This window comes from Sarcophilus harrisii, chromosome 4, assembly GCF_902635505.1.
Source record: "Sarcophilus harrisii chromosome 4, mSarHar1.11, whole genome shotgun sequence".
Classification (NCBI taxonomy): domain Eukaryota; kingdom Metazoa; phylum Chordata; class Mammalia; order Dasyuromorphia; family Dasyuridae; genus Sarcophilus; species Sarcophilus harrisii.
In genome coordinates this window covers 285,135,305-285,268,967 of record NC_045429.1, presented here as the reverse complement: position 1 = coordinate 285,268,967, position 133,663 = coordinate 285,135,305, and the positions used below count along the sequence as shown (strand labels likewise).

Below are 133,663 nucleotides of genomic sequence, written 5' to 3'. Positions count from 1 at the left end.
TGCCTGCATTTTTTATTTCCTTCACAGGCTAATTGTACACTATTTCAAAGTCCGACTCTTTTTGTACAGCAAAATAACTGTATGGATATATACATATATTGTATTTGACTTATACTTTAACATATTGAACATTTATTGGTCAACCTGCCATCTGGGAGAGGGGATGGGGGGAAGGAGGGGAAAAATTGGAACAAAAGGTTTTGCAACCGTCAATGCTGAAAAATGATCCATGAATATATCTTATAAATTTAAAGCTATATATATATATATATAAAATCCCCTTTAAATCGGCTACAGGTTTTAGGAGTGAAAGAATTCACTCATTCACGAATTATTAGTTGCAAAATGAAATTTTATTGTTAGATAGAAATAAGCTTACCAAGAGACTGACTTCTATAGTGACAGATCTATGGAAAATGGAGTTTTGCTGCTGAGAAAATGCAGTTCTCAGTGGACAGAAGGTCCTAACAGCAAAGGGAGCTACCAAAGTTGAAGGAAGCTATTATATTGGGTCTTAGTGGGGGTTGGGATATCCCAAGTTTGGCTCATCTACAAGCTGGGTTTCAGCTTGAGCTGGAATTTGAATAGAATTGAATGAGTTTCTTTAATTAAAAAGGGTTGCAATGCTTTTAGCTCAGGACTGAACCAACCCCACCTAGATAATAGAATGAAGTTGTTTGTCTTGTTTCTCTCAGGTGGGATTCCTCACTGAGGCAGAGTTGAAGGAGATTTTCTCCTTCAAGGAGTTTTAGAGTTTTGGGGTCTCTTCTTCATACCGATGGTTCTCTCTGCTCAATCCTGATGTGTTCAGTGGGCCCAACAGTGGGACCCCATGGTTTGACGGAAAGGAAAGGGGAAAGTGAAGGGTAGGGTAGAAACTTTTATGGGAAACTTTGTGTGTTTTGTGGAGGGAATATCAGAGTTCCATATCCAAAGGGTCAGGGAAATCCGTTGTATTTTCCCCCAGAACAAGAGCATCAGTTTCAACTTGACAGGTGAATTTAGGGAATAAAAATAATAGTTCACATTTGTAGAATTCTTCAACTTTGAGGGAAAAAAAACACTTTCTTTTCAATAACCTTGTAGAGTAGGTAGTAAATTAGATTATGTTATTATTGCTATTATTATCATAAAATAACCCATTTTAGAGTAGGAAGTGAAATTGTTACCCTGGTCAAGTGATATAAACTCTCAAAGCCTGTTTATTCATCAGTGAACTATGGATAGTAATACCTCTAGTTCTTATCTTTCAAAGTCAGTCTAAGTCAAACACATTGCAAACATAGTTAAAGCACTATTATAAATTTGAATTGTAAGAATAACGCATAGAGGAGGGAGGATAATGAAACTCAATGATGATTAGTACTCTAAAATGATCAAATGCGATGCTTTTTGATAGAGGAATAGAAAGGGGAAAAAATAACACATGGAAAAGAAATTTCTGATAGAATTGCTATTAAAGAAAAGGTCATCAACAGGATGATTTCAGAAAGGCCTGGAGAGACTTACGTGAACTGATGCTGAGAAATGAGCAGGACCAGGAGATCATTATATACTTCAACAACAATACTATATGATGATCAATTCTGATGGATCAGGCCATCCTCAGCAACGAGATCCACCAAATCATTTCTAATGGAGCAGTAATGAACTGAACTAGCTATGCCCAGAAAAAGAACTCTGGGAGATGACTAAAAAACCATTACATTGAATTCCCAATCCCTATATTTATGCACACCTGCATTTTTGATTTCCTTCACAAGCTAATTGTACAATATTTCAGAGTCTGATTCTTTTTGTACAGCAAAATAATGTTTTGGTCATGTATACTTATTGTGTATCTAAGTTATATTTTAATATATTTAACATCTACTGGTCATCCTGCCATCTAGGGGAGGGGGTGGGGGGGTTAAGAGGTGAAAAATTGGAACAAGAGGTTTGGCAATTGTTAATCCTGTAAAGTTACCCATGTATATATCATGTAAATAAAAGGCTATTAAATAAAAAAAAAAAATAAAAAATAAATAAATAAATAAAGAAAGAAAGAAAGAAAAGGTCATGTGTGGGTGCAGCTAGATGGTGCAGTGGATAGAGCACTAACTCTGGAAGCAGGAGGACTTGATTTCAAATCCAGCCTCAGACACTTAACTTCTTAGCTGTGTGATTTTAGGTGAGTCATAACCCCAAATGACTTGCAAAAGGAAAAAAAAAAAAAAAAAAAAAAAGATATTAAGAAAGGACATGTGTGCACTGATACTAGAGAACTACCAGGAAGCTAGAGATTCGATAACTGGAATGTTCCCCTACTAAGATTAATCAAGGGTGCATTTAATCTTGAAATCATGAAGAAACATAAGGTCCTGTCACATTTACTGGGGCACTGTGAACCTTACACAAGATTGAGTCTCCAGAAAATAACAACATGCTTCAGAAAATTAGATCATAGAAAACAGAAACCAGGGTTGGTCACAGAACAATGCTTTTCATAATAACCTATGCTTTTAAAATAGATAAGCAGCATGATTTCCCTTACTAAATAGCTCTGTTGAATTATCAACAATCTGTTTCCTTATTTTCAACTGCCACTAGACCATTTGTGTTGTTCTGGTCACAACAAATGGCTCCCAACATGGGGCCCTGGTCTTGTCTGGCCCTGAACATATCAGGGACTGATAGTGTCAAGCAGCCCACAAGGGAAGCAGAGACCTGGAGAATGATATGGAAGATGGTCTTCTAGTGATTGGTACCCCCTGGGTAGCTGGAGGACAAAGGGCCTTAGTAAAAGTAAGGGGAAAGCTCCAGTAGGGCTGCTCATCAACCCTGCTCACTTTTACTTTCATTTTTCAGGGCAAAAGGAGACATATAAATAACAATGGGAGAGCAAATAGTTAAAGGATTGAAAGATGAAGGGAAAGATCTTAAATTTTTACAGTTAATCATGTTAAAAAGTGAGTAAGAGCTAAGAAAAATAAGTTAAGAGCATTTCTACAGGATGTTTACAACAATGCCTCTGGTTCCCCAGTGCCCCAAATCACTATCAGTGAATGGGAAGTCTCCAGAGAAATTTTATACAAAGCATGCAAAGAAAAAGGTCCTCAAGCAATCTCTGCTGATACCTTTGTTGAGGTGTGAGAAATGAGGATTGAGAGATCCCCTGACAGCAATGGGATCTCCTGGATGGTTGCACAGGCTTTGTGAAAAAATTCGCAAATCCCAATTACACTAAGAAAATAGCTTTCTTAGCCGGCCAATTCCTGTTAGGATTTTTGCAAAGATGGGTTTACACTGAGAAGCAACTCAGTGGGCATTCCTAATTAGGAATTAGCAGAGATGGATTGACAGGCCTTCCTTTAAATAGGGTTTGTTTTGGCCTGGAGCTGGGGAACCTTTCAATAGAGCATAGTGATCATGCCCCTGGCCAAGATCTCCAGTTGAGTAAGAGATTACTATCTGCAAGTTTTCTCTATGAACGGAAGGGTGGGGCCCCTCCCAGAGGCCTGGAGAGTTTGAGACTTAGGACCACCTTTCCCCCAAAGATTAAAGGGGACAGTTTATATCAGGGCCTTTCCAATCCTTCCTCCCCAAAGATTAAAAGGGACACAGTTTATACATCACCCTCTCTTTGTATAATATTGTAAAAATTTGTTTATTAAGACCAGAAGTAGAAAGTAAGAATAGAACTTTGAAAGTCATTCTTGATAAACAAAAGGGGAGGGAGGGAGAAATCCCCCCAAGGACAGACTTACTATAGCACTATAAACCATTAATTACCTCACATTGAATAACATGTCCCATATCCCAGCTGATTTAATTTTTTCTTCACTACATCATTCTTCCTCAAACAAAGAGGAACAGAAAAGGTTAAGGGGCCAGCTTTGCAGCCTGGCCCTTCCCACAATATGTGATGTGGAAGGATGTCAATGAGAGATGGAGGGGCCCTGGTAAGGTAATAATTCGGGGTCGAGGTTTTCTTTGTATTTCCATAGATGAAGGAGACACATGGATCCCAGAAAGATGTAGTTGCCCTGTCCAAATTCATCCAGAGCATGAAGATAAAAGAGAAGACTTGCTCAAGGGGAATCAAGCAGCATGGCTCCTGCAAATGGCCCTAGTGGTAGCACAACTTAAATCAGGAAAAGGAAAAACCAAAATCTTCTGGAGAATTATACAAAGCCCACCTTGGGTGAGAATTTGGATGGGGAGAATACATTCCTGAAATTCTATTGCATGGTAATGGATCTGATGTAATAGGATTCTTTGGTCCCCTGATTTTTAGGGGCCTGAGCCAGGAAACCCTAAATCTTCTGGCTTGCAGTCTGTCTTAGGAAACTCTCTGGATTCTGATCACTCCTTAAGCCAAGATGCCTTCTAGCCTCAAAAAACTCCTATGCTAATCAAATTTCAGAAACCACCCTTAATTCATCTGTAAATTACTCCTTAGCCTCAGATCATAGAATCAATTTGTAGTCTTAAGCTATAAAAGACTAGATAAAGCTATTCTATGACTTTTAATTCTTTGCTATTTTCCAATCAAGAATCTAGCCCATTGAGAATTCTCGGTGTCAATAAATCCTTTTTTGCCAACTTAACTTGGAGACTGGGACTGCGAATTCTTTCACAATACTTGTGACAGCAATCTGGGAACCCCCAAACATTGTTAGGATGTCTCATCTCTCAATAGAACTCAATATTTAGTTAAGGAATTTGGTATTAATGAGCATGGAGGGGAATCAAATAGTTCAGCAATTGATTTTAATTTTACTGGACTTACCATTGATCCTCCCCTGTGTTACTCTAATAAATGTTAGCTTTGACAGCTGTAGTCTGAGATAACCTATTCATTTTTATTATAAATATGACCCTTTTCACGGGCTAGTAGGAATGTTGCAATCCTCTGATTGTATAAAAAAGGCTTTAAATCTGTGGTGCCACGGAGCATCAAACATTTCCTCAATCTAACAACTACTGTTAGGAGTATATTGGGACAGAACTGTGAAACAACAGTTTCCCAATTGGGGAATTCATATCCCTGTCTGGATCAGGACTTATGAGAATCTGAAGAACACAGCAGACACTTCTGCCTCTAAAATCTATGATTTCTAATGGTAGGAGAGTGTGGGCAGTAAAAAGAGAACAGAAATACAGTTTGGGGGTAGGGTGGAGTGTGATCCTTCTGGGTGGAGTGTGATCCTTCTGCCACTTTTTAAAACTCCTCCACAGATGATTCTCATTTTAAACTAGAAACCCAGGTTTATGAAAATATCCATTTAGCTATCACCAGGTAAAGAAGGAACTAAAAGACCAGGTCCCTGAATCCTTAATATAGTGAGGGAGACTAAGATCCTAGGTATTTGAAGAAATGGGGAGTATGTTAATGGTCTGTTTCTCTACTTTCTTACCCATCTTCTCCCTCTCCTATTTCTCAGCCCACATGCCCCCAGACCCATGTAATCTTGATAATGTCAGATGGAAGGATAATGGAATCACAGGTCTCTTGGAAATCCAGGAAGAAAAGAAGCTCCTGTTACCTCATCAAAAAACATGGGGGCTTGAAAGATGTACTACCACTGTTCCTCTTGTCTCCTCTGGGGAGAGCAGGGAAAGGGAAGGAAAGGGAAAGGATATTTCACAAATGAAATGTTTTCATCTATCTCCTATTGTATACCCAAGCTAGTTTCAACATGTTGGGGAATGCTGTGGTCAACTAGGGTGGAAGTGTGGAGCAAACTGCTGAAAGAATGAGGTAATAATTAAAGGGAGAGAAAAAAGAGACTAATAAACAAAAAGAAAAATAAGACCAAGGAAAGGAGGGGGACCCAGAGAGGAAAAGAGTGAGAAGACAAAAAGAAGGAATGAAGGTCAGTGAAAAAAAGAAACTAATAAAAATATTGAAAAACAAAAATCTAAATATGGACACAGCCTCCATTGCCTCATCTTCTTAAAAGTGAGTCATGAAAGAAATCAAAAGGATCTGGTAATCTGTCATTACATAGCTAGAGAGAATTGTCATTTTCCTAAAAGGATGAATGAATTCAGGCCACAGAGAGCTTCAGGGAGCAAAAGTCCACCAGTCTTATTCATAAATTCACCCCACACAAACACATACACACACATATTCTTCACTTTATTTTCCTAGAAAGATATGTCTAACTAATATATTGTTGGTGGAACTGTAAATATATCCAACCATTCTGGAGAGCAATTTCGAACTATGCTCAAAAAGTTATCAAACTGTGCATACCCTTTGATCCAGCAGTATTACTACTAGGCTTATATCCCAAAGAGATCAAAAAGAAGGGAAAGGGACCTGTATGTGCACGAATGTTTGTGGCAGCCCTCTTTGTAATGGCCAGAAACTGGAAACTGAGTAGATGCCCATCAGTTGGAGAATGTCTGAATAAATTGTGGTATATGAATATTATGGAATATTATTGTTCTGTAAGAAATGACCAACAGGATGATTTCAGAAAGGCCTGGAGAGACTTACACAAACTGATGCTGAGTGAAATGAGCAGGACCAGGAGATCATTATATACTTCAACAACAATATTATATGATGACCAATTCTGATGGACCTGGCCATCCTCAGCAAGGAGATCAACCAAATCATTTCCAATGGAGCAGTAATGAACTGAACCAGCTACACTTAGGGAAAGAACTCTGGGAGATGACTATGAACCACTACTTAGAATTCCCAATCCCTCTATTTTTGCCTGCCTGCATTTTGGATTTCCTTCACAGGCTAATTGTATGCTATTTCAGAGTCCAATTCTTTTTGTACAACAAAAGGTTTGGTCATGTATACTTATTGTGTATCTAATTTATACTTTAATATATTTAATATCTACTGTCATCCTGCCATCTTGGGGGGGGGTAGGGGAAAGGAGGGGAAAAATTGGAACAAAAGGTTTGCCAATTGTCAATGCTGTAAAATTACCCATGCATATATATAACTTGTAAATAAAAAGCTATTTAAAAAAGAAAGAAAGAAATGTCCAAACCACAATTCCCAGAAAGGGTATTATCCACACAACTCTCCATTTCCCATGAGTGCTCTTTGCTTGTCTTCACCCTATTTGTCTCCATATCTCCTGAGAGTGACCATCCTAGAGTAATTGTGGGTCCAAGGATTAGATGTTATGGTCATTTTCTTAAACATTTAGACTAAAGGGAACATTTTATCCCTTTCCTCCTAGGACTTTAAAGGTTGGTTAACACTTAGCTACTTGCCAGTGTTTAGTTTAAACCCAGTCTCTTAAGCCATAATATCCACTCTGCTGCCTCTCTTTCCACAGCCAACTCTCTCGTCTCTCTTTTCTCCCTTTTTTTTTTCCTGCAATACAGAAATTTAAACTGGGAGTAGGATGAGGAAAATGTGACACCAACTTTCTTTATCTCCTGATGACCTCTAGAAAAGAAGGAACATGCAAAAAAGTGAAACTTTACCTCTGTCAAGTTCTTGCTCCTTAGAAAAGTTTTGTTGTTGCTATGACTTACTAAGTGAGGAGGATTGAGTCTTGGTTTCACCTGTTGAATCCACAATTCAGAGTAGGAGTTCTCAAGTTTGGGGGAAGTTCCTGTACATCTTGGCTTTTAGTAAAATTCCATATCCTTATTCAATGGAAAACTCTAAATAAATAAAATAAATTCTGGAGTTTATCATGTATGTATACAGGAGAAACAAAGTAGAATAATTTCAATTATATGATATAGTTAGGACAGGAAAAGATAGTGACGAATGTTGGAGGGGATGCAGGAAAACTGGGACACTGATGCATAGTTGGTGGAGTTGTGAATGGTTCCAGCCATCCTGGAGAGCAATTTGGAACTATATTCAAAAAGTTATCAAACTGTGCATATCCTTTGATCCAGCAGTGTTACTACTGGGCTTATGTCCCAAAGAGATCTTAAAGAAGGGAACGGGACCTGTATGTGCAAAATTGTTTATGGCAGGTCTCTTTGTAGTGGCCAAAAACTAGAAAATGAATAGATGCCCATCAATTGAAGAATGGTTGGATAAACTGTGGCATATGAATATTATGGAATATTATTGTTCTGTAAGAAATGACCAGCGGGATGAATACAGAGAGGCCTGGAGAGACTTACATGAACTGATGCTGAGTGAAATGAGCAGAACCAGGAGATCATTATACAATACTGTATGATGTATTCAGATGGAAGTGGATGTCTTTGACAATGAGAAAATCCAATTCAGTTCCAATTGATCAATGATGGACAAAATCAGCTACACCCAGAGAAGGAACATTGGGAAATGAATGTGGACTGTTTGCATTTTTGTTTTTCTTCCCAGGTTATTTCTACCTTTCGAATCCAATTTTTCTTGTGCAACAAGAGAACTGTTTGGTTCTGCACACATATATTGTATCTAAGATATACTATAACATATTTAACATATATAGGACTGCTTGCCATCTAGGGGAGGGGGTGGTGGAAGGGAGGGGAAAAGTCGGAACAGAAGTGAGTGCAAGGGATAATGTTGCAAAAATTACCCATACATATATTCTGTCAGTAGAAAGCTATTATAAAAAAAAATACCATATAGTTACCTATCAATATTCCCCATACTCTTTAACAAGCTTCTCCTGCTTCTCTGGGGCTATGCATACTTCAGGTTGGGAACCACAGTTTTAGAGTCTCTATTCATCACTCTGCCTTCATCCCAGTTACCCCAATCTCTAGTTATCTGATCCCAGAAGATATTACTAGTAGAATGTGGTCAAAATCTTTGGGGTTGGAGAAAATAAAGGAATTGGATTGTGTTATCTCCCTTTCCTCAATATATTATCAATCTCCTTCCCTCTTCCTTGGAGAAATTTGTTTCCTACTTCTGAGAATTCTGCTGCCTGCTCCAGATCCGGAAATCATTTGCCTTCCTGGAAGCTTCCTTAGGGTTTTATGAGCTGTTTTCAAGCCTGCACTCCTTCCCCCTTTTTTCTATAGTTCAAATCCTCCCACCACAACCCCCACCCCTCATTCCCAGGATCTGCCTAAATCTATTAACCAAATGGATTAAGGAGGTGATTAAAATATCTTTAAGAATATCTATCTATAGGAGTAGCTAGGTGGTGAAGTGGATAGAGAGCACTAGCTCTGAAGTCAGGAGGACCTGAGTTCAAATGTGACCTCAGACACTTTCTAGCTGTGTGACCCTGGGCAAGTCACTTAACCTCAATTGCCTCAGTGCTCCCCCCCCCCCAAGAAAAAAAGAGAAAAAGAAGATCTATAAAAATGTAGTTATTTCTAGGTTTCTGAGGTGGCATATGTGGGGATATCCAGGGTCTCATAAAGGGCAGAATAGGATCCACATGTGCAAAAATGTTTGAAGCAGCTCTTTTTATGGTGGCAAAGAATTGGAAAAGGAGAAGATGCCCATCAACTGGGGAATGGCTGAACAAGCTGTGGTACGTGAAGATGATGGAATATTATTGTTCTATAAAAAATGATGAACAAGATGATCATAGAAAGGCCTGGAGAGATTTACATGAACTGATGCTGAGCTGACTTCATGACTTTCAGCACTTGGTGGGAACTTTACAAAGTCTGAGGTCCACTCCTCCGATCCCCCCTTCTGTTATGCCCCTTTTAGGATACTTTGAAAGGCCCTTCTGCGCTGACATCACCACGACTGTGGCCTGCCGAGGCCCGTGCAGCATTACAATCCACTCCTTTGCTGTGCGCTTGTCCTACCTCTGGGATTGATCCTTTGGGGCCCTCAATGCTGTCAGCATTTGTTAACAAGCCCTTTTTCGCTGCACCAAGACGAGCCCCCCACAGAGAGGCTGTGCCCTACCAGACCTTCCCGTGCTCTGACCAGTGAGACCGAAGGACTTGGTTCCTTCCTGTGGTGATGTTGCCAGCGGCCGTGCTTATCTCAGGGCCACCCCCTCCGTTGGCTCTTGGCAGACCAGAACAGCAGGTGCTTGCCATTGCCCAGGATAACTTAATGGGGCAGTTCTGTTACGGCTTTGTCCCTTAGCGCCTCTGCGTACTTCCCGGCCACTTAGACCATTATACAAAAGACTATGAGGAAGTATTGCCCTGGATCTCTTTCCTCAGAGCCAGTGCAAGGCCCTAATGTTTTTACTGATGCTACCCAAGGTCACAGGGTAGACACTCAGGAGACATATGTCCTTGACACCCCCTATGATTCCACCCAGAAAGATGAGTTATAAGCCATCATACACGCCATGCAACAGTATAAAGAGGCTCTTAATATCATTGCCGGCAGTCCTTATGCCTCCAAGCCATCCAGCAGCTCCACTCATGTATATGGATGACAGGCCCTCTACCATCACTGATCTCCTTCCTCAGGCCCAAGAAGCTTTAAACAGCGGGGCCACGCCCCTTTTTATTGTGCATGTTAGTCTCATACTGATGGCCCGGGTCCCATATTTGAGGGCAGTAGGGCAGCTGACGCCCTCCTTTACCCTTTGTGTGGCCTGTACGCTGACTCCCCTGCCCATAAGGCACATGCTTCATGTCACTTATCTGCCCGCTCATTGCAGAGGCTGTATGGCCTCTCTAAAGCAGAAGCTGCAGCTTTTGTTCCCTGTAGAACTACTTGTGCTCCCTTATCGTTCTGCTCCATGAAATATGGCAAGGAATCCTCGTGGTGAGTCACCCAGTACCCTCTGGCAAATGGATGTGACTCATGTTAAAGGCAGAGCATCCATGTAACCATGGATACCCACTCTCAATTCCTCTATTCCTCACTCCCACCAGGAGAAGCAGTTAGGCATGTGGTCAGCCATCTTTATCATTGCTTCTCCATCGCAGGAGTCCCACGTGCACTTAAAACAGATAAAGGACCACTTATACATGCTCTGCTTTTAGGCCTTTTTGTAGTAAATCTGGCATTGCCCATTCCACTGGCATCCCCTATAACCTTACAGGACAAGTCATTGTTGAACAGGCTAATCGTACTCTCAAGATGCTCATGTCTAAGCAAGAAAAAGGAGTATGGGGGTTTACGAGACCTTCCAGCAACTCACACAGGCCTGCTTAGAAGCAGTGATAGATACATATAATTACTTACAATTTTCACACTCCTTGGATCTCACCCCAGCGATGTGCTTCTGGCACAAGCAGAAAGCGTGGCTACCTAACAGACTGGCCTACAAGGACAAAAGCCCTCTCTCCACAGTGATGTGGAAGGGCTTAGGCGGCATCTGGAAGGGCCCGGGTTGGGTGAGGGTTTGGGATCCCAGGTGTTCTCTTGTCATTCCAGATGCAGACCCAACAGCAGAGGAGAGGATCCCAACCAGGAACATCTGGGACCTGGGGAACCAAGAAGAGAAGGACCAGACAACGGCCCAGAGGGACCGGCCGGATGTCAGCAGCCCTGCAGACGCTGATGGCAGCCACATCCCTCCTGACCGTGACACCAGAGACGGCAGACACCGCACCAGTGCCACAGCCAAATTGGTATGTGCAACACCTACAGACTGATAAATGGCCAATGGGCTTGTGCACTTCTCCCGAGGCTACTGACTCCTATGGTGGCCTGGGGAGGGGCTTTGCCCTGTTTTCCACTTGTAGGCAATGACTAAATTAGTGGGTGAAAAACCAACAGGCCCACCCGCCAAAGCCACTGAGGCAGGGCTGTGGGACAGGACTTTGCTTGAATGCACCTTCCTCCAAGGCTTTGTTTACCAAAGGGTATGTACAATTGAAACCACAGACTTATGACCTCCTCCCTCCTTGAGCATGACTTTTGTGAATGGGCTGAACATCATGTTATCCATGCTTGATTGTGGCCCCTGTTGGGCCTAGTTCTCACTGTTCTACTTTTGTTTGTCTTTGTTCTGTAATCTCATGGATTAAGCGAGCTCTTGTGGATGCTAAAGTTCGCTGGATGTGATGAGCGGTCCTGCTTTACAAGAGCAGGGAATTGGAAGGGTCGGAGGAGGAGGAGTCACAGAAAGGGCAACAGGAAGTACACAGGCTTTGCCCAAGAGCCCTGGAGGTGGGTCTGCTGTGCCCTAGCAGGGACCCCTCATGGGCGGGAGCTCCGGTTGCACTGAGATCCTGCGGGAGCATCTCCTTCTCTGAGTGACTGTGTGTGGGACCTCAGACCCCACGTAAGCTGTGGGAACCGGGAAGTTGGCCCTTTTCCCCGGAGCTCTGTTGGGAGAAGTAACTAAGTGTGCAGGAGGTCAGAGGATAGTATGTGACGTGTGAGTAAAGATCCTGAGCCTGTATACAACTGCTCTCGAGGGCTCTGTTGTCGATCTAAACTATCGTTCTTATGAAATGATGGCCAGAGAGCTGTGGAGACCTCAGACAGAGGTGAACTTGGTAAAATGGTTTAAGCGCTGCAAAAGACAGTGCCTGGAGATTTCCCTGAGGGCCTGGGAAGTAGGAGAGACTGGCAGGAGTGAATGCAAAGCGGGCATTCACTCTGAAAGAAACAAGCAGACCCAGGAGGAATACATTGTACACAGGAACAGCAAGAATGTGGGATGGATATAACAATGATTTTGAGGTCCCCTGATTTTAGGGGGGCTTCTGTTCTAACAATAAGTCAGTAGTCCTAAGCTTCTGGCTTTGAAGTCTCCCTCAGGAAACTGATTCTGAGTAGATCACACCTCAATCAGATAGCTTCTGGCCTCAGGAAACTCCCACAGATCAAACTCCTGAGACAATAGTGAATAGACCACTCCACTGTTCATTGCTAACGGTCAGATAGATAATCTGTTGGTCAGTGATAACCAAATTTGGGAGCCACTCCTCTGGGCCATAGAGCTAGCATGTCTTATGATAGAATGCTGGATAAGGGGGCCTCCTCTCTCTTAGAATGCTGCTAATTTCTTTTGGAACTCAGCTCACTTGCAATGGCATTACAATTATAATAAACTTTGCCCCTTGACTAGAAAATAGGTTCAAGCCTGCAAATTCTTTTGAGACACCCCATGACACCGGTCTGTGACCCCAAACTTTTGGGGTCCCTTCCTAACCTCAACATTAGGATGGGGTTCTACAAGATTATATTGAGGAGTGCTACTGACCACTGGGATAGGTAAGTGAAACTCAAACCCAAGGAGGTTATAGCTCAGTGTGGCTCCACTCTGATCTCTCAGGAGAATCAGCTGTACATATAGCCCTAGGGCCACAAGTGATAGAAAGTCCCCCCTCCCCAATAGTTTGTAGCAGGGAAAAGTAGCCCAACATCTCTATCTCTGAAAACAGAAAGGAATATGAGTCAAAACTAGAAGACGAAAGGGTGAGACTGAGAGAAGGCGGTGGGTTGAGGACAGAGGGAAACTCAGGGGATAGGTTAAATTCAAAGGATGTTTATAGTAAAATCTGAGCAAAGGTTCAAGTGTAATAGTGGAACCATTAAGCAGGTGGGGTAGAGAGTCCAGTGAGTAGAGCAGGTCTCAGACAGCACAGGACAGTCAGAGGGGATGGGACTGTGAGGGGCACAATAACGACCACAAAAATAATCAGAGGCTCTCGGAGTTAGAAAAAGCAAAAAGGGGTTAATAAATCATAATAATGATCTCAAGAGAAAGAGCATCTCCCACCTGACAAGATGTTTGTCAGTCAAAGGAGTACAAAGTAAAAATTGCAAAACACAAGATTAAATAGTCTGAATACAGAAGCCCCACCCCCTATCTCTTCCACACACACCCCTGGCCTTTTCTCCCAATGTTTGAGGGAATCCTGGCTTACATTCCAATCAAGGAAATCTATACCAGAAATGAAAGAATAAATTGTCTTTAGAAGAGGTACTTAAATGCTAATATCCAGGTGGTGGAAAGAGGAGGGGATGAACACCTGAAACTTTTTTAGCTATAGCTTTATTTGTTGTTATAGTCTCAAATCACAATCATAGTTTAAGTATAGTTTAAGGCTATATTCCCATGAGAGTGTGTTCACTCAGTTAATTCCATACAGATGGGAGAGAGACATAGGAAGAGACAGACACTGAAGTGTAATGTCAGAGAAACCGAGGTAAGATACAGATTAGAGAGTTTTGGATATTTTATTTGGGTTTCTGAGAGGGAGAGATAGTCTGGAGGCAGAGCAGAATCCATTCTGCCTCCAGGGCCAAATTGTGACTTTTGTCTCAAAGCATCCAGCAGCAAATGTGAGATTTATAGCTCCAAATGATCAGGGGAGCTAAAGGCAAAGGGTGGAGTCCAAACATTGGTAAACTCAGCAATTTCCAAGCAGGTCCCATTAATTTGGTTCTGGCAGGTTGGGGGGGTGAGGACCATAAATTCTGATAAATTGGGAGTAAAGAGGATAGTCAGGTAGAGATAGAAAGTCTGGAACTTAGACAACATATCTCTTAGTAACTTATCTGCCTATGGAATGCTAATGGTCAGGGCTCCCAGCCCTAATTACCTCAGTCCTAATGGTTAGGAAGGAGGGTTGCAACCAGGGGGATTGAAGCAGGACAATTAAGGGAAACATAGGCAGGACAATAAAAGGAACTGGCACAACAGAAGGAAAAATAAACAGAGGAGGTGTACAATGAAGAATCCAGAAAGGATTAAAGAATTTGAAGATGAAAGGACCCCAGAGATCATCTAATTCATGTTCCTCAGTTAGCAAAATAGTAATTGTTGGTGAGAAAGAAAAATTGAGAAAGGGGAAGAAGGAAAGAGAGAAGAGATATCAAGGAGGGGAGAAGAAAAAGAGGAAGAGGAAGAAGATATCAGAGAAGAAAAATATGCTGAGATAGAAGGGATCTAAAAACTTGAAGTTTCAGAAGGATAAGACAAAAATAGAAAAAGTAGTGGAGGAAAGACAAATGAACCAAGACAATTTTATCCATAATGATTTCACCTATAATTTGCAACTTAAGAATAATAGCACTTTAAGTCAAGCACCATGCATATATTATCTCATTTAATTTTTTAAAATTTTGTGACATTTTCCCCATTTCCCTACCATTTCCTATTCTCTTATCTTCCTTCCCACATTTCAGTCACCTACTTCCAGCTTATTTGAATACTCAAGATCTTATATCTCTTCCCTCTTTTCTAAGGCTATTTTCACCTATAATTCTAGAGAGCATCAAGTGTTTCATTGCCCTAAATTTAGATAAAATTGGGGAAAGAAAAAAAAATTAGTGTATGTGGAAGTAGTATTGCTCAGCTCTCTTCTATTAGTCCAACAAGGATAAAGAACACTGGACGCAATAGTGATGTGGTGTACCAAAGAGAAACCAACTTAAGTCATTTTTCCAGACATTAGGAAAGAAATCTAGCTAGGAAACCCTATGCAAAATTTTCAAAAATCTTGACTTGAACTGCCAATAAAAATTGAAAAACACAGTATCCAATACAAGGAGGAAAAACAGCAAGAAGAATCCTAGAGAATACAGAATAGAACCAAAGAAGATCCCAACATCCCCTCCAAAAGTGGAGGAATCTGGCTCTAGCACAAAATCCTAATTCAAAAAGTAAACCTAGAAAATGAGTTTAAAAAAAAAAAATTGAAAAGAAAGAAGCCCATCATAAAAGAGCTGTTATGGAGCTAGAAATATTCAAGATAGTAAATTCAGAACATTTACATGCAAAGCCTCAAAGAAATACACATCTTGTCCACAAGTAAAACGGGCTAAAACTGAGCAGATGCACTGAGGTCCAAGCACTTAAGGCTAATTAACAATTAGACAATACTCTATTAGCATTTGCTTGGAAAATGGCCCACTCCACAGAATTGGGGCTCCATCTGTTGTTGTATAGGGAGATGAGGTGGGAAAAAAGAGGTGGAGTAAGAAAGCCAGAGTCACTCCTGGCCGGATTTGTGTCACCATCTCTCTCACTTCTTATCACCATTCCATTCACATCCACAAAGAATAAAGATCAAGGACTTTTGCTGATCTTGACTCCTGCTGATTCTAAAGTATCCAAGGTGCTAACGCGGTCATCACACATAAGGTTAACTAGAATTACTAGAAGAAAAGAAATTAATTTTAAATTTTGAAATTCTCCCTCTGGGAGGGGCCCCACCCTCCTGTTCAAAGGGGAAATTCCCAGATAAATAATCTCATTCAATTAGAGATTTTGGTGTGGGGCATAATCATTATCCTCTATTGAGTTGAAAATTAGTCCCTCAAATTCATCTGGAGACTGGCCCCAGCTCTGGGCCTAAAGAACCCAATATAATAAAACACTGTGTGCAAAAACCTTTGCAAATAATCCTAACAGGATTTTGCCTGCTAAGAGAGTTGTCCTCTTATCTAATAAACCCATTCTTGCCACAAACCTTGAATCTATATTTATTGGGGTTTGCAAATTCTTTCTTTTGAAAAGCCTGTGACTGGCCAGGGAGACTCCAATACTCATTTCTCACACCTTAACACAATGAGATGGAGCTGAACCAAATCTAGTTTTTAGAAAAGATGATAGCTGGGTTCATAAGGGGAGCAGGGGCTATAAGAGCAAGGACTAGGAAAACTATATTTCTTGACCCCTAAAAAAGTGGGTGCTAGTTCAGGAAAAGGGGGAGAAAAGAGAGCAGAAAAAAAGAATGCTAAATACTGGAGAACTAGCACAAAGAGGACATGCTGTTTGGGGAACTTAAAGAACTTAGCCCTTGAGGAATGAGAACTTTAAAAGGTGCATTTTGTTTTCTTACACATTTTCTATTTCTTTTTTATCTGATTTTTCTTATGCAGCAAGATAATTGTATAAATATGTTTGCATATATTGGATTTAACATATATTTTAACATGTATAATATATATTGGATTGCTTGCCATCTAGGGTAGGAGGTGGAGAGAAAGAGGGGAAATTTTGGAACACAAGGATATGCAAGGTTCAATGTTGAAAAATTATCCATCTGTTTGTTTTGAAAATAAAAAGCTTTAATTTAAAAAAGAGAGAGAGAGAGAACTGGGAGAGGGAGAAAGAGGCTTGAGAACATCAGGGAGCTAAAACAAAAGATATCTAAATCACTGAGATGAATGTGTGATGGGAGTTGGCCAGTAGAACAAAAGGCTTTTAGGAGACTGCATCCCTTGAACCTTGAATCTTAAAACCCTGGGAAGTTTTGCCTCTTCTTCCTCTTTGCCTTCTCTTCTCAGAGTTTTTATTAGGGGCCCAAGAAGCTTAATATCTAGATCCCTAAGCAAGAGCTAGGGATTGAAGGGAGAAACTAACTGAATACTTGAATCCCCTACAGAGCTCATCTGAAACCCAGCAGACTAGCACTGAGAAGCTGAGAAGCAAGAAGGCATTCATGGCAGGGCTGTTGGAGATGACAGAAGAGGCAGATAAAGATTACTAAAGATCCAACTCTAGGAGGGGAAGAAAATATTTGAGATTTATAGCTATAAAAGCCCCTCCCCTTCTGATCCAGGCAGTTTAATTTAATTAGGGACAGATAGTATAGGGTAGAGAAAGGAAAGTTGAAGAGGGAAATGAGGAAGCCCCTCTCCCCAAAAAAAGATGGACAAGAACTATCTTAGTACAGGCTAGCCTGTTCCCCTGCCCAAAATTCTTTTACCTTCTCAAGAGAAGCAAATAGAGAAGGAATTGTAACATCACCCAAACCCGTTGTGATGTCATAGTTCCTGGCGGGGTATTTTGGAATTTTGGAATAACACCCTATAGGATGCAGCTTAAGTGAATGAGTAAAAATAGCCCAGTCCCATTTTCTTCCCTTTGTGAGAAGAGTGCCAAACCCTCTACACCTAGTGGTCCTCTCCAGTCCTCGTGTGGATAAGGGCCGTAATGGTCCCCATGTAGAATTTTGAGTCTTGAGTTTGAAAGACAACAGCGAGGGGTAAATAAGAATGTTGTCACTAAAATTCCCCTTAGCATTTGGAGGCCAGGAAACTGAATCTCCACCCTGTCCTTTATCTGTGTCCCCAACCCAGCAATTGCTCCCTCCCTCTAGCCAACTTCCCTCCCCCCCTTAGTCACTCAGCTCCCTCATTTCTGTCCCCACCAGATGCCTGATCATGGTCCTACTCCTGGGACTTTTGCTGCTGCTCTCAGGGACTGGAGGGAACTTGGGGGGTGAGTGGAGGTGGGGGTGGGAAGTGAATGGGAATGGGGAAGAGAAACAAGGCCTGGGGTGGTGGTGATATAGGCCCTTGGGTCCTAGGAAAAATCCAAGAATGGGGGAGGAGAGAGGAAGGAAGGCCTGGATTCTCAAGGAGGGCAAGGTTTCAGGACAAAGGCTGGTGATAGAAGGTGGGACTCAGAATCCCACCCTCATCCCAACTCTCTGCAGTTCTTTTGGAAGGACGCCCAGGAGATCGGGTGAATATTTCTTGCACTGGGATCCCTCGCGTGACCCGCTGGGCTTGGGCTCCCATCTTCCCAAACTGTGTAGGCTTGCTTCGGGGTCGCCGCCCACTCTTCTGGGCCTCCGCCCCAAGAAATCTCACCCCAGCTTCCACCTTGCACTTTGCTGGTCGTCTGCGTGTGGTGGGCCCCAATGGCATTCAGCAGCTGGAACTGCTCTTAGCTAGAGGAGACTCGGGGACCTTCTTCTGTACCGGAACTGGTGGCCGCCGGGGCAATGAGAGTCGGACCTTCCTCCGAGTGCTTGGGGATCTGGCTACTTGCAGAACCCCCAGCCCCACCTCAGGTGAGTTGGGGAAAGGCTGACCGCACTATGTAGTGGTTGGAATAAGCTAAACCTCTCCAATGGAGGTAATACTATTTGGGTTGTTTTTGTATCTCCTCCGCTTAGTGCAGGGTCAGGCATGTAATAATTTGTGTAATGAATGGATGGAGATGGAAGTGGTCCTGATGTGGATTGGTTGAGTTCCTTGTAAAGAGAACTCTAAATGCTCCCTTCTGACTCTGCTCCCCTCTTTAGGATCCTCGTACCCTCTGTTCCTGTACCCTCTGCTGGGCATCGGGTTGGCTTTGGGGCTGACAGGGCTGGGGATGGCTTGGAGACTTCGTCAGTAAGTGCCAGGAAGCAGGAGATGGGGGATGGAAAGAAGGGGAAGGGGTAACTGGGATCTGAGATGAAGACATAAAAAACTAAGGAGTGGGGGTTACCCCAGTGTGAGAGTGGAACTGATTTCTGTGTGGGTGTGGAGAAAAGGGAGGCATTAAAATTTGAGTTGCATGCCAAAGGCTAATAAAGCTTGGCTGGGAGTGGGAGGAAGAGCTAAGGGCCAGCTCTGACCAACCAGGGAGACATTTATTAAGTGCCTACTGTGTGCTAGGCACAGAAAAGACTATGTGGGTTGGAGCAAGTGACAGGCTGGATAGTAGGAGTCTTGGTTTTCTAATTTTATGCAAGAAACTTAAAGAGATGGCTGGGGCTTCAGTTAGCTAAAGATAAAAGGGTACAAATTTGGTCAGAGACCCTAATTTCCCTTTAACCCATTCTAGGAAACTCCCTTCTGGGCTAGTCAGAACCATCCCAGCATGTGGTGAGAATAGCCCCTCTCCCCAGCTCCATTCTGTGACTGGGCACGTGCCCTCTTCCCATCCCTCTGCTCTGTACCCATTCCCCAAAACAAAAGATCCATCTAGGAACACTGAGATCCAGAGTCGATGGAAAAAAGAGACTCAAGAAACAGAGAACTCAGATGTAGAAAAGGTAAGAACTGGAGGGAGGAGTGAGCTGGAGAAAAAAAAGGAATGCATGAAAACATTCTGGGTCCCCAGGAGTATGAGCATCCTGGACTACATGGTGGATCCCTGTTCTGCATCCTGTCTTCTTTTCCCATTTTTCCAGAGCCTTCTCTACGCTGATCTGGAGCATATTCCTCTCAGAAATCCTCGAAACATCATCCCCAAGGATGCTGGCACCATCTATGCTATAGTGGTTTGAAAAGAGCATGCATTGTGATCCTCCTGACCTTCCTTCCCACTGCCTCATTCTCACCCCCAAAGAGTCATCAGAAGCCAATCCTGAGCCCATCTGTGCCTCGGATACTCTCTGCTCCCTACAACTACAGAAAATAGACCTGAATTCTAACTTTCACCTTTCCCCTCTGGGCCCCTCCCGCCCCTCCCCACATTGTGCTGTTCCACTCTTGTGATGCTAGACAGAACAAAACCAATTCACCAGCGCCCAAATCCATCTTCCTTAATCAAACACTAACACACAGTGAAGTCTAAAAGGTTGGTTCCATTTTATTATCAGGGATATGATCCCTTTTCCCACGCAGTCCCGCCCCAGACCCTGGCTCCTACCCCACACCTAGCTTCTTCTACTTCTCATCCCACAGGGAAACTAATCTTTCCTTTTCTAGTCTTCCTACTTTACTGATTCCACATTTGGAGATCTCTTAGCTGTGGGGGCGGGTATTGAGGAAGAGGCAAAGGGAGCTGAGCCCTGCCCCGGCCTTCTCTAGCTCGGAGCAAGACACTGGAACAAGAGTCACATCAGGTAGTTTCTGCAACGCCTGGGGGGAAAGGTGGGATTAATGATAAGCCCCACTTACCTCCACCCAAGCCCAAAGTTTCTGAACCTCACAGTCTGGCAGTTCCAGAAATCCCGTTCCTCTACTTCAAGGCTTATTCAGTCTTATCCTTTTCCTTGCCCACCTGACCTGCTCCCTCCCTTTCCTGTTTCTCACCTCCTGGCTGTTAGGCAAGTCCCCACACCCGCGATGCAGCAGGAAAGGAGAAGCCTCTGGGAGTCCGGACCTCAGAAATAAGCAGTCTGCTGCAGCGTCGTCGGGGAGAGTAAGGGAGGAGTAGGGGTGATCGGTCAGCGCTGCCATAGCCTAGGGAAGCAAAGGAAAAAGGGGGTTTAGAGTCTAGTCCCCAAGTTACAGGCCTTTCTGACCCCTACAATGCCCAAGGAACAAATGGTAGGGCTTAGCCAAGGCTCAAGTTTATTTCTGCAATTTTGTGTCCAGGACACATCGGCCCCATCCCTGTATCTAAGACCTTTCACTCATCCCATAAGCTCCTCCCTTAAAGCTCACATTCTGTGCACCTGCGGCCCTGAGCCCCCTCCTCACCCTCAGAGCTTTCTGCGCCGCTTCACTGCTGCCGGCTACAACGGTCCGGGGCCCTCCCATTCCGCAGAGCCCTCGTAAATGGGAAGAGCCTAAAACGGGCACAGTGGAAACAGCAAAGTCCTAGGAAGAAGGGCACCGGTAGAAATGCGTGTTGGAAAGACAAGCTGATACCTGGGATCCTTCCCGGACTCTCCCAGTCTTGCCCACTGCGTCTCCCGTCCCAGGCCCAGCCCTTCCACCGGAGGAATCGCCCGCCACTCCCGGCTCCGCAATCTGGGGCCCTTGGCCTACCGTAGGGACCAGTCACTCTCCCTCACCCTGAATGTGTCAGCAACCATTTCAGCTCCTCGGTGGTTGGTCCACTTAGAGAGGCCCACGAAAAACTCATGGCCTGGAACACAGAGTTCAGAAGAGAAGTCTGCCTCCCGGGCTCTCCTCCCCAGAGAACCTTTTCCCTAGAACCACTCAGGCCGCCGGGCGTCCTGCTCTCCCAGAATCCCTCGGGGCCCACCTGTGAACAGTACATCGGTCCCATCCAGGGTGGCGTTCTCATCTTTGAGCTCTACAATCCTTAGTCCCAGGTCCTGCAGGGCTCTTCTGACTCCATCGACCTGGGAGCGCGGGAAGAGAACCTCTGCTCTAAGATCCGGGTGTCCTGCTCCCCCCGCCCTGCTCTCCTCTTTCCCCCTCCCCCGCACCCACTTCTGGCCGCCGAGAAGGGCTCCAGGGTCGGGTGATGAGGGCTGTATCTCCGTGGATCACAACTGTGTCTCCCAGCAGGGGTCCAAGGGGCAGTTGTTCTTCAGGGGGCAATTCCAACAGCTGAAGGCCCAGGCGCTGCCTCAGTTTCCCCCCCAACACTCCATGTTCTCGCTGTGCCTTCGCCAGGTCCAGAGGCGGGAGACCAACCGCTATTCCTTCCTCCTCTTTGCCCAGGCTTTCCGGGACCCCCCGGATCAGGGCGTGGGAAAATCGGCCAAGCCCCTCCCCCGGGGTCCCCATCCCAGCCGCACGCCTCTGCGCTCTCCCTTTCTCCGTTTAACTCTTCCACCTGCCAAAAGGAGAGCCGAGAGGCTGAGAAAAGCCAGGAAAGGGTCGGGGTTTCAGGGCTCCTCGGGATCCGGCTATCCCCTCCTGGTCTCCGTCTGTCGGAGATTTTAATTCCATTCTGAATCCAACGCGGGATTCACTGGGGAGAAAGCTGGGACCTCCCACAATCCCCCCAAAACCACCTGTAGTCTTCCCCGACCGACTCCGACCCCCCCCCCCCGCCCCCCCCGCCCGTGCTCCCCTTAGCCTCCTCGCGGCCGGCCGCCGCTAGGATGCGCTCACGCCCCAGGCAGGAGACGGACCCCCCCTTAGCCCTCGGTTACTAGTAGTGGATAAAGGAGCCCGGGTCAGACGCCGAGGCTCCGAGGGGAAGTGAAGGCTGTTCGGGAGGGAGGGGGAAAGGAGGGGCCGGAGCGGGATCCGGGCGGACCCTCGTGCCCGTAGGGCGGGCGGAGCCCCCCGGGGCCGGGAGAGGTCCGGAGTGAGGCTACGGGGAGCAGAGAAGGGGGCGCGCGGTTTCAGACAATGGGAGCGCTCCCCCCGCACACTTCCTCACCAGACCCCCGCCTTCCCAGCCCTGAGGAGTCAGGCGTTTGGCCCCCCCGCCCTGCCCAGGGTCAGGCTCATCTCTCGGCGCCCCAGACATCTGCTTGCTACCTCAGGACCACAACCACAAGCCGTCCGCACTTGCTCTCCCCCTCCTCCCCGCCCCGCTCCCCCAGCATCCACTCACTCACCGCCGGCTCCCACCCCGCCCCTTCCCCCCGGAGACCGGCGTTCGGGGCCCCCCCACTCCCGGGGAAGGGCGGTCCCAGTCGGCAGGCCTTGGGAGGGGCTGGGGCGAGGGTCCTCGGACGGGCGGCTTCGGGGTATTGTCTGGTCGGGGACGGGCTGGCCTGGGAGAGGCCCCGCCCCTCTAGACCACATCCCCTCCTTTGGGGCTTCCTACACTACAGCGTGTAGCCACACCCCTTCCCTTCCAGGATTCCTTCTTTCCCCTGGTGCGGCTCTCCTCCAATTCTGGGAGATTCGGGCCGTCATGCTGGAGGATGCTCCCCAAGCTCCTACTCCGCCGAGCGCTCGGCTGGAAACACAGCAGGAGCGAGAGGAGAAATCGCTGGGCTCTCCCCGCTTCCCTTTCTAAACACTCCTCCGGGAACTTGCGGGTTCTGCCTCCCGACTCTCATAAGCGACAGAATCTGCCCTCGGCTCCCTTAATGCCCCCCGTTCACCTGTCCTCGCCAATCAGACCCTGGCTTCCCGTCTCCCGGTACTCGGGATAAGAACGCACTATTTGGATTTGTTTTATTTATGAAATGTTTTCATCCTAACCCTTTCCAAAAAAAAAAAAAAAAATCCCCCTCATTTTCCTCCCCATCCTGTTCCCAGCAACCTTCCCTACCCTTCTGTGCTTTATTTCAAAATTCTGTGCTCAGTGGCCATCTAGAAATGTGTTCGTTGAGAAGCTTTATCAAGTCATTTGTGAAAGAAGCAGGACAGAAGAAAGTTCTGTCCACGGCTATTGCAGGGCTTTGGCTACTAGCTCGTAAGCCAGCTCTATCTCCTCAGCATCTGGACAGGTAGAGGCAAACTCTTCTCTGGCATATGCATTACGCAGGTATCTCTGCACCCCTCCAAACTCTTCTGGAATAGAAAATCCCCGATATTTCTTGCATACAACCTGTTGGAGAAAGAGAGGAGAGGCACAGATAACATAGTTAGCTGGTGCTCAGTATTGATGATTGTGACCACAGTGGAGGTCTATTAATGTGTCTTATCAATATTTCTAACTCTAAAACCTTCAACATTTCCTATAAATTCCAAATCCTTTGGTCTGAATTTAAAGTGTTTATAATCTGACATCTCAATTTCACCGCTACCCCCTTGCCCAAGCTCTCCACAAATATCAAAAGTAGTCCGCTCTATTTTTGTTCACATAATTTGCTTTCCCTTCTTTTTTACCCTCTGTTTCATCTAACTTAAATTCTACTCTTCATTGATAAGGCTTTGCCAAAAAGCACTTCACTACATAAATCTTTGTCAGCCCAATTAAAAATGATGTATTGGTTTTAACATATTTAACATGTATTAGTCTACCTGCCATATAGGGAAGGGATGGGAGGAAGGAGGAGAGAAATTGGAACAAAAGGTTTTGTAATTATCAATTATCTCAATTATCAAAAGAAATTAACCAAAGATTTTTTTTTTATAAGACCAACTCTCTTTTTTTTATAAAACCAATTGATAATTATTAATTATCAAAGGGATGGGAGGAAGGAGGGGAAAAATTGGAACAAAAGGTTTTGTAATTGAACAATTGTCAATTTGTAATTATCAATTATCTCAATTATCAAAAGAAATTAACTAAAGGGTTTTTTTTTTATAAAACCAACTCTCAGTTTTATTAGTTCAAAAAAATGTTTTTAAATACATAAAATAAAAGGCTCGCAAGAGGAAAAATTTTATATTAAAGTAGACAATATACATATAAAGATTTGTGAAGCAATTTACATGTTCTCACAAAACTATATCTTAGGTGCTAATATCCCCATTTTATAGATGAGAAAACAGTTGAGGCTTGCCCAGGGTCACACAGCTAAAAAGTGTCATAGACTTGAAGAACCTCTGAGCTAAAGTCTGGGGAGCCAATTCAATTAAGTAGAAACCAGAAACGAACTTTAAGGAACACTGAGTTACACTCACTATTATTAACACTACCATTATTAGCTATGAGAAAAGTCACCACTGAGAAGAGGGGATGGTGATTCTTATGAAGGCAGTTGTGCTCTCCAAAGGAAAATCACCTTCTTAGCTACTTTCTCCTTCCCTTGCTGACTTACCTGTACAATATGGAGCTTGGGCAGTAGATTGCAATCAGCCAACGTGAGCTCATCACCATCTAGAAACTTTCTGTGGGAGACACCCTCATCTTCTGTACTTGTCTCATCAATCTCCTCTGGAAGTGGTGATGTCAGATAATTGTCCAGAACCTTCAATGCTTTCAACAGCCCCTTCTCTAAGTCTGTTGAAGAATTAGGACCAAAATGATGGGGAAAATCTCATAGAAACAATCAGGACAGAAAAGAATGTAGACCAGGAAAAAAAAAATGAGGGGCTGCTTATAAGAGACCAGAAAGTAGCCAAGAAAATTAAGCAGTAAATTAATGTCCAAATACATAATTATGGAATGAACATGCTTAATTATGGAATGAAAATAAGTTCATGGAGTAGAACTAATGGAACCAGAAAACTTGGGGAAACTATTATGTAGATTCAAATGGTTCAATCTGAAGATAATGAAAATGGAGGGAGATGTAGGGACCTATTAGAAAGAGGATTTTATAATGCAAGGTTGGGATAGAATATCAGTGAATCACTGCTTCCCTCACCTGTAAACTATTAACATTTTTTTCCTTCTATCTTCTGCTTCCTGGTCTGTTCTCCCCTGGTAATAGCCTCTCCAGTCTCCCACTTTGCCCACCCAGTTCCCACCTTCCTATCAGGAACCAGGTCTCTGGCCCTTCAGACTTACTGGCATTGAGTGCTGGGTTTGAATTTTTGATGTAGGCAGAAAATTTGGCAAAGACATCTAGGCCAGCTGTGTTGGATTCTGGGTTCTTGGCTGCCAACTTGGGGTACCTGGGAGCAGGTGGGAGATAGGGTAATAAAAAGGAGATGTTCTAAGTAAAATGTGACAACCTGAGGACTGCTTCCATCCCAGACATTTCAGATTTCACTACTTTTTTGCTCGTTCCCCTGATTCTCTTGCTCTTTCCCAACCCAGGTTCCCCAAACATACCTAGGGGGACTCAGCACCTCCTCCAGAAACTCTTCAATTTTGTTAGTGTCTGTGTGTACTTCAGTGCCGTACAGTAAGAATGGGAGTTGACCTCCAGGACACAACTTCTGTACTGTCTCTGTTCTCCTGCAGTAGGAACCCAGTCATCAGAGGGGATGGTGACTTGGGATTTCAGAAGGTCAAAGAGGATGGGAAAGAGAGAAGTACTGGTAGTAGGACGTAACCTCAGGAGAGAAATTTGGTACAGCAAAAGAAGATGAGCATGTAGGTGAGGTATAGGAGGAAAAGAGGGTAGGAATAGAAGGAGGAATGGGGAATAGAGCTAGAGAAGGAATAAAAGACAGGAAAGAAAGGGTAACGGTGGGCAAGAGTGAGTAAAAGCAGGCTCTCACCTCTTGGTGTCTACAGTAGTGACATTGAAGGTAACACCCTTAAGCCATAGCACCATGAAAAGTCTTTGGGAGAAGGGGCAGTTCCCAATCTTGGCACCATCACTGCCAGCCTGAAATGTACCCCCCCAAAAGTCAGAAAGGTCAAACAACACAAAGTATACATGAGGAACACTCTTTAATGCAACTGATGCCAGAAAAGTTTGTTCTCAGTACATAGGAATTTTCTAAGTGTTATATGTGTTACAATAAAGGCTCAAAACCTTTGACAGAGAGTCATGAGATATTAGGGTGACATTTTCAAACATTTCATAGCTTCACAATATTACAGCTAAAAGAAAACTCAAAGATTATTTAGTCCAACTCGTTTTACAGACAAAGAAAGTGAGGACAAATGTCCAAGGTCATGGAACTGGAAAATACTTAGCACTCAGACAAACCCAAGTCTTCTGAGGTCTTTCCGCCTTACATGCTTCTTTCTGAGATGAATACTGTGTAACAGCTCTGCTCCGACTTTGCTTAACACGTTCTTCCCTGAACCCAACTGCCTTCTGTCCAAAGATTTCCACAACCCCACCCTAACACCACTAAACTCTCCAAAGCAGTCCCCTCAGTCATTTCTGGAGGAGAAAAGAAGCTAGGCTGGACCCAGGATTGGGGGGATTTCAGGGAGAACACTTGTACCTGAATAAAATTTGGGACTTGAAGGGGGTAAGGGTCAGAATTATTAAAAGCAGAACTGGGAGGATGAAAACTGGGTTCCATAGATAAGGGGAAACGGATGAGGACTGTATTATAATGAGGAACTTGTAGAGCTAGTAGCCTTGATTCTGAAGGAAATAGGAGATGGGGAGAAGACCCAATACTTAAGAGCTCTCTAAAATTCTTCTACCACTCTCTGTACATCTAGGGGTGGAAGGAGGGTTCCCAGTTCCATCCAGGAATGGGTGAATGTAAAGGGGCAGTACTCTCTGATTAGCAAGTGGTGACTTCATCCCCCTGGGAAGCGGCCCCCTCCCCCCCATACAACTTGACTGAGAATGATTCATTTCTGCATGTCTCCGGTCTGAGCCCACTTCCTTCCTGGAGGTGAGGGAAAATAGTTTCTGAGGCCTAGTTAGCCTAAGCCTTATGTCCCTCTCTCATTAAAATCTGTACTGCTTTCTTTTAAACACATAGGAGCTCTCAGTTTCCAGGTCTCCCCAGCCGGGGGACAACGAGGCCCCTAGCTTCTCCCGTAGTAATTTCCCTAAAAATAAGCCCTGAGGCTGGTACAGGAGTAGGGAGATTGGGACCTCGCCTAAACCAGCACTTTCCTCTTCACTTAAGGGTGAATTAAAGGAAAGGTAAAAACCAAAATACAGAAATTGAAGAGGGGAAGGATAACACAAAAAGAGGAAAGGAAGGGGGGTGGAAAGAGAGAAAAAGGAGAAGGAATGTAAGAAGCACAAGGAAATGAAAGGAAAGCGATCACCTGCAGGAGGCTGGAAAAAAAAAAAGAGCGGTTGTGGAGGAGGAGTAGGAAAAAAAGACTGGCTGAAATTGGGGGGGAAAGAGGAAACAACAGAGAAGGGCAGACAGGACAGGGAATGTCACAGAAATGTGACAGGGGCAGCTCGGTGGCGAAGTGGGTGGAGCCCCAGCCCTGAAGTCAGCAGGAAATGAGTTCAGATCTGGCCTCAGGCACTTAACAGTTCCCAGCTGTGTGGCCCTGGGCAGGTCACTTAACCCCAATTGCCTCAGCCAAAAAAAAAAAAAGAGGGAGGGGCAGAGATGACAGAAAGAAGCTGAGGAAAGGCCGTAAGGGAGCTATCTCACCCAGGGCAATGTAGATGGGAAGACAAGAGCAAAAGAGGAGGAGGAGGAGGGAGAGAGATGATTAAGGGAAATGGCCCAAAGTTCAGTCTTTACCTTGACACCCAAACTTTGGATGCCATGGGAAAAGAGCCTTCTTAGATTCCTAAAGCTCTAAGCACTTCTAATTGATCACTTCACAAAGGAAGGGAAAGTCCTTTCTGTTCTTTTCTTCATCTTTCACTCCCAATTCTCCCTGCCTTTTTTATTGACCTTGTAGCTCAACCCTTTCCGCTCTTTCCACAAAACTATTCCCTTAAACTCTTTGCCTTTTAACAGTCTTATCCCTTTCCTTTCATTCCTCCATTTCCATAACTGCTGTCATCTCTCAGTGGGTTACTCATTCCTCCCAGATCCTTCCCCTCCCCAAGCTTATCTCCTCTCAAGGCCTTTTCTTCCCTCAGGTGGTTCTCCTTTTCTGTAACTTTCCTAGGCGTAGAGCTCTTGCTTCTTCCCAAGCAGCCTAAGGAATAACATCCCCACCCACCACTTTTTTCCTTACTTCTTTCCACCTACCCCATGCCTTATTCCTGCATACCACCCCACCTCCAACCCCCACATAGTTTTTTCTAACTTCTAATCTTTAGGGAACATGAGGGCACAGGAGCAATTCCTCATATTGCTGAAAATCCTCTTTCCCCCACAATCCCCAATCACCCCAGGTAGCACCACTTTCCTCGGAGCCCAGATTTGCTCTGCACCTCCCATCATCCTAGTTTTCACAACTCTCCTTCGGTCTCATTCTTTTGTTCCTCACGGATCTGACAATCTCCACTTTTACAAACTGTTGATGATGAATCAAAGGGATCCAAGGCTGCAGATACTGTTTTCCATTCTGGCCCCATCCCCTCAAAAACCCAGCCACTGAGACTCTCTCCCTGGAGGCAAACCCACATAGAGACTGGAAGGAAAAGAGAATAAAGGACTTGGGGAGGAGAAGTAGAAGAGAATGGGAAGGAGCAAAATTAAATTCTCTGATGTGTGAGTAGGACAGATGGGGCTGTTCTTACCTTGACGAACAACTCAACCTGTGCCTGCTCTTCAGCCATGGCTGCGACTGCGACCAGGAAGCAGTAGACACAGGGGAACTGGGTGGGGCCGGAGTTGAGGGAAGGTGGGTTGTGAAGTTTCAGAAGCTCTCCCCCTAAAAATCCTGGGACTCCCCCTCGTTGCTCACCAAGCAAAACACAAACACACACATACACTTAGACACTTCAGCTAGATCCTGATTCTTTCCCCACCCCCACTCCCACTCCCACTCCCACTCCCACCCCCCCATTCACCCCTAGCTCCTCCTCTACCTTTCCTCCGCCCAGGCTAGAGTTATGAGCTGATGACTCACCAACCAATCCAGCCCAAGAGAAGTTAGGGAGGACTCCTGGATCCTGGAAGTGGAGAGGAAGGGTAATCCAGCTCCCAGAGAAAGTCCTGATTAGGGGAAGGGGAGAACAGCACTAGTTATCTGGAGCTCCTTGGATCTTCTAGTCTCTACCTTAGACTCCTTCCTTTTTGTCTTATTTCCAATGATTATTGACTCCTGTTTTTCCTCTACTCCATACATGTACAACCTGACACCTGGAATTAAGGAGCCTTGAGAACCAGGGTAGAGGTATTTTAGGGAGCGAAAGAAGACCTTCTTTCCACCCCCTTCCAAAAAGGAAGATCCCCTCAAAACTCCCATCCTCTCCAGCCCTTCTCTGAAGCTCATTCATTGTTGACTGACTGTTTAGGGAGAAAGTGATGCAGGTGGGGAGGTATATAATTGCTTGAGTTATAAAAATGTACCTGAACCCTGAGGTTTACTCTGCTTGTTCCACACTAAATCTAACCAAAAGTCAGACAGATGAGGTGACAAAACTTAATAGTGAAGAACTTAAATTACTTTCCATTTCCACACTACTGAGATACTCGGGGATAGAGGTGGGAAGGTGATGGTTAAGTTTTCATTGTCCAGTATTTCACAGTATTTCCTCAGAACCAGTCTCCCAGCTACCCTCCCTGGATCCTGGACCTCTCTTCTCCCGTTACTTTCCTAGTATTAATCCTGTCATTCGGTATTCCTTCACTTAGCAGTGCCTTTACTTCCGAAACGGAGAAGCTCACTCCAGGGAGAAAGAGAAGGATTAGAAGAAGCAGATGAAATTTCATGGACAAGGAGAAATGAGGATGTAGTAGGAAAAAAACCTAACAGTTGGTGGTTTCCTGTCTGGTTTAAAGACGTTTCTCTATACCTAGACAGCACTAATAGCCTTCCCCAACTAGAAAGTGTCCCTGCTTTGGAATGTGCTAGAGGCACAGGAACACCCACACTGTTTTTAGAGTGTGTTTTAGGCTGTTTATGGATAATTCCCAAAGCTCAAACTGCTTTCCTTCTTTACATTTTATTTGGCTTCAAATGTGATCCTAGTTAGGGACAACGACAATGAAGGAGTGAGTGGCAAACGAATGGATTTTGTACTAAAATAAATACTATTGTACCTGTATTGTACTAAATTGTATTTCCTATTGCAGCGTCTTCCATCTCCCTCTCCCCATACTAGCCTCTCGACTAGTAAAGCAGCTTCAGCTGTCTTTATTATCAGTAATTGTTTTTGGCCTGCAACCCTGTGCTGCTAAACTTCTCCCCAATTGTTAGGGGACTGCCACCTTTTTCTTAGGGCATCCATCAAAGTTCCATGGATTTGATAGGGGGTTTCATCTCTGAATTAGGCTATCAGAGACAAATCCCATTCCCTACCTTTCTGGACACATTTCATCTCTTGTTCCCACTTCCTTTTTTCATTTTTTCCTCTATCTCCCTCTGTCTCTGTCTATTCATTTCTCTCTCCTCTGTTTCTGTCTCACACATACACACACACACACACACATACACAGACACAGACACATCCTCCTTGAGCACATATTCAAAAAGATTTTCTTCCCTTTTTTCCCCTAATCTCCCAGTTTCTACTCCTTTGCCTTTCCTTACCTTTCTATAAATCAGCACTAGTTTCTGTAAATCAGTCCACAATCTATTCTCACCCTGATTTGAGTTAATCTGCTACAGTGTGGCCCTCTGCCCATCCCCCCATTTGACACTCCCTAGCTCTAGTATCCTCCCATGTATTTCCACATTCCACTTCCACATTCTTATTATTGCTCTATAACTCACCCAAGACTCCTCACTCCTATCTCTGTTCCTCAATGGGATTTTCCAGCCACTAGTCTTTTAATTGTGGCTACCCAAATCCTTCCCTCTCCCTAATTCCTATCCCTCCTGCAGGATTCATTTCTATTAACTACTGTTTTTTTTAAATTAATTTTTTATTAATATCTTTTATTTTCACATCATCAAAATTTCTCCTATTATCCCTCACCAACCTTTTTCCAGAAAGCTATCTCATATAACATATTTTTGAAATAAAGAGGAGACAAAAAATTCAACAAAATTGATAACGCATTGAAAAGATATGAAAGCATGTTTATTTTTTGTACTTTTGCAGCATTCACTTTTGAGAGTTTTTTTCCATTTATATTATTGTAATTATTATGCATATTGTTCCATCAACTAGATTTACTTCACTCTTCATCACATTACCCAGTCTTTTAACTATCCACAAAAAAGAGGAAGGGGATTTTGGGAGATACATAACTAGAGGCAGATATTTAACCAGGAGCTTTCCAAAAAGTACTATGTATAATCTGCATTATGAACATTTTCTCCACCAAGAAGACTTCTCTTAAGTCTTCATAGCCAACAATACAATAAAGCAATAAGTTTAAATCAATAGTTAAAAGACCAAATCAATAAAAATAAATGATTTATATTAATTGCAAATGCTAATACTAAAAATTAACAGTCAACACTTTCCAGCTAATACATTCCAACACTCTAGTATATTCTATTCAGGATGTAGGGTAGACATTTTGAGGAGTATCTGGGAGAAGTAGAAGGTGCCTTCCTGGGAGAATAGATAAGTGACTCCAATTTACAGCTTAGTCTTAAGGTTGTCTTCAAATGAAGACCTGTGGGGCATGTCCTCTGTATTGGAAAAAGACATTATATAAGGGATAAAAATAGGAAACAGTTATCTTTATGACCCATCTCACTGTCTTCTATAAATGCAAGTTTGGCCCTAAAGCATAGAAAATTCCCATCTGGCTCTTCTTCAAAGAGTTTGGGAATATGGCCTATAGCATCAAACTTGAGGGGTTAGTTTTGCTGAATTACTTTAAAAAAAAAAACATTTCTTTTAAGTTAAAAAAAGTAATTAAATTTCTTCTGTTTTAATGGATGGTTCTCTGGGTAGCAGAGAGGAGAGATATATTTGGACATAATGATAAAAAGAATGGCAAATTCATTTCTAAAGTAAAATTAATATTGTTGTTAACAAAAAACCTAAAATTATACATCCTTTTTTATTTTTATGTTGTTCTTTATCTTTATTCTATTTTTTAAAATTAAGAAGTATTTATTTTTTCTCTCTTCCACTAATTAGGAAAAATAAAAACCTTATCACAAATATATATAGTCAAGCAAAAAAAAATTTTTCCAGGTCTAAAAATGTGTCTCATTTTGAGTATTTTGAGTCCAGACAAAATCAAGCAAAAAAAAAAAAAAAAAATTCCAGGTCTAGAAATGTGTCTCATTCTGAGTATTTTGAGTCCATACAAAATCAAGCAAAAAAAAAAAAATCCAGGTCTAAAAATGTGTCTCATTCTGAGTATTTTGAGTCCATACAAAATCAAGCAAAAAAAAAAAAAAAAATCCAGGTCTAAAAATGTGTCTCATTCTGAGTATTTTGAGTCCATACAAAATCAAGCAAAAAAAAAAAAAAAATCCAGGTCTAAAAATGTCTCATTCTGAGTATTTTGAGTCCATACAAAATCAAGCCAAAAAAAAAAAAAAAAAAAAAAAAAATCCAGGTCTAGAAATGTGTCTCATTCCGAGTCCATCCTTTCTTTGTCCGGAGGCAGGAAACGTCTTTGAACGCTTCACTTATCAGTGATAATGCTCTTAAATCAGTCGCTTTGATCAGAGTTAAGTCTCTTACAACTGTTCGTTTTCCCGGTACTCTGTAAGTGGCTTTCCCGGCCCAGGTCTTGCTCAGCCACTTGACGGGCCCTGCCTTGGTTCACAGTTCTTGGCCACTACAAGAACCTTTGGCACAGAGAGACTTTTCCTTCTTTGATCTCCCGGGGCACGGACCTCGCTTACACTGATATTGGCTGGGTCAGAAATTACGCATAGTGTAGTGACTGGACACATCTGCTTTTTACGTCAAGACGAACAGATTTTAAAATAAGCCCAGCATTCACGTAATCATTATTATTAATTAGAACATATTGTTTATTTGCCCTTCCCAGGAGCCTTTGCCTCTTTAAGAATCTCCCCCTCAGGAATCTCCCCCCCCCCCCCTCCCCTCCCCTCCCCTCCCCCCCTCCTCGGCTCTCCGGATCATCCCCCACTCCAAGGCCAAACAACTCCCTTCCCCCTCCCCTTCCACTCGGAAAGGCGGGAAGTTTGAAAGCAGAGCTCGCCCCCCGAGTGAAGATCCTCCAATCAGCTTTCGGAAGTGAGTCACGCGCCTTCCTCTCCTTGGCCCAGAAAGCGAATGGGAGCTTTCTCCGCGAGCTTCCGGCCAGGCTCGCCCCACCCTCCTTTCCGAGGGGCGCGTGCGCGGTGGGAGTGAGCGCCCCTCCTTCCTTGCTTTCAGCCCGGCGGGTCCCTTCCCCTCCTCTCCCAGCCCGTGGGCGCGGTCCGTGTCCGGAGCCAGAGCCCGGGGGACCCGTTTTAGCGGAGCGAGATTTGGGGCCTCCCACGGGTTGATTTACATTGTTTAATTCCCTAGCTCGTCTCACCCCCACCCCCCACCCCCCACCCCCCCCCCCCCCCCCCCACCCCCCGGGTGGGGAAAAAAAAAAAAAAAAGGGCAAATTCCCGCCCTGCCGGGCCGGGCGGAGCTGTCGCCCCTCCTAGAGCGCCCGGCCGTGTGCCGCACGTCATTTTCCACAATCTTCTCCCAGAAAGCGTGTTCATCTAGCCGAGGCTACGGTGCATTAGTGGCCACGGGCTTTGGAGACTCGCTCTGCGATCCTGGGCCAGTCAGTCAGTTACTCTGGCCCTCGGCTTCTTTCTTCCCCCGTAGAACTGAAGAGGATGAACTAGATTAGCGCTTAAATTGTCTTTTACTTGAGATTTAGGATTGCACATTTTTGTACGTGGGGATTCTGCCCCCGGCTGAGCCTTGGGGAACTTCCGGGGAAGGGCCGGGGGAGGGGGGCGTGAAGGAAAGGAAAACGCGGGCTGGCCTTTTTTTCTTTTTCTAGCCCCCCCGGGTCCCCAAGAACCATGGCTTTCTTGGGAGCCCAAGCCAGTGCCGTCCTCCAGGATGAGGGAGCAGAAGCACCCGCTCGCCTCTGCCCTCCAATTCTGGTCCAGGATGGAGAGGAAGAAGAGGAAGGACAAGCAGAGGTTTCTGGGGGGAAGGGGTCGGCTGCAAGGGAAACCTCAGGCTCTGCCCACAAAGGGGGCCCGCGAGGAGCCAGGGGCCCCACTGGAGAGATGGGGTGGCAGGAGTAGGTTGGAGATGACCATGGTTACTTCTCCCACAGACCTACTTGTGTGTGCTGTGGCATTCTGGACGCCTGGGCCTAGCCTACTATGACAGCGCTGACTCCACCATCTATTTCTTGCCAGACACCCCTGACTGTGATCACCTTAAACTTCTCCGGAGAGGTGAGAACAGTCCTCAGGAGGTTCCAGGACTACACCCATACTCATGAGCACATTCGGTTCGGCCCTTCTTAAAGCTCATTTTAAGCAGTCTCCAGGAAGGATCTCCTCCCTGATGAGTTTGCTGCCAGGTCCTGGTGTTCCTGCCCAGGTCCCAGCATGCAAGTCGCCCCTTGGGGTGACAAGACTGAGGGCTCTGGCAGAGAACGGGAGGTCTTCCAAGTTGCACTTAACCAAGTCTATTTTCTCCTATCAAGTTGTGGATGAAATCAACCCAAGATCCATCATCACAAGTGCCAAGCAGGATGAGAACATGGCTCGTTTTCTAGGGGGCCTGGGTGAGGGCTTGAGGGAGAGCTCTGTATATGGTGTCTTGTGAGGGTATGAATGCATTTGATGTCTAGGAAATTAGGTGTCAGCTCTAGAAATTTTGGGGGAGGACTAGCAATTTCTAGAAGAGGGCTGATGCATCTGGGAGACAACTAGATATATCTGGGAAGGGCTGACAGAATCTTGGGGGAGGCTAAAGGTGTCTGGTCAAGACTAAAGGGAAAGAGAGAACCTGGGGGTCTCAAGCTGAAGCTATCCTTCTCTGCTTCTCCTGCAGTCTCACCTGAGCACAAGGAACTGGGGAGCCCTGAAACTGTATTGTTGCCCCGTGTGGATTTTGGTATCAGCCCACCCATAACTTTTATCCTGACTCAATAGCCCCATTCCTCATTCTCATTTTTTAACTTTTCTTATACTCTATCACCCTCATCAAGGGTACCTACCTCCTTCCCCCAACTCCAGCCCTAAAATTAAAGGATTAGACTAAATGATCTCTAAACATACTGCCAGTTCTGATATTCTGTGACTTGGCTCTTCAACTACCCTATTTCCACAGGTCTAGAAATCAGCAAACAGCGCATCCTCTCTGGTAACTTTTCCTTCATCCCAGAATCCTTGACATATACTGAGAAAATCCTCTTCCTCTCTTCCATCATCCCATTCGATTGTCCTCTCATGGTTAGAAGGGTTTTTGAGGGTGGCAGAAGGGAAAGTTGGTCTGGGAGAAAGAAAACTGCCGCAGAGCCCATCAGAGGCCATGGCTGAGGGGACCTAGCTGATCCCTAAAAAAGCTCCTATTTAGGTTCTATCATACCATGCATGACTTCAGAGGGACTTGACACTTCTCTGCCCTTGCCCTTGCCCTTGCCCTTTTTATCACCAGATACAAGCTCTAGGAGGATTGCTCAAGTTTCTGAATCGGAGAAGAGTCAGTGTGGAACTGGAAGATGGTAGTGTCAATGTCCCAATTCTAGGCTTCAAGAAATTTGTCTTGTAGGTAACCCACCCAATGTGGGGGTGGGGGGAGAGAAGGAAGAATAAGACTAGGGGAAGGTGATAGAAGTCAGAGCATGGCAAAGGAATCTTAGAAGCCACCAGTACTGATTTATACATGATTTATACGTGAGTGAATGAGCAGAAATCCCATTCACAACATCCTCTCCTGACAACAGATCATCCAGCTTTTATTTGAAGTGACAGGGAACTCATTACTTCATGAAGTAGCCTTTTCTACCTTCCTATAGTTTCTAATTTTTTAGAAGTTTTTCCATATAGATTTTGAGGATAACAATACAAGGTCAGCATAGAGGACACAGATGACCAACAGCTAAAATGACTTTGGGAATAACAGGAGTCTCTCCAATCTTACTTGCCTTTTTGTTTTGTCTCCTATCCTCAGAACACATCTCGTGAGCATAGACCAGGATACTTATAGGTGAGGAGAAAGAGACAGAAGGGTCTTAAGAGATGGTGAAAAGGAAGATTAAATCCCTAATGCTCTAAAAAACCTAATGATGCATCTTCCCTAATCCTAGATTTATCTGGAGAAAGAGAGCAGAATGGATGGGATTAGGGGAAACAGATGTATGTCATCTTTTCTAAAAGGGAAAGAAAGGCAATTGAGGGAAGAATTTATTTCTAGATCCCAGGATTGTGTGTCTCATCCCCACCTAAAAAGATTCTTTACCCATTTAGGGCATGTCATCTGGACTCCTAGATTATACCTTCCTCTTCCCTATCTCCCCCAAATGTTCCCCACAGCGTCCTGCAAATATTTAAGAGTGAAACCCATCCATCGGTGTACAAAGTGACCAGTGGACTAAAGGAGGGGCTCAGCCTGTTTGGTAGGTGGCATCTCCTCCACTGTCCCAGAAAATGCAGGGCATTTATTCTCTTTTCCCACAAAGGCTTTGTCTGCTTTATGCATTTGTGTACACATCAGCTAGTGCTAGCTATTTCACTCATTATGTTTCTGTCAGTTTTTGGATCCCCTTTGATAGAGCTTTTCTATCATTAATAATCTTGGGATTTTATTTTTCTTTGATGGAGAGAATCAGTGTCATTGATTTATATATATATAGCCTTTTCTTCATTATCTTTGTTTCTTTTATAGGCTCTGACTTTTCTTTTGTCCTGATTTATGCTTTTATCCATGTTTCTCTCTCTCTCTCTCTCTCTCTCTCTATATATATATATATATATATATATATATATATATATTTCTGTTACATAATCTGCTTTCTTTATGTGAAATTCTGTGATTTGTGTATGTGTGTGTGTGTTTACCCAGCCCTGCCCTTTTCCTATACACTATAATGCTGGCTCAGGATGTGGCCTGGCACCTGGCTCTGGCTCCCTTTGTGTCCTAAATCCGGGAACGCCCCTGAGCATGCCTCACCAACACTAGGGCCCCAGGCCCTGATGCCTCAATCCTAATCTCCCTATTGGGTCATGCCCCTGCTTGATCTGACACACCCATTGCTCTTCCCCAACCCCTGATGTGACGACTCCTCCACTTTTTCAGGAATTCTCAACCGTTGTAGATCCAAGAGGGGTGAAAAACTGCTCAGGTGAGTCTGTTAAAATCATAGTACCTTACGTTGTGTAGCCATTTACAATTTACAAAATATATTCACATCTATTATCATAGTTTTCAACGTTAAAAAATATTACATTGGGGGAAAAACGTGATCAACTCTACATGTCTAACCCATTGAAAGTCCCCAAGGACAAAATAGAGAAGAAGCTTTGCTGAACTCCAAATGTAGCATCCAGGGAAAGCAGGAAATGGTAGGAGAGAGTACAATTCCTTCTATAGTTTCTGGTTGCAGCAAGGGTTACTGGGCAAACAAACAATTTGCATGGAGATAGGGAGGACAGAGATTATTTTCCCTGTTTCTTTTAATAAAGAAACTGTGACCCAGAAATGTTCACAGTCCAAAGTCACATAGGTAACAATCATCAATTCTGAGACTTGAAACCTAGGCTTCTGCGTCTTTAATAGTACAATGAATTACGTTACATACAAACACTCATGAACAAAACCATATAATATCTACAGACACACATGACATACCATAAAATATATTGAGTATGTATTATATATAAAATGAATGAATACACCATAAATATATAGAAAATACATCCAAAAAATCCAACATGGCACAGTTATACATATATACAATAATATTATACATTCATGCAAATGTATGGTTTGTATTAGTATTCATGGTATTTATACACACTTATCCTAGCACCCAGACTTACCACCTGATCAGGAATGTTTTTCTGTGTCTTCTTCTTCATCTGTATAATGAAAAAATTTGGCTAGATAACCTTTTAAGTTTCTTTCAACATAAGACAAGAGGCAGTGAAGAGTGGATATTTGTATAGCATTTATATAGCCTTTACTATATACCAGGCATTGTGCTAATCACTTTGCAATCATTATTCCATTTGATTGTCACAATGACCCTGGGAGGGAGGTGCTATTATTAGACCTCAGCCTCTCTTCTGCATGCATCCCAGGCTGTGGTTGATGCGGCCAACTCAAGACTTGGAGGAACTGAATTCCCGTCTAGATGTTATCCAGTTTTTCCTGCTGCCTCAAAACCAAGAGATGGCACTGACCCTGCACAGACTTCTGAGCCACATCAAGAATGTACCTGTAAGTCAGGAAGGGTAGGGAAAGCAAAGTAAGGGAAGAGATTAGGGCTATCCTGGGAATTTAGATGCTAGGGTCCCTTTGAGAAGAGGACCAATGACAGATGTCTGGTTTGTCTGTAGCTTATCCTGAAACGTATGCTCCTGTCACAGACAAAGGTTAGCGACTGGAAAATTCTCTATGAGGTAAGGATTCCTATTTCCTCCATCCCTGGGTAACTTTTTGCTCCTCCTCTATCCCCTACCTACTGGACTCCAGAGAACTTTCCAGACTAAGCCTCATGAGGGTTGGGGCTCTATCTTCTCTGAACTTTGTATCCTCCAATAACTAACATAATAGCTTCACTTTCTTACTCTACATCTTTGTTTATGCTGTTGCATCCATGCTGGAATGCTCTTCTTTGCCTATTCAAATCCTCACCAACCTTCCAGGCTCAATTCAAGTTTTACCTTCAGAAAAGCTTTCCTCAACTATCCTGGTTTACACAAATTATAGGAACATGGGATTTAAAGCTAAAAGGGCCTGTGAGGCCATTTTCTTCATTTCATAGATAAGGAAACTGAGACTCGTAAGAAAGGACTTCAAAAAAGGCATCCAAGGTCTTCTTTTTCTCCCTATATGATTTCTTTTAGTATTAATTATACCACATTAATAATCAATTATTCTGTACTTCATGTACTAAGATCCCATTCCCATGCCATATTTCACGGGGTTATTAAAGACCTTGGCATTGAAGCACAAGCTTTGGCAGATCACATCAAACTTTCGAGTATGGGTTCACCTAAGTTCTGCCCAGAGGCCTCTGCACCAACCATGTGTCTCCTAGAAATATTCTTTTCCATACTGTACTCTATGTCTGTTATCTGAAGAACAGTCTAACAAAATTAGAAAATAGCCATAGCAATTAAGATTGTTTATATATCAGATTGAATTATAGAAAGAATGCTCATACTAAGTTATCATTAAATATATTAAAAGATCTATGTTTATTTGTTAAACATATATGAAAAATATATATTTAAATACACTGTATTTTTCCAGCTAAAAGGTAAAAGCTTCTTGAGAGCAGAGATTATTTTATATTATCTTCTCTCCTGATCCTGAAGTGGCAGGAACTTTTTGAAGTTGTTCCAAATTGATGTCCTCCAACCTTCTTAACTCTTTCTCACCCAAAGACAATTTCTGCCAATCTCTGCTCTCCCAAGTAGCACTTCCCTTCTTTACCTGCATCATCCCACGCATGCTTTTGTCTGCTTGTATTTGTCTTTTGTTTACATGTCTTTCTTCATGGCCTCTTCTTTTTTTCTTTACCATTGGTTACATACTATTTCTATTTTTCTGTGTCTTTGTCACTGTTTTTTTCAGGGTACTCTAGAAAGCACCTCTCCCAATTCTTTACCACTTTTTCTGCAGACAGTGTATAGTGCTCTGGGCCTTCGAGATACTTGTCGATCTCTGCCTCAGTCCACCCAGCTTTTCCGGGATATCGCTCAAGAATTTTCTGATGACCTCTGCCACATTGCCTGCCTCATTAACAAAGTGGTAAGGGAATAAAGAAAAAGGAGAGATGGGAGAACAGGGCAGAAGGATAAAACTGGATGGTGGCATAAGGGGAGAAATTAGCAAAGAGGGAGGAGCAGATTATTAAAGACAGATTTGTGGAGACTAGAAAAGAAAGGACTGGTAAGGGGAAGAGATGAGAAATAGAGCAATAAAACTGGGAGTTGAAGAACAAAAGTGGAAATAAAATGGGATTGGAAGCAGGGAAGGATGGACTACAGTATTATTAGAGATTTATCTGGGAGGAGAGACACAAAATCCAGAAGGCCTAAGACTACAGTGGGGAACAGGGAGGAATATGAAGTAGATTTGGGACTATGGTGATAGGAACAGGTTCTCCCCATCTAGGTGGACTTTGAGGGCAGCATTGCTGAAAATAGATTTACTGTCCGACCCAACATTGATCCAGATCTTGATGAGAGTAAGTTTAAAGAGAGGGGCCCCAATCTTCTTGAAACATAGATATGCTTCATCAAATGTTATTACTGGAAACCTCCCTCCTAACCCCCTATGGCTAAAATCTGGAAAAGGGTGTAGGGAGGAAATATCAGTCCATATTTTTAGATGAGCAAAGATGTGCAGAGCTCAATAAGGTATATACAATTTAGATTAAAGTCCCTGCCCCAGTGAAGTTTACAGCTCTGTCCTCATCACAAGGAGAATATGTGAAAAGTACATCTGTATTATTCACTTATTACTTTTTTTAGAGAAACGGAGGCTGATGGGACTTCCTAGTTTCCTCACAGAGGTTGCCCGAAAAGAGCTGGAGACTCTGGATAGCCGTATTCCTTCATGCTGTGTTCTCTACATCCCTTTGGTGAGAGAAGAATTATGACATCTCCTTTACAACTCATTCTGACACTTTGGGGCAGTATTGCACTGGTAAATGTTTGACAACTGGTTCTCCAAGTGGAAAAAAAATACACCAACACACTGTTCAGTTTAATCTATATTATTGATATTTTTTCCATTACTTTCTTAAGTCTAGACAATCAACAAAGCAATATAAGTCAAGTTCTGATTTTTAATATTTGCCGGTTTCTAGCTGTAAATGTACATGCTAAAAATTTAACGTTAGCTTGTGCTGTTTCAAGCTGGCTCTAGCACAATTATGCTTTTAGGGGACAGAAGTCTTATTCTGGTGGGATATAGATGGACCCAGAAACCTCTAGGGGAACTCAACGTATATTGAAAGGAACATTAGAGCCTCTTGGGGAAACATGGAAGACAGTCCTTGGAATTCCCCTGGGATAGTTAAGGCCAAGCCTTAGAATAACTTTTAAATTTCTTTTCCCTCATTCACCTCTCTAGATTGGCTTCCTTCTCTCTATTCCCCGCCTGCCCTTTATGGTAGATCGAAGTGACTTTGAGATTGTGGGTCTAGATTTCATGGTGAGAACTTGGTCCTGTGTGGGATAGGGATGGTGGTGAATGAGATGAATTAGGGATCAGTGTGTGGGGTAGCAAAGATGAGGAATGAATTGAGTTAGTGACCAAGGCAATTCTATCTCTCAGCCTCAACCCACAGTTTGATCTTTGTAAGTTCTAGAGCAAAGGGAAGAGAATGAGAATGGAAAGGAGGAAGGAAATGGGAGAGGGGAAAGAAGCCAAAAAAATCATAAGTGGAAAAGAAAGGGATTCCCTATGGAGAAGGGTTGTGAGCACCACTATGGGTCCAATCCATGTCTCCACAGTTTTTGTCTGAAGAGAAGCTACATTATCGAAGTTCCCGAACCAAGGAATTGGACTCTATCCTGGGGGACCTTCATTGTGAGATTAGAGGTAAGTGAAGGGGTGGGTGTTAGCCTAGAGAATCCTCTTCTTTTCTTTAACTGGATCCTCTCCATCAACTCTTCCTTATCAGATCCTGTTTTCACATTTGCCTTCTCTGTGTCCCTTGGTCTTCCTCCCTTTCCCTCCCTTTTGGGCTCCCTGTTCCCTACCCAGATGGAGAGACACTACTCATGTACCAGCTGCAGTGCCAGGTGCTATCCAGGGGGGCAATGTTGAACCGCGTGATAGATCTTGCTTCCCGACTAGATGTCCTACTGGCCCTGGCTGGGGCTGCCCGGGACTATGGCTATTCACGACCCCAGTATTCCTCTAAAATTCCTGGGGTGAGAATACAAGATGGCAGGTCAGTACTAAATGTTGTGGGAATCAAAATGGGATCACAAGGATGAATGGGCATTACGGCTCTCACATCACTTCTTCCTGAACATCTGAAAGAATCAAGAACAGGCAATATAATTAACATTTTTCAGGTTCTTTATATTTTTGTAAATATTCATCCATATTTGGGTATCTGCCTGCCAAGACAAATCTAAGAACTATATGAACACAATTACAAAACACTTCTCACACAAATAATATCAGATCTAACCAGTTGGAAAAATATCAATTATTCATGGCTAGGCTAAGCTAATATAATAAAAATGATAATTCTGCCTAAACTGGTTAACTTGTTAAGTGCCATGCTAATCAAACTGCCAAAATATTATTTTATAAAACGAGAAAATATAATAACAAAATTCATCTCGAAGAACAAAAAGTCAAGAATATCAAGGGAATTAATGAAAAAAAAAATACAAAGGATGGAGGCTTAGCAGTGCTAAACCTAAAACTATATTATAAAGCAGCAGTAACCAAAACCATTTGATACTGGTTAAGAAATAGTGGTGGATCAGTGGAATAGAACTCACTATTTGACAAAAATTGCTGGGAAAACTGGAAAATAATATGTTAGAAAATCAGCATAGACCTACATCTCACACTCCATAACAAAATAAGATCAAAGTAGATACATGATTTGAGCATAAAGAATGGTACCATAAACAAATTAGGAAAACAAAGGATAATTTACCTATTAGATTTTTGGAGAAGGGAGGAATTTATGACCAAAGAACAACTAGAGAATATTATAAAAGGCAAAATGGGCAACTTTGATTACATCAAGTTAAAAAGATTTTGCACAAAAATTTCTCAGTTCTCCTGACTTCAGAACTAGTGCAGACTGCGCTGTCTAGCTGCCTCCACAATTAACATTTCTCTGGCCATTCCTAGACATCCACTGATGGAGCTGTGTTCTCATACCTTTGTACCAAACTCTGCCGAGAGTGGTGGAGACAGAGGAAGGATCAAAATCATCACAGGCCCCAACTCATCAGGAAAAAGCATCTACCTTAAACAGGTGGAGAGATTCCTTCTTTATGATCTATCACCACTTTCATCACCTGCCTGTCTTAGAGCTTTTCATTTCTGTGCTTTGATCTGGCTCTGGTTCACTTTTTGTTGGTTTTCATTCCTTTCACTCAGTTCCTCCTGAATCTGACATAGGGATATTATATCAGGGATCTTGGGGCTGATGCTGGACACAAATTGTTCAGTTCCCCACACACAATCTTTAAAGTTTGTCCATTTTTTTCTTCCATAGTTCCCTGACTCCTTTAGATATCTTAGCCTGTTTCTGATTTCATCCCACAGATTCTGGTCTTTCTTCATTCCCTAACTCTTATCCTTACTACTTTTCTTTTCTCTCCTCCATCCAGATAGGTCTGATTACCTTCATGGCTCTAGTAGGGAGCTTTGTGCCAGCAGGCAAGGCAGAAGTTGGAGCAGTAGATGCCATTTTCACTCGAATCCACAATTTTGAGTCAGTCTCCCTTGGTCTCTCCACATTCATGATTGATCTAAATCAGGTCAGAAGGAGCAAAGGGAGCCAAAGGTGGCAAAGTGGATGGGGGTAATATAGGGAACTTCCACCCTGAAAACCACTCAACATATGAAATATCCCCTCTTCCTGTCTGAGAAAAAGGGGTGAAAGTGTAGAGTCTGAGGAATGAATGAAATTAATCTTCCCATTTCCATCTCTATTATCAGGTGGCAAAAGCTGTGAACAATGCCACTGAGAGGTCCCTGGTCCTCATTGATGAGTTTGGGAAGGGAACTAACACGGTAAGGCAAGAATGACTGGGAACCAGGGAAGAAGAGGAGGAACTGGGAGTGGGCCGATGGGAAAAAGAAGAAAAGCTACATGGAAATGAAAGAAAGAGTTCAAAGGAGAATAATGGAGGGAGACGATAGGAGCAGGCTCGAGGAACAGGGAAAGTATAGATCTGTATATGACTTGTAATCCTTATTCTCTTCTCCTATATACCCTCTTCAGGTAGATGGACTGGCACTTTTAGCCTCCGTACTCAGACACTGGGTGTACCAAGGACCCAACTGCCCCCAGATCTTTGTTGCCACCAACTTTGTGAACCTCATTCAGCTGCAGCCTCCTGGATCCCTTGTGGAGTATCTGGTGATGATATCAATCTTACCTTTAAGATGAAAGCATTTTCTAAGTCTAAAATTCAGAACCCCAGTTTGGTAGTTTTCTAAGAACAATAATCCTCTCTTCTGATAAACTGAAAGCTAAGGGTGAGAATTATTGCTTCTGTCATCATTCTGGGAGCTTCCCAAAGGCTCTTTGTCTCTACAGTCTGAGAGCGGGGAAATGTGTCACCTCTTTCCTCAGTCTCTCAAAGAAGTAACTCATCTAGGATGTTCAGAAAAATAAAGTATGTGATAGATTTTCCATTTTTCTTTTCCACAAGACCATGGAGACCTGCAGGGATGGAAATGATCTCATCTTCTTATATCAGGTCCGAGAAGGTGTTGCAAATGCCAGTCATGCCTCTCACACGGCAGCCCAAGCTGGACTCCCAGCTAAACTCATTACTCGTGGATTAGAGGTAATAGAATATAGCATCCAGCTCACTAATTCATAGCCTTCTTTCCCCTTGAATCCTTAAGTCTTTTCATGGACCCAAGTATCTAGTCTCTAAAATCTCTTAGCCTGTTTCTGACTTCTTCCCACAGATTCTGGTCTTTCTTCATTCCCCAGCTCTTATCCTATGCCTTGAAGCACACCTCTTGACCACCCTATCTTGCTTCTTTTCATTTTCCAGGTCTCAGAGTTGATCCAAAAGGGAAAGCCTATCAAGCCTGATAAAGGACTTTTAAAGGACAATCAGATAGAAAAGTGAGCATCCAATCCCAGCTTCTATATTCCTTCTCCTCTAGAAAATCAAAACATATTCTTCCTCCAACATTCTCTCCATTTTAGTTGCCAGGCCTTGGTGGATAAGTTCCTGAAACTGGATTTAGAAGATCCCGAATTGGACTTGAGCAATTTCATGATTCAGCAAGTTCTACCTACCGCTTCCTCTATTCTCTGACCAGCCCTCCTTTCTCCTCCAGGATATCAAGTGCTCTTTTATCCCTTCTCTTCAACTCCAGATCTCCTACCCCTAACTTTAGTATTGTTTGCCTGAGGGAAAATTATGATTTGAGGAATAAAATATATAATTTGGAAAAACCATTGCTTTCCTGGACCCTCTAAAAACAAAGGCAGGTGGGAATTGAGGAATACCAACACCACCAAAATCTTAGAAGGGTAACATATTACTTTTGAAAGACCGTATGGATAAGTCTGCCACTGACTTGTAACCATGATCCAGTTGTTTCCCTTCTCAGGATCTGTTTATCTGTAATTGATTTCTAAGATACCTTCCAACTCCAATATTCTATAATTCTGTGAGATCCTTCCAGTTCTAAAACAGAATGTCCCAAAAGGAAATAAATACATGAGAGGAAAGGTGCAGTCAGAAAGAATGAATGAGAAGCAAAGCCGAGGGCTGTGTGGAGGGAGGGTAGCTGGCAGGAGGGATGTGTCCTCTGGTGGGTGGGGCTATGCCCTGGGCTGCATGTGTGTATTGGTCTCTGACCTCCAGAAACCAAGGCTATGGGGAGTCAGAAGCTTGGCGGGTCCAGGATCTCTGGGCAAACTTCTTATACTGTCTTGTTACTGCCACTGGAGACCAATTGCCAGGATCCTGGAGCACTGACCTTCTTCCTTTGGGTGAGGTGAGATTCAGATATCCTTGTCCTTTCTTCACAGAACCTTGGGTTTAAAAGCCTTCCCTCACCCGATTTTTAACACTACCACCCATCACCTTGAGGTCTTAGCTGGTTAGTCCTGGATCTTGTAATCGGTAGCCAATGAACCCACCTTCAGAATAGGGACAAAGAGTGATACCCAAGGGTTACTCCCCACTCCCAATCCCAAGAAACTTGAGGAAAGTAGTAGTTCAGCTTTTTCTGGTGGGAAAGGAAAACAAGTTATTTAGAGTTTTGATGTGAAAGATTGGTCACCCTCTTTCATATTCCTACTCTCCCATAGCTTCAAGGGATGCGTGCCATAGAGAGAGAGCAGGATGCCCTGTGGCAGGGGCTGGAGCTATTGGAAAAAAGCCAAGCTTGGTATAGAGAGAGTCTAAAGGAGGCTCAGAGATGGCAGCTGCATCTGGGAAATCTTGGTGAGGTATGAGGATTGAGAAGGGAGAAATAGAAGAAGCTTCTGGAAGATCCCAGGAAAGGAAGAAGTTAATGGTGATATCTGAATTGGGTTATACCATTGCACAAAGCAGGAAAGTGAGGGTGGGAAGATTGGTCCGTTTGATGGGGGATGGGTAGAGTAGTAGGCTATTCCATTGATATGGGGGAGGAAATTGGGATATTCCACTACCGTAGGGGAGTATAATAGATTACCTGCCGGTAAAAAATTGAGATCCCTGAAGAGAGATTGGGATTGGGGGGGTAGAGGGAGGGAATCCTGGATTTCCACTGGGGTTGGAGGTCATGGAATTATAAAAGAAATAAGAAAAAGAATTGAATGAATAGAAAGAAATTCTTGAAATTCAGGAAGTAGGGGAAAGGGCTGTGGGACTGGTCAAGAGTTTTTCTTTGTGGCTAGAATAAAGGAAAGGTGAGAGAATGGATTAGAATGTTTTACCCTGAAGAGACTGGGGAGGGAAGGAGGTGCCAACCGTCTCATTCTCTTTCTAGAATTTCCATTCAGAGCCCAGGGCCTCCCTCTTGGCCCAAATCCAGAAAATGAACAACTGCCTGAAGAGTCTGACACAGGGGAAGGTAAATTAGGTTTTTCTTTTCTTGTGAGAAGATTGGCTAGGGGACAACTGAAATTTATTTCCCCCAATTTTCTCTACTTTCTCTGAAAATATATTATCTGTCCCCACTTTAGGCCTATAACCCAGCCCAAGAAGGGCTGGAACAAAAAGCTGATTGAACTGAAAGTGTGACTGCTGAGGAGAGGACGGAGAGAAGTAGCTAGTGGCAGAATCTCTAGTCACAAAGGGATAAATTAGAGTGCTCTGGATACAATTGACCACCCCCAATCCCAATCCCATAAAAAAAAACAAAACACAATTCTCAACTTTCTCCTTCTCTTTTCTAGGACCTGAAAAAGCCACAAGAACACAAGGTGGCAGCCCAGCCTGAAGAAGCTATTCCACTGGGCCAGATGAGAAGGCAGAGGGGTCCCACCCTAGTCTAAGGACCTTTTCCATCCACACTTTGGTTGATGAGAGAAGACTGCTAGAAATCCACTACCTTCCTCTGACCCCATTCTTGCCAAAATTGAAATGACTTTGCTTGGCAAAAATATAGATATTCCTACTTCTCAGGCCTCATACGGCAGAGAAAAATGATTAAAGTTTCTTCTAACTCTCTCAGGCCCTATATTTAAATCTTCCCAGTATATCCAGTTATATACCTTATATCCCACATCCCCAAAAAAAGGAACATCATTTATTGAGGATTTATTAAGGTCATCTTTCCCTACAAAATGTAGGGAATAATAAAACAGAATAAAAAATAAAACAGAAACTGATTCAGGCCTCACATTAAAACTTCCATAATCAACAGTCCCTGGCCTAGAGAGAAGGGATAGAAAGAGGGGGAGAGGGTTAAGGCAACAAAACTAATTTTCTCCAAAAACAAGTCTTTTCTTTGATTCCCAAAAAAGCTTATAAGGAAAGAGGACAAAATAATGCATTATAGGAAAATTTTTCTCTCCCCTGACCTCTTCCACACCAATGCTTTTAACTGAAAGAAAACAAAATGAATGCCATGAATTGAAGGAGAAACCCCAACTTCTGGGAGGTAGAGAAGGGGCAGGGTCAGAGCCCCACACTAATAAGATCTGGACAGGGTCATAGACACAGCCTCCCTTTTCTACCCAGCACCATGTTTGGGGATGTGGGCAGGAAGGTTATCACCAGGTTGCTATGCTAAGCATCAGCAGCAACTTCCACCAAGGCTCAGCTCTAATGGTTCCCGCAGCCCCATCCCTTTGTGGCTCCAGAGTAGAAGTGTACAGCTCTGGTCCAGCTGTATTGTGACTTGGTCTTGAGGAGGGGCCAGGATCATCCAGCTGCTCCTGGAAAGAAAAAAGGGGAAAAGATAGGGCATAGGAGTGTGTGAAAGAAAAAAAAAAAATGCGAAGATAGGAGAGAAGGAAACAAAGGATGAGAAAGTCATAATGGAATTGAGCTTCTTTTCACTCATCTAAAACTAAAGTCTATTCCTTATGGTTCAATCTATCAAAAGGGGCTGAAGAAGGGCGAGGTTTGTCTTACCTGTTGGGAGAAGGACTGCACAAAGAGCTGAAGAAAAGCATGTGCAGAGGGGGAAGGGTTGTTGGACATGGTTTCTGCTGTCACTATCACTGTCACTAATGAGTCCAGCGTGGCTGAGTCTGGAACCTGTAACCAGATTTGCCCCCAGACAGATTCATTCTTCTCCAGGTGAACCCTGTGAAATTAGACACAAGCTGCTCACAACCCTTTTACCAAGATCCTAGGGACCCCTTAACAAGACATCCCAAACCAAAAAGTAGAGGCTCAGAATTAATCTGAGCTCTAAAGAAGTAGGTGGGGTTAAGCAGACCAGAACTGACTGAAAATCAGGGGATGGTATTTAGAATTAGGTCTTAGGACTCCTATAATTACCTAGAGAGGTTGGAGGTGAAGGGAAAGCTGGGCCTGACAGAAGCTGTAATGATGAGATCCCAGGGTCCTGAGAAGCTAGAGATTCGGAAGCTAAGCAGAGCTTGGTGGCCAGGGCTAAGAGAATTAGAAGGACCACTGAGCTGAAAAATGGAAATGAAGAGAGCTTGATTAGGGGATAGATCAGCATCTTTCCCTCCTCTAAAAATTCATAAATTCATCCAATCCTCTCATTTCAGAGAGGAAAAAAATATCCAGAAAGGGGAACTTAGCCAGTTCAATTCACAAACATTCATTAATCACCTACTATGTGCAAGACTAAGATACAATGATAAAAAAACTAGTTTATTCCATCTTCTTCCTTTTCCTTCCTGCTATATATAATCTCTAAATCTTACCTCAAGAAGGACAGGAACCACAATGCAAGGTTGAGAGGCTACTCTCTGAAGACTGGATCCCCTATCATCCTGGCCAATCAATTCCAGGAAGAAAGGTCTTTGGATGAGGAGAAGCTTAGGGTCCAGGAGGGCAGTGAAAAGTCCCCGTTTGGGGATTCCAGTGGGCTCCAAGGCCACATGGCCCAACTCCTCACCCTTGGAGCTGCCCCGAAGGATAATGTAAAAATGATTCATCTCAAGAATGCCAGAAACCAGTCCCATCACTTCAACTAGAAGCAGAGTGTGGAGACCTAGGTTGGGAAAGGTGTGAAGAGAGAAGATGGACTCTAGTTTTCATGTATCTCTGAAGCCTGGAATAGGAGATTATGGAGGAAGAGTAAGAAAGATTATTAAATATTATACCTGTAACTGGTTGGCTTAGAGGATAAAGGCCAGGATGGGGTCCATTCTCAATAGGAATCCCAAAAGAGAAGAGGAAATCCAGGGAAGTCTTAGCTGAAAGAGGAAAGAGGCATGTGAGACATTTCTTATACTACATCAATCCTCTCCAGAGGCTCCCATGTTTCCTGTCCCCATTGCTTCAACCTCTTCCTTACCTTTCACTCTTACTGCAGGTGTCCCCTGTGCTGTGATGGCTATCAGCCAGGCCCCAACCTGAGGAGGGTCTTTTAGGCTGACTGTCCAAAACTGACCAAAACACTGAATATGACCCAGAGGCCCCTGATCCTGATATATATCCTGAGAAATACCTGGAAGGCATAGTGAGGAGACAATTTATTTCTATCTCATATAGAACAACTCTAAGGGGAGGGACTATTAGGTCTCTTGAACTTTTTGTTTTGTTTTTTTAATAGGCAATTGGGGTTAAGTGACTTGCCCAAGGTCACCCAGCTAGGAATGTTAAGTGTCTGAGATCAAATTTGAACTCAGGTCCTCCTGACTTCAGGACTGGTGTTCTATTCATGGCGCCACCTAGCTGCCTTTCTCTTGAGCCTTGTTACCCTGAGCCAGACATTCTCCAGCCCAAATCTGATCCCTTTAACTACCAGTCCCTTTTTCTAAGTACCTGAGGGGTCTGAGATCCTGAAGGTGCTTATCTCTCCATGGAGATGGATGATGACTCCATGGAGTAGCTTGTCCACATGGAATACGAGAGGTTCCTTACAGGGTAGGACAGGAGGCACAAGGGCTAAGGTCACCTTGAGGTTGTGAGGAGAGACATAAAAAAAAGATACATAGGACAAGGAGGGAGAAGAACAGAGAGAAAAATTAAATGAAAGAGAAAGGGGTGGAACTAGGAAAAAAGAAAGGAGGATAAGAGATAGAAAGGCTAAGAAGATAAGAGAAGAAAGAGAAGGAATGATTCATAGGAATTGATGAGGATGGGTTATGGGTAACCATATATCTTGTTTCCAGCCTTATAAGATGATTGCATTTTCAACACACACCCCTAGAGCAAGAGATAGTAGCCCAAAATGGTTGTTATTTTTATGATGAACGGAAACTGGAACTTTCAGAATAGTCCAGATGGTACTGTAAAAAGTCTTCCTGCCCCCAGGCTTATAAATGGTAATATTTTTAATGAGATCTATTTCCTTTGCTCTAATGATGAAAAGAAACCGGAAATCCGGAAGGAGACCATGAAGCAGCTCCTACCCCCAGCAAAGGATTTATTTCTTGTTTCCCTCACCCTCACGATTGCATTTTCTATGTCAGTTTTCTTGGATTTCTATTTTCCCAAACCCAGTATGCTAGGGCTACTTACCATATCCATCATGCTTTCCCCCATCACACTTGCCACATTCTGAATATGCTTGTCCTTGGTAAAAATGACTTCTCCTCCTGAAGCCCTGGCTATTGCCTCATATGGCTCAAACCGTTTTGGAAAAAGGACCTCCCTTCTAATCCGCCTTGATGGGTCCTCTGTCACCAAGAATGTCACCTGTGGTCAGAAAGGCATCAAATTATTTGATTTATTAACAGTTTTTGCTATTGTCTTGACTTTGAAAGCCTGGAGAATATCTCTAAAGCCTGGGTGTTGTGGTAGGATCTCATGCATCCTCTGGCTAATCTGTTATTGCAGTTTTCCATTTGTCAACTATGTCGAGGAGGAGTCTGTGATCTCAGCCTTAGGCCACTGGAAATTCTCACACTCCAACACCATGTCAGCATTGTAGATTGATTCTCTTAGTGTATTCTTTTGTGTGTGTGTGCTTTAAAGTTTGTTTGTTTAAAGTTTATTTTTAAATCATGCACAGATAATTTTTCAACATTGACCCTTGCATAGTCTTGTTTTTCAGATTTTCCCCTCCTCCCCGCCCCTTTCCCTAGATGGCAAGCAATCCACTATATGTTATACATGTTAAAATATGTTAAATCCAATTTGTGTAAATATATTTATACCATTCTCTTGCTGCACAAGAAAAATCAGATCAAAAAGGAAAGCAAATGAGTAAGAAAACAAAATGCAAGAAAACAACAAAAAGAGTGAGAATGTTATGTTATGATCCACATTCAGTTCCCACAATCCTCTGGATGTAGATGGCTCTCTTCATCACAAGATCATTGGAACTGGCATCAATCATTTCATTGTTGAAAAAAGTCACATTTATCAGAATTGATTGTCTTATAATACTGATTTGCCATGTACAATGATCTCCTGGTTCTGCTCATTTCACTTAGAATCAGTTCATGTAAGTTTCTCTTACATGAGAGTATCTCTAAGCATCTCTAAAATCATCCTCCAGATCATTTCTTATAGAACAATAATATTCCATAACATTCATATATGGTACATGAATGCCATACTTATTCAGCCATTCTCCAACTGATGGGCATCCACTCAGTTTCGTTTCTTGCCATTAGGAAAAGGGCTGCCACAATATTTTTGCATATGTGGGTCCCTTTCCTTCAAGATTTCTTTGGGATATAGCCCTCTTGGTGTATTCTTATGGTAAGGTCCAGTACAATGTCTCCTATAAGAAAACCAAAGTTCTTTAAGGCACACCCTCATGCTACTCATTTGATTATGTGATGAGAAAGACTTATCTTTGAATACTGAGGGGTAGATTACTCTGGTTGGAAGGGAAGATATCTAGCCAGCAGAGTAATGATATATTAAGACAAGGGGAGCACCAATGAATAGTCATTGGATTAGGTACTTTCCCAATTCACTGAGAATTAGCCTAAAATTGCAGAAAGAACTAATGAATTTTATATCCAAGACACCACTATAAAGCAGATAAGGAATTGTAGTTTTCACAGCTTTCAAAGACTATTTAAGGTTTTTCAGTATTTTAAAGCATTATACTTTGTTTCTTTAAATGCTATTCCAATTAAATTTCCCTGGCATATAATCTCTGAATTTATATACCTGCTTTTTCCTGGAAAACAAACGCTGGAGTTCAAGGTACAGTGGAAGGGGGGAAAAGGAGTATATGTCACAATCAGGTGCAACAGAAGAACAGGAAAGGAGATTAAGATTTGAGTATGACAGATCTCTGAACTTGCAAAGTCAAGAATTTGGGATCCAGTGACAAAGAAGTAAGTAGTGAAAGTTAAAAGGCCCTAGAGCAAAGGCAAGGTTTCTGTATGACCACTGAGAAGATCTGGTACCCAGAGAAGTTGAACACATCAATAGCAAGGCCAAGAGGTAGATTTCCTCACAGCTTAGTACAGGATGCAGGATAACATGGGTGTTTGATTCATGTTAAGTATATATGCTTCTTGTATACTTATTGTGTATCTAATTTATATTTTAATATATTTAACATCTGCTGGTCATCCTGCCATCTGGGGGAGAGGGTAGGGAGTAAGAGGTGAAAAATTGGAACAAGAGGTTTGGCAATTGTCAATGATGTAAAGTTACCCATACATATAACCTGTAAATAAAAGGCTATTAAATTTAAAAAAGAAAAAAAAAGAGAGAAAAAAAGTATATATGCTTCTTAAAATTCATATATATGTACTTCTTGAATTTTCTTTTGTTGTTTTGAAGTCTCCTGCCAATCTGATTTGTCTAAGTGGATTATTAACTTGGGGTCTCTCTTGACTTATGCATAGTGCATTATTGTGGGGTGTTCACCTTGCAATGCTGCTTCTGGCTCAGGGCCTCTATACGCCTAGTGAGATGAACATCCTTGGGGGAAGCATCAGTGAAGACAAAGATATCTGAGAACTGGGGTGTATGGAGCAAGGCCAGCTGTTATGGAGAAGAGAGAAAAGAAAGAATTAAAAATTGAGTGGAAGGGATGAAAAACTTTCTTTCCATCCAAGGAAGAAAGGGGAATAATCTAGAAGAAACAAATTGTTGGGCAAAGAGCAAGGAGCTAAGTTAAAGAGGAGAAAAATTCTTGTTCCTAAGGTGAAGAAGGAGAGGAGAGGAGGGAAGGATAGAGGATAGAGATGGGAAGAAAGAAGGAGGGGTAAGGAAAATTAAGGGGGGAAGGACCTCCAGGGCTGACAGACACATCTCAGGCTCATCTCCACCCCCCAATGCATGGATCTCATTAAGATGTTTCCAGAAAGCATCAGGGTCACTGGTCTTAAGGACAGGTCCAAATCCTGAAGAGAAGAAAAGGAGGGAGGATGAAGTGAGTGAAGAATGATAACAGACCCAATTCTACTCAAAAATTATTACAGTAATTTTTTATTCCCTAACCCAGAAGTCTTCTTTGTCTCTGTAATGAGGAGGAAACACAAACCAAAAACGATAACACCTCCAAAATGTACAGTACTTTTCAAAGAACTTTCATGTCTAATATCTTATTTAATTTTTGTATAGCAACCTCAGGAGGTAAGTCAGATATATATATCATTATTTTCATTTTATAAATAACAAAAATGGGACTCAAGAGAATTAAGTAATTTGTCTTCTTGGCAGAACTGTAATAGAACTCTTGGGGTTCGAGTAGAAAATAGCAATATAGAATGAATGATTGCCACAACTACTCCTCAGAACTTTGCTATTTCATGTTGAAATCTACCAACAGATTTCATTCCAGCTTCCAAAATGGAGGAAACTGGAAATTTTATTTAACCCTCATCCCCAGCCCATTTCCAAGTCCCTACTGGCTTCATACCTCCGAGGCACTCACCCTCCCAAGGATATGCTGCCATTTGGAAAGAAAGGGAAGACCACTCACTACTCTTGTATTGCCAGAGAAAAGACTGCTGATTTAAAAGGGGAAAACATGGGAAGTGGAGATATAACCCAGGATCTATGATCCCTCTGCCCTGGTATCACTGTTACCAGGATCATGGAAAGGCACAAGAATGTAGTGGGTAGGCTCCATGGGACCACCACGATGTTGATCAATGATCTTCCGAGCCTGCATTTTGGCTGCATTAATTTCTTCCCTCATACTGCCTGTAGTGTCCAGGACAAAACTCAGGCCTGAGGCTGGAGAGATTTGCAGGAGCCTGGGGGGTGAAGAACTCTAATGAAGGGCTTAGTTCTCTGATCCCCACCCATCTCACAGCTCTTACCTCTCACTGGAACTCAGATTGTAAATCCAATGCTGCCTCTCTGCCTCCCACCTCCTCTTTCCTGCTCACCTGGAAAATCCTGTATCCCCTAAGCGGTCTCGGAGTAGATTTAGGGCTTGAATTGAGGCCTGAAAAGCAAGCTGGGCAGCTTGAGGGTGCAAAGCATGGTGTGGTGAGAACATTGGAGATGTGCTGTCCTTGTTGATGCCCCCTCGGGGTATATCATGGCTGCCCTGGTCAAAATGGCCCCCATGGCTACATTTCCCTAAATTGAGGAAAAAGGTCCAAGAGAGATAAGAGATGGGAACATTAAAACCCTTTATTAACTGAGAAGAGAAAAAAGCTCCTTTCCCTATGTTTAGTACCAAACTCCTTAGGGGTCAAGAAACAAATCAGTAGCAGCAATATAGCCATTTTGTGAAGTTTAAACAAGAGTGAGAAGATTGGCATAATTCCCACTAACCCTGAAGAATCCCCTTATCACCCTACCCCACCATATCAAATTCTTTTGTGAGCAATAGAAAGCTATCCCCAGATTTTGATTTTGCTGCCTGATTTTGAGAAGACATTCATTTCATTCATTATGCCAATGGTGCCAACTCTAATATGATCCTTCTTTTCACAGGAAGTGGCACCTTACTAAGGAACCTAATAATGGAAAGTGAGGAAATGGGGTCTCTTCCTATGGTATACCTGGAGGTTTGGGAGGCTTTGCCCCAAAATAGCCAGAGGTAAGGAATATGGAATTCAGCAAATTTCCAGGGCAGCTCAGCTCTTCACAGTCAGAGCACATCAGGTCCCCAACTGAGAAAAAAAGGATTGCCAAAGTAGGGAGAATGAGATAGTGAAGGGACAGAATACAAAGAGTTCCCCAGGTCCCCAACATTTTAAATCCTTTCCTTATTTGTTTAGTCTCCTCTTTCCCACTTCCCAAGAAAAGGAAAAAGACTAACAGGAATCACAATTGGTGCCTCTATATTCTTAATGGCAGGACAAGGAGTGCACCTGGGGATGGGCTACAAGGTAGGTTTCTTTTCTCCCTCTGTTCCTTCTTCACCCACTTCCAACAACACAAAAAGAAAAAACAAGTGATGTAGGTGGGGGGCAACATGATGCCATGAAAGACTTGCCACTTTGGGCAGGTCAAGCCTTCTTTCTTTGAATGTCTCCATAGTAAGGGTTTGACCTTAATCTGTCTTGAAAGTTTTTTCCAGTTCTCTTATTCTAGAATTCTATGAAAGACTGCATTGGGACCCTTTTCCCTAGGTGTGCGAGGGAACCAAAGTGACTCTCAGGACTCCCTTCCCCCGTCTAGGTAGTATGGATCGTACCCATACCCTGTGCCAAGTTCTTGAGCTTCCTTCCTGGCCACAGAAGATCAGGGTGGGGCTGCTGCTTTCCCAGCTCTACCCAGTTGCTGTGACTGTAGAAATCCTGATGGTAGAAAACAGAACAATCATGGCCCATTTCTTTCTCTTCCAATTTTAAACTCCATCCTTTCTTTCCCTCTCTCTATCATCCATCACGAGATTCACTGCTCCTGTTCACATGAGACTCATGGGTACCCCATGGGCCAGTCTTCTACCAGTACCTTTCAATTTCCCAGCACCTCTGATGACAAAACTCTTAGAGGAAGTACTATTATCTTAGAAGAGGGGACATAAGAAGGGGCCTCAAATTCCTCCCTCGTCCTGACTTTCCCTTTGTCCTTACTAATATCTAACATATTCTTTCTCTCCCTTAGTCTCCTATACCTGTAAAGTATGTAGCATGGCTCCCAGGCGTTGGCGAGCCAGAGCATATTCCAGGGCACGAGCAGCACTGAGGGCTTCCTGAAGGCTCCCCAAAAGGCGGGCCCGACTCCCAACTAGCTGTTCTGCATCAAAGTGAAGCTCAGGGTTATGCTTGGTTACTGAAAGGAAGTCCTGGGCTGCATTGGCACGAGCCACCTCACCAAGGGCTGCTCTGAAGTGGCGGGTTGGGGTCCCAAGCCCAAAGTAAGCACCAAAGAGGTCATCAGCCAGCAGTGTTTGGCCCTGAAAAGGAGAAAAATATCTAAGGTTTAGAAATCTAGAAAGAATTCCACCGTTTACCACCAGATGGTGCAGTGAACACCCTAAAAAAATTTCTGTACTCTGCAGGGGAGCCAGGCAGGCATAGGCCATAGAACTAAATCATGCACTGAAAAGATTTTCCCCTGGAAATCAAGACTTCTCAAATTATCTTTAGTTTATTTGTCTTCCCTAGTATAACATAAATTCTTTGAAGGCAAAGATTATTTTGTCTTGATGTAGTCAATCAGTCAGTAAACATTTATTAAGCACCTACTATGTATCAAGTTCACCATTTACTGGGAGAAGCACCATGCAAACAATATACCTTCAAGTAAATAATCAACCAAGGGAAGTCATTAAAATTAAGAGAGATTGGATGTGGTAGGAAAGAATTGGAAAAGGAATGGCTGGCTGCCCATCAATTGGGGAATGGTTGAACAAGCTGTGGTACATGAAGGTAATGGAATAGTAATATTCTATAAAAAATGATAAACAAGCTGATTATAGAAAAGCCTGGAAAGATTTTACATGAACTGATGTTGAGCAAAAAAAGCAAAACCAAGAATAAATTGCACACAGTAATAGCAAGAATGTACAATAATCAACTATGAAAGGCTTGGCTCTTCTCAGTGGTTCAGTTATCCAAAGCGATCAAAAAAGACTTTGGACAGAAAATGCCATCTACAGCCAGAAAAAGATTTAACGAGACTGACTAAATCAACATACTATGTTGACTTTTTTTTTTTTTTTAATCTCTCCCATGGTTTTTCCCGTTTGCTCTGATTTTTCTCTCCCAACATGATTCATAAAGTAATGTGTATTAAAAACAAACAAACTTGCTACAATTAAAAAGTAGAGAGATTGAGAAAGGCTTCCTATTGAATAAATCCAACACTCCATCCTTGTAGAGGGGAGATAGTGGAGGGAGGGAGGGAGGGAGGGAGACTCTCTCTTACTGTATTGTAGGCCTACATAGTGTGCGTGTGAGCACACAAATGTAATACACATATAACGTATTACATGCATACATCGTGTGTAAATATGCATAAATATAATTATGGAAAGCATTTCAAAAAAAAAAAAAAAGAGAAAGGCTTCCTATAGATTATTTTGTAGCTGGTACTTGAAGTAGGAGGTACAGATGAAGAGGAAGAAAGTTCCAGGCAAAGGGAAACTATGAAAATGCCTAGAGTCTAAAAGTGGAGTGTTTTAAACACAGGATTAACAAGGAGGCCAGTGTCACTATATGTACTGGAATATGATTCCCCATCTCCAAACTTGGTACTCACAAGTTTATGACCAGATATTTAAAACTGGAAATGGACCTTGGAGATCATCTCATGTGATTTGACTAAAATCATATAGGTGGTAAGGAGGGAAAATCTGAACTCGGATCCTTTGACTCCAAATCCCTTATTTTTGCCAATTGGTGGGATGCCTCCCTTCCCACTAAATAAATGTTTGTTGAACTGATGTCCTACCCTTGACAACCAGAGCCCTGGAGGGATAAGGAACTCTTAGGGAACCTCAGGGGAATAATTAGCTCTTGAAAGAATTGGGAGCAACACATGGGGTCCTACCTGAAAGTCCTCTAGGTGGAGCGGACTCCTGCCAGAGGGTGGCCGTTCCAGGAAGAGCTGTAAAGTAACATTAAGAACAGCTTCCTCTGTCAGGTCCTGATGGGTGATGGAACTGGGGGCAGCTACCAGGCTCCAGATATTGGGAAAGAAGCCAGATGCTGGGAAAAGCCATGTTATCAGCAGGAGTAGGGAACCCAGGTAGCAGTGAGACAGAGGGTTCATGGCTAAGACATGGATCTGGAGGAAGGGGAGAGGGGAGAGGGGAGGACAAAGACACAGGAGCAAGGGTGTATGTCCGTGGAGTACTGAACTAAGTGCCCAAATTTCTGAGGAGAGGGATAGAATGGCATAATGAGGTGACACGCCTTCCTCTGGCCAACCCTGGATCTGTTTCTGTCTCCTAGGACACCTGCCTTCTCCACCCTCAGCCTCTCTTATCTTCCCTATTTGGACTCCTGTCTTTTCACCCAGACAACCAGTTAAGATACAAACCGAGTAGCTTTGGCAAACCTGCTAGGGAAAGGCTAAGAACTTCTCTGCTTCTCAGTGACAATCAAGCTCTTTACATCCAAGTAGCCAACAATCTGCTGGTCTGCCACCCCTATCCTCCCTCTCCCCTTTTAGGTTTTTCCCCTCAAGTACCTAGGTACTTTCTTCTCCCAGGGAATAGAAGTTTCCCCTTCAGTTTCTCCCCTCCCCTTCCCCACATCTTACCTGGTCCCTGGGATTTCCTCCAGGATAGGGTCGTTAGGCTAGGCAAGCAATGGTATCCTTGTCCCTGACTTTAGATCAGAGTTATATTTAACCCAGGGCAAGGTGTAAGTTGTGGGTGAGGCAAACCAGGGATCAAAGACAGGACTTAAGAGTGTTCCCAATTGCATTGGCCCCAAAATCCAAAGAAGCCCTAACAAGGGGACTATATGTAGAATGGGAGATATAGAGCTGCCCTTACTTGATCTATCCCACTGCATTGCAGAGATGAAACGTGCCAATGAAAGTGCATGAGTCAGGGGCTGGAGCCCAGCCAGGGCTAGACTAAGTTGTATCCTTTTTGCTCCCTTTCCCCACAGAGAGGACCCAAATTTCTAGTTCCTCAGCTCTGGGGTAATACCTTGCCCCTAGTCCTCAGTATTCTCCAGGAACAAAAGCATCCAGTTCCCCTTGAGTTCCCCAGATATCAGACTTTCAACCTTAAACAGTACCCCTCCCTCTCTAAGGAATTAGATTATCGGATGGCTTCTCCCTCACAGGAACCCATTCCTCATTACACAAAGAAATAAGTTTGTGCCAAAATATTTTATTGTTCCAGCGCCATCTCCCACCCAAAAATGGGAGGTTAGAGTGCTGGGGAGCTGTTTCCAGGTCTCACAACATCTTCTCAAACAGGGCAATAGCTTCATCTACCTTCTTCAGCTCTGCCTCTGTCTGTTGGAGCTGAGGAGAGGAAGGAAATAAGAATGGGTGAGAACAGCAAGATCCAAAAGAGATTCCCTCCGCTTCTAAAATGCAGGCAAACCCACGAGCCCAGAAAGGGATCAGAGAAAACAAACTCTAGGGAAGAACTAAAAGGAAAATAGAAACCCACAGAAATGAGAGGACAAGAGACCAAACCATGTTCTGCTCATTTTCCCATTATCAATTTCATGCCCAGCTTCTGAGTTTTAACATCGATCCCAATTTCTTTGGAGCCTCACCTATTACCCTATCTTACAATGCTCTCTTCACTGCCCCTTTTTCTCTCCTTTGAGCACCCAGAGATAATGTACTCAGACTGCACATTTAATTATAAAACTTTGACTTTGGAAGCCCATTTTCCCATGGAGTGTCTAAAGTATTGTACCAAATGTTCTATCTTCTCCCTGTCCATAAGGGTACGTGCATCTTTGAAGTAGAAGTTCCAAGCAGACCATCCCAACCCCTGTTCCATTCCCTTTTCAATAGCATCATAATGTGTTTGTGAACCTTGGGGAGCACCAGGGACACCAGAAGAGAATCAAATGGAAGGATGACCATCTGTACAGGAGCATAGCATTCCTTTACCCTAATATACCTAAGGGAAAGCAGTGAAATCCAGAGATTCTCTCTAGGAACAAATGACGTTTTCTCATAGGGAGTTAGAGATAAATTCTTCCCTTAAGTATTACAGGTAGGGACAGCCATTTTTTTCTTCCTACATTCAATACTGCTGTAATTTTTTTCCTAAACTAAATTATCAGCTTCTAAAGGGCATGTAAGAGAAGCCAAGGTATCCTTCCCTTCAGTCCTAAGAGTGCAAGTAGAATTTTGAGAAATTCTTTTGAAAAAAACCCAAGGTGGTCTACTTATTTGGTCTGATGGATTAAGACTACATCCACCTTGGGAAATGGAACAGCACAGCATTCCAAGAACCTACAATTACTACCTATCTACTTCCTCATATCCCAATATCAGCTCCCTTTTGTAAAAGAGTCAGCATGAACTCTTATGAAAATACAAAATTTATGCTGGCTTCCCCACTAACTTGCTACATGACCTTGGGGTGGGTGCTGAGATTTCAGGTTCCTCATTCATAAAACTGGGATGATGATATTGCCACTAATTTCAAAGAAGTATGAGTTGTAGAAATGTGAGTTGCTACTATTAAAATAATTCCCCTTCCCTTGACCTGTTTTCTCATCACCATCACTTTCCAGATCTGATGTTTTCATATGTTCATGAGATATTCATGGAAGAGTCTAGACAGGAAGAGAAGGAACTAGTACTCCAGCATTCATATGAAAGACGCCAGAAAAACATCTCAAGGCTTGTATCTTGTGCTTATAACTTTCCAAGTTTTCTTATAGTTATTGGAAATAAGGATTCCTTTAGGAAAAAAAACTGGGAAATTACATCCTCTTTTACTACGGTAAGGAAGAAACTTGGGTGCAAAAACCTTCTTTACAGCCAGGAAGGAGCAGATAGCCAGTGCCTAGGGCCTTTGACTAAGAAGGTTAAATGTGCAGTCTGAGTACATTATCTCTGGGTGCTCAAAGGAGAGAAAAAGGGGCAGTGAAGAGAGCATTGTAAGATAGGGTAGTAGGTGAGGCTCCAAAGAAATTGGGATCGATGTTAAAACTCAGAAGCTGGGCATGAAATTGATAATAGGAAAATGAAGTTCAGGAAAGAACTGGTCTTGGAACTTGAAGTAGGAATTAATGTAGGGTGGGAATATGCCACCCTGAAAGACCCACACACCTTAGCTTCCTCAGACTCCTGGACCTGGAAAGGAACCTTGGTGGTATAATCAGGAACAGCCCGACGCTCCCGAAGCCTTTGGGCCTGATGCTCAGCTTCCCCTTGTTTGGCCCGGAGTTTTGCCAGCTCCCGGGAAGGATCCACCAGCCCCTGAAGCTGCAGGTGGACAGAGCATCGGTCAGAGGCCAGGCCCACAGCACAACCCTGTGGAGCAGGGGACCCAGGGAGCAGAATAGTCACAGCTCCAGTGTTGGAGAGAGCCTGCACATAGCCTGACACTGTAGAAGCCTGTACTCCTGTTGCCTCATCCACCACTTCCAGAAAACCTGTGGTAGAAGAAAGAGGGAGAGATGAGGTCAGACACTTGGACATCTGGTGGGTGAGGAAGGTGAGGAAGCTTGAGAGGGGTAGATAGTCTAAAGTGGTAGGGAGCACAGATGGGATAAATGCCAGGGAACCTGGATGTGATAGAGGGAGAAGAAAACATGCTGAGTCCCTCACATTCAGGTTGGCTTCGGGTGAGGTTATAATCAGCTCGGAGAGAACGCACAGCCCGGATAATACTAAGTGCAAGCTCAAAAGCAGCCTCAGCCTCGGGATCCTTCCAGGAGAACTGTAACAAGGCAAAAATGTTCATAAGGCAAAAAACAGAGAATAAGCTTTCAATCCTCTCTGTATCAGGTTCCCTTATGCCCCTCACCCCAATCCCCACTTCTCAGGAGCTCTGGTATCAATTTAGACCTCAGTGGGCTCTGGGTAGGGGGTAACACAAAGACTGGGTGGCATCTGGGGCCCCCGCCGCGGCAATCGCTGATACAGTTCCTCAGTCACAAAAGGCATGAAGGGTGAGAGTAGTCTTAGGCCCACATCCAGGCAAGTATAGAGGGTCTGCCGGGCAGTATCTGCTGCAGCTTGGTCTGTCCCAGACAACACAGGTTTCAAGCACTCCTGGGGAATAAAATCAGACAAATCATAAGACTGTCAGATTCAAAAGGGATCTTAGGGATTACTTGATGAAATTTCCCAGTTTTTTTCCTTTCTCTCTTATTACTTGAGAAACTTCAAGTATTCTGACACTAGCCTATTTTGCATCCCCCCTGAGCTCCCAAACAACTCTAAAGATGCAATGGAGATGTCTTGGTGAGGGCGAGTCATTATTTTCCTTCCCCCCTGGGATTCCAAATGGCTTTATGCATTGTTCTGCAAAACCCTCACTTTTCTTTTCATTTTTATAGGCCTGGATACTAGAGATAGATACTCCTTAGATATGATGAGGACTGGTATACCTCATATGGTTCTCTGAGAGAGAATACATCTACCCTTTCCCAACCAAGGTACACTCTAGAACCCATTCTATCCTTACCAGGTAGACATTGCAGAGGTCATAGAGCCAAAAGCTATACTGGGCAGTGGTGACAGTAGGGAAATCGTAGGCATGGAAACCCTGGTCGCTCAGCGCAACAGCTTCACTCAGGCGGCTCCTAATCCAACGATCAGCCAAGCTCTCCTGATTGCTAGCCTACACAGGATGATGGTAGGTAGTGTGGGGATAGTGTTTGATGTGAGCAAGAAGAAAGCCATCCTTAGGGATTGGGAATGAGTAATTGGGACCACTCAAATTACTTGAGTCTGGCCTATGGAAAACTGCACCCACTTTGGGGAAAGGATCCATATAGACTTGTAGAATCTCAAGGAATTGGTTTAAGTAGGAGTAAGGTAAACTGAAAGATTAGTTCATAAGTAGGCTGAATTTTTTTCTTGTCTTCTGAAACCCAATCACACCCAAGAATGACCTGGGGCCTAGCCTATTCAGCTATATTTGAGGAGAGTTTGAGAGTACCACCTTCCCCCCATCAGCCCCTAAGGCTCCTCACTTGGGGAGTAGGTGAGGGTACAAATCCATCTCCCAATGCCCTAAGGGCAAACTTGGTGGCATTCCAGAGCTTATTACAGAAATGTCGATACCCAAGGATTCGGTTCACATCCAGGTTAATGTCCCGGCCTAGAGAAATAGTGAGGAGTGAGCAGAGGAGGATCAGGAGACCTACTTCCATTACCCCATCCACCAAGGCCCCAGGGCTAGCAGCAGACCCCATGTAGGATTGGGGGCGGGTACATGGGGGGAGAAGGAAGCGGGAGAGGGGAGAAGGCATAACATGGGAGAGCAGGGAAAGTTAGTGGGAAGTGGTGAGGTCATACCCTGAGAAGTGTAAGCACAAAGTCCAAATCTGAGAGCATCTGTACCACATTCAGGGATTCCATTGGGGAAATCTGCCTTCTACATAGAGAGATAAAATGTCAGATAATAGATTCTTAGAAGCCCCTTATAAATAGCTCTCCTTTCTCTTTTCTTCAATTTTAGAGAGATCATACATTCAGAGTGGGAAAGAAAACCAGCCTTCTTTGCTCACATAGGACCCTTCATCTCCCAGCCTCTGCTTTGGCTCCACTTCTTGTCTGAAACATCCCTCCCTCACCTCCTTACCAAAGCATCTATTCAAGACTCGGTTTAAGCAGCACCTTCTACATGAAGCCCTTTCTTATTTCTTCTCTCAAAATGCCTTTGCCTTTCACTCCTTGGTATTGATTTGTATTAGTTCTCTCTACATTTATTTTATACATGTAATTATTATCTACGCTAACTAGAAGGAAAGCTCCTACTCTAAGGAGCTTTCCTTCTAATAAAGTAGATAGCAATTACACTCCCAGTGCCCTAAGGGCAAACTTGATGGCATTCCAGAGTTTATTACAGAAATGTTCATGTCCCAGCTTAGCACACAATAGTTGTGGGTCATTATTTAGTTGTGTCCAATTCTTCATGACCCTATTTCAGGTTTTCTTAGCAAAGATACTAGAGTATCTTTGTAGTAATTCGCATTTCTTTCAATTCATTATGAGGAACGGAGGTAAGCAGTTAAGTGATTTGACCAGGGTGACAGAGCTAGTAAATATCTGAGGATGGATTAGAATTCATGAAGATGAGTCTTCCCGACTCCCAGGTTCTTTATGCTATCCAATGTGCCACTCAGCTGCCCAAGCACACAATAGGCAATTAATAAATACATGTTGATTAAGTGGTTGATAAGAAGCCATTTAATCTATCTCCTTCATTTTTTCAGGTGGGGAAACTGAAGTTTAAACAGAGGTTATATGACTTGTGTTTGTGGTCACATGCAATAAATAAATGCATGGAGTTTGGAATTGTCAGTTTCCTTTGGCTACAAGATCTAAGTTTCAAAAAGGGCCCATGGGCACTGAGATCATGACTAAGAGTAAAGGGCAGGAACTGCTTTCTCATTCCCTTCACCTTTTCCAGGTACTAAGTCTGGGTGATAAGTATCCATGTCCTTCTGATTCCAAAACTAGTTCTCTTTAATACAGAGTTTTCCTCCCTTTCCTTTCTTTTAGCTCTTTAGCTCCTTCCCTACTTCAGGTAAATAGTTCCCTGAGCTCCCACATCTCTGCAGAAGATTCTACAGGTTCCCTTTACTTCTTCAAAAGCCATACCCTCTCCCCAACTTCTAACACCCATACCTGCCCCTCCTTGGCTTTCTCCATTTCACTGGGGTCAAGGTTGCTGTTCAGTAGCTGATCATGCAGTCCCTGAGTAAAGATGAGGAAATGGTTAAAGAAACCTAATACAGAAGGTTCAAGATTCCATAGAAGAGAAAGAAAATTTCTTTCCTTTTTTTTTTTTTTATCATGGACCCCTCTGGCAGTCTGGTGAAGCCCTTCTCAGAATAGTGATTTTAAATGCATAAAATGAAACATGCAGAATTACAAGGAAACAAATTATATTAGAATATGGTTATCAAAATATACATATACACAAGTTACAGACCCAAGGTGAAGAAATATTTTGCTAGATCCCCCTAAGTCCCCTCCACACCAATGTCCAGGCCCTGGATACCTGCAGGGAGAGTCCACTGATGACATCCAGGGGGTCAATGACATTACCAAGTGATTTGCTCATTTTCCGGCCATGGGCATCTCTGACGAGGGCATGGAGATAAACCTGTGGAGACAGTAGAGGGGGGATGAGGGAAGGGTGTGAGGAGCCATGTAGGTCACTTCTCTCTTCCTATTCCTACTAGTTCCAAACAAGAGAAACACTGAGGGAGTCCTCTACCCCCACAATCTTTAATAGCACACAACAGATGCTTAATAAAAGATTGTTTCCTTCCTTCCTATAATGGCAGATAAGTTTTCTTTAAGTTGACAAAAATTGCTTAGAAAACTGGAAAGCAGTTTGGCAAAAACAAGGCATTCATTGATCAACATCTCAATTCTCTATCATGCAATTCAGCTTAATTATCCAAAGGTTTCAGATGGCCCATGAGCTCATTTATTGCTCAAGCACCATCCTTTTGTAGGAAGGTGGAGTGTCCCAGTGGAGGCCCTAAAAGCAAATGTCCCAGAATGGGAGAGCTTTGTAGGTCACAGATTTATTATTATTATTATTAAAGCTTTTTATTTTCAAAACATATGCATTGATAATTTTTCAGCATTAACCCTTGCAAAATCTTGTGTTCCAATTTTCCCTCCCCTTCCCCCACTCCCTCATCTAGATGGCAAATAATCCAATATATGTTAAATATGGTAGAAATATGTTAAATCCAATATATACACATACATATCTATACAATTATCTTGCCACACAAGAAAAATCAAATCAAATCAAAAAAAAAAGAGAAAGAAAATAAAACACAACAAACAATAACACAAAGAGTGAAAATGCTATATTGTGAACCACATTTGGTTCCCACAGTCCTATCTCTGTGTGTAGATAGCTCTCTTTATCACAAGATCATTAGAACTGGTTTGAATCCTTTCATTGTTGAAGAGAGCTACGTCCATCAGAATTGATCGTTATATATTGATCTCCTGGTTCTGCTCATTTCACTTAGCATCAATTCATGTAAGCTTCTCTGAAAACATCCTGCTGATCGTTTCTTATAGAACAATAGTATTCCATAACATTCATATACCATAACATTATACAGCCATTCTCCAATTGATGGTCATCCACTCAGTTTCCAGTTTCTTGCCACTACAAAGTTGCTGCTACAAACATTTTTGCACATGTGACTCCCTCTTCCTCCTTTAAGATCTCTTTGAGATATAAGGCCAGCAGAAACACTGCTGGATCAAAGGGTATGCACAGTTTGATAATTCTTTGGACATAGTTCCAAATTGCTTTCCAGAATGGCTGGATCCATTCACAGTTACACCAACAATGTTTTAGCTTGGGTCACAGATTTTGAAGATATCTTTTGGGGAATGATTATTTTTTTTGAAGAGGGTAGGTATTGACTCAGGATAAAGATGGCATCTCCAGTGCTGTGCAGAGTTCGGGGAAAGGGGAGGGGAGGAGAGGGGTTATCCAGTGCCAAAAGTCTCATTTACATGGGAAAGGGCTGCTGTTCCTACCTCTTTGAAGGGCAGTTTTCCTGTTAGCTTCAGACCCAGCATCACCATGCGGGCTACCCAGAAGAATAAAATGTCATGTCCTGTCTCCAACAAGGTCCCTGGGTAGAATATACTTAAGTCCTCTGTCTGAAGGGAAGATAGAACAGAAAGAGACCTAGGTTTCTGAGGTGCAAAAGTCCATGACACAGATATTTATTTTCCCAAGCTATTTCCCTCATAACCAGTATCTACCCTTCCATTCACACCCCCAACCTGTTACCCAAGTATTCCCCCCCAAGGCAATATCTTTCCCTACAAATCCTATGAGAGAACCCAAATATCAGATCCCAACCTCTGTACCTGGTTGGGCCATCCAAAGATGGAAAAGGGAAAAATGCCAGAGGAAAACCATGTGTCTAAAACATCTTCATCTAGAAAGGGGAATAACTAAGTGTCAGTCAGGCTAGAATAAGGGATCCAGTTTTATCACATTGTCCCCTCAGGCTCCTCAATCCTCTTTTACCCTGTGAGAGGCTAATCTTGTCTGTGGACACTCCAAACTTCTTTGCTGCCTTCTCCCTCGCCTCCTCTTCACTTCGGCCACTCACCCAATACCGACCATCAGGATCCTGTTCCCAGAGTGAGAAGACATGTTACTCTGACATCCTCTGCACCTGACTTTCCTTGGATGATGTTTTTCATCCCTTTCCTTTGCAAGAATGTAAGCATCTGCCCGAGTTATGGATCCCCATCTTCTATCCACTCTCCCTCGCCCCCATGTTCCCAATTTTCCTCAATTCAGTCTATCATGCCCCTTGGAATTCAGTCTATCATGCCCCTAATTCTTCTCCCAAAGGGATCCCTGTTTACCTTGTTAGTCCTCCTTCAACCTCTCTCTCCTTCATCTAACCTTACCCTTAACACCAGACTCCAGAAGGCTATCTCTGGGCAGATGCTAAAATGTACTTCTTTAATCTCTGACTTTCCTTGCCCCCCAATATCCCTCCCTCCTTTCTCCCACGCCTTGGCAGTGATACCAAGATCTAGTTCTCTCACCTCCCCAGGGGGCACTTTAGGGTCATTGACAGTGACAAAGTAGGCAGGGATTCGGTGACCCCACCACAGCTGCCGGGAGATGCACCAGTCTCTGGGGAGGAAAACAGGATGGGAAAAAGTATGGCGTTAGGAGAGGAGGTTAAAGACTAGAAGGATACCATCCTCCACTCCTGACTAAATCCTTCCCACTTCCCCTCTGCCATAAATAAAAACTTTCCGTTACAACCTCCTACTGGATTCTGTTATTTTTAGCCTTGTCAGCCCTCCTCTGACACATACCTGATGTTGTCCATCCAATTGTGCCATATTTTCTGATGAATCTCAGGTAATATCTTAAGGTCACCCCGAGTCACTGCTGCACTGGCTGCCTGAGCCATTTCACCACACCTCACATACCACTGGGGCTTAAGGAGGGGTTCAACGACATCTTTGGAGCGGCTGCAAAGCAGAGAAATAAAAAACACAAGAAAAGTGAGAATCTTTTCCACAGAGGTCTGACCTGGTCTCTAGCTGAAAGATTTGCTCTTACTTGCACAAAGGTACCACCATTGGATTGTCCTTCACTTCCCGGAATAGTCCCTTGTCTTTTAGGGCTGCCAACACTGCTTTCCTGGCTTCAAACCGAGGAAGGCCCTACAAGGTGGAAGAAATGTCAGAGTTAGAGAGTTATAGAAGAATCCACTCCCTTCACAGCATACAGGGCTCCAACAATCCCTTCTTCCCTCTCAACCCTAAATCTTCCCCATCCCACACTTATGATGTGGGATCTCTTCTCTCTTTCTCCTCTTTGTCAGAATTAACATTATCCTCCTAGTCATTCCATCTCTTAACTCTTCTCACCAGAAAGGGAGGCGGAACATTGATAAGGTTGCCTTGGTGGTCTATGATGCTCACTGCTTCTAGCTTGTGTCTTTGCCCAACCTCATAGTCATTCTGATCATGGGCTGGTGTAATTTTTACAGCACCTAGTAGCATGAAGGGAGAACAAGGGCATGAAAGTCAAAGCACAACTTAATCATACATCAGAGGTTCCTAATCCCAAAAGAACTATAGCTACCCATACTCCTTAGGCTGCCATTCAGATATATCAAATGTTCCTCCCTAAATCTTTTTCTATCCTCTAGAGCAGGGTTGGGGAACCTCTGGCATGCAGTGATGAGCTGAAAGCTATGTACAAAAGTGCTTGAACTCTAAAGTTGATAATTCTGTATGGTCTGTGAATGATGTTATAAATATCCAAATGGCCCTTGGAAGAAAAAAGGCTCCCCCTCCCCTGCTCCAGAGAAACAGTGAGGGGAGGAATGTCATAAGTATTCCTTCTCTGAATCCCCCCCAAAATGAAGAAGGCCTCTTCCTCTTATCATCCTTATCCCTTAAGATGGCTGGGTTAAAGTCTATTCCTTCTTACCTCTCCCCAAACTCACCAGTGCCAAACTCCATGTCCACAAATTCATCAAAGATGATAGGAAGGCTTCGAGCAAGGAATGGGTGTATAACACTCTTTCCCTGAAGGTGCTGGGGACAGGGGGAGCAGGACAGAAAGGTAAGTACTACCACCCAGATTTAGACATGAGATCCCTCCAGCCCCGGAACATGAGGAGAAGGAGTCTAAGGACAAGGGATAAGAGAAACACAGAGGTCCTCCCTGATGTAAGTTGTGGTCTGGGACTGTCCTTAAACCCCTAAAAGTACTTCATTTTAAAGAATGGATATATAATTTTCTTCATAGGGGTTTAAGGACAGCCCCCCCCTTAGAACCTCCTCTAGCTCTATCTGGGGTTCACTGAGCATTAATACAGAGCTCCAGGTAGGAGACAACCTGATTTTATGTGAAAGTCTTCTCCTCTGAACCTTAATGTCCTTTCTCATTCACAGTCCCCTTTTTGGGATAGATTTACACAGCTGCTTTTGGAGAGCAGGGGCTGTTTTGCTAGAGTCTGTCTTGGGGGCCTGGCTTACACAGAGGTTGTACTTAAGAAAGACTTGTGAGTGGGTGGGTTGATGAGATAATCTGTCCTTTACCTGGTATCTAGGGTCATTGGGGTGCACAGCCACAGCTACATCTCCCAACATGGTCTCAATACGAGTAGTTGCTACGACCACCTCCTCATTGCTCTCTGGGGAAAGGGAGAAAGGAAGACTTAGTCCCCGCCTTTGATCCTGGAATAAGGAGCCCCATTTATCCCCAGACCCTACCTGAATCCTGTATCTTGTAGGCAAAAGAAACAATGACCCCAAATTCCACCTTCTCCTGATAGCCTGGGACAGAAAGCAAGGTTCGGCCCGACAGTTCCTTCTTATCTACCTGTGGAGAAATCAGGGAAAGAAGGGAACAATTAGAAAAGAAGCTTTCTGTAACAGGAAATGAATTGCAAAGATAAATTAGGGTAATGGAGGTGAACCAGGAAACTAGCCTGGGGAGATTAGAAATCTTCCTGGGTACATCACGCACCTCAATGTCAGAAATGGCAGAGTTGAGACTACAGGACCAGTTGACAAGGCGGGTACTCCGGTAAATGACCCCATCATTATGGAGGCGAACAAAAGCTTCTGTCACAGCTGCTGAGAGTTTCTGGAAAGGGATGGAAGAGGGAACAAAGATTAATTAGAAGAACTTTATCCTCTTGGAAAAAAGGATTTTAATTGCTAGAATAGAAAGATCTAAGGTGGAAGGAAAAAGGTAAACCCTGATGAAGGCTTGGTTACTCCTACCACATGTCCAGGTTAGAAAAGTCTTCTCTACTCCCATGAACCGATCTTTAGGGACACACAGAAGACTGTTTTCTATAGTAGCATTGATTCTGTTGATAATGGCCTAGACAATATACTTGTTTTGTCTTGAAAACACTGAGGAGCTCAGCCTGACAAGGTCTGAGAAGAGTATGTTGGGAAAAAGTCCTTGGGACTTGAAACTAGAAGACCTGGGTGTATTGCTGTCTCTGTCCAAATTTCAGCCAATGGATAAGTTTCACTTAGTCTCCCTGAGTCTCAATTTCTTGTAAAGTTCCTTCCAGCTCTAAATCTATGATCCTGTAATCTTTCTGGGCCTCAATTTCCTCATCTATCAAATGAAGCACTTGGACTTGATGGATGATCTCTGAATTCCCTTCCAATTCTAAATCCTTTGATTCTAGGAGTAATGAAAGACAAAGATGGGCCCTGAAAACCAGGTAAAAGAGTTTAGATTTGCTGTAATCTTCAAGGAAACATGAAAAAAAATTGTATGTTTACATAACTTGATACTTTACTGTCTCCTAACTGTTTCTATAACTCCTATGGGCTTCCTTCAAGAAACCCCATGAAAAGAGGCACAAGAGATTGTACCTAATAAATGCTACTTGTGGCTAATGAAAGAATCTTTATCTTTACTTACTATCTGGGGTCACTGGAGTATGTGTCCCAAGTATGGTGGCAATCACACTTCCCCTTACAAAGAGCTCCTTTTAAGTCCCTTGAAAGCAAAGATGCTGCTGATTTTTCTCCCAGTCCATTTAGCTCACAGTGTTGTATGTATAGAAAGTAGTTCATTAATTATTTATTGGTCCATAAGTGATGCTGCTGGGTCACCAAATCTAGTGAATTTTAAACTCTAATCCCAATTCCCTGGGACATTTACTATACTCACAGGATCCATGGTGAAACAAGCTCGATCCCAATCCAAGGAGCCACCAAGCTTCCTTAGCTGATGGTAAATCCGGTCTCCCTTCCTAATAAATGAAAAGTTTTGGGAGGAAGATTTGTTACCACCTCCTTACCCCTTCTCCCCAATCTTCATATCCCTTCTGGCTTCTGAGAGCAGATACCCACCCACTCAGTCACCCTCCTACTCCATAGGATGCCTTCCCATCATGGAACCAATGACAACTGAGTCCCCTATTATTGTCTTGAAAGATGGAGGACCTAGATCTTCAAAGTTCTTACATGGAGAGAACAGATAGTCCTCCATGACCCTCTGAATCCATCCATGCAAAGAAAAGGAGGAAAGGATAAGTATTGTATATAACTTACTCATTCTTCCATTTCCAGACCTCTTGTAGGAAGGCCTCTCGACCAAGCTGGTGGCGGCTTAGCCCATGTTCCCTCCATAGTTTCTTTTCCACAACTACCTGTGTGGCAATACCAGCATGATCACAGCCTGGGTTCCACAGGGTTGTTTCTCCTCTCATTCGGTGCCTGGAAGGGTTAAAGTTAGGGGATGAGAGTGGAATCTTTCAGTAACGGTATGCCCCATTGAGAGAAGAGGCAACAGTCCATTTGGAAACTTGACAAGGTAAAAGCAGCTCAGAAATAGAAGGATCAAGCAAAAAAAAAAAAAAAAAAAAAAAAAAAAAAAAAAAAAAAAAAAAAAAGTAAATGGGTCAGAATGCATCAATACAAGTCAGAGAAGGAATGCTAGAGAATGACAAGAATCCATCAAGAAACCCAGTGTTGTTCCAAAATGAATAAATGAAAGTTAAGTCATGGAAGGAAAGAAAAGGAAACAGTAGGCAAAAAAGACAATGAGAAATAAGGGGAAAAAAGCTAAGCCTATGAGGGAAAGAAAAGGACAATGGAGAAAAACTTATCAGAATAGAAAGTTAAACCTAGAAAAAAAATAACAACAAAATTCATCTGGAAGAACAAAAGGTCAAGACTTTCAAGGGAACTAATAAAAAAAAAAAAATCAAAGAAGGTGGTCTAGCTGTATCATATTTAAAACTATATTATAAAGCAGTGGTCACCAAAACCATTTAGTATTGGCTAAAAAACAGACTAGTTGATCAATGGAAAAGGTTAGGTTCACAGGACAAAATAGTCAATAACTTCAATAATCTAATGTTTGACAAACCCAAAGACCCCAGCTTTTGGGATAAGAATTCACTGTCTGACAAAAACTGCTGGGAGAATTGGAAATTAGTATGGCAGAAACTAGGTGTTGACCCACACTTAACACCATACACCAGAGAAGGTCAAAATGAGTTCATGATCTAGGCATAAAGAATGAGATTATAAATAAATTAGAAGAACATGATAGTTTACCTCTCAAACTTGTGGAGGAAGGAATTTGTGACCAAAGAAGAATTAGAGATCACTATTGATCACAAAATAAAAATTTTTTATTATATCAAACTAAAAAGCTTTTGTACAAACAAAACTAATGCAGACAAGATTAGAAGGGAAGCAATAAACTGGGAAAACATTTTTACAGTCGAGGGTTCTGATAAAGACCCCATTCCCAAAATATATAGAGAATTGACTCTAATTTATAAGAAATAAAGCCATTCTCCAATTGATAAATGGTCAAAGGATATGAACAGACAATTCTCAGAAGAAATTGAAACTATTTCTAGCCATATGAAAAGATGCTCCAAGTCATTATTAATCAGAGAAATGCAAATTAAAGACAACTCTGAGAAACCACTACACACTTGTCAGATTGGCTAGAATGACAGGGAAAGATAATGTGGAATGTTGGAGGGGATGTGGGAAAACAGGGACACTGATACATTGTTGGTGGAATTGTGAATACATCCAGCCATTCTGGAGAGGAATTTGGAACTATGTTCAAAAAGTTATCAAACTGTGCATACCCTTTGATCCAGCAGTGTTACTTATATCCAAAAGAGATTTTAAAGAAGGGAAAGGGACCTGTATGTGCAATAATGTTTGTGGCAGCCCTCTTTGTAGTGGCCAAAAACTGAGGGGATGCCCATCAATTGGAGAATGGCTGAATAAACTGTGTATATAAATAATATGGAATATTATTGTTCTGTAAGAAATGACCAGCAGGATGATTTCAGAAAGGCCTGCAGAGACTTACATGAACTGATGTTGAATGAAATGAGCAAGACCAGGAGATCATTATATATTTCAACAACAATACTATATGATGACCAATTCTGATGGACCTGGCCATCTTTGGCAATGAGATGAATCAAATCAGTTCTAATAGAGTAGTAATGAATTGAGCCATCTAGACCCAGCAAAAGAACTCTGGGAGATGACTATAAACCACTACATTGAATTCCCAATCTCTCTGTTTTTGTCTGCCTGCATTTTTGATTTCCCTGTTTCACAGGCTAATTGTATACTATTTCAAAATCCGATTCTTTTTGTACAGCAAAATAACTGTTTGGACATGTATACATATATTGTATTTAATTTCTACTTTAACATATTTAACATGTATTAGTCAACCTGCCATCTGGGGGAGGAGGGAGAGGAAAACTTGGAACAAAAGGTTTTGCAGTTGTCAATGCTGAAAAATTACCCATGCATATATCTTGTAAATAAAAAGCTATTAAAAAAAAAAAAGAATAGAAAGTAAGGGGGAGGGAGGAAGTCAATGAAAACATGAGACTAGAAGTGGACATTCAGGGATCTTAGGAAGTAGGAGGAGAAAGGTCTCACCAGCGGGTCAGTGAATCCTGGATGGCATTGGTGAGGGCATGGCCAAGGTGCAGGGACCCTGTCACATTGGGAGGCGGGATGCACATCATGAAGACACCTCGAGGATTAGGCTCTGACACACTGGCACGCTAAAGAGAACATGAAGGAGAGCATGATGCTTTTAGACCTTCCAGCTTTCTGTTGTTCTGGCCACTCCTAGTCAATATTCCCTCCCTTCTCAGAACCAAGCCACTGATTCTCCATCTAGCCCTCCATTTTAGTCCAGAGTCCTTTAAGGGAAATAGTATTATTCAGCCACATGCTTACCCCATACTCTGGTTTGAAGAATCCTTGGCTCTCCCACCATGAATACCAAGCAGCTTCAACATACTGGGGACTATAGGAGTCAGGCATGGACACACTTACATCTGAAGGAGGAAAAGGTCAACTGAGTCACAGTGAAAAATTCTGGGCATGAGAAGGATAAGAATGGAAGGGGCAAAAGACAAAATCTCTGATTTTAGTGGCCTAGGGAACTTCCAGATAAGGAAACTTCTACTAGCAATGAAGGTCAGAAACTTTTCTGCAATTTATCTCTTAAGAGAGTTGCCTAGAGCAGAAATTGTAGTTACTTGTCCAGGATCACACAGCTATTATATGTCAAGACACAGCTTAAATCAAGTCTTTCTAAATGAGTCCAACTTTCTTTCCATTATGATATACTACCTCTCCTTCTCCCCTGATAGAACACATATAGAGAAAAATATGGATTCAGGAGCCAAGAGAAGGAAGAGATGCTGCTATGTCTTCCTCTTCTTCCTGTCCAATACCTTTCTTCTCCCCTGGTGGGGTGGGGATATCATATGTTATGACCCCAGGGTCCCGTTTCTCCTTCTTCTCAATTTTTGGCTTCTTCTGTATGGGGAAGAGAAGATGAATTCAGATCCTATTCTAGGGCACTTCTACCTCCAGGCCCTATACCTCGCTTTTCTCCCAATTTCTCACCTCTCCAGGAGGTGGCTGATGCAATTGGTTCCTTTGCTTCTGTTGAAACTTCTCCAGCTTTTCCCGCTTTTTTGCTTCTTTTTTCAACTGGGCTGCTGTCTTGGAGGACCCAGAAACCTCAGAGCCTGGGAAAAAAGTTCAACTTTTTGCAGAAGTAGCTTCTTATTTCACATAAGAGTCAGAAAATTTTAGCCTGGTACCATTTTGCTTATCACTTCCCTCCTCATTCTCTTCCTCTATATTGTCCCTGAAAAACTGAACATTCCTTTCTCCATCCTCTCTCCACAACTCTCCCAATTATAAGCTAAAGACAGGAAGTGAGCACTACAGAGGATGGGGAAAAAATAATTCTTGAGAATATTACATAATATAGAAGAAAGAACCAGGAATTCAGAATCAGAGGACCTGGGTTAGTCATTTAAGTTTTGGGGGGCTTTAGTTTTCTTTTTTGCAAGATGAGAAAGCTGGACTAGATTGCTTCTAAAGTTCCTTTTAACTCTTAAGTCTGTGTACCTATGATTCTAACTCTTAAATCTTATGATCCATTTGGTTTCCTTGTCTCCAATCCTTACCAGGTTGCTGTGGGAGAGACCGCACTCCTGGGCACAGGGACACATCCCCTAACACAGCACGAAATTCTGGTTGCTGGACACATGTCATGAACCAGCGGCTTACGTTACCCCAAGCCCAGCGAGCAGGAGGGTCTAGAACCTAGGGAGGAGGAGATACAGAAGTCCAGATGAAGGCAAGATACAGTATACCCACTACTCAGCCAAACTGTCCAGAAATTCCCCTCCTTTATGTCTACACGTTGCCCTAACACTCACCTCTCTCATTCCACCCTCTTCTAGGTCTGGCTTCCCCAAACACACCATTTCCTCGGCCTACCCCAGGGTAACTCACATAGCGGAAGGGCAGCAGTAGGGCTGTAACAGCTGCCAGGTCGGCCAAAGTGGGGGCTTCTCCTACCAAATAGGTATGCAACCTCAGTCTCTCCTCCAATGGGCCCAGAGCCCGTCCCAGGGCTCCCAGGGCTGCCTGAGAAGAGGGAGGAAACAAAGGGTTAAAAAGGAAGGCAGCAGCGGAATTATAGTTACAAGAAATCTGGGTTCAAATACCACTTGAGTTATCTGGAGGACACTGTTCAACTCAGTCATTTAGCAGTCATGTTTGACCCTTCATAACCCATTTGGGGTTTCTCGGCAGATACTGGAGTGGTTTGCCATCTCCTTTCCAGGGTCACACAACTGGTAAGTATCTGAGTCTAAGTTTGTTCAAATCTTAAGAAGATGTCTCCCTGACTCCAGGCCAAACACTCTACCCACTACGCTATGTAGCTGCCCATTCAAGATCATAGGCAAGCCTTTAACCTCTTTAAATCTGTTTGCCAACATAAAATGGGACTAGTAATAACTAAGATGCCTAACTCATAAAACATTATGAAAAGCTACTGAAATGATGTAAAAATGACTTCTAGATAATGAAATGCTACATAAGCATCAAGTTGCTATTATCCTTCCTCCCTCCCCCTAGGATTCATTCACTCCCATCTCAGTGCCATGCTATTTTCTTCTTCATGCTCTCCAGAAATCAGACTTGTCTTCTGCCTACGCAACTTCTAACTCTGCTTTTAGTCCCATCCAGCCCCATCTTGTTTCCCCATCCCTATTGTTATCTCGTCACTTCGCCTCTCCTCTCCCTTCCAAATCATTCTCGTTCTGTCTCTCCTCTTCTATCTAATACGAAACAAACTAACCAGCCACACTAATGGTAACGAAGTTACAGGAATGTTGATCTGCATTAGTGTATGGAATTCCCAAACCAGGAACGTGTGGCACCAATTAAATCACAAGTCTGGGCAACAACAACAGTGTGTGTGTGTGTGTGTGTGTGTGTGTTACACACAAGTAAGTGTGTATGTATTGGTTAATCTTTTGGGCCTCAAAATAATTCCATAAAACTAATTGTCTGCAGAGTTGGAATACTTGCACCAGCCGCTCTCCCTCTCAAGAAGATGAGGCAACACTCGGGGTCGCCTATGAGAAGCAGCCGTTTCAGGACTCCGTCAGCCTTCCACTTCCAAATTCAGCACTCCTCCCTTTCTGTCTGTCCCGCCACCCCACCCCCCGGCCCCCCACCCACAACCCCATGACGGGGGTTTCTTCTTCTACATCAGCCTTCCCCATTTTCCTCCCATTTCAACTCTTTCCCCCGACCCCGGCCCTTCACCTGAGGGTCGTGATTAGGGTTCCGAAGCCCTAAAGCGGGCAGCGCGGCTCCACAGCCAGCGGGCACGAGCTCTCCATCCGCATAGCTGACCCACTGCTGGACAAGGGTGGCTCCTCGGCTGCCTCCGGGACCCCCCATTCCCGCGGGCCACAGGAGCTGCGCGACAGCGGCCGCGCCCCATACCCTTAAGCCCCCTGGTCCCTGCTCGAGAACCGGCAGCCGAGGCGGGGGGATGGAAGTGCCGCTGGTAGGGGGTGCCTGGAGGCAGACGCGGGGAGGAGGCCCTCCCCACCCTGGGCCAGTTCCAGACTCCCCGTATCGGGCAGCAATCAGGGCGCGAAGGCTGGGGAAGGCGTCCGGGTGAGGAGACACATACAGGATGGACATGGTCCCCGGGGCGGCGGGAGCTTCCGCCACGCTGGCAGAGACCTGGAAAGAGAGGGAGAGAGACTGAAGAGAGGACAGGCTCTCAAAGAAAACGGGAGGCCTGGGGGTAAGGATGGAGGCAGCCTCCGGCCATCGGAACTGGCTCTCCGCCCCCTACGTTAGATGGAAGCGGGAGATCTGTAAGGGGGGGAGGGGGGAGTCGGGTAATAAAACCTCAGGCCCCGGGGCCAGAGAAGACGCGGAGGCTGGAGGGAAAGGGCATCAAGTCCCGTCTCTGTGACCCCTGACCTGGGGGGGTGAGGGGTGACCCCTGACCTGGGGGGGTGAGGGGTGACCCCTGACCTGGGGAGGTGAGGGGTGACCCCTGACCTGGGGAGGTGAGGGGTGACCCCTGACCTGGGGAGGTGAGGGGTGACCCCTGACCTGGGGAGGTGAGGGGTGACCCCCTAGTGCAGGGCCGGCGGGGGGAGGGAGGAGGCGGCGCGCCGGGGAGCTAGGGTTTCTTAGTGTCTGCACTGCGCAGGGGAGACTGTTTGGCGCTACCGGGGGAGAGCGATTGGGAGCGGGACGGCAACTGCATCTCGGAATTACGGGGAGGCTCGGTATCCGGCGGCCGGAGGGGCAGGGATCACAGTGGCCGATGACTTCTCAGCAGTCGCGGCGCAACGCGGGACAGCGCGCTCCAGGGCGGGGGGAGCGTACCCAGCAGCGGAGCGGCAGCGATACCTCGGGGTCCAGCCCGGCTTCTAGAGAACTCCGTCTCCAAACAAAGCCGCCGCTTCCTCCACGTGTTTCGCCGCCTTTGTGACAGACCAGTACTTCCGGGTTCTCCGAAGGGCCCCAAGGTTCATAGCTGTTTGATCTGGAGCCTGCTCTGAAAAAGTTAAATTGGGATCCTAGCGGGGCGGGGGGCGGGGGGCGGGGGGGGCGGCTGGTGGTGCCTACAATTCTGGGAAAAGGGCCTTACCCTTGACGGGGCGGTCAAAGGTCGTCGGAGGTTTGGAGAGTTGGGGCTGGTGGCAAAGTGAGGCGGCCTTTGGGTCCTGCGGGGTAGGGCTGGGGATAGGCGGGGGGAGGGGGCTCGGAGAGTTGCGCCGGCCTCCTAGTGGGAGGGGTGGGGCTTGCTTCCAACAATCGTGCTAGGCCGGGGCTTGGAAGGGCCCCCACCCCGCCGCGCTGACTGCTGCGTGATTTCTCTCCTTACGCCCGAGTCTGGGGCTCAGACTTCATATAGGCCCTCTCGTTACTGTTTTCTTGGCTGAGGCAGTTGGGGCTGAGTGACTGGCCCAGGGTCACACAGCTGGGAAGGGTTACGTGTGAGGCTAGATTTGAGCTCGGGTCCTCCTGACTCCGCTGCGCCCCCTAGCTGCCCGATGTACGCCATCTCTTGGGGGCAGGTTCCCGGCTTCCTGCTCGCACATTTGGTTTAGGAGGAATCCTTAAGCAGTCAATCAAGAAGTATTTATTAAGCAAAGATACTCTAGCGATACCAATGAAAATGAGAATACGGAGATGTAGGTGCAAAATAAGTGCACAGTGACGGGGGTGGGGCGGGGAGAGGAGCACTAACAGTCTCTGGAAGCCAAGAGCGCGCTTGGCCCAGATTTGGAGAGGTGGGCTTGAGAGAGGGGTGGGCGAGGGTTGGGGGCGGGGCAGTGAGCAGCCCGCGCAGAAGTACCAGTGTTCGGAAGGGGAGATGTGCCACGAGCATCAAATAGGGCGGTCTGAAATGCAGTGGAGGTTACTGGCGGGGCTGATATCGGATGGTAAAGGGCTCTAAAGGCCTTTAAATGAGTTTTGTTTTTTGTCCTAAAGGTGACAGGGAACCCCTGCTTTCTTGAACTTGTGCTCAAGATGTTTGGGTCCTAGGTGAGTAGGTGGGGCTGGCGGAGAATGCTGTAACGCTGCCGGAGGCGGGCTGGGAAGGGCACTGATGATGATGGGATCTGCTCAGCCTCCGGTGAGCCTTTTGTTCTTGGGTGGGCTTTTTGTTTGGATGAAGTTTCCATTGCAGTCCCTCCCCGACACACCATCTTTGGAAATCCCACTTCGTGTGTTCAATCAGAAAACCCAAGTTATGATGCCAAACTCCTGAGGTTAAATTTCCCTCATGAATTGGCCTATGGGTCTGCCATGTTCCAATTCTTGGCTTCTTTCTTCTCCTTCCCTCAACTCCCACTTTTCCTTCATTTACCTAGTGGTGTCTTTCTCCTTGTTATAGCGAATTAACTAATCCTGTGAGGGTTAGCCCGAGTTAATGGTTTAATCCCCTTCCCCTACTTACTCTCTTTTGAAGGGTTAGTCTGCTAAACTCCATGATTTTAGCCTGCCAGGCTATGTGTGTTCCCTTCTCGTGGCTTATTCCCTTTCTCCTAGTTGATTGTGAGTTCCACTGGAGAACTTGTCTTTCCATTATAATTGTTAAAAATCCCATTCCTTGTTAACTTGTTCTTTCTACTGCTTTCTCAAATCTATTTTGTAATTACTACTCCTGGTATCTAATTCACCTCTTCCTGTCATCCATAGCTTCTCATAAATAAAGGTGTCTTCTGGCAAAGGGAATGCCATTGTGAATTCTTCACATGGGCCTAATGCCTTGAATTTCGAACTAGGAATTGCCACCTTGACCCCTTCAAATACAGCTAGCCTGGTACTTAAGGATTATCCATTTGGCAGCAGTGTGGTGGACTGCCGAGATGGCAGCTATTGAATAGCCCAAATTTAAAACTTATCTATTACAAACTCCTATTGAGGAGCTGGGGACACAAAAGAAGGCTAAGTCCCTGTTCACAAGAAGCCATGGAACAACATATAAACTATGTTCAAACAATAGATCTACAAAATATTGATGTAATATAGCCTTTAGGGGAGACAGCAATAATTTTAAGGTCCCCTGACCTTAGGGTGCTTCTGTTCTAACAATCTCTCAATAATTATAAAAGTTCTCTGGTTTAGGAATATAATGTTTCTTCCCTTAGACTTTAGGGAAGATGTATTAATGATCCTGAGACTATTGTTCTAACAATGATTTCAGGTCTTCTGGCCTTATAATAGTCCTACAAACACTACTGTCTGTTGGTCAATAACCAAATTCTTAGGGCCATTCCTTGATTTTATTCCTAGGCCACAAAATTAGGATATCAGTAATATGGAGATTTAGATAAATGTGCTTCCTTCTGGTTCTTTGCTAAATTCATGAGGAATTTTGCCATTTTCGATTGGCCCTACAATTACAATAAATTTTGCCCCTTGACTTGGATAAGGGTTCAAGCCTGCACATTCTTTTGAGACACCTCATGACACTGGTCTGTGACCGCCAAAGTTTTGAGATCCCTTCCCAACCTCAACATTTTGTAGCCCGGTTTGGGAAGAATTTGGCCTCCCCTGGAAGGTAAGTCGTCTATTTTTTTCTCTCTTAATCCTCTCCCTGAGAATTTCCAAAGCTGAAACAGCTTGGGGATAGAAAAACAGAACAATTAAAATAAGGTGGAAAGTTTATCCTTTAAAACGTTTTGTAAATGTAATTTAGGGAATTAATATTTCCATCTTTGCAAGAAATTTAGAAGAAATTACAGCTAAGACTACTTGGCTATTAGGAAAATTCTAAAATTCCTAACTAAATTATTTGGAGTTATTGTCATCGTGTTAAATCTAAAATTGACAGTGTGTGTGGAAGACGGCTAAGGCAAAAGCCTTATCAGTTCACCTCCCAAGTATGAGGTATTCCCCCTTCATAGAGTAGGGATGTTGTGCCACAGTTCCCCTCTAATTGTTCTGATGCAGTTTACCTCAATTGTTATGCCTCAGTTTCCCCAATTGATCCTACTTCAGTTTACCTAATTGTTATGCCTCAATCCCCTTAGTTGCAAACTCCCCCTCTGGTTCATGAAAACTGATATAACTCGGGGCTCTTTGCTCTAAGATTATAAATTGTCAATGTGTAAACTCAAAAAGGGGGAATCTAGACTTTGTAGTCAGACATTTTCTTAACTCCCAGTTTGTTAGAATTTATGGTCTTACCCCCCAACCTATCAGAACTGAATTGATTTCTGCCTAGAGATTCCTGCTCACCAGAGTTTGGACTCCACCCCTGCAGGGTGTCCAGGGAGCTGAGTAGGAGGAATAGGGTTGGTCAAAGGAAGACAGGAGTCATTGGGTAGTTTGAGGAACTGATGGAAGTGATGCTCCCACTTCTCTCAGGCTCCTTCAGGCTTTATTTTTATACTATATCATGATCATATACTTTTCTTTAGGTCAACATAGTCTTCAGACATACGTCTGACTTATTGACCTTTATATGTTACTACATTTGACATTCAATATTAGAGTAATAGGCATTTAGGGCAATTCCTAGTTATACTTTAACCATCTTTTGGTTCCTAGACATACTGATCTTTTCTGAGTCTAAGTTGGTAAACACCATTATTTCCTGCACCTTTGGATTCTTTTCCATAGTGACAATGTTTTCCATGGTGTTCTCTCTTTTATCATTTGTCTCAGTGAGAGGTTAGTTTTATTAAGACAGAATATGCATGTGGAATCATTTCTAGTTAACTTGCCCAAATTCCCCTTGTCACTATATTTTTTTTAAGATAATGTTTAGTGCTATAATCAAGCCAATTATAAATAATATAGGAAATAATAGCCCACTAATGAGAATCATAGAAGGAAATGTTGTTCCTGCATGAGTGCTGTGCACATTTGATCTCAGTTCTGGGCTTTGCTGAGTAGCAAAAAGATTGCGACTCCCAACACACACCCCTGCCTTTGTTTAGCTACTATGTATAAATATGTCATTGAGAACTCGCATTGGCTGCTGGATTCTTGGAGACCAGTCTCATTCAGCCCTGGGACCAAACCATGGATCCATTTGGTCCCAGCAAATGTCTCCCTTTCAAATAAAACATTTAAAATTCTCTAATCTCTATCTTACCTCAGTTTATATATATATATAAAACAAAAAAAGGGTAATGACAAATGTCAGAAGGACTAGAGGGAAAACAGCTATATCAGTACACAGTTGGTGGAGCAAAATCATCTAGCCAATCTGGAAAATTTGGAATTGAGCATACCATTTGACCCAGTACTAATCATTATTTGGCCTATTCCCCAATGAAATCAAAGAATAAAAAGGCCTATGTGTATAAAAATATTCATATAAAAATATACTTCATGGTAGCCAAAAATTAGAAACTAAAGGACTACCCTCATATACTAAACAGATTGTAGTGTATGTTAATCTTGCCATATGATGAAATAGACAATTTCAGAAGAAATAAAACTTATGAAATGATGCAGCCAAAGTGAGCAGAATTAGAACAATTTATACAACGGTAAGGTTGAAGTTGAGAAGGGGAGACCCAGAAGTCCCAGACTGGTATGGCAAGATGTCTCAAAAGAATTTGCAGGCTTGGACCTTTCTCCTAGTCAAAGGGCAAAGTTTATTAAAAGCCATGTGAAGCCATTACTGAGTAAAGAAACAGAACCAAGGAGATACTTATAACAGCTTTCAATCATAAATATGTTAATTTAATAGTTCAAGGCTAGGGAATAATCTCCAGATGAATTGAGGGTGGTCTCCAAAATTTGATTTGTCACTACCAGATCATCCGTCAGCAGTGAATTGAGAAGTAGTCTATTCAGTTCTGATGGATCAGGCCATCCTCAGCAACGAGATCAACCAAATCATTTCTAATGGAGCAGTAATGAACTGAGCTAGCTATGCCCAGAAAAATAACTCTGGGAGATGACTAAAACCATTACATTAAATCCCCAGTCCCTATATTTATGCACACATGCATTTTTGATTTCCTTCACAAGCTAATTGTACAATAATTCAGAGTCTGATTCTTTTTGTACAGCAAAATAATGTTTTGGTCATGTATACTTATTGTGTAGTTATATTTTAATATATTTAACATCTACTGGTCATCCTGCCATCTAGGGGGGGGGGGGGGTAAGAGGTGAAAAATTGGAACAAGAGGTTTGGCAATTGTTAATGCTGTAAAGTTACCCATGTATAAATCCTGTAAATAAAAGGCTATTAAAAAAAAAAAAAAAAAAAAAAAAAAAAAAACAGAACCAAGGAGATACTTATAACAGCTTTCAATCATAAATATGTTAATTTAATAGTTCAAGGCTAGGGAATAATCTCCAGATGAATTGAGGGTGGTCTCCAAAATTTGATTTGTCACTACCAGATCATCCGTCAGCAGTGAATTGAGAAGTAGTCTATTCAGAATGAGAGACAGACTGGGCATTTCCAGAGTAGGAGGTTCCTAAGGCCAGAAGCTAACTAAAGGTGTAGTCAGAGCCACTTTGGAGCAAATTCCAAAACCAAAAGTTTTAGCGTTTCATATTACATCAGTAACACTGAAAAGATTTTAGAATTCCAAATCAATGCAATGATAATCCAAGAGTCAAAAAATAGTTACTCATTTGCCTCCTGGCAGAAGGGATGAATTTAAAATAACAAAAATAATAAACTATAAAACAAAACTATAAACATCACAAGGAAAGGCAATTTGAGACAATCTCAGTTTTATCAGTTAAATATTTTAACAAATCACCATTTTCTGGAGGAGTGGTATAGTGACTTGAGAAAAGGTTCAGAATAATTGCATAGGGAATCTGATAGTTGTTCAAAGAAAAGTAAAAGAATTAACATATAGTAGTGATGACCCAATCTATACTGTTTAGAACCAATAAAAGGAGATAATATGCAAAGAATTAACCTAGGGAGGAGCCCAGTCGGCAATCTTGTGACTATCCATAACCCTACAAACCAAGAAGTAGCAAAATAACACAGCAGGGCCTTTCTAGGTTAGTTGGGCTCTGACCTTATGTAAAGCCCATAAAAATTGGATCACACACAAAGAGCTGAAAGGGACACTAGAAGTAATTAATTAAACCCTCTCATTTTGCAAATGAAGATACTGATTCCTATAGAAGTTGAGTGGTTTGTCTAAGATAACAAATCAATTCAATCAATGGGATTTGAATCCAAATACTCTTTCCACTATAGCATGTTCCCTGGAAATGGTGGTACAATGTTGAACGCACTAATTTTTTCCTTTTCCTATGTAGTCATGTACTTTTATTTAATTATATTTTATTTTTCCTAATACATGCATACTTTCATCTTTGTAGAACCTTTCGTTTCAAAATTTTTTCTTTCTCCCTCCCTCCCCCATCCCATCCCTGTCCTCTTCCCCAAGATGGCAAGCAATCCAATACAAGTTAAATATGAAACATACTAATTCTGTCAGAGGTTCTTTGACAGAACCTCAGCTCAAATTCCATCAATGACTTTGAGCAAGTCGATTAATTTTCCTGGACTTCAGTTTCCTCATTTGTTAATATGAACAGGATTGAAGCTGGTTGACTTCTGAGATTCCTTTCAGTTCTTGATTTAAATGCCTGAATTACTAGTCACCTAAAGCTAAGTAGAGGAAGGAAATAGACAATAAAAAGCATGGATGGTCTGAAAATATTCTCATTTTTTTCTTTTAGTCTGCCTCCTTCTCTAGAAAGTGTAATTTTGATACCCTCAATCGCATCTTGAAAGAGACAAACACTTCCAAGTTTCAAACTTTATTCCCGATGCGGGACAGGTTCTTTTTACTCCCCAATTTGAGAGACATCTCTTCCCTGGGGAGACAGTCCCACTTCCTTCCACCCAGTTTTCACTTTTCCAGCAAGGAGAAAGGATGAGTTTGGGAAGAAGACAAGCCAAATACTTTGTGCAATACTTCTCCCCCTCCCCCACCCCATTCCCCTATGCAACCTTCCTGTCACAGACTTCTCCCCTCCATTATACTTTTAACAAACATTTCTTGCTCCTCAAAAAACAAAAAAGCAGAAAAAACCTTTAAAAAAAGGATCCTGAACTAGGGACTGGAGGAAGAAATGTCACAAAGGTAATGATAACTGTCACTACTGTTTCTGCTGCATAGCCTCCTTCCGAGCTGCATCCTGTAATAGCTGGGTGTCAACTTCATCTGCTGGCAGCTGCACATATCTGACCACAGAACCCCGGATAAAACAGTTTTTCACAGAGAGCTGGATGAAAAGACAAAAAAAAGAATTTTCATGAGAAGTTTTTTCCTCAACTTACTGTGCAGCCCTTTTCCTTATTCATCCTCTCAACTCACCATGTGGGGATATTTCTCTGGGTCTGTAACACTGATATCTGTTAGTTTGATGTTGAGATACTGGGGAAAGGGAGAAGAGACACACACACCATTAATACAGAAACCAGGACCCAAGCTCCTCCCTTATATCCCTCATATTCACATTTCCCTCAGGGAACCTGATAGAATGAATGCTTCATTTTTCTCACCTGGTCCACAGAGTGCAGGGTCCCACAGATACTGTGAAGGAAGGAAGACTTAGTTAGAACCAAACTTGGCATAAGCAAAACAGAATGCTATCACCACTTTCTAGCCTGGGGAGACAGTCCCACTTCCTTCCACCCACTTTTCATTTTTCCAGCAAGGAGAAAGGACAAGTTTGGGAAGAGAAGACAAATACTTTGTGCAATACTTCTCTCCCTCCCCTGCCCCATTCCCCTATCCAACCTTCCTGTCACAGGGTGATAACTTCTTCCCTGCATTATACTTTTAACAAACATTTCTTGCTCCCCAAAAAACAAACAGAAGTTTGAAGTACATGAAGTACAACCACCAAATGGGTCCATGCCAGAATGTTTTCTTTACAGGTAAACCAACGAAGCTACAGGTGTCATTTACTTCAATTTTAAGGAAGCATTCCACAAAATTTCTCTGCTATTCTTGCGTAAAAAGACAATAAACATTAATGCTTCTATGCTAGCTTGGAAGAAGCTCCCTAGCAATCTGGTCTTGTCATGAAATTGGAAGGAATAATTAGCAGACCACATGACAAAGCAAGGATTATAACTTTATATGAAAATAATTTTAGAATATTTAAGGAAAATATATGAGAGGTCTTTCCACTGAATCCACCCAAATGAAGTCTAATAGGGATGTCAAATTTTATACTTGATTTTGACAAATCAACTTTTACAAGCACAAAATGAGGGATATGTAACTATATTTTTAAAAAGCCAAAGGCTTAGTGGGCTAAAAACTCAGTATAAGTCAATCTTAGACTGAAACTTATGGATAGGAATACCACGAAACTCCAGGTTAGGGAAATAGCATTGTTGTCTCTATGTGTGACCAACACAACACATAAAGAAAAAAGTGCTGAATTCTGGGTAACCACATGTTAGGAAGAACATTCATTGATAAGCTAAAGGGTATTCAGAGAAGATCCAGATAAATCAAGGGTATTTACAAACCTGAAGAGAAGATTTACAGATGAGCACATAACAGCTAATTGAGATTTGAAGTTATTATGGACATTAACCTTGTTTTTAATTGGCTCTTGGACAGAACTAGGAGAAGTGGGTGGAAGTTACAGAGGGACAAATTGATATTTGATACATGTGAGGAGCACCCATCACAAGTGGACCCAGGAAGAAGTGAGACTCCTTCCCAGAAGCTGGATCCCCACTTTAAAATGCATCACAACACATCTGATTCTTGTTCAGGCAGCCAGTCTGTGGTTCCTTATCTTGGCTCCTGTAGTTTACCATCCTCTCTCCTCGGCTGCTTCTTTCAATTCATCAATACTACTCCACATCACATCACCATGCTCATGCCTTTTTTTAATGGTCCTTAGAAGGAGGAAAACCTTTATAAATGTATCTTGTTATAAGTGTATTAAGCCTTCTTTTGGCACTAGTAGAATAGCAAAAGAATGGACTCATGAGGAAGACCACTAATAAGTCTCTTTCACTCCTAAGTATGAGTTCCTTATTAAAAATAAAAATGTTCCTGAGAATTGTCCCACCTTAAGCCCTTGAGAGCTTGATTTATATAAATGCTTAGTGAAGCAGTAACAAAGAAATGACAAATAAGACCTAGTTGGATACCGAAGGTAAAGAAAGGAGAGGAAGAAGGTAAAATTTTATCTTCACAGTTTTGCCTATGACTCACTCTGTCCTTTATACAGACCCTAGTGTTCAACCTTACCTCCGTGCTACTAACAATTTGTGTTTAATAACAAAAATGTAAAAACAAAGAATTCTCATCCATATGATCAATCCATCAGTAAACATTTATATTAAATGCTTATAATGTGACAAGCATTGTGCTAAGTGATAGGGATACAAAGAAAGGAAAAATAGTGTATTCTTAAAGAGCTTACATTCTAATGAGATATGTAAATTTACACGGTTAATAACATACAAAATATATGGAAGACAATCTGGAGGGGAAGGCTCTGGTAGCTGAGCAGGATCAGGAAAGGTCTCCAAAGATGGATTTGTGTGATGTTTAGAAGGAAGCCAAAACTGGGGGTAAGGAAAATATTCTAGGAATGTTGGATTATCAATGCAAAAGCACCCAGAGAAGAGATCCTGGAATGAAGAAGATCCAGTAGGTCACCACAGCTAGATTGTAAAATTCTTAGAAAGGGGTATATGTAGGAAGACTAGAGAGAGCAAGGAAAGGGCCAACTTGTATAGAGTCAACAAGCTGTGCTCATTGGCCCTCTGAAAAAAGTATTTCATTCATAGTATTTCACCTGGAATCCTTTCTACATTCCTATCTCAATTCCCAATATCTCCAAATTCTACCCATCTCTCAGTGTTCACCTTCCCAGGCTACTAGGATTGACTTTCCCCAAGTTCTTTTAAAACACATTTTTGTACACCATATCATCTAATATCTGGTACTATATTGTCTGGTACTTATCTTGAATTTCTTCCCTTTTGCAAGACTTGTCTCCTTCTTGATTGTAAAGTTAAAAGTAAGGATTATGACAAATATTCTTATATCCTTCCCCCAGTCCCTACTGCAATGCATAGAGCATTAAGAAGCTTCTTTTGTCAAAAGAATTCTATGGAAATCCAGCAAAGTTGCTGCCTTCAGTTCTGCAGGCAGACTCTTCATTTGTTCCACATTACCTCAAGTCATTCTTGAGTTCCACGACAACATCCTTTCCCACAAGTGACTTGAAAAAGGAGTAGAAGAGCTGAAGGAAGGAAAAAGGAAAAAATGAGGGGAGTGAACTAACCACCTATGTTCCATTCCCTTAGTGGTGAATTCTTTCCAGTATCTCCATTTGGGAGGAAAAAAGCCCCCTCATTTTCTGAGCTTATAATTACAATGTGTTTGTTCTCCCCCAGTTAACCCTTCAGCTCTCCTCCTATGTGTAGTGTTCCATGATTAGAATATTAACTCCTCCATTGCAGGGACTTTCTTTTTGCTCATATTTGTATCCCTGATTAGCACTGGGCCTGGTGTTGAACAACACTTAGCTGAGATCAAGCTTAATTGTGTAGTGATGTGCAAAGTGTGCAATTTCAGCTGTGCCAGTTACTGGCAGTAAAATTTTGGTCAAATCAAGTCCAATTGCCACACCTGTAAAATAATACTCTCCAAGGTTCCTTCCAATTGCAGAATTTTATTTTCTATGGTTCTCACAAGTCCTTTCAAGTACAACCTCTGTCCTTGTTCCACACCAGTACTACTCTCTTTAGGACTTAATGACCATCACTATGCCTTTCAATTACCTATTATCCGGTGTCCCAAAAGTCTTATTGCTGTTTTGGACTAAAGCTTTTGGAACATAGTGTTCTCTTTCCTGTAGGGGAGAAGCGTTTCTAAAGTAGTATGGGTTAGGTAGCCCATGTGGATAGAGGGGGTTTATAGTCTGAAAGACCCGAGTTCAAATCTTGCCTAACAATGGGACCACCACCTGTGCCTGGTTTTCCTCATCTAAAAAGGGGATGATACTACCACCAGATAAATTAGCATATGTAAATAAATTAGCATATTATCTATACATTCGTTAGCTATTACTTCAATATCAACAGTTCATTAAGTAATAAACCACTAGTCAAAGGAGCATGAATTTGGAGACGAAAAGAAGCTCCAGAGGAGTGTGGGGTGGGGGGGTTAATCTTTTAATTTTAACCGAGGCCCAGATTAGGGGGAGGCTGTACACCCGAGGTTCTCCCGACGGGGTGGGCAGGGGCTGGAGCAGGAGCTAGACCTCGCACTCTTCCCAGTTTCCCCGAGAACAAGCACAAGGCAGGAGGAGAGACACAGGCGCACACAGCCACCCTCACCCCGCGCGCGCGCGCGCACACACACACAAACACACACCTCCACCCTCACCCCGCGCCCTTTAACCGATTCAACGGTCTCCGCGGGCAGCGGTACTTCTATGACGTCACGGCCCTTACCATTATCCTCGCGCCGCGGTTCGGGTCCTGCAGAGGAGGGGGGACGCCTTAGCTCGGGTTTCGGGGAGGTGTGGGCCGCGTGAGAGGCTCGCTACCACCGGAATCCGAGCCCAGGGGTCGCGCGCTACGGCGGGGCGAGGGTGAGGGTGAGGGCGAGTGCGCACGCGCAGCGAAGAGGCGACAGCGCGAGAGGGAGCGAGAAGGAACGAGCTGATTTGAAGAGGCACCAACCTAGTCAGCTCCCGGTTCTTCCAGGAGGGGAAAGGATTGCAACTTGAGAATTGAGACGGACTCTGGGCGGAGTTTATATCCTCTTACTATTCCAGAATCTCACTGCGCAGGCGTGTTTGGGGTTAAAGGGCGGGTACCTCTGAGGTCAATTTAGTTAATGAAAACTATTCAAACATTGCCCTGTGCATTGCAGATGTAAACATGAGAGGGAGAATTACCAGGTACCCATCGGGTGATGTGGGAAGAAATTATTTGCTAAAAACATTGACTCGACGTTTGTGCTCCTGATGTTAGATTTCTCATTTAACCTTCCCCAGAATCCTGTGAGAGAGGCAGGGCAAACGATGAGGCTTGAAGCGCCCGAAGAGGAGGTGCGCAGGAATGGGTGAGGGTCAGCTGTCCAAGGCGCGAGTTCCTTTCGCCAAACCCAAAGGCTATGGCAGAAAACCTTTATTGTGAAACACCCAGAGGGCCTCTCTTGGCGGGAATAGCATTCTCTAGAGAGAAGTGATCTGCAAAGGGTCATTTTCTGAAGACCCATTTTATGCATGAGTCTAAAGGGAATCTCCAGTGGATGTGAAATCTTGTCTGGAGTCGTGACTTCCTTCAAGAAAGGCTTATCTTGCTCCAGAGGATGCAAGACCATTTAGGGTTGTAGATCAAAGGAGACATTTTGTTGGTGATTTTACTTAATTTTACTGGGCTGACGCAGATCAAGCAGTTTTACTCTCATCACAAGTATTAACCACATTTCATAGAGGAGGAAACAGACCAAGAGTTTTTGTCTTTTACAAGCTCAGACTGCTAAGTAATGGCAGAACTAGGATTCCAAAACACATTCTGGGATCTTTTCACCACAATTGGGTGACCTATCTGTAATAGTTCACTTTAAAAAAAAAAATCTTCAAGGTTCTGTCTTGGGCTTCTTTTTACTCTATACCTTTGTAGAGTATATATTTACCTTTATACCTATCTTGTCAGCTCCTGCAGATTCAATTATCATCTCTATGTTGTTAATTCCTAGATCTACTTATCCAACCCTAACCCCTCTCCTGAACTCCAATTTGTCATCATGAGGTGTCTATTGGACACCTCAAAATAAATGTCGAATTTATTCTTTAAATGTCCTTTTGTGATTTTTAACATCACCATCTTCATTGTATATAGAAATAGTATTTTTAAGACAAAAAGAAAAAGAGGGAAAATCAGCATAATCAATACACCAAAAAAGTGAAAAAATACACATGCAGACTTCCCATTTCTTTGCAAAAGTAGTGTCTTCTTCCTAGCTGTGTGACCCTGGGAAATTCACTTAACCCCAATTGCCTTAGCAAAAAAAAAAAAAAAAAAAAAAAAAAAGTGTCTTCCCATTTCTTTCAAGCCATACTTTTTTAAAAAAATTATTATAGCTTTTTACTTACAAGATATATGCATGAATTGTTAATGATGTAAAGTTACCCATGCATATATCCTGTAAATAAAAGGCTATTAAAAAAAAAAAGATATATACACGGGTAATTTTTCAGCATTGACAGTTGCAAAACCTTTTGTTCCAATTTTTCCCCTCCTTCCCCCTCCCCCCCCCCACCCCCATCCCCAGATGGCAGGTAGACCAATACATGTTAAATATGTTAAAATATATGTTAAATCCAATATATGAATACATGTCCATACAGTTATTTTGCTGCATAAGAAAAACAGACTTTGAAATAGTGTACCATTAACCTGTGAAGGAAATCAAAAATGCAGGCAGACAAAAATAGAGGGATTGGGAATTCTATGTAGTGGTTCACACTCATTTTCCTGAGTTCTTTCTCTGGGTGTAGCTAGTTCAATTCATTACTGTTCTATTGGAACTGATTTGTTTCATCTCATTGTTGAAGAGGGCCATGTCCATCAGAATACATCTTCATACAGTATCGTTGTTGATGTATATAATGATCTCCTGGTCCTCCTTATTTCACTCAGCATCAGTTCACGTAAGTCTATCCAGGCCTTTCTGAAATCATCCTGCTGGTCATTTCTTACAGAACAATAATATTCCATAACATTCATATACCACAATTTATTTAGCCATTCTCCAATTGATGGGCATCCACTCAGTTTCCAGTTTCTGGCCATTACAAAGAGGGCTGCATACTTTTTCTTTATAATTCTGAAATGTTTACTTTGTTCACATGTATATGAATTTCAGAGCCCTTTCTGCTGGAGGGTTTTAATCTCTCCCAGATCTGTCTGCTATGAAGAATAGTTTCTTTGAAATTCAAGAAAAACACATGGAATTTATTTCAACTGGGATGTCTATGTGAGTCCTCTAGGGAAAATCATGTTACCTTTTGAATTATAGTGAGGTGGTTTTTGTACAAGTATTCACTGTATTGGTCCCCACCCAACAAAACCTATAAAATGGGCCAATAATTCTTCTCCAGCCCCCACATTTCATAACTAGTGCAACAGGACAATTTTGTACAACTGTTCTACATTTCTTTGGATTCTCTTACTCTTTTTCTCAAACATTTATGTATGAAGACATGATCACATATGTACACTAAGACCCATTTGTAAGTGTACTATCCATGTCATGCATATTTAGCCAAACACAGATGTATGTTAGTATTATTTATTTAGTGGTAATCATGAGTTTTGTTTTTGCATGTATAATAGAAGACAAATTGAACTGAACTGTCTTCAGTCTTACCTTTCCTCACATGACTAGTTGCTGGGAGTTCTCTATAGAAATTCTCTTCAAATAAATGTTCGAATACATACTCTTCATAGCTCTGCAAACTCTGGTTGCCTTAATCCTGGTGAGTAGTTTTTGAGTCTTTGCAGGAACTTGTGGACTACAGCTTTCCCTCTGATAAAGACCAAGTTAAAAAGCCATAACAAAAGCATAATCTACTATTGGCACTCCACTTAAGGTTCTTTTCCCCAAACTTCCTTGTGTTTAACTTATTTACCAATATATTTAGTAATTTTGGTTTTGCTATATATATTTATATATGGACTTGCTTCCCCTTCCCCCATTAAATGTTCTTAGATATAGGAACAAGATATTTAATTTTCATTCTTGTCTACCTTTGACCTGGGATGATACCTGGAACATAGTAGATACTTGATTCAAAATCCCCAACATTGTGTCCTGTAGTCTCTTTTTACTTTATATTGTTAACATTTTTGTGCAAATTCTGCCTCATGAGCAAGACATCATCGTATGATGAAATTGGTCCTTTTCAAAAAATGAAGGACAAATAGCATAATGCTCTTCTTAATTTTGTTTGTTGGTGAGGGCACAATCATATTCCTAGATAGCCAGACTTACAATTCAGATATCATTCTTGACCCATTCTCTCATCCTCCAATTTGTTGACAAATCCTGTTATCTTTATAATCTCACTTATATATATCCCTTTCTTGTCTTTTACCTTCCCATCATTTTAGGCCAGTTCATTTTCATCTCACAATAGCCTGCCAGATGGTCTCCCTGCCTTGTCTCTCTCCACCCTAATATATCCTCCATTCTTTTATCAAATTGATCTTTCTAAATATTAAATCTGTTATATCCTCACCTTACTCCTCCCCCATTCAAGAAACTTCAGTGGCTTCCTATCATTCCAGGATCAAATATAAAAATCCTCTAATCTTCTTACATGGTGTCTCTACTTTTCAATCTAGTGATACTAGCCCCCTTATTCTTCCTTTAATAAGATAATACTTAGTATTGCCTGGAACTCTTACTATGCCTGGAATGCTCTCCATCTTCTCTTCCTGGCTTCCTTTTAAGTCCCAGCTAAAATCCCACTGTCTAAAAGAAGCCATGGCTTCCTTAATATTAGTGCCTTTCCTCTGAAATTTCCTCTGAAATATCAAATTCCTGTACACAGTTTGCATTTAAACTATGAGCAAGTAGAGATTAGTGTTTGGGTTTTTGTTTTTGCTATTTTCTTTGCATTCCCATTATTTAGCATGTCCTGGGCCCATATTGAGTACTTAATAAATGCTGTTGACTGCCTCCTATTGCCACTGGACATGGAGCAAAAGAAATGGGACAATTTCCCCACTGTTGCTGAGTCTTTGAGGAAGAAAAGAAGTCTGAAAAACAAAATTGAGAGAGCATATTCCAGTTTTTGGGAGTATTTCATTTAAATGTTTAGAAGTAGAAGATGGCATATCAAATTTGGGTAACAAATTAGTAGTCCAATTTTGCTATTAAGAGTATATAAAGGGGAGTGATGTGAAATAAGGCTGGGAAGCTAGAATGCAGTTTTTTGTTTTTTTTAAACAATTGCTTTAAGTGGCATGTCTAGTGTCACACAGCTATTAACTGTTAAGTGTCTGAGGTCAAATTTGAACTCAGGCCCTCCTGACTCCACAGCTTATGCTCTAACCACTAGGAAATCTAGAATGAACTCAGCTTTTGGAGAATCTTAAATGAAGCAGTTTGCATTTTTGACCTCCAGGCAAAAGGGAGTTATTGAAGGTTTTTGAGAAGGGAAGTATCACAACCAGGCTTGTGCTTACTATTTTTTTTTTAATATTGTTAACACAAAAAGGACTGAAAAAAAGATAAGCAGTTATGAGAGATGACTGAGGTTGTTGTAGCTACCTGAGAGTACAGATTATGAGAATGTGAGAGATCCAGAAATACAATGGCTATGATTTGTTAACTTAATTGGATATGGGGAATAAGGAAGAGTGAAGAATCTGAAATGACTGCAAGGTTTCCAACCTGGGTGGCTGGAAATGGTATATAGGGCAGTTCAACTGAAATAAGAAAATTTAGAAAAAGTATGGGATTAGAGAGTAGCTGGTAGGAAAGGATGAATTTCTTTTTCAATACATTAAATATGAGAGATATTGGTGGCATATTTGGCTATATATATTCCATAGGAAGCGACTAAAAATTGTGGTGAGAAATTTGGACTGGGTTTACAGATTTGGGAATTATCAATGTGGAAACAATAATTAAATTCATAGAAGATGAAATCTCCAAGCAAATACATGCAGAGAGAAAAAAGAAAAGGAGGCCCAGAACAGTCTTGGGGAACTGAGTAGAAATCATAAAATGGATGATAATACAACAAGGGATACAGAAAAAATAATCAGAGAGGAGAATCAGGAGTGCAATGTCATGGCAAAATTTAGAAGTAGCACAAAAAACTGCAGAAAGGTTAAGGAGAATAAAGATTAAGTAAAAGAAAATTGTATTTAAATATTGGTTTCCTTACCTATGTGACTTTGCCTGACCACCCTCAGCAATCAGGCATATTCATTCATATCAGTCTTTCACAGTTACCATGCTTAGAGTCCCAAAATATCACACATCTTTTCCTTTAAGCACAAATTTATTGAGCAATAAACAACTCAACTCCCTGGATGGACAAAATCCAGGGCCAGATTAAAAATAAACAGAAATTCAAATTCACCTAACTAGTCCAAAAAAGGCCTTGTTATTATTCTAAGAGTACTATTCCAGTATCCAAACAGCATTGTGAGATGTGGAAGCAGAAAAGTAATCACTAAAATCCTTCTAGGATGGGCAAGGACAATTGTGATACAGATGCAGTCAATTCAGAAGGCACAATTGGTGCTGGAGAAATGGGGCAAGAGGCAAAAAGTGGGCTAGAGGCTCCTCAGGGTCCTCTAATCCCACATGGATGAGGCTATTAGTCCACTTCCTCAATAGTGGGGCCAGAGGGGGGTCCTTTGGGAGGAACATATCCACAAGTGCCCCCCAGGCCTCCCTCACATCCTTGATAGAGCTTAGTGATGATAGGATTACACACCTGCTCTAATTCTTTCCTCTTATGCTCATACTCCTCCTTCTCAGCTAGCTGATTGGACTCCAGCCAGGAAAGGACTTCTTGGCATTTATCTAACACTTTTTTCTTGTCATCTTCACTGATCTTTCCCTTCAAGCTTTCCTCACTCACTGCATTCTTCATATTGAAGGCATAAGATTCCAGAGCATTTTTAGCAGCAACTTTCTCCCTCTGGGCCTCATCTTCTGATTTATATTTTTCTGCATCACGCACCATTCGCTCAATTTCTTCCTTGCTCAGGCGACCTTTATCATTAGTGATGGTGATCTTGTTGGCTTTGCCTGTGCTCTTATCCATAGCGGTGACATTCAGAATTCCATTGGCATCAATATCAAAGGTTACCTCAATCTGGGGGACACCACGGGGAGCAGGAGGAATGCCACTCAGGTCAAAACGGCCCAGCAGGTTGTTGTCCTTGGTCATGGCCCGTTCTCCCTCATATACCTGGATCAGTACACCCGGCTGGTTGTCAGAATAGGTGGTAAAGATCTGGGTCTGTTTGGTGGGGATGGTGGAGTTGCGTTTGATCAGTGCTGTCATCACACCTCCTGCTGTCTCCAGCCCCAGGGAAAGGGGAGCCACATCCAACAGCAACAGGTCCTGCACTTTCTCTGATTTATCACCCATCAGAATGGCTGCCTGCACTGCTGCTCCATAGGCTACAGCCTCATCAGGGTTGATACTCTTGTTCAGGTCTCTGCCATTGAAGAAATCCTGCAGAAGTTTCTGTACTTTGGGGATTCGGGTGGAGCCACCCACAAGGACGACGTCGTTAATTTTGGCTTTGTCCATCTTGGCATCTCGCAGGGCTTTCTCTACGGGCTCCAGGGTACCCCGGAACAGATCCGAGCACAGCTCTTCAAACCTTGCCCTAGTGACAGAAGTATAAAAGTCAATGCCTTCAAACAAGGAGTCAATTTCAAGATTGGCTTGGGTGCTGGAAGACAGGGTTCTCTTAGCTCTTTCACAGGCTGTTCGAAGTCTTCTCACAGCACGCTTGTTCTGGCTAATATCTTTCTTATGTTTTCGCTTGAATTCCTCAACAAAGTGGTTTACTAGTCGATTATCAAAGTCCTCCCCACCCAGGTGGGTGTCTCCTGCAGTGGATTTCACCTCAAAAATCCCGTCATCAATGGTAAGGATGGAGACATCAAAAGTGCCCCCACCCAGATCAAAGATCAGCACATGTCTCTCTCCCTGACTAGCTTTATCTAGTCCATAGGCAATGGCAGCTGCTGTCGGTTCATTGATGATCCTCAGCACGTTCAGGCCAGCGATCACTCCAGCATCCTTGGTGGCCTGGCGTTGAGAGTCATTGAAATAGGCCGGGACAGTGATGACTGCATTGGTGACCGCATGACCCAAGTAGGCCTCAGCAGTCTCCTTCATTTTGGTCAACACCATGGAGGAGATCTCTTCAGGATAGAAGGCCTTGTTTTCCCCTTTGTAGGACACTTGAACTTTAGGCTTACCCCCATCGTTTATCACCTGGAAGGGCCAGTGCTTCATGTCCGACTGGACCACCGAATCTCCAAATTTACGGCCGATCAGCCTTTTGGCATCAAAGACTGTGTTCTGAGGATTCATGGCCACCTGGTTTTTGGCTGCATCTCCAATGAGTCTCTCTGTGTCTGTGAAGGCCACATAGCTGGGGGTGGTTCGGTTGCCCTGGTCATTGGCGATGATCTCCACCTTGCCATGCTGGAACACTCCCACGCAGGAGTAGGTGGTGCCCAGATCGATGCCGATGGCGGTACCTTTGGTAGATGACATGACTCTCCCACAAGCTCCGGGAAGGCTAAAGGATATGTGTCCCTGTCAAGATGACTATTGAGTAGGGTTCTCTCAGGGTGAGTGGGAGTTTTCTGATAACACTTGGGGAGAGACCTGGCCTCTCTGAAAGCTTGTACACACTGCCCCACTCCCACCAGTTTTCTCCAGAATTAATGTCCCCTTTGGCAGGTTCAGTTCAATTTTCCTTTGGGTTAGAGGAAAAGGAAAAAGTGGGGCCAAGGCTCTTTTAGGGGGAGTCACCTCAGGAGGCTGTTCCCTCAGGAGGGTTTTTTCCCCCGCCTCTCATGAACATCCAGCCCCCTTCCTAAACTCTCCCCTCTCCCCTCCTCGTTTTAACTAATTACGGCCCTAAGATGCTCCCGAAGAGTCTTTCTCTCTGACACCCTGTCACAGCAACGTTCACAACGGTCTGAACTGCAGGTCCCACCTCTTTGGGACAGGGCCAACCAATCACGATCCCCATAAGCCCCACCCTCCCGCCCATCTCTTCTTCCCTGCTCCGCCCAAGGCCCCGCCTCCCTCCCAGGGCGCTGGTTCAGGTCCTTCTCCCGAACTTTAGGGAACTTTCTCAGTCTTAGGCAGTCGCCCCTCCCCCCACTGTTTAGGGTCCAATCAGAATCTCCCGTAGCCTCTGCCCCACCCCACCCCCACCCTGTTCTGACTTCAGTCTAGAATTTCATGCACCTTTCTAACTCTCCTCTGGCTTTTTGCTCTTCGCCCACTACTACGAAGTGGTCATTAACGTAAACAAAGCCCCAGTCACTCCAGTAGGCCAAATGACGCAACAAACCCACAACCAATTTTACTTTATACTCATTCCTAAGAAGGAGAGCGATCCAATGAGGGAGAGACAGAGACAGAGAGAGACAAGGAGAGAGAAAAAAATAGACCTGGAGAGAGGGAGACCGTGACAGAGAATGTGTGTCTGTGTGGAGAGGAAGAGTGACAGAAAGGCAGAGACAGAGAGACTGAGGGTGACAAAGCTGTCATGGTAACAAAGTGCGGTGAGAGGCCCCAAAATCGGCTGTGCACACCCTGCGTAAGGGTCCTCTTCTCCATTTTCTTCCGCCGCCAAAATCGTACTTCTCAGGAACCCCAGAAATGTCCCGAAAGTTCTGAAGGGGGGCGGGACGCCCGCCGTGATTGGTCGGAGTTGCTTTTGGGTAGGACCTGGACCCCTAAAAGCCTCCCTCACGGCGCGAAATCACTGGAAAATTCCCGAGCAAGGTGGGGGAGGGAAAGAGAAGGGAACACCGCCCCAGGAACGCTGTGATTGGCTGACACATGCGGAAAAGAATAGGTCCTTGGGAGAATAAATAAATACGGAGCATTGCAGCAGCTTCTGACAGCCTGCGAACTGGAGTAACTGCGCCACTGAAACTTCCGATCTCTGGAACACAGAGGCTCCGAAACCTTGGTGAGACGGCCATAATTTAAGCCTTCTGGAAAATCCCCAGTAAAGGCGTATTTTTCCCAAGGCTCTCCCGCAAGAGGAACCTGTTCCGTGAGGACTGTCCTTGCAGTTTTCTGGACTGAGCTTCCAGAATCAGAATTGTGGAGACATTTTCCAGGATGTCATCGGCCAAAGGTACCGCCATCGGCATCGATCTGGGCACCACCTACTCCTGCGTGGGAGTGTTCCAGCATGGCAAGGTGGAGATCATCGCCAATGACCAGGGCAACCGAACCACCCCCAGCTATGTGGCCTTCACAGACACAGAGAGACTCATTGGAGATGCAGCCAAAAACCAGGTGGCCATGAATCCTCAGAACACAGTCTTTGACGCCAAAAGGCTGATCGGCCGTAAATTTGGAGATTCGGTGGTCCAGTCGGACATGAAGCACTGGCCCTTCCAGGTGATAAACGATGGGGGTAAGCCTAAAGTTCAAGTGTCCTACAAAGGGGAAAACAAGGCCTTCTATCCTGAAGAGATCTCCTCCATGGTGTTGACCAAAATGAAGGAGACTGCTGAGGCCTACTTGGGTCATGCGGTCACCAATGCAGTCATCACTGTCCCGGCCTATTTCAATGACTCTCAACGCCAGGCCACCAAGGATGCTGGAGTGATCGCTGGCCTGAACGTGCTGAGGATCATCAATGAACCGACAGCAGCTGCCATTGCCTATGGACTAGATAAAGCTAGTCAGGGAGAGAGACATGTGCTGATCTTTGATCTGGGTGGGGGCACTTTTGATGTCTCCATCCTTACCATTGATGACGGGATTTTTGAGGTGAAATCCACTGCAGGAGACACCCACCTGGGTGGGGAGGACTTTGATAATCGACTAGTAAACCACTTTGTTGAGGAATTCAAGCGAAAACATAAGAAAGATATTAGCCAGAACAAGCGTGCTGTGAGAAGACTTCGAACAGCCTGTGAAAGAGCTAAGAGAACCCTGTCTTCCAGCACCCAAGCCAATCTTGAAATTGACTCCTTGTTTGAAGGCATTGACTTTTATACTTCTGTCACTAGGGCAAGGTTTGAAGAGCTGTGCTCGGATCTGTTCCGGGGTACCCTGGAGCCCGTAGAGAAAGCCCTGCGAGATGCCAAGATGGACAAAGCCAAAATTAACGACGTCGTCCTTGTGGGTGGCTCCACCCGAATCCCCAAAGTACAGAAACTTCTGCAGGATTTCTTCAATGGCAGAGACCTGAACAAGAGTATCAACCCTGATGAGGCTGTAGCCTATGGAGCAGCAGTGCAGGCAGCCATTCTGATGGGTGATAAATCAGAGAAAGTGCAGGACCTGTTGCTGTTGGATGTGGCTCCCCTTTCCCTGGGGCTGGAGACAGCAGGAGGTGTGATGACAGCACTGATCAAACGCAACTCCACCATCCCCACCAAACAGACCCAGATCTTTACCACCTATTCTGACAACCAGCCGGGTGTACTGATCCAGGTATATGAGGGAGAACGGGCCATGACCAAGGACAACAACCTGCTGGGCCGTTTTGACCTGAGTGGCATTCCTCCTGCTCCCCGTGGTGTCCCCCAGATTGAGGTAACCTTTGATATTGATGCCAATGGAATTCTGAATGTCACCGCTATGGATAAGAGCACAGGCAAAGCCAACAAGATCACCATCACTAATGATAAAGGTCGCCTGAGCAAGGAAGAAATTGAGCGAATGGTGCGTGATGCAGAAAAATATAAATCAGAAGATGAGGCCCAGAGGGAGAAAGTTGCAGCTAAAAATGCTCTGGAATCTTATGCTTTCAACATGAAAAGTGCAGTGGAAGATGAAGGTCTGAAAGGCAAGATTAGTGAGGAAGACAAGAGAAAAGTGCTGGAGAAATGCCAAGAGGCTATCTCTTGGCTTGATGCCAACCAGCTGGCTGAAAAAGAAGAGTTTGAGCATAAGAGAAAGGAATTGGAGCAGGTGTGTAACCCTATTATTACTGGCCTTTACCAGGGAGCTGGTGGTCCTTCGGGGGAAAGTTGTGGGGCTCAGTCCCAGCATTCAAGCTCTGGAACAGGCCCCACTATTGAAGAGGTGGATTAATTGTATTTTCTTCCACCACTTGACTATGTTACACTTTGAGCTTCTGGGAATTTGGGTGATCTTTCCTTCCATTATGATTTTGCTCTTTTAAATTCCCTATCATGCTTATATAATAATTGTGAGATAGTATAGACCTCTGTCCTTTTAATGTTTTCATTTTTAGTTTTTTTCCCTGAGCTTGGGAGTGAATTAATATTGTTATGCACTTGTTCATAACTCATTTATTTTTATTTTCAGTAGTAAATGACTTAGAAAATAGTAAAAATAAATAGTAAAAATAAAAATTCAAAATGAATCATTAGTGTCTTTTTTTTTGGGGGGGGTGGTCCTACTTTTGCCTAAATAGTAATTTGTTTTGATTAAAGGTTTAGATGAAATGGCAATGGGATTATGTAAAACATGATTTTCACTAAGTAGAGAAAACCATGATTTTTCTGAGAGAAGGGTATAATGAATTTGGTGAGTGGAAGGTGCCTGGTTTGTGGGTGGGTTAGTGAGATAAATCAGGGTTTGGAAGAAGGAGGGAGAGCTAAGGGAAACACCTTTGAATTCTGAGAAGGAAATGGGATTTTTGCTGATAAAAGACTTTGGGTTTTTAAAAAAGGGGGCAAGAGTGTTTTTAGATCTGTTCACTGAATGATTACAGTGTACAGAGCCCTAGGATTTTAAAGGTGAGGCCCCTTTTCTTACTTGGTCCTGTATCTTAGTTTTCCTTTAATAGAGGTATTCTAAGAAATAGTAGGTAATATATAGATTGTAATAAAACTTGGTCTGGGAGTTGAGGGTATAGGTAAATGCTGTAGTTGGGAATAACCTTTAAGATTGAAGAGAGTATAGGGATAGGGCTTGAGGGTATGAGCAGTGGATTCATGAGAATAATTGTTGAACTGAGGGGTTGAAGGTTCAGGAACTACAAGAATGGCCTTCAATCACTGACAAAACACTAAAAACCCAAGGGAAGTAATACTCTACCAACATGGGACCCAGAACCACAGGAACACAGACAAAAAATTCCTCTCAACTTACCCCATCCCTGGTATCGGATTTTCTAGCAAGTGATAAGTTCTGTCAAAAGACCCAGAAAGGAAGATGTTATTAAGTTCCTAAAGAACAAAAACTATATTGTGGATTTAGAGCTTGCAAGGGAACTTAAAAGCTAGTTTATTCAATTGCATGCCTATTACACAGCAGAGCTAGAATTTCAACTCCCATTCTTTTACTTTGCATCACAATTTCTTTTGTTAAACTATAAGAATACAGGATACAATCCTGGAGAGAGGAACTTCATTTATCAAGGGATGACAAGAAGTATCTCTATCAAGTTTCTAGCTGAAAAGACAGAATTAGGCATATTATTATTTGGGAAACTGGGATAGAAATTGTCAGTTGTCTTGAGTAGGAATGATTCTTAAATTGGGAAATGGGGAGCTGAAGCTTCCACTGTACCTATAGCTAAGATCCCAACCAGATGATAATGAGGGGAAAGCACAATCCTTATTACAAGTTAGGCCAGATCAAGTTGAGGACTGTGCCTATCAAGGCCTTCATAATTTTCAATTCCCATCTTATTTTGCAGGAAAAATCTGAGCATTCCTGTGGGGAAAAAAATGTATGTTTTTGGTTGCATTCCTAGTGTGTGTCCTTGTGTCTATGTTGATAAGTTGTCCCTGCTTGTTACTAGTGGTTATTTTTCCTCAATTCCTTAATATGTAGATGTTTATTTCCAGGGTCAAGTTCATTTAAAACTTTAAAGTCCTTTAATTCAAAAAAGTTTAGAAAAATCTTTGTTTCTGGAGATAGAATTATTTAGTTGAATAAAACATGGAGTACTGAATATTATATTTCAATGTCATTACTAAGTCATATAAAATATCTATAGATTGTATAGACTTCTGTACTAAGTACCATGGAGGAATGGACCAAAAAAAAAAAAAAAGAAAAGACATGACATTCTGTTCAGGTGAATTTTATAGGGCTTAGACAATGTTTTTGTTTTATTTATTTTTAAATAAATTATGTTACCTACTTTGCAGCTTGAGAACAAAGATATTTGTCATCTAAAAGCTGGCCACTAGGTCATAATATTGCCATGGTAACCTATAAAGTTATTTCACACAAAACATTTATAAACTCAAGATTAAAATTAAAATTGCCAGAGTTTTCATTAAAAAGTACAATAGCTATGGGTCCACAATGTTTTAAAAGTGGGGTGCTATCTCATTAACTATAGTGGCAAAAAGGTGAGGATGGACAAATCCTGTTGGATATGCCAGCTCAAAAAAATATGCCCAAATATTACTCCAATTAGAGAGAAATTTGATTTAAAAAGCATTTTAAAAAAAATTAGTGCTTTTAAAACAAAAGTAGTCCTTACAGATGTTGAGCCAATCAAAACATTAGCATTTAGTAAATCTTTTTCCTGTTGTTGTTGTTAAACTTGTTTAACTTGTTGTTAAACTTGATTATCAAGTTCCTGGGCCAGCCAATTTAACTCAAACTATTGATGAATTATAATATTATATAATCTAACCACTATATAGGATTTCTGTGGAGAAATAAGTGAAATGTTGGATTATACCAAAAACTAATACTTTACAGCCACCATTATAAAAAGGGGTTTTCTCTAGCTTCAGCAGCCAAGTCATTTGGTGAGGAGATTCCAAACTTAATCACCAGTTTCTTAAACTGGGTCTCAATTTCTCGGGGTTCTTGTAACTGAATGTGTAGGTCATGAAATTATGATTTATTATCAGTAAATATTTGGTTTGTATACCTATCATATATACTTATGTACTATAAGGATTACATAAAGATTTCTTGAAAAGGGTTCTCAAGTAGAAAAAGTTTAAGAAGCCCTGCTTTAAGCCATTGATTGACTCCTGGAAATTACAGTTATAATGGGGGAGGGAAGGAGCAGAAATTGTTGTTTTAGTCAGGTGTAAGGGCTTCAATGAACCCAAAGGACAGGGACTAAAAAGGGAATGAAGAATGATGCTCACGAGATCAACCAAATCATTTCCAAAGGAGCAGTAATGAACTGAACCAGCTATGCCCAGAAAAAGAACTCTGGGAGATGACTAAAAACCATTACATTGAATTCCCAATCCCTATATTTATGCACACCTGCATTTTTGATTTCCTTCACAAGCTAATTGTACAATATTTCAGAGTCTGATTCTTTTTCTACAGCAAAATAACGTTTTGGTCAGGTATACTTATTGTGTATCTAATTTATATTTTAATATATTTAACATCTACTGGTCATCCTGCCATCTAGGGGAGGGGGTGGGGGGTGGGTAAGAGGTGAAAAATTGGAACAAGAGGTTTGGCAATTGTTAATGCTGTAAAGTTACCCATGTATATATCCTGTAAATAAAAGGCTATTAAATAAAAAAATAAAATAAAATAAAAAATAAAAAAAAAGAATGATGCTCCAATAATGAGATACAATTGGTGATGGTTTTGTACTGGAAGAATAGCAAAATCATAAGATCATAGAACTAGAACTTCAGGAATACTCTGGAACAGCTTTGTTGCAGAGGACAGGAGAATTTCTGTGGACCAAATACTGAAGGGTTACAGAACATGGTGTAATGGAAAAGTACAGGAATGAGGCAAAAGACGGAAGTCCTGATCCTAACTCCACTAGTAGTTTGCTATGTGACCTTAGATAGCCTCTTTATTCTATAAAATGAAGTTAGGTTATATGATTTTAAGGTCCCATTGTTCTCTGACAGTCTTTAATTCAGAATGTTCATATGCCAAACCCACCTAGAGGCCTTCCTGGATGTACAATGATAAACCTGAATTGTCATTCTGAAGCATCACATTTGTGAACTTTCCAAATTTTCATATTGCCACTATTATGAAATCTTGCCTGATCATCTCTAAGGAATGATTTTTCCTTCCTTAGAACTTTGAAAATTTTGCTTGTACTCTTTTTACTATGTATAGATAATGGTGTATTTTGCAATGTAGTTATTAATTAATTGTGTACGTGGCATTGGAAAGCACAAGACTTGGAATTACGAGAACTCAATTCGAATCCCAGCTCTGATATTTACTAGCTTTGACTCTGGGAAAATCACTTAACCTATGATTCATCTTTTAAAATGCAAATAAAATAATTATTATAGTACCTCCCTCAAAGTGTTTTCATGAGCAAAGGGATTTATAGAAGGGAATGATGTACATAATGTGGGTTATTATGTGTGTGAAATACCATGCTCCATTTTGCTACAACCTAGGATCATTGTTGTAGCTATTAAATATCTCGAGGACCAAGTTGTCAAAGGTGCAGGCTCTGTGTGGGTTGATAAAGAGAGATATAGTAGGATTGTTCTGCAGCAGTGAAGGCCCAGTTGAGGTTATGATGAGGTTATGGTAGCAATTCCTAGGTTATGCTTCCAACACTCCAATTTCTAAGCTTAGCTTAGATCTACTTGACAGGTTCTAAGTCCCAAGTCCTTTTGCACATACATAAATAGGATTTATTTGTCTGAATTCTTTCAATCAAAAAACATTTTAAGTGCCTACATTGTGCTTAAGTGCTGGGATTACAAAAAAGGAATTTGTGTATAAACAAATGTGGGAGACAACATGCAAATAAACATATACAAAGCATGCTACATACATGATAAATAGGAAATAGTTAATAGAAGGAAGACATTAGGATTAAGATGTATTGAGAAAGGCTTTCTGTAGGAGATGGCACTTTACTTTGCGACTTAAAGTAAGCCAGAGAGATCACTAGTCAGAGAGGAGAAGGAGAGCAATCCAGTTAGGAAAAAAAAATGCCTGGAACATAGAGATGGAGTGTCTTGTTTCTAGAGTCAGAAGATCAGTGTACATCTTTCTATGGTAATAGGAAAGGGATGTGTGTGTGTGGTGTGTGTGTGTGTGTGTGTGTGTGTGTGTGTGTGTAGAGCAGGTAAAGGGTTGGGGGATGAAGGGATACTGAGTTTAGTTTTGGATGTATTGAATTTAAAATAGCTATGGGGCATCCAGTTTGGGATGTCTGAAAATGATGTGACTAATGTAGACAACAGATGATGGCAGGCACCAAATGTTGGGGTTTGGTCATGTGAAGAATTCACAACGACAACGGCTGTTCTCTCTGACAAACGGTAGAAGAGAAGTTACAAACATGACTGTCAGATGACCTGTTGATCAGTAATAACTAAGTTCCTGAAACAATAGTAACAGATCATACCTCAGATCTATCTCTAAACCATAAAATTAGCAAACAAGTAACATGAAGGTCTGTTCTCTTTAACTTTGTCCTATAAGTGTATCTTCTTTCTCTTGGTTCTTTGTTAATAATTTTGGAACTTAGCCTGCTTCAATTGGTGTTACAATTACAATGAACTTTTCCCCTTGACTTGGAGATGAGTTTAAACCTGCAAATTCTTTGGAGATATCTCCTGACACCTATCTGTGATTCCAACCCTTTTGAACCTCAATTTAAGGACTGAGAAAAGGCCATTATATTCAGAAACTAAGAGCTTTTGGAGAGAGTAATTTCAGAGATTCAGTATCCATTTCAGGTCCGAAGCCGGATTATAAGGGTTAAAATGAGAATGAGAGGAGAGAAAATAGAGGTACCTATTATAGATAACTTTTTAAAGAAGTTTAACTTTAAAGAAAAGATGAGGTAAAGGAGAAAAGGAGTTGAAGTATCAAGTGAAGTTTTTTTTTTTTTTTTTTTTTTTTTTCAGGAAGGGGAGAGGCAAATATATACACAATAGGAAATGAGTTAGTAGACAGAAAGAGATTGGAGATAAATGATAAAGTGGGGATGACAGAGGAAGCAATCTGTTGGAAGAGACAGGATAGAATGGGATTACTGAACAAATAGATTAGAGGCTTGGTAAGAAGTAAGACCACTTCATAACATAAGACAGAGGTGTGAGAGAGGAGATAATGGAAGAAGGCATTTAAGTGAAAGAACATTAGGAAGAGGGGAGAAGAGGGAGTTCATGGAAAATAGTCTTTTTTTTCCCTGTAAAAAAATGAGGCAAGATTCTACACTGAAACAGTGGGAAAAGGGGGAAATCATGGGAGGTTTAAGATGAAATTAAAAAATTTGAAAGAACTGCTGTGGAAAGTGGAGTAGTGGGTTGATAAAGAGAGATATAGTAGGATTGTTCTGCAGCAGTGAAGACCCAGTTGAGGGTATGATGAGGTTAAGGTAGCAATTCCTAGTTCAAAATAAACATGTAACAAATTCACAATGGCCATTCTTTTTGCCAAAAGGTAGGTTTATTTAGGGGAAGAAGTTACAGACAAATTGTATTTTTCTGTATTGAGGAGAAGATGGTTAAATCTAATTTAGCATGGATTTAATCCTGCAACAAATAATGGTTTCCTAGTGATATAATGATTGGTTTATACTCAGTGTAGAGCATATAAACTAGGAGTCTCAGCCAGGATTCACTGGGCAGAGAAGGAGGCAGGAACTCAAGCTCTCAGAACCAAGGAGGGAGATAGGCCTCTAAGAAAGCTAACTCGGCCCCAGAAAAGGAGACAAGACTTTGAAGGAAACAATAAAGGCTTTGGACTTTAACACCTGGCTACTCTTCTGGCAATTACAGAACTGAAATGAAGGCTGCCTCCAGAGACCCCAAGAAAACCGAGCCAAAGAGAACATTATACAATGGTGTCATCAAGGAAAGGAATTTGGAGGAATCCATTAAAGGAAGGCCTGAGCATGCCATTGACTGGCAGGTTTCATTCATAGAGGAGTTTAGCAGACTAAGTAGAGTTAGCTAGAGTAAGGAGAAAGATGACATTAAAGGGAAGACACTAAGAGGGAGAGAAAAAGAGTGCCTCCTAGTTGGCTTAGTCCTGGAAAGAATTTAGCAAAAATCTTCAGCATGAGCAGATCTTCTATAGGGGAAATACAGCCTTGAGAATTTCTCAAGGAAACCAGGGAAGTAAAGGAGAAGCTCAGAAGGAGGGATCAAGGAGCCAGATGGAATGCTAATGAATATCTCAAAGGTTCTTTAAAGATTCATAGTAATTGGGGGATAGACAAGGGAGAAAGAATTCCATCTGCCAATCACTCTATACAAACAGGATAGCCTGGGAATTGGTTATGCCTGAAAATAGTTGGCTGAGCTGCTTCCTGACAAGGATAGATAGTAAGTCCATATCAGAATAACATAATGGAGAGAAGAGGAGAGAGTAGGGGGGATGACTGAGAAAATTTAGGAATTAACGGATCTTTCAGCTTCCAACCTTTTAGTGACATCACTACTCTAAGGTATGCAGTCATCTAGTCTAAAGTATTCAATATGAAAATTTTTAGCAGTAATGACAATTTAAGAGAGGCAGTAGGGACGATCTAGTAAGTGATGTCTAAATCAAATAGAAAGTGGGAGGAGGACTAGACCATACACAAAGGATATCTGTGGATTGCATAATGATTTAGAAAACTATATGTTAACATTATCTATGTTCTATTGTATTTTTATTTTGTTAAATATTTCCTGGTGTGGGGGACAGGTGCTAGACCCCATTCCCTAAATTAACTAATCAGAAATATCTTCAGGTACAAAGAGAAAGCATTTATTTAGTCCTTGCAGGGAGAGGCCCAGCACACCCAGGAGGGATCTTAGTTCCCAACGTGTGCTCCTCAACCTGACAAGCAGAGCACCCAGTTAAATAGCAAAAGATTCAAGCCTTTTCACTGGATAGACTAAAAGGATGTAACTAACCATCATTGACCAAATCACCAATGTTGCCTGATTCCAGTCACTGATTTAGGGTCCGACAAGGTTTGCAAGCAGCATACAGAAGCTGAGAATCAATTAGCCTAATATTTTGCCGAAGTTGTTATCTTTACTTCAGAGAGAGAGCAGGGAGTGAAGAATTAACTTGATATTTACAGCTTTGGGGATTGTGGCTCAGGCCCTGTCAGAAAAGGGAGGAGGACCATTCTTGGATAAATAGGGACTATAATGAGGGCATAATTTAGGTTTTTAGGCAGGAGGCAAGATAACATAATTCTATTCCCAGGGTAGTTTTGGACAAGAGTTAACCTCCCACTCCGAGGGTACCAATTGCCAGGGCTACACATACCAGTCTTCCCCGGACAGACATGGAGACAAGACTGATGTTAAGGTGCCAAATGCCAAGATCAGGTCTAAGGTGAAAGGTTGGCCAAATAGTTGGTATTTCTGGAATCCTTCTGAAATCCAGTGGCCTTCCCCATCAGGACCTGTAAGACATAAATATGCCAGCCTTCTCCAAAGGATTAAGGTTGGGCCTTGCCAATGCCCTTCCTCGGCCTTTCAAAGAACCTTTTGAATGTTCTGACACTTAAAGCCCTGTTTTATCCACATCCACCAGTCTGGCTCTCTAATTTATATACTACAGCTCTGTCACCGGGCATGATCAAGGGCAAACTTATACCCTGACCCATTACACATTCCTGCCTTCCCGTCTCTCAACGAGGTTGTTGAACCTTCCCTTGTGGAATCTGGCAATCTTCACTTGTAACCTCTCCCTCAGAGATTACTGATTGCCAGTATGCCTAATCCCAGGCCTTTGGATGAATCCTCCCACTGCTTCATCAAGTGTCTGTTCAGCAGAGCATCCCGACACAGGAGCTTGCGAGCTCATTGAAAGATACGGGAGCCAACATTCTCACATCTTTTTATCATCTCCCCAAGGCTTGTATAAGGACACATCTGAAGAGGACATGGCTTTCTGACAATGTAAATTAGTGTTCTGATTTCTGCATACGAAGACCAGCTGCTTCTCCTTTACCTGCTAACCTCTAACAGCCACCAGTAGGTGAACCACAAAATCAGGGAAAGGTTATACTGCTGGAGGATAGGAGAGCCAGCAGCTCTTTAACATATAGAGATTTAACCCTGTAACTGTTAACTGCCTCTTTCAATTCCTTAAATTTCTTCCACTCTAATAGGGCCCATGTTCTTTCCTGGGGGCTATCAAATAGCCAAATCCTTGCTTCCTGGTTACCTTTGTTTGCTGCATTCTTGCCTTCTGTAACATATATCCTAATTCTGTCTGTAAATCTACTTCCTGCTTCTTTCCCCACTGCCTCTTTCTGTGATGTTACATCTACTTTTGGCTTGCTTTATCAGTCTTGGGGTCTCATTTCTCTTCCCATGATCGGACCAGCTGAACTCATGAGGTCCCTAACCAATTCCTATATGAAGACGAACCTATCCTGTGGGCTCATCTACCTTCTCATGACTGGACCAGCAGAACTCATGAGGTCTCTAATCAGTCCCGTCCCTGTTCTTCGGGCGCCATTTGTCTATCTGGGAAAGATTAGTATGTATGACCCTGGCAATTGGTACCCTAGGAGTGGGAGGTTACAGACAAGGATGGAGTCAGAGTGGCGGGCACCTGGATATTTTCTTTTCTCTCCTTCATTGTGTCACAATGCTATGTAAAACTCAATTTCCAGTCCTAATGGCAAAGAAGGGGAGGGGTGGCTATGACCCCAACATATTCGGTGCCTAACATTAAAACAACACAAAACAAAAGCTGCACAAAACTTACTTGGTGCTTTTTGTCAGTATCCCATTGAAATTCCAATCTCCTTCTCAATTACACATTGAAGAAATACCAGATTGTAGGAGAACAGTTCAAAATGTCAAGAATTCACCACAGGTGTTATCATAGCCTGAAAGGATATCCTTTATTGAGAAAAGGCTCAGGGGCAAAATTAAAAATGATTTTTAAAAATGGACTGTGAGTAAAGTGGGCTTTTTTAAGATTGTAGGTGTGTGGTATGAAGTGCTAGACTTCCTTCCCCAAACTGATCACTCCGAAGCATCTTCAGATATAAACAGAAAGTATTTATTCAGTCATTGGAAGGAGAGGTCCAAACACACCAACTGAACAGTCCAGCATAGTGTGTGGCCCTGGGCTGGAAATAGGGAAAGGATTAAATAGCAAAAAGCAAAAAACAACTACGGCTATATCCAAAGAGAGTAAAGAAGGAAAGGACCGTATGTGCAAAATGTTGTGGCAGCCCTTTAGGTGGTAGAAACTGGAAAACTGAATGGATGCCCATCAGTTGGAGAATGGTGAATAAATTGTGGTATAGAATATTATGGAATATTATTGTTCTGAAGAAATGACCAACAGGATGATTTCTAGAAAGGCCTGGAGAGACTTACAAGAACTGATGCTGAGTGAAATGAGAGGAACAGGAGATCATTATATACTTCAACAAACTATATGAGACCAGTTCTGATGGACCTGGCCATCCTCAGCAAGGAGATCAACCAAATCATTTCCAATGGAGCAGTAATGAACTGAATAGCCACCCAGAGAAAGAACTCTGGTGATGACTAAAACCATTAATTGAACTCCTAATCCCTATATTTATGCCCACTTGCATTTTGATTTCCTTCCATGTTAATTGTACAATATTTAGAGTCTGATTCTTTTTGTACAGCAAAATAACGGTTTGTCATGTATACTTATTGTGTATTTAATTTATATTTTAATATATTTAAATCTACTGGTCATCCTGCCATCTGGGGAGGGGGTGGGGTAAGAGGTGAAAAATTGGAACAAGAGGTTTGGCAATTGTTAATGCTGTAAAGTTACCCGTGCATATAACCTGTAAATAAAAGGCTATTAAATTAAAAAAAAAAAAAAAAAAAGAGATTATAATTTGGGATGTATCTTTAAAAAAAAAAAAAAGCAAACAAACAAACAAAAGAAAAATGGAGGCACAACCCCTGTCCCTATTGATTTTTTAAAAATTCATTGGATGGACTAAAAAGGAAATAGCCATTGACCAATGGTCAGCTATACTACTTCCTGTTGGTCATGTGATTTCTGGAAGCTTAGACCTAGGATATGACCTTTTCTGCCTTACAGCCCTTTGAGAATAGGGATCATTTAATTTCCTAAAATTTAGGCTGAAGGTCTGATCCATTCCATCTCATAGACTTTTTGAGAAATCTTCACCTGGTCCCATTCAGAGGGAAGAGGGGAAAGGAAGGGCAGGATTAAAGATTTAGGAAGGAGTTAGGGTAGAAAACAAATTTGCTTACATCCAAAGTGAGTAACTGCAGGATGAGACTGGAGATATACAGTATGCTTTTAAATAAACTAACAAGACAGTTTCAACTCAATGGACCTTTGTGTGTGAGACAGTGGGAACAGAATGAGCTCCATTAAAATTCTATTTCATTCCTGACAATAGAGCTTGTTAAAGTTGCTGTTCCACATCACACACATGATCAAAAAGGAGCACATGTACTTGTTAAGTGCTATGTTGTTATTAATAAAAATAAACATTATTATATTAGAGTGCATCCTCAATATAATAAAAAAAAAAAATGAAGGTACAATCTTGAAAATCTCAAAGGGCTAAGCTGGGTTAAGGGTCTGAATTATTCCTTGTTAAAGTCTGAAATCCTAACTTTGCTCACCTAGTTCTCCATTTGTGAACATGCATTTTTCTTTTTTTTAATAGGTGGACTTTTTATGGATTATAGATTTGTTTTTTTTTAATTAAAGCTTTTTACTTTTTAAAACATATGCATGGACATTAACATTAGTCCTTGCAAAACCCTGTGTTCCAATTTTCCCCCTCTTTGCCCATGCCCTCCCCTAGATGGCAAGTAGTCCAATATATGTTAAACGTGGTAGAAATATATATTAAATCCATTATATGTATACATATTTATACAATTATTGTGCTGCACAAGAAAAAAATAGAAGCAAAATAAAATACAAGCAAACAACAAAAAGAGTGAAAATGTTAGAACATGTACTTTTGACACCCAACATTTATAGGCCCAAGGGAACAAAAAAGACATCTCACTGCCAACTCTAGCCTGTCTGGCAGGCTTTCATTTCTAGGGTGGATTCTCATAGAATCTGCTCACAGAATCTAGCTGCCAGCTACATAAATAGGCCCATAATAAATATACTTGAGATAGCTGACCTATAGAATTCAGCCAAGTTCTGGTTCTTTCCTTAAATGTATGTGGGGTCTGAGATCAAACATTTCAGTAGCCATTCCTGTTCTGTGCTGTATTTCTTGCTGGTATATTTTTCATAAAGCATGGAGATTCTCTCATAGAAACGTTAAATTATCTTAAGCAACTGCTATTTAATTAAAAGGTTCTGATAATTCAGCTTTTGAATCCTGACTTTCCTACCTTTCCTTGTCTCTTGCCAAAAAGATACAGGAAGTTTTCAAGAAGAAAACCCAAGCTATTTTCAAACCTGGGTTACATATGTAAAAATTTTTGGACCTTGGATTGCATGCAACACAAAAGCAGGGGCCAGATTTTGTCTGTTGAATCTGTAACTTCTGAACATTCAGTTGTAGAACAAAGAAATAATATGGGGAGTGTTGAAGGGTTATGAAATAAAGGAGTAAACAGAATGAAGTCATCTAAGAAAATTTCATGAAAGAGATGTTTTGAGCCCAGTTTTTATTTTTTTTATTTTATTTTTAAATTTATTTAATAGCCTTTTATTTACAGGTTATATGTATGGGTAACTTTACAGCATTAACAATTGCCAAACCTCTTGTTCCAATTTTTTGCCTCTTACCCCCCACCCCCTCCCCCAGATGAGCCCAGTTTTTGAAAGAAGTCAGACATATTTAACATGTATAGGACTGCTTGCCATCTGGGGGAAGGGGTGAAAGAAGGGAGGGGAAAAATCGGAACAGAAGTGAGTGTAAAGGATAATGTTGTAAAAATTTACCCTGGCATGGGTTCTATCAATAAAAAGTTATAATTATTTAAAAAAGAAAGAAAGAAGTCAGAAATATTAATGTGGGAAAGACTCCTTTCTTTGTGATTCCTAACCTCCCCTAGTTAATATAATTACCCTTTAAGTCACAAATCCTGGTCCCTTTTTATTCCAATAGAAGATCCAGACCTGTCCCAGCCCCCATCCGGATCAGAGCCAACTTTGGGGCTACACCCAAAAGCCCCTCTAGCTAAATCTCCCATTATAAAAGGGACATGCTGGGGCCCCCTCTTTGCAGAGATTCCAAACATGCTAGCCATGTGAGGACCCTCTGTCCACTGGACCCTCTGTCCTGTGCCCTCCTTATCTTTACCTTCACCTATTTCCTTACTTCCAAACCCAATAATAAACCTTTTTTATCCATCTAGCTCTTGGCCCAATAAATGTCCTTATTGGAGACTCAAGCCACTACTAGACCTCATTTGCCGCTGTATCCTTGCACCGAATCCAGTGGGATTGCAGGGGAGCTCCATTTGACTCCCTGTACCCCAAACCTGCCACTAGACCTCAATTTCATTTAGGTACCCCAAATCTTGATCTCAACAATATGAATCAGCAAGAAAAGAAGAAATTCATCTGAAGAAGACTGGCATAGAAGTCAGAATAATGTCATGTTTCCCTCCCTTCTACATCATTACATTCATTATTACATGAACTATATTTGGTTATGCTTCATTCACATCATGAAGACATAATAATAGCTAGCTTTATATATCTGTGTGTGCCAGATACTTCACAATATCTCTAATCCTGAAAAAATAGCTCTTATTATCCCCATTCTACAGTTGAGTAAACTGAGGCAAGCAGCGATTAAATGATTTACCCAGGGTCAGACAGCTAATAACTAAGGTGGGATTAGAATTCAAGTTTTTCTGACTTTTGACCCAGCTCTCTATCCATTAGTAAAGGCAGGACACTAAAAATATTACTGATTTCAAAAGAAGTACATTGCAATCTATTTACTTTATAGCTATAACTTGGAATAATAATTTGAACTCAGATCCTCCTGATTTCCACGCCCTTACTCCCTATTCACTGATCCAGTTGCTCCAATTGATTTGTTGTTTTTGCCTTTTATTGATTTCACTTAGACAGCAAGGGTCATTGTATTTATTTTTCTCCTAGTTGTGCTTACTTCACTTTATCAATTCATATAAAATCTCACATTTTCCAAAATTTCTCAATTTTGTCCTTTAAAGTTTGATTCTTTCGGTACATTTGATGAGGTTAGTGGCAGTGCAGAGAGTTGTGGGAACCCCTCTTTGGTCAGTGCAGGTCCAACGTGAAAGAATTCAGGAACCTGAAAAGTTTGATTGGCAAAAGGAAGTTTATTGCCACTGAGAAGTCACCTTTTGCTAGGAGACTGACTTCTTCAGTGGCAAGATCCTGACAGAGAGATAAAGGTCCTAGCAGAGAAATCCTAGCAGAGAGATAAAGAGAAGTTAATGCTAAGAGAATGTCTTCACAGAGGGCAGCGGTCCTGGTAGGCAGTTATGCCAAAGAGAGGTCCTTTGGCATGGCATGATTCCTGCTTTTGGGCTTCTGCAAAAAAATGAACCCCAAATTGCCCTTTAAATGGAAATCTGAGATTGAAGTTTCAACTGAATAAATTCCTTCAATGTTGTCACTGACCCTAGGCCTAGATTTCTGGTTGAAAGAGACCACTTACTGGTCCTAAACCAATTTTCAGCTCAATAGAGATGTCAGGGCCACATCTCCAGCTAAATGAGAAATTTATAAATTCAAGCTAAGTAGGAAGTGGTCCTGAACCAATCTTAAAAAAACAAAACAAAACAAAACAAATAAACAAAAAAAACAAAAAAAAAAAAAACACTTAACTGCCCTGAAGGGTGGATCTCTGTCAGAGGAGAGTTTCTCAAGAGTTCAAGGAGAGTTTCTTCCCCCTGCCCTGAGTCAGGACAATTTCAGGGTTCCCTCCACATTCACATAAACCACAGTTTAAAATTTTTTAAATTTAAATTTTCCCAACCAATATAGACATCCACTGTTTCCGGTTTGTTTACTACCACAAAAAAGTATTGTTATCTCTGCTTTGAATCGTTTGGATGCTTTAGGATGTGCATGGTTTTTATCTGACCTTCTTGAAATACGTGTCCGTGATATTACTGTTCTGTAAGAAATGACCAACAGGATGATTTCAGAAAGGCCTGGAGAGACTTACACGAACTGATGCTGAGTGAAATGAGCAGGACCAGGAGATCATTATATACTTCAACAACAATACTATATGATGACCAGTTCTGATGGACCTGGCCATCCTCAGCAACGAGATCAACCAAATCATTTCCAATGGAGCATAATGAACTGAACCAGCTATGCCCAGAGAAAGAACTCTGGGAGATGACTAAAAACCATTACATTGAATTCCCAATTCCTATATTTATGCCCACCTGCATTTTTGATTTCCTTCACAGGCTAATTGTACAATATTTCAGAGTCCGATTCTTTTTGTACAGCAAAATAACGGTTTGGTCATGTATACTTATTGTGTATCTAATTTATACTTTAATATATTTAACATCTACTGGTCATCCTGCCATCTGGGGGAGGGGGTGGGGAGAAGGAAGGGAAAAATTGGAACAAAAGGTTTGGCAATTGTCCATGCTGTAAAATTACTCATGCATATAACTTGTAAATAAAAAGCTATTTAAAAAAGAAATTCGTGTTCGTGATTTTGGGGGGCACATTTTTCTATATTTTATATGTATATGATACAATATGTTTATCTATAGTGTTATATATAACATTACTTTTCACTTAAGTAAAAGCTGTGACAGGGCGGCCTAATGAATCGAGTCCTGCCCAAATCCCATTCCCACAACGGAACTCGGGCCTTTTCATCCCTTCCAGGGGCGGGGGCAGCGAGAAGTTACAGGGGAAAGGAGGCACCAACTGAAAGGCGAGGACAAAAGAGTCTTCAGATGGAAGGGGGGAGGGGCAGAACTCTAAGGCCTGGAGGACTAAGCTCATGACCTAGAGAGTTCTTAACGTCTGGCCTAAGAATTTAGCGGTTTTTTTTAACTCCTCCCAACGGCGAGCGTCGGTGGGCCTCAGAGGCGGATCCTGATACGCACCGTCCCCTCCTCTTCCTCCTCCAGCACACTTCCTCCCGGACTGTGGGGACTTCTCGGGTTTGGCTCGCTGATCTGCCTGTATTTTGTGTGACTTTGTTTTAATCAACAAAAATTCCTTTACAGATTTTCCTTCCAAATAAAAAAACAGGATTGAAAGAGAAGCCATTACCAATTCCCCTCTGTTTTCTTTTTTCTTATACTAAAAGAGGAATTGGGAACGAGGCTTGCGCTTGGCTTAGGCATTGCCTGTGACAGCCTCACGCTTCAAGGCCTTTTCCCTCCTCGTCCACTTTCCTGAGGCTTTAAATAGCCGTTTCGTGAAGGCCTCAGTCTTTTCTTCTCCATGGGCTCCTCTCGCCGCTGGGATGCTGCCTGGGCTCTGTGCCGTGGCCGCCGGGCCCGCGCTCGAGATTCCGCCCCCGGCTGACGCTCGCTGGGTTGATCGGGAAGGGAAAACGTGAGGAGTAGAACGAGGAGCTTTTCGGCAGCGTAGGCCTCTGGAGCCCGGCTTTCCCCCCCCACGCTCAGTTACCCCCCGGACCGTGCAAGTGACTAGACCGCAGGTAAGGCCGCAGCGGTGCGCGGGGGTGGGGTGGGGGTGGGGGCGGATAACGCGGGAGTCTGGACAGGATGATCCTACCTTTACAGACTAGAGTTTCTGATGTCTCCGTGACGTCACCATTTGGAACTGATCCAGCCTCAAAAAAGGGAAAAAGGGATTTCTCGGTTCCCTTCTCTGCACCTCTGACTTAACTTTGCTTTCTTTGTAGGACTTGGGACGGACGCACGCACGCAACAGCGGGCACGCGTAGGTGAGTGACCAGGCGTGAAGGGGATTGCATAGCTGGGATGGGGTAGTGTGACTCCTTGATGGCATGATGACCCTAGAGTGGATCTGAGTATCTCCTTGATGCTACTACCGCAGCGCTCTGACTCTCTGGGTTGGGATTAGGTAACATGGAGCCCCCCATTTTTTGATAATTCTCTGAATACTCTTTTTTTCTCCCCCCCCTCTGGCTCCCACCTTCATAATCCATGATAGGGATTTTAAGCAACAGATTCTACTTCAACACAGGAAAGGTAAGTGCTCTGTAGAAATGTGGGAAGCTATGAGTGTTTTCTTTTTTTTTTTTTTTTTTTAGTTGAAAATTATCCCGCTTTCAAAAAGGTTCTTTAGCTTCTTGTTCTCCATGGTCACATGGACTGTGCTAAATGCATCTTTTCATACATATCCTTTTGAAAGCATACAATGCCTTTTTTTTAATTGAAGTTTTTTATTTTCAAAACATGCAAGGATAATTTTTTTTCAACATTGATCCTTGGAAAAACCTTATATTTCAATTTTTCCTCCCCTCCCCCCACCAGCCCTTCTCCTATAGGGCATGTAGGCCAATATATGTGTGAAACATGGTAAAAATATGTTAAATCCAGAATAGGCATACATATTTATACAGTTGTCTTGTACAAAAAAAGTCTGATTTTAAAAAATGAGAAAAATGCAATTCAAGCAAACCACAGCAAAAAGAGTGAAATGCTATGTTGTAATCTATTACCCTCTGTTCCCACAGTCCTCTCTCTGGGTATAGATGGCTCTCATCATCACAATATCCACATTGCCTTTTTTTTCCTTTAACCAGGCTCTACAAATGGAGACTTTCTTGACACTGAAAGCATTCTCTTCATGACATTTTTGTGTTCCCAGAATCATTTCCATCCAAGGCCTGCTTCTCTAATGTTCCTAAAAATTGGGAATGATGAGTTTTCAGACTAGAGTCTCTGACACATGCATTGGAGACAAGAAAACCACTCTGACCCATCCTAGGAATTTGAGGCCTTGGATTGTAGGGTAGTCAGGGAGCTGTATTCCTGGGTCCTTTATCTTACCTGGTCCTGTGAGTGTCATTGGATAGGAAGAACTAATAACTTAGTTATAGAAATAGTAATTCCTGTTATAAGGTTCTTAATGTGTTCCCATACTCTGTTTAGAGAACTGAATTTCTGGGACTTTATCAAAGTGGAGATGAAGATTCAATTTTTTTTCTCTCATTTTTCTTTCAAAAGTATTGGTTTGTAGCACCTCCTATTAGTAAAGGTGCAAGGGAGCATGATGGGATTAGTATTACTACAGAGGCACAAAAAATGCTTCAAGATTTGAGATCAGGAATGATCTTCTGAAAGTGGCTTTGTAACTACTGTCTAGAAGGCTATTCCCACTTGTACCTGCTTTGCATGTTATACTTATTTTACCTACCTATGTGTTTTGCTAACAAAACAGAATTGGAATGTTTACCTACTTATGTATTTTGCTAACAAACAGAATTGGAATGTTTACCTACCTATGTATTTTGCTAACAAACAGAATTGGAATATTTATGTTGGGGAAAGGGGGAGGAAGGCAAAGTTGGAAATAATCACTTTTGTGATTCTTTTGTGGATTTTTAGAGTCCTCATCTTGTTTGTGGTGCAGTGTTGCAGATGTTTCAGATTCAAGAAACCAAGGGTTTTTCTACGTGGATCACTGCTCAAATTGGGTGGCAAGCAAACATTTGGATTTTTTTTTCTTTTATTCAATCTGTTTTTGTATTGAAGTAATTAAAGTTTTTTTTATAAAACCTGCCAGCTTCCTTGTTTATTTTTTTGATATGACACTTATTTCCCACTGTAACTATCTTCCCATAATAGCAGTATTTTGAATTGCCAACATTGTTCAATGAGTCCTGTGCAGGAACTTTAAGGGGAAGATTAATCGTGCTTAGGGTGTAATATTTTAGTGAATGAGTAATGTAAATTGATGATTTTTAAATTGATAGAAACAATATATGGTTTCACAATGTGAATTGTTTTTCAGTAAGGGAATTTTTTTTCTTGTGTTTTATTATTATTTAATAGTTTTTTATTGACAAAACATATGCATGGATAATTTTTGCAAAATTGTCCCTTGCACTCACTTCTGTTGCAATTTTTCCCTTCCTCCCTCCACCTCTTCCCCTAGATAGCAGCTAGTCTTATTCATGCTAAATATGCTAAGCTATATCCTAGATACAATGTGTGTACAGATCTGTATAGTTCTCTTGTTGCACAACAATGATTCAGAAAGTAAAAATAACCTGCAAAGAAAAACAAATATGCAAGTAGTCCACATTCATTTCCCAGTGTTCCTTCTCTGGGTGTAGCCGATTTTGTCCATCATTGATCAATTGGAACTTCATTAGATCTTTGTCGATTCAGAATACATCCTCATACAATATTGTTTTTGAAGTGTATAATTTCTGCTCATTTCATTCAGCATCAGTTCATGCAAGTCTCCTAGCCTCTCTATTCATACTGCTAGTCATTTCTTACAGAACAATAACATTCATATACCATAATTTACCCAACATTCTCCAATTCATGGGCATCCATTCATTTTACAGTTCAGTAAGAGAATTTTTAAGAGAATCCATAAGTTTCATTCTATTCTGCACAATAAAAGTAAAGAATAAACATCAGGAAAATATCTGATATATAAAATCTGCCAAAAAAAGAGCTGGTTCTTAAATATTAAAAATTTTCCATCAAGAAATGATGAAAATAGGAATAGTTTGGGAAAGGGGAAAATCTTTTTTAATAAGCATGAAAAAATGTTCAAATTTCTTCAAAGAATTGCAGAAACAGACTAGATTTGGGACATGGTAGACTTGGAAAGGTTGGCCCTAGCAAAAGATAAATTGCTGCTTGCACTGTGGCCAAAAAAAGGATGATCTTCTAGAACATAATGGTTTCACAAATTATGGAGAATAAGGAAATAAAGAAGGTACTCAATTGATGACACTTGATATGTATTAGGTAAAACTATAATCTTGATTCTTCACAATTCAGTGGTGTCAGGTAGCATTTGGAGTTAGTGGTTTGCCATTTCCTTTTCCAGTTTATAAATGAGGAAATGGCCAAATGGTTGAATGACTTAACAGTCATATAGCAACTAAGAACCAGATTTGAACTCTGATTTGAGTCTGATTATAGGACCAGTGCCTTTACAAGTGTATATCTATGTACACTACCCCCATTTTACAGTTAAGGAAACTGAGGCAGTCTGACATTAAGTGACTTAACCTAGGATCACATACCTAGTCGGGTTTGGAGGTGGAATTTGAACCTTGGGTCTTCCTAACTCCAGGCCCTAGCTGCCTCTAATTAGGGTTAAGTACTTGCTCAATGCCTAATATCTCTAGAGCTATAGCTACATAGATCCACTAAAAGAGAGCTAGAAATAAAGGAACTAAATTTGAATACTCTTTGGGTCACAGGTTATAAAATTGGCTTATTTTTGTTTTCATCAGAACAAAATGCATTACATTTTGATTTTTCAGTTTTGTTTCGACTCTGATCCCATTGGGGTTTTCTTGGCAAAGATAATGGGTTAATTTGCCATTTTCTTCTGTAGCTCATTTTACAATGAGGAAACTGAAGAAAATTGAATTAAGTGACTCGCCCTAGGTCACACAGTGTCTGAAGTCAGCATTGAACTCGGAAAGATGAGTCTTTTTAAAGACTCGGCACCTCATCACTTAACTCCACCTATGTATTAACTAATTACTGACTAGGGCAGCTAGGTGGCACAGTGGATAGAGCACCAACCCTGAAGTCAGGAGAACGGTAAGTTCAAATTTGTCCTCAAACACTTAACACTTCCTAGCTGTGTGACCCTGGGGCAAGTCACTTAACCCCAATTGCCTCACCCAAAAAAAAAAATTTTTTTTCCTAAGGATTCTTTTGAGTCTAGTCTCTCAGACACAGTCTAGCCAGGAAGCAAGAATCAAATACTCCCATCCTCCTACTACCCATCATTCTCTTATCTAAAGGGAAAACTTTGAGAAGGCAACATTTACAAGGGAAGAGAGGAAGGAACAGAATGGAGAATTTGTGTACGTTTTACTTTTCTGAATATAGATACAGATTTGAGGAATAGAGTGTAGGGGAGTAGGTCTGTTAGAAAAGTTGCACCTGTAATTTGTTATAAACTAATAGTGACTAATAAGATGTAGTGGAAAAAAATTCTGCACCTGTGCAAAGGCAGAAGACCTGATATAGAAGACCCAACATAGAAGCTCCTTATTTTGGGCTACTATACCAAAATATTTCCACCTCATTCTCTACTGACTGTAAGTCAGTTTACTCCTTTGGTAAAAGTTTGCCCAGAGTACCAGCTTCAGTTTTAAGAGAATTGATACAAAAATAACAGGCTTCTTTGAGAGTTGAGTTCTAGAGTTATGATTGTGGATTAGAATGGCAGGTGGAACATTTGAATGTCATTTTTTTCCATTTGTGAATGTTGTATTACCTGGCAAATATTTTTATTAATTGGTAATTGGCACTAAGAATGACTTGTCCTACTAGAAAGTAAACAGAGATCAACATCTATACCCCAAGGACCATTAAACTTTTGCATATGACTTGCAACTAGAATTTTTCTATTAAAACTTAAGAGTTCATAGCAGCAGAGTCTTACTCTTCCTTTTGTATCACCAGTGCTTTGCATAAATTGTTTTATTAAATGCTTCATATACTTTATCTCTTAACCCACATTTAGTTAACCATTAATTCTCCCTTTTCTGCTTTGGCCATTAGCCTAATCCAGGTGCTTTAACCTCAGGTCAGCAGTGTGGCAAGGGCCATTCCAATAGCCCCTGGACTCTGTTCCTGGGTTAATTGTTTCTCCATCAGGAAATTACAAGGACTTCTTAATATCTTTCTTCTTGAATCCAAACTTCTCTTCCTGACTTGTAAGACCTTTCATAGTCTAGTGACCTTGTACAATCCTCCCTTATTTAAATTCAGTCTACTTGCATGTTATGGCATCACTTCCCTGATGTCATGGTCTTCTTTGAGAACTAAGGACAAACAATAATAACACTCTGTGCTGCCTATCAGCCACATTCTTCAACTTCCTTCAATTTTCCAAGATTGTTCCTATCTTCCATATTATTTTTCTTCTAATAGGAATAATTTTCATGTCACCCCTCAAACCAACCCTGTCCTTTAAGGAACCCAGACTGATCAGAGGAGAACTGATGTCTTTATCTCTTTATTTCTGGGAAATATTTTGATTAGTCCTCCATGTATCCCAGCTTCCTCAATTATATCCACATAATATTTTCCCTCTTCCCTGATATTATTGTGCCACAGTTCCCTTTTAATGTCCTTACCCAGTTTCCTAATAGTCCTATTTAGTTACTCTGCCTCAGGTTATAACTGTTCCCTCTTAATGTTTTATATCTTTAAAAAAAATTTTTTTTTATTATAGCTTTTTATTTAGAAGTTATATGCATGGGTAATTTTATAGCATTGACAATTGCCAAATCTTTTGTTCCAATTTTTCCCCTCCTTCCCCCTATCCCCTCCCCGAGATGGCAGGTTAACCAATACATGTTAAATAAGTTAAAGTATAACTTAAATACAATATAAGTATACATGTCCAAAAAGTTATTTTGCTGTACAAAAAGAATTGGACTCTGAAATAGTGTACAATTACCCTGTGAAGGAAATCCAAAATGCAGGCGGGCAAAAATATAGGGATTGGGAATTCAATGTAATGGTTCATAGTCATCTCCCAGAGTTTTTTCGCTGGGTGTAGCTGGTTCAGTTCATTACTGCTCCATTGGAACTGATTTGGTTCATCTCATTGTTGAAGAGGGCCAGGTCCATCAGAATTGATCATCATATAGTATTGTTGTTGAACTATATAATGATCTCCTGGTCCGGCTCATTTCACTCAGCATCAGTCCATGTAAGTTTCTCCAGGCCTTTCTGAAATCATCCTGTTGGTCATTTCTTACAGAACAATGATATTCCATAACCTTCATATACCACAGTTTATTAAGCCATTCTCCAGTTGATGGGCATCCACTCAGTTTCCAGTTTCTAGCCACTACTACCAGGGCTGCCACAAACATTTTTGCACATATAGGTCCCGTTCCCTTCTTTAATATCTCTTTGGGATATAAGCCCAGTAGTAACACTGCTGGATCAAAGGGTATGCACAGTTTGATAACTTTTTGAGTATAGTTCCAAATTGTTCTCCAGAATGGCTGGATGTATTCACAATTCCACCAACAATGTATCAGTGTCCCAGTTTTCCCACACCCCTGCCAACATTCTGCATTATCTTTCCTTGTCATTCTAGCCAATCTAACAGGTGTGTAGTGGTATCTCAAGAGTTGTCTTAATTTGCATTTCTCTGATTAATAATGATTTGGAGCATCTTTTCATGTGGCTAGAAATAGTTTCAATTTCTTCCTCTGAGAATTGTCTGTTTATATCCTTTGATTTATATCTGTTTTATATGATTTATATTTGTTTATATGATTTATATTTGTTTTATATCTTTAGGCTATAATCATTCCTTCTTAATGTTTGACAGGATAAGGGTCTATCCATTTTAGACAGCTTTAGAATATCAGTAACCTCTCCAGTACCTCCCTCCATTATGTCAACCTAGGTGCCTTCCCCCATTAAGTTATCCCCATCCAGGTACCTCCCCCATTATGTCACTGTTCTTGTTATTCTATAAAAGAGTCTTGCTGTCTGACATTCAGGGCTAGATTCTTTGAGACAATAGTCTCCTTCAGCCCTGGGACCAAACATGGATCATTTGGTCCCAGTGAATATCTCCATATAATAAACTATTAAATTGTTCTCTAATCTCTGTCTTGCTCAGTTTCTCTGGCATTACATTATCCACAAAGTATATGTACTTTTTCTATTCAAACTTCATGCCCCAAGTGAAGATTCTACCTCTTTCTACAGTTCTTGCTGATGTCTTCATTTTATTCTATAATCTCCATTCTAAATCACTTAACCCCACCTTAACATGTAGGTCAAGAATTTCCTCATTTCAGAAAAGATACCTTATAAAGGAGGTTATGTTTGGGGCTAGTTTAGGGGTCAGAGAGTGGTTGTTTGGAGCTCACATCATCAACTTTTAGACATATCCTGCGGCCATCTCTGTATCCTTCCTTCTCTCTGGCACAGAGCTGCTCTCCTCCTTTATCACCATTCTATCTAGTACTAAGCAGAGTTTTTCGATAAAGTAACTGCTGAGTTTTCTTTGAATTGTCTAAAAGTCTCTTTATACTCTTTATCTCTCAACCCACCTCTAGTTACCATTAATTCTCCCTTCTCATTAATATGCCCTATCTTTTCTGTTTTGATGTCCACTAGCCTAATTCAGGTGCTTTAACTTCAGATTAACAGTATGACAAGGGCCATATTCTGGTTATTCCCTTAGTATCCCCTGGACTCCATTACTGAGTTAGTTGTTTCTTCATCAGAAAAACTACAAGAACTACTTAATATCTTTCTCCTTTAATCCTCAATCCTTATCCTCAGTTTATTTACCAAGCGCATAATCCTAGACCTTCCCCTCTCACTAGTATCATATCCCCTTTTCCTCCTATAATTCTGTATTCTAGGTTTAAAACGGACACAGAAGAGGCAGGTAGATAACTTAATTTGAGACAATGCTTTGTTTTTGTTTTTTTCCCCCTTTTTTGGCTAGGCACTAATCTTCCTCCTTTTTTGAATTTTCTCAGGTGGGAAACAAGGCACATGACCAGGTCCTCCATGGGGCCCAAACATCATCTTTATTACTAGGTATGAATAAAGTTTAACTTGGTCATTATAGTTTTATAACATTTTTATGGCAAGAAAATTGGTCAGAGGCTGGGAGGAACTTGATAACAAATAACAAAGTTCATTTCCCAGGCATCTTTGCCCATTACAGCTCTTGTGATTAATGTCTCCTCCCTCTGTTAAGTGGAATGTATCGTGCTGTGTCTATGGGGTCATGGAGAGTCAAATAAATGAGTGAATAACAAAAATCTCCAAATCAAAATGAGGTTTGTAGAGCCTATTTGTTGCTGTTCAAATGGTTGTTTTTACCTGCCTCTCCTTTATCAAGTCTCATGGCTAGAGCCCTCTTCTACACTATTCTCCCACACTCTTCATCGTCCCAAACTCACTTACCAACTTATATATGTATTTGGTATGAACTTCATATTATTCAGGTAGATAATTTTGCAGGGATTTAGAACATTTCCTGAAAAAAAAAATTCCTGGAAATGTTTTGGTCGTTGAAATGTCACCAAAAGTAAGATTTTTTTTCCTGGACATCCATCCCCTGCACTTGATTCCTTGTTGAATTAAAATAAAAAAATTTAGAGAGGAGACAGGACATTCTACAGGAAACACTCTAACATTCTAAACATCTGTTATTCCTCATAGAGTAAAAGAAATACCTATTTCTCACAGGGTAAACTAATTGGTTAGGTTCATTTTAGGGATGTATGACTTGAGAGTAAATAAAAGTACAAAGTATCCATATTTGTGCTTTTTATATTTCACTGATTGTTAAACCCAAAAGATTCATCACTTTTTGGCTAGCTTTCCATTGAGGAGTATCTCTACTTCCCTAAGTTGGTGGTCCTTAGATAGAAGGTGCTATGTCCAAGAATCCTAATGGAAACTCCTTGAGTAATTTTTCAGTTGTGTTTTCTTGGAAAGGATAATAAAGTGGTTTGCCATTTCCTTCTCTGGTAAATTTTACAGATGAGGAAACAGAGGCAACAGAGCTTAGTGACTTATTCAATCTCACATAGGTGTTTGAGACCAGATTTGAATTTAGGAAATTAAATCTAGACTCCAGACCCAGCACTTTATCCACTACATTACCTAACTGCCCAAGGTTATAAGGAAGCCTTTTATAGCCTCATTAGTAAAATCTGCCAAAGGGGCTGCTAGATGACACAATGGATAGAGCACCAGCCCTGAACTCTGGAGGACCTATGAGTTCAAATCTGGCCTCAAACATTTAACACTTCCTGGCTATGAGACCCTGGGCAAGTCACTTAACCCCAATTGCCTCAGCAAAAAACAAAACCCGCCAAAGCTTCTACTGAGTAGTCATGCCAACTAATCAGAGTATCGGGAACCCAGGATCACACCTTACAATGAGGATTTTGTGGAAAGTAGTACTCTACCACTCAACTATAGATATATGAAATGGGATGGTCAGGGTTCTGATCTGCAGGACTTAGGCTTATCACCTGGGCCACTTCCTAAGATGGGTTTTGGCTTAATGCTAAAGGACGTATGTGTTGAGGTGATGAGCAATTTCTTACTGATCTCCTGCTGAACATGTGCTCTGATCACTTCTAGTAACATAAAGGCTTTGGCCTTATGTTGAAGGTAAGCATGAGTCCCTGGAAACTAATTTGCTTCAGAGAGTTAGATCATAGAAAACAGAAATCAGGATTTTAAGCTATATGAACAACATCATTTCTCTCATTAAAGGCTCTGTTGAATTATCAGAAACCCTTCTCATTTTCAACTGCCACTAGCCCATTTGTGTTGTGACCCTGATTGCCCCCTTGATCTCTCTAAGGGAGTGGGGAGGGGGGCTATCTTGTCATCCTTTATGGCTCCGCTTCTGATATTGGCTTCCACACTACATCCTTTTTTTTTTTTTTTTTTTTTTTTTTTAGAGGATGAACATTTTTTTTTTTTTTTAATAGCCTTTTATTTACAGGATATATGCATGGGTAACTTTACAGCATTAACAATTGCCAAACCTCTTGTTCCAATTTTTTACCTCTTACCCCCCCAAGATGTTAAATATATTAAAATATAAATTAGATACACAATAAGTATACACGACCAAAACGTTATTTTGCTGTACAAAAAGAATCAGACTCTGAAATATTGTACAGTTAGCTTGTGAAGGAAATAAAAAATGCAGGTGGGCATAAATATAGGGATTGGGAATTCAATGTAATGGTTTTTAGTCATCTCCCAGAGTTCTTTCTCTGGGCATAGCTGGTTCAGTTCATTACTGCTCCATTAGAAATGATTTGGTTGATCTCGTTGCTGAGGATGGCCGTCCACACTACATCCTTATAGCCTTTTTATCCTGCAACATTCCTCTGCCATTCTGGCCTTTTGTCATTGATAAATTCCTGCAGAAAAATCCATTTGGGGGAAGACGTTGGCCCAGAATACCCACACTTCATTTCCCTCCTAGCTCTGCTTCTGATTTTATGGATTTCTATACTTGGGGGTCTTCCTAATTCCTTTAGTTTATCTTTATATGAATCTTCCAATAGAAAGTAACCTCCAAGAGGGCAGGAACTCTTTTTTTGTTTGTTTGCTTAGCATGTGATAAGTGCTTTGCCCGAGGCCAAATAGGAATGGTCACAAAGGCCATTCAGGAGTAATCACTCACTCAGTAGATTTTATAGGACTTGAGCAGCCTTTCCTTTGGAGTTCCTGAGAAATGGGCAAGGGAAATCTTCCACTCCCCAGGCCTCCCATTTCCATCCCAACCAGCAGCAATTGAATATGAACATGTGGCTTTTGGATCTGAGAATGGACATTAAGTCTCTGGATGTCTTTTCTACTTTATTTCTCTGAGTGAATCATCAATCCTGAAATGCCTATTTCTGTATTTTACCAAGATTCTCATGTACAAGAGATGATCTTTGCAAGAACTTCTCATAGGAGAAAATAACAATCATGACAGTGCTGCCAAGAGATTAAAAGAATGTAAAATATGTCCTAGCTTACCTGGAGATTTCGATTTGTGAATTGCAGACACCACAGGTCAGAGGTTGATGTGGGAAAGATTTCTATCTCTGATCTTTGATTCCCAATACCTCCACCCACCCCCCACCCTTGTTAATGTAATTAATGTAATTAGGAAAGTTTAATCATGCTTAGGGTGTAATATTTTAGTGAATGAGTAATGTAAATTAATGATTTTTAAATTGATAGAAACAATATCTAGTCTCACAATGTGAATTGTTTTTCAGTAAGGGAATTTTTTTTTCTCCTTGTATTTTATTATTAAATAATAGTTTTTTATTGACAGAAAATATGCCTGGGTAATTTTTGCAACATTGTCCCCTTGCACTCACTCCTGTTCCAATTTTTCCCTTCTCTCCCTCACCCCCTCCCCTTTTAAATTGATAGAAATAATATATGGTCTCACAATGTGAATTGTTTTTCAGTAAGGGAATTTTTTTTTCTCCTTGTATTTTATTATTTAATAATTTTTTATTGACAGAAAATATGCATGGGTAATTTTTGCAACATTGTCCCTTGTACTCACTTCTGTTCCAATTTTTCCCCTCCTTCCCTCACCCCCTCCCCTAGATGGCAGGTAATCTTATATATGCTAAACATGTTAAACTATCCTAGATACAATATATGTGTGCAGATCTGTACACTTCTCTTGTTGCACAAGAAAAATTGGATTCAGAAGGTAAAAATAACCAGGGAAGAAAAACAAATATGCAAGTAGTCCACATTCATTTCCCAGTGTTCCTTCTCTGGGTGTAGCTGATTCCATCCATCATTGATCAGTTGGAACTGAATTAGATCTTCTTTTTGTTGAAGATATTTGCTTCCATCAGAACACATCCTCATACAATATTGTTGTTGAAATGTATAATCTCCTGGTTCTGCTCATTTCGCTCAGCATCAGTTCATGTTAAGTCTTTCCAAGCCTCTCTATATTCATCCTGCTGGATGTTGGTCATTTCTTACAGAACAATAATATTCCATAACATTCATATACCACAATTTACCCACCATTCTTCAGTTGATGAGCATCTAATCATGGAAACTCCCCAGTCCTTGCCCTGAGTGCAACCAGGAATGGCACCGGAGGAGAGACTGCTCACTGGGGACAAGCTGCTCCCCCAATGCCTTGCTCTCCAGCAGGATTTTGGGGCTTAGTCAAGTTCCTCCTTGCTCCATGACAGCCCAACACCCAGATGTGGCCAGTAAGACCACTGAATTTCTTTTTGATACAAGGACTTACTTTGGCATTCTGGTCTTACTTATCCCTTTCCCCATAGGATAATGGTTTTAGAAGGGAAATTTAAGAATTGTTTTGAGACTTGCCCTCTGCCTTGCCAGTGTGGTGACCTGTTTGTTATTTAAACATTCGTTTCTTATTATTCCCTCCTATCCTGCTCCCTTATTGGGGGTGATTTAATGATGAAATTGGGAACCCAGTTTTCTCTTCTCAGAACTCCAAGTGATCTTTTTGTGTTGCTTTCAAAGCTCTCCCATATTCCCTCTGAAATCTGGGAGAAAATAGATTCCTCTGTCTGGGACCAAGGAATCTTTGGGCAAGCCACTCCAGCCTTAAAATTGATAATTTTTTTCTTTTTTTTATTATAGCTTTTTATATACAAAACATATGCATGGGTAATTTTTCAACACTGAGCTTTGCAAAAACTTCTGTTTCAACTTTTCCTCTCCTTTCCTCCATCCCCTCCCCTAGATGGCAGGTAGTTCCATACATGTTAAATGTGTTAAAGTATATGTTAAATACAATAAATGTATATATATTTATACAGTTATCTTGCTGTACAAGAAAGATTGGATTTAGAAAGAAGGTAAAAATAACCTGAGAAGAAAAAACAAAAATGCAGCCAAATGTAACAGAAAGAGTGCAAATGCTATGTGGTGGTTCATACTCATTTCCCAGTGTTCTTTCTCTGGGTGTAGCTGATTCTGTTCATTACAGATGAATTGGAACTGATTTGGATCCTCTCTCATTGTTGAAGAGAGCCACATACATCAGAAATAATCCTCATATATATTGTTGTTGAAATGTATAATGATCTCCTGGTTCTGCTCATTTCACTTAGCATCAGTTCATGTAAGTCTCGCCAATCCTCTCTGTATTCATCCTGCTGGTCATTTCTTACAGAACAATAATGTTCCATAACATTCATATACCACAATGTACCCAACCATTCTCCAATTGAGGGGCATCCATTCATTTTCCAGCTTCTGGCCACTACAAACAGGGCTGCCACAAACATTTTGGCACATACAGGTCCCTTTGCCTTCTTTAATATCTCTTTGGGATATAAGCCCAGTAGAAACACTGCTGGGTCAAAGGGTATACACAGTTTTTTGAATGTAGTTCCAAATTGCTCTCTAGAATGGTTGGATCCATTCACAATTCCACCAACAATGCATCAGTGTCCCAGTTTTCCCATATCCCCTCCAACATTTAGCATTATCTTTTCCTTTCACTTTAGCCAATCTGACAGGTGTGTAGTGGTAGGGACTGAGAAATTTCTAAAGCACAAACTTTTAGCACTGGCTAAAGATTTAAGAGATTTGGACCTGCTTAATTGTAATCTTGATCTGCAACCCTACCCTAAAGGTTTCCTTAGAGAAAGTCATAAAAATTCTTAATTTTATGTCCTCTAGAGGATACAAGGTTCCCTTATCCAAAGCCCACATTGCCTGCCAATCTGTCAAAAATTTGGGCCATAACCAATTTCCCATTCAAGGCCCAGATTAGCCCAAGGCTTCTAAAGCCTTGAAAGCCAAATTGTCCTCCACCTCTGCCCTGGTTCTTCCTAATTTAGAAAAGACTTTCACTCTGTATATAAATGAAAGGCGGGGCTAGGCCCTGGGGGTCTTAACTCAGGCTCTTGGACTGGACCCTAGACCAGTTGCCTACTTCTCAAAGAAACTAGACTCAGTTTCCCTAGAATGGCTCTCTTGCATTGGAACAATAGCTGCTACAGCCCTTCTAAGTGAAGTAGCTTCAAAACTTACCCTAGGGCACCAGAGCATTTTAGAAGCCAAAGGGCAGCATCAGTGGTTTAGTGGTGGGGAGTTTACTAGATATCAGGTTCTCCTGCACTCTGACTCTCCAGGTGTATCGCACACACTCTTAACCCTGCCACTCTGCTCCCTGACAACACTCAGTCAGGTAACATCATTCGTAATTGTGAGGAAGTTTTAGATTCTGACTACTCCTGTCTATCTGACTTGAGAGACATTTCTCTTGACAATCCAGATGGGTTAATTTTAATGGTTAATTGAATAGTTTACAAATGGGTCTAGTTTTCTTGAAAATAGGGAAAGAAAGGCAGGTTATTCTGTGGTCACCCTCAATGGCACCCTAGAAGCTAAGCCACTGCCTCCTGGGACTTTTGCCCAGAAATCTGAACTCATTGCCCTAACCAGAGCTTTGGAACTAGGGAAGGGAATGAGAGTGAACATCTATACAGACTCCAAATATGTTTTTTTCATATTTTGCATGCTCATGAGGCTATATGGAAAGAAAGGGGATTTTTGGTAGCAAAGAATTCTCCTTTTTAAATATGCAGGAAAAATTCTACAGCTACTACAAGCTGTCCACAAACTCAGAGGTTTCAGTCATATTTTGTAAAAGATACCAGAAGGAAGATTTCACTTCAAGCCAAGGGGAATAGGTTTGCAGATTTAATTGCTAAAGCTGCTACTCATTCACCCTGACTATGGCACCTTTAATCCCCCAGCTCCCTGATTCTTTTATCCCTTTATATAGCCCACAGGAACAAACACTTACAGAAGAAAGGGGGTGCACCTTTTCTCCTTCTGGCTGGTTTCAAACACCTTCAAGCCCATTTTAAATTTTTAATCCCAGAGGCAAGTCAGTGGAATCTTAATTTTGGTCTTCATTAGGCTATCCACTTGGGAAGAAATACTTTTCAATCCTTTGTGAAACACATTTTTACTGGTCACAAGTTGGGAGAAATGGTCATGCAGGTTTGCCAGGCCTGTCCACTTTGTGCCCAAGTAAATCCTGAAGGAGTTGTTAAACCTCTCCTGAAGCCTGTTCAGAGAAGGGGCACATACCCAGGGGAAGATTGGCAAATAGACTTTACACATATGCACCCTTGCAGAGGTTTCAAATTGCTTTTGGTATATGTTGATGCCTTTAAGCTGAGCCCCTTTGAACTTCTGTATGGGAAGCCCTTCTTAACCACCGACATTTTTGTAGATCCAGAACAG

General features: G+C 42.1%; 11 protein-coding genes, 1 long non-coding RNA gene and 2 other non-coding genes across 18 annotated transcripts in view; 8 read left to right on the top strand and 6 right to left on the bottom strand.

Annotated features, from left to right (window-relative positions):
- LY6G6F (lymphocyte antigen 6 family member G6F) overlaps positions 1-1,030 on the top strand; it is a gene marked incomplete at its 5' end in the record, with an annotated part of 3,656 nt that extends 2,626 nt beyond the window's left edge. The window contains 2 exon segments of the mRNA XM_031968628.1: positions 744-812; positions 814-1,030. Coding sequence (XP_031824488.1) covers positions 744-812; positions 814-1,012 — 268 coding nt within the window.
- Positions 1,031-17,607: 16,577 nt separating this feature from the next.
- MPIG6B (megakaryocyte and platelet inhibitory receptor G6b) lies at positions 17,608-20,077 on the top strand. 2 transcript variants are annotated; one of them, XM_023502886.2, is made up of 6 exons: positions 17,608-17,766; positions 17,935-18,002; positions 18,322-18,579; positions 18,814-18,904; positions 19,341-19,551; positions 19,690-20,077. In XM_023502886.2, the coding sequence occupies exons 2-6, from the start codon at positions 17,945-17,947 to the stop codon at positions 19,783-19,785; spliced, it is 714 nt and encodes a 237-aa protein (XP_023358654.1). In that variant the 5' UTR covers positions 17,608-17,766; positions 17,935-17,944; the 3' UTR covers positions 19,786-20,077. The 2 variants fall into 2 exon arrangements, with proteins under 2 accessions (XP_023358654.1, XP_012404361.1); XM_012548907.3 differs by having other exon boundaries at positions 17,611-17,766; positions 18,220-18,579.
- Positions 20,066-23,094, bottom strand: DDAH2 (dimethylarginine dimethylaminohydrolase 2). Of its 2 annotated transcripts, XM_031965161.1 has the most exons (7): positions 22,714-23,094; positions 21,629-21,977; positions 21,438-21,537; positions 21,244-21,317; positions 20,927-21,046; positions 20,537-20,686; positions 20,066-20,362 (listed from the first exon to the last, which is right to left on the bottom strand). In XM_031965161.1, the coding sequence occupies exons 2-7, from the start codon at positions 21,926-21,928 to the stop codon at positions 20,246-20,248; spliced, it is 861 nt and encodes a 286-aa protein (XP_031821021.1). In that variant the 5' UTR covers positions 21,929-21,977; positions 22,714-23,094; the 3' UTR covers positions 20,066-20,245. The 2 variants fall into 2 exon arrangements, with proteins under 2 accessions (XP_031821021.1, XP_003768957.1); XM_003768909.4 differs by lacking the exon at positions 22,714-23,094 and having other exon boundaries at positions 21,629-22,631.
- A 181-nt stretch (positions 23,095-23,275) lies between these two features.
- Positions 23,276-29,269, bottom strand: CLIC1 (chloride intracellular channel 1). Its single transcript, XM_003768910.4, has 6 exons — positions 29,029-29,269; positions 26,168-26,277; positions 25,776-25,901; positions 25,509-25,615; positions 24,817-24,998; positions 23,276-23,657 (listed from the first exon to the last, which is right to left on the bottom strand). The coding sequence occupies exons 1-6, from the start codon at positions 29,065-29,067 to the stop codon at positions 23,496-23,498; spliced, it is 726 nt and encodes a 241-aa protein (XP_003768958.1). The 5' UTR covers positions 29,068-29,269; the 3' UTR covers positions 23,276-23,495.
- Positions 29,270-33,916: 4,647 nt separating this feature from the next.
- MSH5 (mutS homolog 5) lies at positions 33,917-47,859 on the top strand. The gene is made up of 26 exons (XM_003768928.4): positions 33,917-34,472; positions 34,613-34,736; positions 34,991-35,071; positions 35,341-35,403; positions 35,620-35,741; positions 35,947-36,056; positions 36,463-36,498; positions 36,825-36,907; positions 37,588-37,633; positions 38,592-38,730; positions 38,850-38,912; positions 40,141-40,269; positions 40,636-40,708; positions 40,995-41,104; positions 41,599-41,679; positions 41,982-42,069; positions 42,235-42,424; positions 43,351-43,477; positions 43,836-43,985; positions 44,167-44,241; positions 44,453-44,590; positions 44,886-45,023; positions 45,240-45,313; positions 45,398-46,197; positions 47,179-47,262; positions 47,588-47,859. The coding sequence occupies exons 1-24, from the start codon at positions 34,350-34,352 to the stop codon at positions 45,507-45,509; spliced, it is 2,475 nt and encodes an 824-aa protein (XP_003768976.1). The 5' UTR covers positions 33,917-34,349; the 3' UTR covers positions 45,510-46,197; positions 47,179-47,262; positions 47,588-47,859.
- SAPCD1 (suppressor APC domain containing 1) lies at positions 46,008-47,861 on the top strand. The gene is made up of 4 exons (XM_003768929.4): positions 46,008-46,192; positions 46,514-46,654; positions 47,179-47,262; positions 47,588-47,861. Exons 1-4 carry the CDS (start codon positions 46,076-46,078, stop codon positions 47,684-47,686), a joined length of 441 nt encoding a protein of 146 aa, XP_003768977.1. The 5' UTR covers positions 46,008-46,075; the 3' UTR covers positions 47,687-47,861.
- A 234-nt stretch (positions 47,862-48,095) lies between these two features.
- On the bottom strand, positions 48,096-59,894 carry VWA7 (von Willebrand factor A domain containing 7). Its single transcript, XM_003768930.3, has 17 exons — positions 59,373-59,894; positions 58,659-58,895; positions 56,779-57,060; positions 56,362-56,458; positions 55,718-55,828; positions 55,094-55,289; positions 54,789-54,958; positions 53,988-54,100; positions 53,622-53,738; positions 51,303-51,479; positions 50,604-50,736; positions 50,134-50,286; positions 49,940-50,032; positions 49,538-49,827; positions 49,143-49,282; positions 48,771-48,945; positions 48,096-48,571 (listed from the first exon to the last, which is right to left on the bottom strand). Exons 2-17 carry the CDS (start codon positions 58,878-58,880, stop codon positions 48,407-48,409), a joined length of 2,634 nt encoding a protein of 877 aa, XP_003768978.1. The 5' UTR covers positions 58,881-58,895; positions 59,373-59,894; the 3' UTR covers positions 48,096-48,406.
- A 42-nt stretch (positions 59,895-59,936) lies between these two features.
- VARS1 (valyl-tRNA synthetase 1) lies at positions 59,937-79,409 on the bottom strand. 3 transcript variants are annotated; one of them, XM_031965157.1, is made up of 31 exons: positions 79,294-79,409; positions 79,029-79,200; positions 77,940-78,368; positions 76,614-76,748; positions 76,283-76,421; positions 75,711-75,835; positions 75,536-75,620; positions 75,033-75,133; positions 74,727-74,854; positions 72,345-72,509; positions 71,962-72,043; positions 70,789-70,908; positions 70,533-70,641; positions 70,359-70,453; positions 69,761-69,851; positions 69,177-69,301; positions 68,866-68,969; positions 68,616-68,774; positions 68,337-68,427; positions 67,804-67,909; positions 67,641-67,711; positions 67,302-67,427; positions 65,782-65,886; positions 65,406-65,474; positions 64,071-64,149; positions 63,746-63,873; positions 63,235-63,390; positions 62,613-62,819; positions 62,373-62,484; positions 61,872-62,197; positions 59,937-60,092 (listed from the first exon to the last, which is right to left on the bottom strand). In XM_031965157.1, the coding sequence occupies exons 3-31, from the start codon at positions 78,324-78,326 to the stop codon at positions 60,024-60,026; spliced, it is 3,795 nt and encodes a 1,264-aa protein (XP_031821017.1). In that variant the 5' UTR covers positions 78,327-78,368; positions 79,029-79,200; positions 79,294-79,409; the 3' UTR covers positions 59,937-60,023. The 3 variants fall into 3 exon arrangements, with proteins under 3 accessions (XP_031821017.1, XP_031821019.1, XP_031821018.1); XM_031965159.1 differs by having other exon boundaries at positions 79,053-79,200; XM_031965158.1 differs by having other exon boundaries at positions 79,029-79,195.
- Positions 79,410-84,429: 5,020 nt separating this feature from the next.
- Positions 84,430-90,910, bottom strand: LSM2 (LSM2 homolog, U6 small nuclear RNA and mRNA degradation associated). Its single transcript, XM_012548908.3, has 5 exons — positions 90,604-90,910; positions 89,320-89,387; positions 86,668-86,698; positions 86,480-86,539; positions 84,430-86,387 (listed from the first exon to the last, which is right to left on the bottom strand). Exons 1-5 carry the CDS (start codon positions 90,604-90,606, stop codon positions 86,262-86,264), a joined length of 288 nt encoding a protein of 95 aa, XP_012404362.1. The 5' UTR covers positions 90,607-90,910; the 3' UTR covers positions 84,430-86,261.
- A 5,250-nt stretch (positions 90,911-96,160) lies between these two features.
- LOC100923174 (heat shock 70 kDa protein 1-like) lies at positions 96,161-98,927 on the bottom strand. Its single transcript, XM_003768911.4, has one exon. It carries the CDS (start codon positions 98,427-98,429, stop codon positions 96,501-96,503), a length of 1,929 nt encoding a protein of 642 aa, XP_003768959.2. The 5' UTR covers positions 98,430-98,927; the 3' UTR covers positions 96,161-96,500.
- Positions 98,928-99,336: 409 nt separating this feature from the next.
- Positions 99,337-103,890, top strand: LOC116423214 (heat shock 70 kDa protein 1). Its single transcript, XM_031965156.1, has one exon. It carries the CDS (start codon positions 100,023-100,025, stop codon positions 101,952-101,954), a length of 1,932 nt encoding a protein of 643 aa, XP_031821016.1. The 5' UTR covers positions 99,337-100,022; the 3' UTR covers positions 101,955-103,890.
- A 13,876-nt stretch (positions 103,891-117,766) lies between these two features.
- Positions 117,767-120,431, top strand: LOC105750442. The gene is made up of 4 exons (XR_002770221.2): positions 117,767-118,380; positions 118,588-118,629; positions 118,860-118,897; positions 120,260-120,431. It is a non-coding gene; the product is annotated as an uncharacterized LOC105750442 (long non-coding RNA).
- Positions 118,690-118,752, top strand: LOC111720615. Its single transcript, XR_002770225.1, has one exon. It is a non-coding gene; the product is annotated as a small nucleolar RNA SNORD48 (small nucleolar RNA).
- LOC111720614 lies at positions 119,565-119,632 on the top strand. Its single transcript, XR_002770224.1, has one exon. It is a non-coding gene; the product is annotated as a small nucleolar RNA SNORD52 (small nucleolar RNA).
- Positions 120,432-133,663: the final 13,232 nt, after the last annotated feature.

Excerpts from the sequence above, each read along its gene's own strand:
- MPIG6B (XM_012548907.3), top strand. The coding sequence starts at position 17,945 with ATGGTCCTACTCCTGGGACTTTTGCTGCTGCTCTCAGGGACTGGAGGG. Across the intron at positions 18,580-18,813 it reads AACCCCCAGCCCCACCTCAG|GATCCTCGTACCCTCTGTTC; the intron begins GTGAGTTGGGGA and ends TCCCCTCTTTAG. Across the intron at positions 18,905-19,340 it reads ATGGCTTGGAGACTTCGTCA|GAAACTCCCTTCTGGGCTAG; the intron begins GTAAGTGCCAGG and ends AACCCATTCTAG.
- DDAH2 (XM_031965161.1), bottom strand. The coding sequence starts at position 21,928 with ATGGGGACCCCGGGGGAGGGGCTTGGCCGATTTTCCCACGCCCTGATC. Across the intron at positions 21,318-21,437 it reads GACCGATGTACTGTTCACAG|GCCATGAGTTTTTCGTGGGC; the intron begins GTGGGCCCCGAG and ends TCTGTGTTCCAG. Across the intron at positions 20,687-20,926 it reads CGGCGCAGAAAGCTCTGAGG|GCTATGGCAGCGCTGACCGA; the intron begins GTGAGGAGGGGG and ends TTGCTTCCCTAG.
- CLIC1 (XM_003768910.4), bottom strand. The coding sequence starts at position 29,067 with ATGGCTGAAGAGCAGGCACAGGTTGAGTTGTTCGTCAAG. Across the intron at positions 24,999-25,508 it reads AAACCCAGCACTCAATGCCA|ACTTAGAGAAGGGGCTGTTG; the intron begins GTAAGTCTGAAG and ends ATTCTTCAACAG. Across the intron at positions 23,658-24,816 it reads CCAAGCTCCATATTGTACAG|GTTGTATGCAAGAAATATCG; the intron begins GTAAGTCAGCAA and ends TTTCTCCAACAG.
- MSH5 (XM_003768928.4), top strand. The coding sequence starts at position 34,350 with ATGGCTTTCTTGGGAGCCCAAGCCAGTGCCGTCCTCCAGGATGAGGGA. Across the intron at positions 35,742-35,946 it reads CATTCGATTGTCCTCTCATG|ATACAAGCTCTAGGAGGATT; the intron begins GTTAGAAGGGTT and ends TTTTATCACCAG. Across the intron at positions 44,591-44,885 it reads GATCCCTTGTGGAGTATCTG|ACCATGGAGACCTGCAGGGA; the intron begins GTGATGATATCA and ends CTTTTCCACAAG.
- SAPCD1 (XM_003768929.4), top strand. The coding sequence starts at position 46,076 with ATGGGGAGTCAGAAGCTTGGCGGGTCCAGGATCTCTGGGCAAACTTCT. Across the intron at positions 46,193-46,513 it reads CACTGACCTTCTTCCTTTGG|CTTCAAGGGATGCGTGCCAT; the intron begins GTGAGGTGAGAT and ends ACTCTCCCATAG. Across the intron at positions 47,263-47,587 it reads AGAGTCTGACACAGGGGAAG|GACCTGAAAAAGCCACAAGA; the intron begins GTAAATTAGGTT and ends TCTCTTTTCTAG.
- VWA7 (XM_003768930.3), bottom strand. The coding sequence starts at position 58,880 with ATGAACCCTCTGTCTCACTGCTACCTGGGTTCCCTACTCCTGCTGATA. Across the intron at positions 50,287-50,603 it reads CAGGATCTCAGACCCCTCAG|GTATTTCTCAGGATATATAT; the intron begins GTACTTAGAAAA and ends TATGCCTTCCAG. Across the intron at positions 48,946-49,142 it reads TTCACCTCCAACCTCTCTAG|GGTTCACCTGGAGAAGAATG; the intron begins GTAATTATAGGA and ends CTAATTTCACAG.
- VARS1 (XM_031965157.1), bottom strand. The coding sequence starts at position 78,326 with ATGTCCATCCTGTATGTGTCTCCTCACCCGGACGCCTTCCCCAGCCTT. Across the intron at positions 70,642-70,788 it reads CTGCCATTTCTGACATTGAG|GTAGATAAGAAGGAACTGTC; the intron begins GTGCGTGATGTA and ends ATTTCTCCACAG. Across the intron at positions 63,391-63,745 it reads TACCCTCACCTACTCCCCAA|GCTAGCAATCAGGAGAGCTT; the intron begins GTGAGGAGCCTT and ends CATCCTGTGTAG.
- LSM2 (XM_012548908.3), bottom strand. Across the intron at positions 86,699-89,319 it reads GAACTCAAGAATGACTTGAG|TATCTGTGGGACCCTGCACT; the intron begins GTAATGTGGAAC and ends CTTCCTTCACAG. Across the intron at positions 86,388-86,479 it reads CAGAGAAATATCCCCACATG|CTCTCTGTGAAAAACTGTTT; the intron begins GTGAGTTGAGAG and ends CTTTTCATCCAG.
- LOC100923174 (XM_003768911.4), bottom strand. The coding sequence starts at position 98,429 with ATGTCATCTACCAAAGGTACCGCCATCGGCATCGATCTGGGCACCACC.
- LOC116423214 (XM_031965156.1), top strand. The coding sequence starts at position 100,023 with ATGTCATCGGCCAAAGGTACCGCCATCGGCATCGATCTGGGCACCACC.